The 139,530-nt window shown below is 48.5% G+C and overlaps 2 protein-coding genes across 2 annotated transcripts; both read left to right on the forward strand.

Annotated features, from left to right (window-relative positions):
• Positions 1-45,517: 45,517 nt before the first annotated feature.
• On the forward strand, positions 45,518-77,495 carry TGFBI (transforming growth factor beta induced). Its single transcript, XM_027607049.1, has 17 exons — positions 45,518-45,691; positions 50,542-50,640; positions 59,313-59,377; positions 61,027-61,187; positions 61,483-61,647; positions 61,907-62,053; positions 64,100-64,241; positions 66,982-67,194; positions 68,025-68,162; positions 68,693-68,838; positions 69,697-69,833; positions 70,585-70,715; positions 73,128-73,252; positions 74,496-74,598; positions 75,176-75,255; positions 76,339-76,363; positions 76,865-77,495. Exons 1-17 carry the CDS (start codon positions 45,558-45,560, stop codon positions 76,903-76,905), a joined length of 2,052 nt encoding a protein of 683 aa, XP_027462850.1. The 5' UTR covers positions 45,518-45,557; the 3' UTR covers positions 76,906-77,495.
• A 29,816-nt stretch (positions 77,496-107,311) lies between these two features.
• Positions 107,312-108,038, forward strand: LOC113929398 (N-alpha-acetyltransferase 20-like). Its single transcript, XM_035727755.1, has one exon. It carries the CDS (start codon positions 107,332-107,334, stop codon positions 107,866-107,868), a length of 537 nt encoding a protein of 178 aa, XP_035583648.1. The 5' UTR covers positions 107,312-107,331; the 3' UTR covers positions 107,869-108,038.
• The last annotated feature ends 31,492 nt before the right edge of the window (positions 108,039-139,530 follow it).

Below are 139,530 nucleotides of genomic sequence, written 5' to 3' on the forward strand. Positions count from 1 at the left end.
GTCCAGTTTTCCCAACACCATTTGTTGAGGGGACTGTCTTTTCGCCATTGCGTATTCTTGCCTCCTTTGTTGAAGATTAATTGGCCATATAATCGTGGGTTTATTTCTGGGCTCTCTGTTTTGTTCTGTTGATCTTCGTGCCAGTTCCATACTGTTTTGATTACTGCAGCTTTGTGGTATATCTTCAAGACTGGGATTGTCATACCTCCAGTTTTTTTCTTCTATCTCAAGATTGCTTTGGTTGGTCAGGGTCTTTTATGGTACAAATTTTAGAATCGTTTGTTCTAGTTCTGTGAAAAATACTATTGGTATTTTGATAGAGATTGCACTGAACCTGTAGATTATTAGTCCTTCCTTTAATATTTATTCAAGAGATTATAGCATGTGTTATGACTTATCAAAATCCAATATTGATGTTTCTATTTCTTTCTGGACAATGCAGTGATTTTATTTAATGCTTTAACTTTCTGCTATTGGTTATATTTTAATTTTTATATCTTTTAAGCCCATAATGCATTATTATTATTTTACACAGTTGAACGTCATTTAGATTTACCCACATATTTTCCACTTCCATTGTTCTTTGTTTTGTTCTGCATCTCCAGACTTCTGTCTGGGATCATTTTTTCTTCTACCCAAAAGACACTTTTTATTTTTTTCTATTTTTTAAAGATTTTATTTATTGACTTAGAGCAAGCGAGAGAGAGAGCATGAGCAGGGGAGAGGGTCAAGGGAGAGGGAGAAGGAGACTCCCTGCTGAGCAGGGAGCCTGATGCGGGGCTTGATCCCAGGACTCCGGGACCCCATGACCTGAGCTGAAGGCAAACACTTAACTGACTGAACCACCCGGGTGCCCCAAAAGATACTTTTTAGTATTTACTTCTGTGCAGGCCTGCTGGAGAAAAATTCTCTCATTTTTCCTTTGTCTGCATTTTAACATCTCACCATCTCTGAAAAATTTTTGTGGATATAGAATTCTAGTTAACTTTTACATTTTTTTCAGTGCTCTGGAGATATTCCAATGCCTCTTGGCTCCCATTATTTCTGTTTAGAAGGCTGCACTATGTCCAGTAGTTACTCCTTTCCAGGTAACCTGTTTTTGTGTGTTTATTTGGGCTGCTTTTACAGTTGTTTTTGTTTGCTTATTTTGTCTGTGGTTTTCAACAGATTTTTGCGATGGTCCTAGTATGGATCTCCTTTTTGTCTTGTGTAGGGTTCCTAGAGTATCTAGAATCTGTGACTTGATGTCTTGTGTCAGTATTGGAAAGCTCTCAGCCACTGTCTCTTAAAATACTGCCTCGGGTCCAATCTCTGTAATCTTGTTTGGAGGTTGCAGTTAGACTTCTGTAAGACAGGGGTCTCATTGTCTTCACTCTGCCCCTTACACTCCCTTCTGTGTTTTTCATTGTTTTTTCCCCCCATGTTTCACTCTGAGAAATTTCCTTTTTCTGACTAACATTTCTCAAATGTTAATGTCTTTAAAATCACCTAGGGATCTCATTAAAATATAGATTCTGATTCATACTAGGCTTATACTGGGGCCCAAGATGCTGCATTTCTAAAACGCTCCCAGACATAAAGAGAACATTAAATAAAAACTCAGGAGGTATGAAGAAAGTCTGGGGTTTCATTAATAACAACATATGAGTATTGGTTCACTAATTGTGACAAATATGCCATATCGATGTAAGGTATTACTGACTGTAGGAATTGGGTGTGAGTTATATGAGAACTTCCAGTACTGTATTTGCAACTCTTCTGAAATCTGAAACTGTTTTAAAATTTAAAAATCTACTTTAAAAAAACACTCCCAGGTTGTGTCAGTGCTGGTCCACAAATCATACTTTAAGTATAATATTCTAGTCTGTCTTACCAATTTTCTCTTCTGTTGTATCTGATCTACTGTTAAACACATCTTTTGAGTTCTTAATTTCAGCTATTGTATTTTTAATTTCCAAAACTTACTTTGATTCTTTTTATAACTTTTTGTTCTCTGACAAAAATTCTCAAGCTTAACTCTTACCTCTTCAAATGTAAATAGCATAGTTGCTTTAAAGTCTGTGTTGTAACTCTAACATCTGAAGCCCATGTAGGTTTGTTTTCTTCTCACCATTGTTTTTCTTATTTTTCTCTCATGCTGTCATGTCTTGGAGTGGCTCTGGTTATTTTTTATCCTGTGTTAAACACTGTATTTACAAAAATTTTTTGTAGAAATAGAGGACTGAGATGATGTTGTAATTCTAGAAAAGAATTATGTTTGCTTTTGCCAGATCCCAAAGCATCCCAAGAAGCCAGGATCAGCTCAAAAGAACTCCAAGATTGAGATGAACTATATTGTCCCTGCCAAGGCCTCCTTCCTCTTTTCCCTCCTGCTCGCTCAGGCGCAGCTCATGAGTGTCTTGGCCCAAAGCAAGGGGGGTGACTTCTGTCATCCTCTAGTTGACAGGTCCTGGATTCCACTGCTTGATCCCCTAGGCTACATAAAATTTGTTTAGACTCTACGGCTAAGTAGAGTTGCATCACTTCAACCAGAGGCCATTGAGAAGAATGCCTTTCTCTCATTCAAAATAATTCCTGTGATGTTAGCAATATACTCCTTCTCTCTCAAGTCTTCATAATGTGGAAGTCCCTCACTTGGCCCAAGTACCAGCAACTTCAAATGGGAGATTCAAGAAAACCATGGGCTTTATTCTACAATCCATTTTTCTCCCTATCCTAAAAAAGCACCAAATTCAGGTTGAAGAATAAAATTGGAAAAGATGTGAACTTTCAAGGCAGAATATTAAGTCCAGTTATGTGGTTCTCAAATGTCAGTGCACACGAAAATCCTTGGTGAGGTTGTTGAACATGCTTATGTCTGGGGCCCATCCCCAGAGGTTTTTGAGTCACAGCGTTTCCCACAAACTGTGGATGGTTTTGATGCAGGTGTTATCACGAGGTGTTCTCAAAATACCTCCATGAACAGATTTGTGCCACCCTCCTCCTCCCAGCTCCAAGCACCTAGTGGCTTCACAATGCATGCAGACTGATCCATGCCATCTGGCCCCAGCCCACTCATTTCTTTAATCCCACGCCACCCACTCCCCACTTCCACACTGCACTCCTCAGCCATCTGGACTTCTTCCTGTTTCTTTCTTTCTTTTTTTTTTTTTTTAAGATTTTATTTATTTATTTCACAGAGAGACACAGCGAAAACAGGAACACAAGCAGCAGGAGTGGGAGAGGGAGAAGCAGGCTTCCCGCCGAGCAGAGAGCCTGATGTGGGGCTCAATCCCAGGACCCTGGGATCATGACCTGAGCCGAAGGCAGACGCTTAACGACTGAGCCACCCAGGCACCCCTTCTTCCTGTTTCTTTAACATGCCCAGTTTAGTTCTGCCTCAGGGCCTTTGCACTAGCTGTCTCATCCATCTGGAATGCTCTTTCCTCTGCCTTACTTCTCTTTGTCTTCAGATCTTACTTTATTTTATTTTTTTAAAGATTTTTATTTATTTATTTATTTGAGAGAGAGAATGAGAGAGAGAGAACATGAGAGGGGGGAGGGTCAGAGGGAGAAGCAGACTCCCCGCTGAGCAGGGAGCCCGATGTGGGACTCGATCCCAGGACTCCAGGATCATGACCTGAGCCGAAGGCAGTCGCTTAACCAACTGAGCCACCCAGGCACCCCAGATCTTACTTTAAAGGACACAGATCTTCCCTGACCCCTAGCACTCTCTGTCATCCTATTTTCATTCCTTTAACTACTGCTGCTATTTGATTTGTTTTGTTGATTGTTTATTATCTGTCTCCTCGTTATAGTTAAACCCCTTGTGGGCAGGAATCTTATTTGTCTTGTTCACTGCTATATCCTCAGGATCTACCTGGCACATAGTAGATGCTCAGTAAATATGAATCAGTTACAGAAACTGAATGCACACAGGCTGGTTGGGTGGACAGGCACACCTTGTCTTCCTAGGAATGTTGTCCTCTCAGCTCCTTAGCGAAGTCTGGAGCTGATTTATTTATTCAGCTTAGCCAGTCACTGCTGAGCACGCACTCTGCATAGGCTCCGTCTGAGGTGAGAAGTGCATACGGTTCTCAACCTGCAGGAGCACAGACTGATGGACAGACTGACCCACGGACAAACATGAGACAGTATGAAAAATGCTGTGATTCAGCTGCGGAAACAAAGAGAAGGCCACGATCTTTCCGTTGGGTGCAAGCCCTTCAGGCAGCCAAGTCAGGGAAAGCCACAGAGAAGGAGCCAGCCTTTGGGATGTATGCACTTCCCTCTCTTGCAACATCTTGTTTAATGTCTCATTCCAAACTTTAGTAAGTACCATAAAGGACAAGAACATGGCTCTTGTAGACTGAATAATAAGGGAGCCTGGCCTAGCCTGAGGCTCAGGGAAGGCTTCTCTGAGGAAGTAATGGCCTGAGCCAAGATCTGCATGAAGGGCAGGGGATGAGAGGGGGCTGGGGCTGGGGAAGTGCCAACAGGCAGGGAAGAGGAGGGCACCCCAGCACAGGGCATAGCTCATGCCAGTGCCCAGCATGAAGATGACCTGTGTCCTGAAGGGGGCCAGAGGGGAATGTGGTTCACATTGTGGTTCACAAGGAGGAGCCCGTAGGTGGGGGGTGGGGGCAGGAGTGGAGATGCCCACCCCATAGACTTCATAGACCACATGAGACACCTTGGATTCTGTCTCAAAATAAAACGGAAACCCCTGAAGGTGTTTAAGCAGAGTAAAAGTCATGATTAAATTTGTGTTTGAGAAGAGGACTCTGGCTGCAGTGAGGGAAATGGATCGGAGAAAAGAGAGAGCCGGAGAAAGGGTGTTGGGGAGGACATTGTGGTATTAGAGGCTGGGCCTTCACTGGCAGTGGAGGTGGAGAGAAGCAGACAGAGTTTGGAGACACGCAGGAGGGAACAGAGGCAACAAAATAACAGAAACCCTCACGTGCTGTGCTGTGCTCACCGCAGTGTCTGTCACTGCCCAGCAGAAAGCACCCGGGTGACTATCTGTGGTACCGTCAGCCTCCTGGATTCAGCCAACGCATCATTCAGAAGGGTCAGTTCCCCCACATGCCGTCCAGAGCGACTGCAGCGAGGACATTTCCATCGGACATGGCTCAGGTGTGTGAAGCTGAAAGGTGGGCACAGGTCCTCTGCATGGGGCACCCTGGGGAATTAGGGGCTGCTGGTTCTTAGCTCCCACTGCAGCCAGTAGAGAGAGAAAGCTTTCTCCCATCTTCTCTGTGGGCTACAGTGCCCCATCCCCCTCATCCCCTGTTGTCAGCTGGCTCCATCTGTTCCTTCACACAGGAGTGGGTTTTCATTGGCCTAAACATGGCGGCTGCATGAGCCCAGAAAGGGTTAAGTCAGCCCAATACATGTCCTGAGTCAAATTGCCCATCTCTGCCCCACTCATTCTCTTCCATTTTATGTTTCCTCTCTCTTCGTCATATTTCTAGGCAGCTTTTTCTCTGGATTTCCCATCCACAGGGAGAACAAATGACATGCTAATGTGTTCAGTTGGTATCATATGTGGTAGCTTTGAGGGAAGGTGCCAGAATGTGTAAGGGAAGTTGTAGGGCAGCGGAAAGTATCCATGGCAATGTTACCCTGTTTAGCAAACATATTAAGAGAATTTGTGCTGAGAGAATCAAAGCATAACTTAGAGGTACGCTTTGGCAGGTCCAGATTCAAAACTGGTATTTTCCACTGGTTGACTACAAAGCAAAAATAATTTTCATACAGTTTGTGCCTTGAAATTTATAGCAATAGTGAGGCAGGCTTTCTCTGACTATGGATAATTGTCAAAGTGTCATGTAACTTTGGGGTGTATCCAGGACTCACCACAGCATCAAATTTCATTTAGGACCAGTCCACATACCTTTTCCCTGCAGCATGCTCTTTGGTCATCTCTGTTCCACCAGAGATTTCATTTTTGTTCTTGTTTTCTTATAGATTCTGCAAGTATGTTGAGGTAGAAACATTTACATGAAATCCAAAAAGGCTTACTCAATGCAATCAGTATTTATAAGGAGTAAAATCCTTGGCCATTATTCACCAGTGCGTGTGTCCCCACGGCTACTCATTGAAGTCCTCCGTGTTCCGGCAGCAGGTGTCTCTGCGTACCTCAGTGCATTCCGAATTACCTAGAGTTTATGTCTTGTCTAAACTTGGCCCAAGAAGGGACGCCTGGGTGGCTCAGTCGGTTAAACTTGGCCCAAGAGAAAAGATGAAAGGCAGTAGCGTGATGTGGTTTTCTGGAGGAACACGGAAGGTCTGGTTTTTGTGTTGGCTTTGAAATTGACATAAATTCTGTTTTCTTGCACATAAAATATGCCAAAACAAATTAGGCATTGGTCTAGGGGTTCTCTGGGACTTGAATCAAACTCATCCACCAAGGAACTATGTACTGCAAAGGTATGCAAAGGCCTAAGAGGATCTAAATTTGGGGGCTTTCTAAGAAGTAGAAACTTAGATCAACCAGCTTCCATTGGCAAATGCAGTATGTGACTAGTCAGGAACAATTTGTGTACAACAAATATCATGCTACCCTTGCTAATTGTAGATGAGTCACTGTTGAGAGGACTTTTTCCTGGTAGCCTGAGTTAGACGTATCCTAGGTAGTTTATATATATATATTTAAATGTTGTATAAGCCAAAAAAATTAACATTATCCAATTACCCTAAGAGCCATAGCTAATATTTTGTCATATGTTCTTACAGCCTGTGTCTTTTTGTGATTCAAACTACTTTTTTTAAAACTATCAATATATTATGAATAATACCCTATGCTGATGAAAACCTGGAAATCTGTTTCGTTGGGATGCCACGTGATTGCTGAGCTTTGTACAAGGCTTAATACATAGTAAGCATTCAGTACATTTTTGAAACAATAAAATGACAAGGGCAGTGTGGTCTAGCTTTGGCACTGAGTTTTAATAGGCATGCACAGTTCTCTCTATAAAACAGGTTGATATCATCTACTCTGTTTTCAGTGATCCTTGTAATTACCTCAGCCGGAAAAGTGATTTTCAGATTTATGGCATTCTTGTCATTCTTTTTTGTCTGTCATTCAGTCTGCCAGACTGAACCCAGGCTACTCTGGCATGACACAAGCCAGGTGCTGGGGCTGCCTTTCCAACCCCAGAGTCTTCCCGTGGAAGAACACTGACTGTGGGGCCTCTATATCCAGGTGCTCAGTGCAGGGAGGGAAGCATGTCAGCATCCCCCCATCCACCAAGTCCAGCGTGCACTCAGGGAGCCCTTGGTATAGTCCTGCTTCTTTTGCCTACCCACCCCAACTCTCCCCTGAAGTCACAGATAACCACCCAACTGACGATGGTGCGCTAAGTTATTCAAACACCTAACCTAAGGTGAGATCAGCAGAGTTAAGCAACCTTATTCTGTCTCAGAAAATCTAACTGAGTCATTGTTTGGATTAAGTCATTGTCCAATCCATTTATCCACCAGACCTCCCACGTTGAATGTTGTAGCTTTACTTCTTCATCTTCCATGTTATGAGAGAGAAAAAAGAAGAAGAAGGAGAAGAAGAAGATGATGATGATATGGATTATGGCTCTGTGATGCTCCACTCAGTAACTTGAAAGGGAGGAATAAAAACACGGAAAGCCAGGGTCCACATGAAGCAGAACATCACCTACTTTGTCTTAGAAGCACAGCGGTCTCCAGAAGGACATTCTGCCTCCCTAGAAAATCATTTCTAGAGAACCATTCCAAACAAAGACCAGATGAAACAGGCTCAAAGGAGTCAACACCCACAAAACAGATGATTTCAAAAATCTTTGAAATGCACATAGCCAAAGAGCTCTTTTCTGTCGTTGGTGGGGTTTCGGCTTTAGCTTACATTTACCACTTCCCTCTCAAGCTGCAAGCTCATGGAGGCCTGCCGTGACCATGCCCTGGGAGAGCATTCCGTCAGCCAGCAAGAGGAGAAAGGGCATGAGACCACACCAACTGAGAGGATACTGGAAGATTTCTCCCCAGTGGCCCTCATCCCCTCTGCCTGGAAATGCCTACACACTCCGCTGTCTGACTCATCCAAGAGCAGACAATAAGCAATCACGTTCATTGATTACAATTAGGCCTATCTAGAATATAAATATTCCTTTCAAGTAGCTATATTACTCTATCTGTGAAGCATGTAGGATGTCTGCTCTGTGTCGTTTTTCCATTAAAATGCAGTCCTAACAGAATTCCAGCTACCCAATAACATCTGCTCCTCATCTTCACATGATTTATATGACCATGTGGCCAAACCCATGTATAAATATAGATAGAATCTGAGAGGGATCTTGTTCTAAACATGAGTAAAAGTGGAAAGATAGGTACTTAATTACATCATCAAATTTGTTTTATATCTTGTAACATATTGTCAACCACATTTATCATTTCATGTCAAGGGAACGTAAGAGGGCTGTAGATGTATATGTTCCTTGTAATTAATTCTGAATATTTTACATAAGTTATTTCCATGACAACGGCAGCCGAGAGAAGGAACAGATTCTATCAACTCTGCTCTATGGCTGGTGAAACTCGATGGTCACACAACACATCAAGTAACCAGCACCCCATTCTTTTGACTCTTAGCTTACTTTTTGGTTGATAGTCTCCTCTCATGGTTATAAAAGTATTTTAAATAAAAGTAAGATGAAATAGATGGCCACATTTGATGAAGGGGAATGACCGTACCCCTCAAATGTCAGCAAGTTCCTGTGTCAAAGTGCCCCCCCAACCTTTGGCTGGGAATTTTGTGTTACTTCCTCTTGCTGCTGGGTGGGGAGTGGACTGTGCTTGCAGGGTGCAAGGGGGAAATGGAGAGGCTGTACCACTACTCCAGGTGAGGGACCATAATGACCTGGCCTCGGGGGCTTGGGTCTTCGCCCTATGAACCAAGAGCAGGAGGCTAGTTCTAGAGCGACGTGGAAGGCCAATCAAGTGGACTTACTGATTACGTACGGAAGGTGAGGGAACAAGAAGGTAGTGAGAAGGGTGGTGCTCAGGTTCCTGAGTGGATGGTCTGATCATTTATTAAGATGGGAAGTTCGGGAAGAGGCCCGGGGTCCGATCAAGAGTTCAGTCTTTAACAGACTGACGTGAGGTTGTGGCTTCAGGCGTAGAGGCCACTGGGAAAGCAGGCCGGGCTCGGGCCCCACCCCGTCTCGCACCTGCTCCTGTCCGTGTGATAGGTTAGTGTTCTGTGTAAACAGTTTTTGGAGAAAACAGTCTCTAACCACAGAAAATACTGAAAAACTGCAGTAGGCAATGGGGAATCACTAAAGGATTTCAATCAGGAAAATGAACTTAATGGATTTGTATTTATGTCTACCTCAGAGTGGGCGAGAAGAGAGGGAAGAGGTTTGAATCGTGGCAGGGGGCCCTCACCAGCTTTTAGATTTGGGCAAATTAACCGAACCCTCTGAGCCCCAGGTTCTTTGTCAGCAAAGTGGAGCTAGGACTGCTTTCCTCACAGGGTTGTTAGGAGAATTGTAATTAAAATGTCTAGGATATTAAATTCTTCATATGTGTTGGTTCCCCTCTGTGACTGAGCACCTGTTGGTGCGGATCAGCAAGTGGGGTGGCCCCAGCAGTCTCCCCCGGGCGGGGTGGGCAGAGTCCAGACTGCTGGGTTATGGGGCGGGTGGGTGAGGGCCAGGCTGACAAGTGTGGGGCTGGGGACCCCGATGCAAGGTGGTGCTATTGATCGTGTTCAGGAGTTCAGGGGGAGAAGAGGAGCATGGAGCATTCTGGGTTTGGTCGGGTGGAGGGGCCATCTGGCAGCCATTTGTATACACAGGCCCCTGTGTCCCCACTAGACCACAGAGCTGCTCTCCACTTGCCTTTCCTCATCAGCACCCGCTCTTCCCCTTTTAGTCTCTGCTGCTCCTAACCACAGCTGCGCACCCGGCCTCCTCCTTCCTCTTCCTGCCCCAGGGCTCACAAGCTCCCAAGGCTCCCTGCTTCTTACAAGGCACCGGCCCATGTGCATACTCTTTCATTTCCAACCTCAGGACTTGGTTGCTGCCTCTTTACAGTCAGGGGTGCTAGTTGCTCAGGTATGAGCTCTTTTCTTGCAAAGACGGGAATGTTTTCTTTTTATCTGGCTTTTTCCATGCCTGGAACCCTGCTGCTTTCTCCTTGCTTTCCAGTCACTGCCCTTGCTGAGCCTGCTCTCATGGGGGGGCAGTGTCCTGAGTGACGGTGGGAAGTGGGGTAGTGGCTGGCTAGCCGCAGGCCACACAAGGCAGCATGACCTGGGCCATGGCCCTCTGGCGCTTGATCCAGATGAGGGTGCCTTTCATTGGTGGGAAGCCCCATGCCCCCTGTTCAGGTGATAACCAGGCTGGTGGCTGGGACATGTGGATTCAGAACAACATGCTGTGGCCCGAATGCTCTTCCTCTGGGCCATGCTGAGCCTCCGCAGGAGCCCCACCCCACCGCACAGCACGGGAAGAGCTTGTGGGTGGCCAGACCATTTTTGGACCTCTCTTCCAGAACACATGGCCCATCTTTGCATTCCTCTCGCTCCTTTTTCTGGGCTTCTGTTGAATCACTTTGTAAGCCACGTCTCTGGTCTCAGCCCGGGAGCTCATCTGTCTGGGAGAGATGCTGTCCTGGTGTTCTAGGGGCTGGCCACCTGAACATGAGTCTGCACGCATTTTCCCTGGGCTCTACCCTTTACAAATCCTGTGCACATCTCACTTTCAAAAAGGAAGGGCCTGTGACATTTCCGACAAAGTCTTAGTTGACTCAATATACAAAGATATTTTTCATTTTAAGTCAACCTTGAGGCATGATTTACATATCGTAAAATGCATCCATTTTAACTAGACAATTTGATGAGTTTTGACAAATGTATACTTCCATGTAGCCAGCACCACAATCAAATACAGAACATTTCCATCACCCCAAATCATTCCTTGTGCCCCTTGCCAGTGATGCCCCTGGCCCCCAGCCCCCGCAACCACTTATCGACTTCCTGTCATAGATTAGTTTTTGCTTTTTGTAGATTTTTATATATAAAAATCTTACAGTATCTACAGTTTCCTGTCTTAGGCTCGGGATAATGTCTTTGAGGTCCACCCGTGTGGTCACGTATTATTAGTAACTTATCCTTGTTTTAGCTGAGTAGTATTCTGTTGTATGGAAGTCCCCCAGTGTGTTCTCTTCACCTGATGGAAAACATCTGTGTTTCCAGTTTGGGGCTATTATGACTTCAAATGCCTCTTCTGATTCTGGAATGACCAGGGTTATTGCCCTGAGAGAGCTTGGAATCTGTGGGGAAGAGGTTTAAATGATGTGATACTCGTGGTGGTTTATTATTGGTTGTAATCAACTGCAGGAATGCTTAACAGTTGTGCCCAGGGTGATGGAACAGTTAGAGGGTGCCAGAGTACAGTGGGCAGGAGGCGCTATGAGGGGGTTCTTTGATTGGGGGGTGGCATGTTAAAGCCCCGTCTGATGAGAGGGGACCCGGGGCAAGGGGCAGGGGGACATGCCTCTGGAAGCAGTCTGGAGCAGAATACAGATGGGAGTGATCCTGGCAGATGGGAAGGACCATGCTGTTACCGTCGGACCTGGAATAGAGAACTTGTGTCCAGTGAGAAGGGGAGAAACGGCGGGAAGGCCTTAGATACTGGGATTAGAAGCTCAGAATTGATGTCCCAAACAAACAAACAAACAAACAATGGAGTTGTTGTAAGTATTTGAGCAGGAAAGAGCATGGGCAAATGCTGTGTTGTGCAAGATTCCCATCATTGGTGTGCAAGTTGGCTTGAATAGAGCAAAGAAAGCAAGGAAAGAGATAACAAACAGTAGGTGTTTATTTGAGCTTGTTTTCTTGCCAGCTTCAAAGGTGGCTTCCCCAGCTGCAGAAGAATGCCTGGTGATAGGGTGGAGCAGAGATGTATGGGGGCTGGAAGTCGCAGAACATACCATGGTCATGGTGGATTCGTTTTCTGTTGCTGCATGACAATGACTTCAGATTCAGATTCAGACAACACATTTTTAAAAAAATCTCACAGTTTCTTTTGAGTCCGGAGTTGGGACATATGTTAGTTGGGTTCTCAGCTCACTGGCTCACCCATGAAATCAAAGTGTTGGCTGAGGCTGTGTCCTCATTTGCAGCTCAAGATCCTCTTCTAAGCTCCTTCAGGGTGTTGGCACCATTCAAGTCCTGCACTTGTAGGGCTGAGGTCCCCATTTCTTTGCTGACCTAGAGACTGCGCTCTGGTTCTAGCCATGGGGCTCCCTCCATAGGTCATGACAACGTGGCTGTTTGCTTTCTTCCAGATCAGCAGGAGAGAGCCTGCTGCTGCTTCGTCTCTTTTAAGGGCACTCCAGATTAAGTCACGCCCACCCAGGATAACCTCTCTTTCAGTTGACTCCAGGGACCTTAATTATATCTGCAGAATCCCTTTTGCCATATAAAGTAACATAATCATCGGAGTGATATCTCCTCATATTTATAGGTCCCACTCATGCTCAAAGGGAGGAGATCAGACAGTATGTACACCAGGGAGTGTGCAGCTTGGAGCCATCTTAGAATTCAACCTACCACACATGGTTTGGTTTCTCTTTGACTGCCTGTTTCCCCACCTCTAAAGAGAGGAATTCTGGGCCAGGTCCTCTCAGAGGTTCTGCTCTGTGTTTTTCCTTATTGCATGATAATAGGGTCAAGGTGGAAGCATTGTTACCAATCACGGCCTCCAAAATGTGACTTAAAGACTGTGGTGACCTGCTGGGCAAAGATGGCTGATAGTCATCGAGAGGGGTGTGTGCTGAAGGAAGGGACAGCCAGTTGACTGTGGGTATGCCGTGGAATGGGTGGTTGGTGGAGTTGTTAGGGCTGTCCACACATACTCCCTTTCCTCTCCTTCTGAGCAGCAAATGGAAGGACTGTACCTCCCAACCCCTTTGGGAGTCCCCGTGGCCATGTGACTGACTTTGGCCAATGGAATGTGAGCAGTTGTGACGTATATCATTCTGAGCAGAAGCTCTAAGAGCCAGTGTGTGTGTTTTGTCTCATTCTTTTTTTCCTCTGCCACGGGGACTAACACGATTTGAGATAGTGGCTGCCCCATCAGCCTTGGTCCCTAAGTGAGGGTATGCAGAGCAAAGTCCCAGCCACCCCACACTGGACTGTGGCATAAATGAAAAATAAACCTTTGTTGTTTAAAGACCCTGAGGGGCACCTAGGTGGCTCAGTCGGTTAAGTGTCTGCTTTCGGCTCAGGTCATGATCTCAGGGTCCTGGGATCAAGCCCCACATTGGGCTCCCAGGGAGCCTGCTTCTCCCTCTCCCTCTGCTGCTCCCCCTGCTTGTGCTGTCTCTCTCTGTCAAATCAATCAATCAATCAATCAATCAATCTTAAAAAAAAATAACACACCCTGAGAGTTGGGGTTGTTTGTTACTGCAGCATAACCTAGCCTATCCCTGGCTGATAGAAAGGACAGTTTGACTTTTAATCTTGCTGCCACCTTCTCTCTTTTTTAATTGAAGCATAATTAACATACAATATTATATTAGTTTCATTACAACATAATGATTCAATATTTGCATATATTGTAGAATTATGATCACAGTAAGTCTACTTAACATTTGTCGCCATACATGGTTACCAATTTTTTTCTTGTGATGAGAGCTTTTTTCCTTGTGATAAGAACTTTTAAGATCGACTCTCTTAGCCACTTTCAAATATGCAATGCGATATTATTAACTCTAGTTGCCATGCTGTATATTACATCCCCGTGATTTATTTATTTTATAACTGGGAGTTTGTACCTTTTGATGCACTTTTACCCATTTTGCCCACTGCCCCCCACCCCTCGCCTCTGGCAACCACCAGTCTGTTTTGTGTATCTATGAACTTGTTTTTGTTTTTTTGTTTCTCTTAAGATTCCACAGGTAAGAGCAATCATATGGTATTTGTCTTTCTCTGCGTGACTCATTTCATTTTGTGTAGTACCCTCAGGGTTCATCCATGTTGTTCCAAATATCATTCCTTTTTATGGCTGAGTAATAGTCCATTGTATCTGGATATACCACATTTTTCTTATTCGTTCATCTGTCGATGGACATTTAAGTTATTTTCTCTGGGACTTCTCATCTTAGCCAGGCCCCTGATCCATTTATTTCTGTGAGATATAGCTGTAGGACCCAACGCAAAAATCTGCATGGAAAGTGACTATAATACTATATAATTGTGGGTTTTTTTCCATCATTCAAACAGAACTACACACCTGCTCACTGAAAGAAGATGCTCTCTCACACTCTGGGACCTCAGCCCTCATGACAAATAAGTTATTTTTGTTTGAGAACAAATAAGTGTAATTAGCACACCCAGGGAAAGCTGCCAGTCAGACGCACCCTCACCTGATTCGGACATGCTCAGTGCAGTTTACTTGCCATCTCTTTCTGGAAGTCTCAGTTGCCATGCAATCTACATAGACCCTCGCTCTTTTCTTTGCCTGTGCCTGTGATTTGTTTGTCCATCATGTTGGCATCTTTACGATTCTTTTTTTTTTTACAGACTTTCATATTGATGATGTCTCTCTCTTAGGTCTCTCTTTTCTGCCACCACCTCCAAAAGGCCACTGAACTGTCTCTCCTTTCTAAACGTTTTGGAACTCTGTGCCTTCTCTGATGGCTTCTCAGATTGCATTTGTCTTCCCAAATGCTTCCTGTGTGCTCCCCTTCCTCTGGGGACCATTTCTCCCTTTTCTTCCTAGACCTGCCTCTGCAACCCTCTGATCCTGGCTTTCTTCTCCTGCTCTCCCATATTTTAGGGCTTCAGGGGACACCCTTCTACTGGGACTACCTACAAGCCACTCTCTGGCTCTCAAGACTATTGTCCCTGCTACACAACTGCCTGATGGGGGAAAACCCGGGGCTGTGTTGGGTGGTTACACAGGGATCACATATGATGATCTGGACTCATCCCAAAGACAACGCAAATCATGGGTGACTGCAGGTGGAGACCCACGTGGGGTACAGAGGCAGGGACCACCCCCTCCAGCAAAGACTGAATACAGTTGTTGCTGTGAGAAGATAGAAGGCCCCAAAGCCTGCCAGGGTGTAAATTACGCCATGGTGTAAAGAGGAGGGAAATAAGACACAGAGAGAATCTGACCATTATAACAATGATAATAGCAGACCCTCACGGGCACTTATAGGCCGAGTACTCCATGGGCCCCTCCTGTGCATTGTCTCCTGCAGTCATCTTATCTTCTCTGAAATAACAGAAGTCCCATGCCCATCTGTCTGGTGAGGAAATAGAGGCTCAGAGAGTTTATGTAGCCTGTCTAAGGTAACACAGCAGGTAAGGGGAGAGCTGAGATGACATCCTGGACAGGACCGCTGGTTCCAGAGCCCAGGCCCCTATCCAGGAAAGCAGAGTGCCTGGAGGCCCGGGGAAGGAGGAGCCCCACGGGCAGGATGGCTACCTGCTGGTTGCCAGTGTTGATAATGATTCCCTCGGCTGCAGGGGGTGAGGCCTGCTGCTCCCCGGCCCCTCAACTTTCCTTCCTGGCTCCTCTACACAATGCAAACTGAAGAAGCCCCAGTTTGGATTCTTACCCCTGCTGGTCCTAAGAGCTCGGAGCCTCAGGGTCCAGGCCACAGGTTGAGGGGTTGACTTGCTTCCGCCTGAGGTAGGGCGAGATGGCCTCGAGTTTGCAGCTGGGCCGGTGCAGGCGCCCAGCGAGGTTGGACAACCTTGCCTTTCAGAATAGGAGACAATTGAATTATTGTTACATCAACTCCCCCGACACTTTGAAAACTATGGCCTCCCGCCCTCCTTCCTCGGCAGCTTTTCTCTGCCTATAAAATGAAAAGCAGATTGCCTTGCCGGGGGCTCCACGCAGGCCCTGCATTGGAGGTGTGTGGGAGGGAAAGCACAGCGTGCGCGCGGCGTCTGGACCATCTGCTTCCCATTGCCCGTGGTGCAGCCCTGGAAAGACAAAGGGCCAGTGTGCAACGTGCACCCGGCTCCGTCGCCGCGGTGACCCCGGGCCTGCTGCCTGGCAGGCTGGGGAGCGGCCCTCCTCCGCCCCATGGCCCCAGAGGCTCGGCGCTCGTTTCCTAGAATGTGAGGGTGGTTCCCCCTCATCTGGCCATTTCTTCTTTCTTTTCTTCCTAGAAAGATGGGTTTCAGCTGTTTCCTTAAGACTCCTGGTAACCGCCTTCAAAAGCGGTGTTTATTGTATGTGTGTTTTAACATGTAACTGCAGTCTGTCTTCGGTGCAGAAAACCCAGAAAAGGAGAAAGAAGCAAAAACTAGTGACAATCCCACGACCGAGGGTTAGTATGTGTTCTGCCAGGCTATTTTCTGTGAATATTTTCAGCCTTGTTTTTAAAAACAGCGATGACCTAATATACACTTCTGAGTTAGGAGGTGTACTAAGTACTTTGCCTGGATGATTTCAGGCTGCACATAGTTAGGTAAGCACTTTCATTACCACCATCGTTACAAAGGAAGACTCTGCAGTTTAGAAGGGGCAGAGAATCTGCCCAGGACTCCCAGGGAGGTTGGTGGTGCCAGGATTCAGTAACAGGCTGGGCACTCCAGATTCTGCAGCCCAAAACCACCACACAACACACATCTGTGTGTGATACAGACTAGTGTGTGTCCTGATTTTTCACTAAACAACAGATATGGGGTGGGGGGCATCTGGGTGGCTCAGTCAGTTAAGCTTCCGACTCTTGGTTTTGGCCCAGGTCATGATCTCACAGTCGTGGGACCAAGCCCTGCATCAGGCCCCACGCTCTTCGCAGAGTCTGCTTCAGATTCTCTCTCCCTCTCCCTCCCGATCACTCTCTCTCTTTCAAATAAATAAATAAAATCTTTAAAAAATAAGAAAATAAACAATAGATTGGGACTAATTTCTCATTCAATTAATAGTCGTCTGCAGGTGATTCTTACAGCTGCCTCCATCTCATCGCATAGGCTTATCTTAACCTTTGTAGCCATTTCCCTGATTTGGGGTTGTTCCAGATTTTGCCATTATGACCCTGAGGTGATCACTCAGTCCATATATCTTTAAGCCTGTCTCCCATGATTTGGTAGTAGTGGAATTCTGTGTGCATGGACATGCATGCCTGAAAGAGTTTTGAAGATGTGGTAAATCGCCTTTAAGAAAAAAATTACACGTGCAACACGGGGTATCATAATCTTCCATCTATCAAATTGGCAAGGGTTTTTAAAAATTTATACCTCACTTTCTAAACTTTTAACTCATTTTTTTAGTGATCAGGCAGTGAACTTTCTTATTCCTTCATTGTCACTTTTAATTTATTCTTTTCTGCGTTTACCGCTTTTGCTCTTTACCTAGTTTTCTCCTGTATGATTCATTTTCAGATTGACTTGCAGAAGCTTATTACATTAAGGATATTAATCCTCTGCTGCCCAGATTGCAAATACGTGTCTCAGTTTGTCTTGCTTTTATTCAGTTGCATCGTAAGATAAAATTCAATTCAATTTTTCTTAGGATGTTTTTGCCTTTCTGTCAGAGGCTTCAAAATGTGATTCAGCTGATCTATCCATCTTTTTCTTTGCACCTCCTTCCTTTACTGTTTTATTTTTTTTAAACTTCCTTCTGTCTTCTCAGCAATATGACATAAACATTCATGTTGAATATAGATTTTATCCTGCTGTTTGAAATTGAACTTGCCACAACATGAACTCAGGAACTGAGATGTCAGAGTGGGTGGCTCAGTGATGGAAGAAAGTGAAAGGAAACCCTATCAGGTGATTGCTCAGGAAAATGAAATCAAGTAACCCATCGATCCTGAAACCGACATGTAGTCTGACCCAGTTATGTTGTTTTATTTTATAACACAAATATGAGAGGAAGAAATGTTTATATATTTATTTTTTTGGTCTGGTATTTCAAACTCATTAGGGAGATCTCACCATTTCTTACCTAAGTGATGGAATTCATGTTTTCTTTAAATATCAGAAAGTGTTGCTTAATTGTCTTCATAATTGTTATAAAGCTGACATTTCATGAATTTAAACAGTTTTTAGCATAGAACTGCACCCAGTCTCTACATGTTCAGAGTTAAGATGTTATCTTTATTCTGCCCCAGAGCTCAGAAGCAGGAGGTGCCATCCTGACATGCCTTCTCAATTTCTTCTCTGTGGAAAGGAATAGAAATCTTATAGGTCAACAAGTTTGGGGTAGATTCCAATTTGTGAAACTTTTATAGATGACCTCATTTATTTATATACATGGAGAAGAGTTTCCAAAAGGCAGGAAGGAGCAGTAAAATATATACATGAACGATCCACCATACTGTTGAGAAATACAACTGAATGCCTGTGTTACTCCAATGTTACATTTCCCTGGCCTCTCTTTGTTTCCTTCCTTTGATCTATTCCGGGCGTCCCCATTGACCAAACCCAACCAGAAGCTAGAGGGCAAGAGAGTCTGGGCAATGTGGCTTATAGAGGTTATAGATCTGGGATCACAGCCCAAAGTAGAGAAAAGTAGAGAATGGATCCCATGGCGAACAGGGGCTCAGAGAATAGCTAGGTTAAATAATAGAAGAAAATTAAAAATCCTTCAAAAGTCCACCAACCCGGGGGGCACTTCGGCGGCTCAGTCAGTTAACTGTGCCTCTGGCTCAGGTCGTGATCTCAGGGTCCTGGGATTGAGCCCTATGTTGGGCTCCCCACTCAGCCGGGAGCCTGCTTCTCCCTCTCCCTCTGCCTCTCCCCCTGCCCATTCTCTCTCTCTCTCTTTCTTCTTTCAAATAAATAAATAAATAAAATCTTTTTAAAAAATCCACCATCCAGAGGTAACCTTGATTAACACTTTGGTAAGTTTGCAATGACTTTGTAATATGCATGACTTTTATACAGTTGAGATCTACTACATAGTTGTTTTTTAAAGCATAGTTAACCAGGGAACAGTTAGAGGTCCAAATCAAAAACTATTTAGGGAAAGGTTTGATGACAGATAATCATTGCATTTGAGTGGTTTTTTAACTCTACTAGTATATACACACACAGACATACATACATATACAAAATGACCCAAGTCATTAAATGGGAGAATTTTTTTTCCCAGTTTGTTTTTCAAATGCAGAAAACTATTGCTCAGGCTTATTGAAATTCAAATGCTCTTTTTTCTTATACTGTGCAACTATTCTTTTGTGGGCAAAATTAAGATTTTTTTCATTAATTTTTAAATCACAGTATCCTGAGTATGTGATCAGGGATGGCAAAGAGTGACACATTTATCCCTGTGTTCCATTTTGTTTCCCCAAGACCAGCATTCCTCATTGATCCCTCCTTCTTTCCCATGGAGTGCCCATGTGGCTCAGGATGCTACCCAACACAGCAATCCTTAGTATAGTAAGTCTCATAAACTGGGGCCTATTGATGTCCTTTAAGTTTAGCAATCATTAAGACTAGCAGTATACTGCCTGATAGTTTCTGTGGCCATCAACCAGAGCAGAAGATTCCTCCTAAAAATTAAAGTGAGGGAGATGACACCAAAAAATTCATTTCTTGGTCTCAGCAGAACTGCAGAGGCAGGAAAACACTAGGGGAAAATATGAAGAGGTGAGGCAAAAGTTGCAGAATTCTCTGGTAGAGCAACCCAACTGGATTATGAGGTTGGGATCTCCATAAAAGAAAAAGTGCATATCCAGAATTCCCTCTTCTCACATTCCTGGAGTTTATGATCTCAGTCAATAGTGGAAGTCTATTTTGCATGCTTGCATACCTAAGAATGTCTGTCTATTGCCCTTACTCTGAAGGCTGCAAAATTATTGGGTCCCAACTCTTTCCCTTCAAAATCCTCTGAAGGCTGCTCCACAGAGAATGGTGAAGGGAGTCTGAAGCCAGCCAATTTTTATATTCTTTGTAAGAAGTTGTGGTTTTCTTCCTTGATGCTTATGATGTAAAAGTAAATTATTCTTAAAATTCAAATATTTTATTAGAATGCATTTTAAGTGAAGCCCCTCTGTGAGGGGTCCTGAAGGCCATCTGTCACTAGGTTTGGAAATTCACCAAAATGACTCACAAAACTCTACATGAAGTGTCCTCATGGGTAAGATTCATTACAGCAAAGTCATGGAAATATGCCACTAGCTTTAAGGGAAAAAGCACAAGCGAGTCTGGCAGAATACAGGTGCAGGCTTCTTTTTACTCTCTCCCTCCTGTGAGGGGTCACACAGAGCTCACGCTTCCCGTGGCAAGGAAAACAGAACAACATATGTGTGATGTGTCTGCCCAGGGAAGCCTATTAGAGACTCCATTCTCAAGTTTTTATTGGTGTCTGATCATATAGGCATTCTACTTAGCGTGGACCAAAATTCCAGACTCCCAGAAGGAGAGCAGGTGTTCAGCATAAACCACAGTATTTATAAAAAAAACAATTTAGGCACCGTGAGCCACTCCTACCAGTTAGGCAAAGTTTTCTGTCAGGTGTAGGGAAGTATTGACCAGCCAAATTCCCAGACACCAGCCGGCAAGGCTCCCTAAGGGTTGCACTTTCAGGCCTGCTTTATGAACTCTCTTCTGCACAGCCCTCTTTAAGTTTATTTTTCCTTCAAATGTGATGAGCCCCTTCAAGTTGCATACTAAGTAAAGTTTTCTTCAATTATATCTTTCATTGCTTGCATTCCGGTTGTGTAAGTTTCTTCCTTAGGATGTTCTAGAATTTTTTTTTTAAGATTTATTTATTTATTTTAGAGAGGGGGGAGAGAGTGTGTGTGCAAGCTGGAGGAGGGGTAGAGGGAGAGGGAGAGTCCTCAAGCAGACTGTGCTGAGCTTGGATCCCGACATGGGGCTCAATCCCAAGACTCTGAGATCACGACCGCAGCCAAAATCAGGAGTCAGACACTTAACCAATTGAGCCACCCAGGTGCCCCATTGGTTGTTTCATACTTCTTGGATTTGGTAAAATAGTGAAGGCGACACAAGCTCTCCTCTTCTTCCTTGTCATTTCCATCAATTTGCCCTTCTCCTCTGTCTTCTCTCTGAGTTTCATGCTTGTCCTCCATGTTATTCATTCACTTTAGTATGGCATCAGCCCTGCTTCTTGTGCACTGAATGAGGGTTGACTGGTTGTTTTTGTTTTTTTTTTTTTTTTCTGCTCTTACATTAGAAACATTTAAGCTGCAAACCTGGGTGCCTTTTTTCAAATGTTCTTTTCTTATCATTGTTTCTCCCCCTCTGCTCATCCTCCACAGTGATAGGTCTGTCTAGATCAATTATTTCCATGAGAGAAGTTCATGGCGGCTTATGCTTATTGCTGCCTCTGTCATCGTGGGGTGTCTGTCAAAAGCCCTGTCCGGTAGTCGAGTCATAGATTGTGGTTCCTAGTGACCAGCAGGTTTGCCTTGATTGAACATCCATTAACTGAAATCCTTCTTCTCCTACCCCACTGGAGAGCTATCTGACACTGGGAAGAAATGGGGATCGTGGAAAGAACGGTGCCCTGGCATGCCTGCCTCCAGGTTGTGTCATCTGTAGGCTGTGACTTTTGTGTCATGTCTGTGACGACTCCCCTCCTGGCTACTGTGGAGCCTCGTTCCTCTCCATCCACATTTCCCAGGACACGAGGAGAGGGGTGCCCGTGGATGCAGAGAACACTCTGGACAGTGTCCTGATGTTTTGGATAGGTCAGCCCTGTGGTTCTGGTTTTTAGGGACTGACTCCCTGGCTCACAGAATGGGAGGTCCTGAAATGGCATTTTTTTAAAAGAAGATTTTATTTATTTATTTGACAGAGAGAGAGCACAAGCAAGGGGAGCAGCAGAGGGAGTGGGGCTCGATCCAGGACTCTGGGATCATGACTCGAGCCAAAGGCAGATGCTTAACCGACTGAGCCACTCAGGCACCCCTGAAATGGCATTTTTAATCCAGTTTCTTGCCTGGCATTTGGTTGAATATTGACCCTAATTCACACAATGATGTTTTTACTGTTTCCAGTGTCACCTTAGGTATTTTCATGAGAAGCGGGGAAGGGATCAGGAGGGAGCTATTAACCGAGAATCATTTAAAAACTCAAGTTCTAAGGAACCTTCTAATTAAGGGGCTATCGGGGCTCACAAAGAATAAAGCACTGTAAGTAGTAGCCAGTGGAGATTAGAGTCTCATGAAGGAGCTAGAACAGATACACATGGAAAATCAGCCACAACCCAGACGGTGTGTTTTGACGGGTGCACTGGGAGTGCAGTGAGCCAGGGCTCAGGCACTCTGGCTTCTGGGTCCCACCTCCAGCCCGGACATGCTGTGTGACCTCAGACAAGGCAGGGTACCCTTCTGGAACTCTCTTGTCTTGTTTACAGATGAGGGGATTGGTCTAGAGAGTTTCCAATATGCCTCCAGCTCCAATGTTCATCCTCTTTTTCAGCGGCTGTGATTCAGTGGGCATTCTGTAGAAAGGAGGGATGGGCTGTCCTTGGGCTGATGGACCACCTCTAAGGGCCAAAGAAGCAGAAGCTACAGACATCTTCTGGAGTCCAGCCCCCATGCTGGGAGTGCCCCGCAGCCCACCAGGAGTGTTCAGCTCTAGCCTCTCATGCTTGTCTCCCTGTCTGCTAGATTTCCTTACACAAAAATGGCCCGTAAATGATATGAGTGTGCAGTTTACAAAGATCTTGTCTATTTGAATCATCCTGCCTGTGTGCATGTGTGTGTTCAGTGTAGCAGAAAATGGATGTCAGGCCACTTTTGAAAAGTGAGCAGTCCATTCTCCCTTTTATGACTAATCCATAATTAGCCATCAAGAGTTGGGCATTGCTTCATTCTGACAGGGAGCCATGACCCTTTTGTCAGGCCGTGTTTAGACAAGGGATCTCAGGCTCAAGTGAGTAACCTCTGATACATTAGGGTGTGCAAAGACCTCAGGACCTGTCCTGGAGCCTCCTCTGCTCCAGGTAGATTTCCTTCCTGTAGTCAGAATTCTGTATTCTCTATGAGTGTCTGACAGGCTGAGGTGAGTCAGCACCCATGGTAAAGAGCGGGGGGGTGGGGAGCCTATTGTCTGAGGAGGCTGGTCTTAGGGGTGACCCCCCACCACCACGTTGGGACAGTGGGATGAAGACCTGGGGCCTCAGGGACTGTCCTCCCCATGGGGACATTGCTGGCTGGCTGTCCCCTGAGCAGGAGGCCCATGTTCTCTCCACCATGTCTCCTGTGAGATCTCCCTAGCCCCAGCCAGGAATGGAGGGGCCATTAACTAATTTAGCAGATTAGAAAACACCACCAAAACCAGATATTCAGGTTAACGTGAAATTTACTTGTGGGGCATAAATAATAAAATCGGTTGTTGACATGCAAACAGAACAGATAATAAGAAGCTGTCCTAGTATTTGGTGTATTTCTTCGAGGACTAACAGCTCACACTGGTACCTCTCACCTATACCCATATTTGAGGGAGAGACAAGAGTGGGGAGAATTGTTTTTATAATTCATAGCCTCAAGATGTTGCAAGAGAGGGAAATGCACACATCCCAAAGGCTGGCTCCTTCTCTGTGGCTTTCCCTGACTTGGCTGCCTGAAGGGCTTGCACCCAACGGAAAGATCGTGGCCTTCTCTTTGTTTCCACAGCTGAATCACAGCATTTTTCATACTGTCTCGTGTTTGTCCGTGGGTCTGTCTATCTGTCCATCAGTCTGTGCTCCTGCAGGTTGAGAACCGTATGCACTTCTCATCTCAGACGGAGCCTATGCAGAGTGCGTGCTCAGCAGTGACTGGCGAAGCCGAATAAATAAATCAGCTCCAGACTTCGCTAAGGAGCTGAGAGGACAACATTCCTAGGAAGACAAGCTGTGTCTGTCCACCCAACCAGCCTGTGTGCATTCAGTTTCTGTAACCGATTCATATTTACTGAGCATCTACTATGTGCCAGGTAGATCCTGAGGATATAGCAGTGAACAAGACAAATAAGATTCCTGCCCACAAGGGGTTTAACTATAACGAGGAGACAGATAATAAACAATCAACAAAACAAATCAAATAGCAGCAGTAGTTAAAGGAATGAAAATAGGATGACAGAGAGTGCTAGGGGTCAGGGAAGATTTGTGTCCTTTAAAGTGAGATCTGAAGACAAAGAGAAGTAAGGCAGAGGAAGAAGCATTCCAGATGGAGGAGACAGCTAGTGCAAAGGCCCTGAGGCAAAACTAAACTGGGCATGTTAAAGAAACAGGAAGAAGTCCAGATGGCTGAGGAGTGCAGTGTGAAAGTGGGGAGTGGGTGGCGTGGGATTAAAGAAACGAGTGGGCTGGGGCCAGATGGCACGGATCAGTCTGCGTGCATTGTGAAGCCACTAGGTGCTTGGAGCTGGGAGGAGGAGGGTGGCACAAATCTGTTCATGGAGGCATTTTGAGAACACCTCGTGATAAAACCAGGGTCTCATCCTTCCATGGGGATGATCCTTCACGCTCTCATGCTTCTTTTAAAGGGAGGGAGATGACTTCCACTGCACTTTTGCTCTAACCTTGCTTGCTTTACCCCTCCGGTGCATGTTGGGACCTGTAGAGGAAATGGACTGGCTCCCCTGAGGATGGAAACCACAACTTCGGGCTTGAAAGCGCTGAAGGCCTCTTTTAGTTGTAAATGACAGAGACACCATGCGAAGTAGCTAAAGTCAGAAAGGGAATTTGTTGACTGCCAAGACTGAGAATCACAGTGGTTGAACTCACCTGAAGGGCTCAGCGTCAGCAGGACTGTCTTTGTCGCTTGGCTTTCCTCACTCTGTTTCTTTGTATTGACTTTATTTTCTCTTACTCTAGCAGAGCTTCCTCCCAAATGCCCTTAGTCCTGCAAAGTGGAGTCTCTGTCCTGGGCCCATGCCTCAGGGGGCCCCATGCTTTGGAGTAACATCCTTGAAATTACTGGAGCTGGAGGGATCAGTCCCATCTGTATGAGCTCTGGTCCTCTTTTCTTCCCTTTAGGGCCTCTGAGCCTCTTTCACCTACATGGAGTCCATCAGATGCTCTGAGGAACTCGAGGACTCACATCCATGGGGTTATCCTGGGGCCCTATGGACAGGGTCCAATTCCAGGATGATGATCTGATGAGTAGGAGTCCACTCTCCCAGAGCAGCCTGGTGTTTCTTTCACAGGATCTCACAAAATGGCCACCAGAATGGCACGGACCTGCTGATTTGGGATGACTTTGACTCTCCTGTGACATGGGATGGGTTCAGATCTCCAGGCTCCCCAGACTCTGGGGCTGTGCCCACCTGTGAAGGCCTGAGCATCAGTCTGTCCTGTTCATCTCCTAGCTGCAGTGAGCCTATAGTGTGTGACACCCAAGGGCAGCAGGCTGGTGGCAGGCATCCTTTACCCTGTTCCCTGCTACTGCACCACCCACACCACACCTGCATGTCAGGCTCTCTGCCACATGGCCATGCCCATCTCCCGCAAGGGATTTGAGACCACCGCTCCACAACCCCAGTGCGCTATCAAACCGAAGCTCTCTCTTGCGGCTGACCGACGTGCTGACTTTGTGGCCTCCTGTGTGGGTTGGGACCCAGGCCAGACAAGGGACAGGACTTTTTTGTGCAGATCAAGATAAAAATACAGCTCTGGCTTCTGCCCTCAACCTCCCGCATCTTTCTACCCTACATTTTCCTTTACCTCTCTTCCATTTATGATTGGATATGAAACCTTGATAAAGCCAGGACCAATAGTCCGGTTTCAAGAAAGAGACTATCTATCCAAATGAATCTCAAAGCTGCTCAAGTTTTTTCATTTTTACTTTTTGAAAATTCTGAAAGGGATCTAAGTACATGCTTCATGGCAGTTCTGTTCATTTACACCTGACAGTTCACAGCTGCTCCAGCACAGATTTCTTCAAAATCCTTACCCTTGCCAAAGCGCCTAACCCCCCACAGCCCATGTGGCCTTTCTTCTTTACTTTTACTCCGCCTCTTCGTATTTCATTACCAGATCTGCGCTGTCCAGCATGGTGGCCGCTGTCCACGTGTGGCCATTACGCACCTAGAGTATGGCTGGGCTGAATGGAGATGGGCACTAGGTGTAAAATACACACTGGATTTCAAAAACATAGTATGAAATTAAAAAAGGAAATTTAGGGGCACCTGGGTGGCTCATTTGGTTAAGCATCTGGTTCTTGATCTCAGCTCAGGTCTTGATCTCGAGGTTGTGAGTTCAAGCCCCGCACTGGGCTCCACATTGGGCATGGAGCCTACTTAAAAAAGGAAAAAATAAGGAAATTTAAAATATCTGACTGATTTTTTATATTCATTATATGTTGAAATAATGTTTTAAATATATTGGGTTAAATAAAACATGTACTTAAAATTAATGTTACTTGTTTACTTTTGCTCTTTTAATATGGCTACTAGAAAATTTAAAAGGACATATGTAACTCATGTTATATTTCTGGTGCACAGTGCTGAGTCAGAGCAACAAAGACTTCGCAATTTTCTCCTTCTCCTCCTGCTTCTTCCTCATTCCTTCCTGGTTCTTTCTTCCTTGCCCTGATATCCTGATTTGAAAACACAAAATTTCCAGTAAGTGGTCCGGCAGAAACGAAGCTCTCCTCAGATGGGGATATCAGAGGGCAAAGGCTCTAGATATAAATACGTCAATCATTTCTGTCTCCTTCCATATATGTTAAATCATGTTTGCATTCAAATAGACATTTTAGGAAATCACTGACTTCACTGTCTATTGAAATTGCCATCATAAAGTTTACCACACAGAAAACAACATTGAATGGAGGAAAGACATGAAACACAAGTCCACATTTTACCCTAGAGCTTAAATTATTTCATTCGCAACGGAACTCCTCGCTAGTGTCTGTTCTTCCCAGGCCCTGCCACGATTCCCTACTTCTTAGTGACACATTCATATAAGACAATTAGCTCTTTTTATTTAAAATTGGCAGGCAACACTTTCCTATTTTGTTTTCCTTCACTTGGATAAATGTCTCATTTCCAGTCCATCATCACCAATAACTTCAGAACCAATTTAGTCTTCACTGCAGGAGTCTGTCCCGAACCATGGAAAGTCATGCCACTGTGACTCATACCTCACATAAAATAGGTCTGAGTGTTTGGGGAAAGAGCCAAAAGTATTGCTTGATCTAATCTTATAATAAGAGATAGAAAGGAGTTATGAACACAATAAGAAGATTAGTTCTAAGCTTTGAAATATTTTTTATTCGATAATCTTTTAAATCTTTTTTTTTTAAGTGAAAAGCAGTGCACGATGACAGCTAACAGGAAATGTCTCCTAATGTCTAAGTGTTCACATATGTGAGAACATTGAATGTGGGCTGAATACATGCATTTGAAACAAATCATGGCTGAAGAACAAGAGAAGATCTTTCACCTGATGATTATTCTCCCTAGGTGAATAAGGGCATCATTTACTCTCTCTGGTTACAGCCAACAATTTAAAAGCTAACTATTTATTGTTATCGGCCTGTGGTTTTGTAACTCAAGAGACGAACTTGGAAAATGATTTCCTGGAGTCTCCCAAGGACCTGGGGGCAGGAATCCCGCCAAAGATATGCTTATCTTTGCCCGTGAAGAGCACACACATATAATTTTAGGATTTACTAGTTAGTATTCACTCTGGTTTTGTCTATTTAATATTTCAGACAATTGCTTGTTCATGTTCACTGAGGAAGAGGAAGAACATGTTGCGTAATTAAACGGAATCTGGAGAATTAATGCTGATATTTGGTAAGCCGTTTCCTCTTCTTACTACAAGTGTCTAATTCATGCTTTTCCCAGTAACTAGCAAAATTGCAGTTCTCATCAGAAATTCTGAGGTCGAAATAGAAATCTCTGAGGGCGAAATAGAAATCTCTGAGGGCTTGGTTGACTTTGAGGTGGCATTTTTCTCAAAGAGTTTTTGGAAGCGAGGGGCCGTTTAGAATTTAGAGCTTCGACGGTGGTGCTGTTATCTGTGACGAGACGAATGTACAGGCAGGTGCAAAAGAAAGCCTGTCGGTGTTTGGCGCAGAGAGCTCAAGTGTTTCCTACCCTGGGCTGCAGTTTCTGTGTGAGAGTGAGGCCTTGCAGTGGGGCGTGCTGGAAACATCCATGGAGATACGGACACTTAACCTTGTCAGTACAAATGCTGATCTCAGAGGAGAAATGAACTTTGAATGTGATCCACACTGATGCTTATCAGAACCCTGTCTAAAAAATAGGCTGGCAGAGCCTTACAGAAAGTAGGTACCAAATCACAAACTTGAAAATATACCGACACCCCCGTGTTCATTACAGCATTATTTATAATAGCCAAGATATGGAAGCAGCCTAATGTGCCATTGATGGATGAGTGGATAAAGGAAAAGGGGAGGTGTACACACACACACACACACACACACACACACACACACACACACACACACACAAAATGGAATATTAGAAAAAAATTATCAGAAAAAAAGAAGGAAATCCTGCCATTTGTCAGAACATGGATGGACCTTGACGGTGTTATGCAAAATGAAACAAGTTGACAGAGGAAGACAAATACTGTATGATTTCATCTATATGTGGAATCCTAAAAAAAACAGATTGGTGGTTGCCAGACTGGGGGCGGGGGAGTAGAAGATAGGTGTAGTGGGCAAAATGGGTAAAGGGGGTAGAAAGTTACAAACCTCCCCTTAGAAAGTCCTGAGGGTGTAAGTACAACATTGTGACTACAGTTAATACTGAATTGCAAATTGGAAGGTTGCTAAGAGAGTAGATCTTAAAAGTTCTCATCAGAAGAGAAAAATAACTGTTAACTATGTATGGTGATGCATGTTGACTAGACTTACTAGGGTAATCATTTTCGGAGATGTATCAAATCATTATGTTGTACAAATAAAACTAATGCAAGGTTATATGTCAATTATACCTCAATTAAAAAAAAAAAAAGCTGGGTGGGTGCCTGACAAGGGCAAAAGGTGAAAGTGAAGAAGGCTTCCCAACACTAAAGGAGCTTGGGCCTCAGGTCCCTGGGGAGGAAGACACAGGTCAGCCCTGCTTAAAGGCACCTGATGGTGGGGGGAGCCCTCCTCCCTGCATTTTGTTTCTAGACATTAAGTATCTGGTTCATTGCCTGAGCAAATCACTGAATGATTTTCATAGCATGAAGGGAAAACAGAGAAGGAGTCCAAGCCTAAATGCTAGTGCACGTCTCTGCATTAAAAAACAACATTTATTATGGATTTGAACTGAGGCCAGGCTCAGGCTGCTAGAGGGAGCTGGAAGGAGAGATTGGAGAATGCGTCCTTTGAAGTTGGTGGTCAGGTTTCTGCTGGCGGTGGTAGTGAACCTATCTTATCCCACCAAAGAGTAAGGCTATTATTTAGAAGGGAGGGGGCCCACATTTGAAGTTCTGTATTAACATTACTACAAATGATAGAAAACTTTGTATTTCCAGACAGCTTTTATGTTGCAGAGACCAAAGCAACTTGCCTGATGTGGGTTTTGCCCACACCCCTTAGAGGAATAATTTTAAAAGAGCTTTAATTTAATGAAACAAATTGCCATGCCAAATAGTCCCCAGTGGGGGTGGAGACGGTCTGCAGGACTGAAGGGTTCTCAGGCCCTGCCTGACTTTTCCAGCCCTTGATTGGGCTCAGGTCATGATCTCGGGGTCGTGAGATCGAGCCCCGTGTCCAGCTCGGCACTGAGTGTGGAGCCTGCTTGGGATTCTCTCCTTCTCCCTTGCCCCTCCCTGCTCATGCTCTAAATAAATAAATAAATAAATAAATAAATAAATAAATAAATAAATAAATAAATAAATAAAATAAAATAAAATAAATATAAATAAATAAATAATACATAAATAAATAATACATAAATAAATAATGAAGCACACATACCCCCAGGGCTAGAGGAAGACCTCCCAGGGGTTGTGTGGGCATGCACAGGTTTTACCAGATTCTGTTTGCTCAGCTTCCCAAGTGTGCTCTCCCACAACAGATCTGCCTGAGTTTACCCTCCTCCATGCAGACCTGCCTAGCCCTCCTCCCTCTCCCTCCCAGTCTCTTCCCTCACACTTTGCAAAGGCAAGATTTCCCTCTCATCGGGCTTGCCATGGGGCATTGAGGCCGGATACAAAGTCCCCCGGACACCTACCGAAGGGCAACTAGAAAATGCAGGTTCTCAAGATTAAAGCAAGAAGTAGTGAAGATACTGTGCATGGCTTCATGGACACAGAGCCTTCTCTGTCTCTGCTAGACTCAGAACCTGTAAGGGAGATGGTTCTCAGAAGGGCCCGTAGCAATGTGTTTATTTGAATTAAAAAAGTGAAATCAGGGGAGCCTGGGTGGCTTAGTCCATTAAGTGTCTGACTTCAGCTCAGGTCATGGTCTCAGGGTCCTGGGATGGAGCCCAGCATCGGGCTCCCTGCTCAGCAGGGAGTCCGCTTCTCCCTCTCCCTCTGCTCCTCCCCCACCTCAGGTGCATGCTCTCTCTTTAAAAAAAAAAATGAAATGACACTTTTCTGTCCAAAAGTAAGCCAGCTTTGATTAATATTGACAATGAGGGCTGACTTTGCAATTAGATCATATAAAAATTTTAAATAATAGTAATAACAATAGCAAACACTTATTTAACAGTATGGACCAGTGCTTATTCCAAACACCTTATTACGTGAGTTAGCTTATTTTCATTCTCCCAACAGCCCTATAATTAGGTACTACTTTTATTCCCAATTTATAGAGAGTCCTGACTTAGAAGAGGTTAAGTAACTAGCCCGAGGTCACATGGCTGGTAAGGGGTAGAGTTGATAGGAAGCAGACATTTTTTATAAATTGCATGAACTAAATCTATAGTTCCAATCTTTTGACAAAAATATAATGGGATGTCCATATTCAAAATACGGTACTCTGGCATCTTTGGCAGTTGTTTAAATATACAATTAAAATCTTTAAATATCACCTTTAAAATTTGGCTCAGTGGCCATGCAGCATTGGCCCCATCCCACCTTTGTGAGGTTCAGTCCCTCATCTGCAAAAACGGAACAGCCGTCTCTGCTCAGCAGGGTTGTTGAAAGAGCAAATGAGAGAGCCCAAGAAGTGGCCCGGCCTGCAGCCAGTTCTGGATGAATGGCAGATATTATTAACATGGCTGGCATCTGGAAAACCATCTTGGCATGTGGTGGGAGCTCCCTGAATATAAGCGCCCTTCCGCCTTATTAATGATTCCCAGATTTTATTCCCATGGAACAGAACACCCCGTGGGGGTGGTAGCCTGATTCAGTGAGGTTCCGTGCCTCCTGTTGTCTTCCCTGTCCCAGCTTCCTCAAAGAAGACATCACAGTGCACCTCCTCCACCATGCCTCCTCTGAGTAAAGAAGCCACACAATGACGTCTCTTTTCTTTGATCATTTGACTGGCTCACACCAGGTCTCCATGAAGAGATCTGTGAATCGGTGAACGAATTCTGGGAATAGGGTAGTGAGTGAGGCAGGCACTTCTTTGCCTTCACCAAACTTGCAGTCTAGATATCACCAGACAATTGCAACACTGAAATATGCCATTGTAGGAGAAGAAATAGGAGCCAGTGCAAGCCCAGAGAAGGGGCATTAAGGAAGGGAAGGCTTCCAGGAGGAAGTATCATCTAAGCTAAAATCAAATGGACAAGTAGAAGCCAGATGGCAGGAGCAGTGTGTCCATTGTCCTGGAGGTAAGGAAGAGTGTGCTGAGCTTTGAGAATAGGAAAGACTTAGTAAACTTGACCACAGAGATGAGGATTTCCCAGTCCTAAGCTTGATTTGCCTTTTGTTGGCCCTCCCAGATCATGGTATGCTTCTAGAAAACACAAAGAATTTTCTACATCTTTTGTATTTACCCCCATATTTGCTCATTTCTTGCCTCTTGGAGCTCATCTCATGCATCCCTGGGTCTGGGCAGCACTGCATGGAACCCAGTTGAGCCAGGGCCAGGAAAGGGGCTAACAGAACCCCATCTGCTGGCCCCTAAGACATGAGTCCCCAGGAAGCCATGCTCTAAAATATTTTATGCATTGTTCCCAAATCTGGATTATGTAAGGAGCTTTTCACCTGCAAGTGGCATACACACCCAGTAGCCCTGGGGCTGGGGCTTTGGGCCTGTAGGATGGAGGAAATGTGTGGCTTGTCTCAGCCTGCCTTTCCATTCCAAGACCAGAGAAGGGCACAGAGTCAGCCGCAGGGGCGGGAGAGCAGGATTGTCCATTTACGCTCTCGCTCTGTGACCAAAGGTCAGATCCTGTCACCAGCAGACAGACGCAGCCTTGTTGCTTCCCCAAACTGGCCCTGGCCACCCCCTCGCCCTCACACTTTCTGCGGCTTTCTGTTCCAGTTTGCAAAATGAACTCCTGCAAATGAAACAAGAAGCAAGCTCTGCTCCCTGCAAGGCAAAACCAACTGAGATCAGATGTCCTTTGAGGCATGAAAGCAAAGATTTTCTGTGATTTTTCAGAGCATTCCCAGTTGCGAGATTTTCTTGGAAATCCACAAGTAAAGTGCTACTTGTATTCTAGAAACAATGAAATTCATTCTTACGGTTGGCTCTGGGGTGGTCAATGATATGACCACACAGGCAAACAGACTCCCTAGCTGTCTGCTAGAGAAGGCCACATTGATGTCCAACTAATTTATATGTTTCCAGTTTGAAAAATTCAGAGTTTATTTTCCCGGTGATTGTGATGAGCAGGTTGGCTGGCAAATAAAAATCAGTAGAAGGAGACTTCCCCAAAAGTCAGAAGAAGACTGAAGCAGAATGAGAGAGCCCTCGGCTCTGCTGGCCTGGCCTCTGGGCCTTGGGCCCCTGGCAGCCTGACTGCTCCATTGACCAAGGTCTGAAGTTGAGGGCGAAGTTCCCCCACGCACGGAGACTGGCCACTTGAACCACGCTAGAGCCTGCCATCTTCTAGGAGCTCCCTTCTTCTTGCTCCCAAAAGTAGCCCTGGCTGTCCTTTATGAGATCTTGAACGTGCATGTATTCCAGGACATCTCTCCTGACAAATCTCCTCTGGCCAGGGTCACTCCTTTGGTTTGGCTTCATGGGTGGGTGTGTGTGCCCCATCTCAGGCAGTAAGCCCTCAGAAGTCGGGAGTGCAGCATCTCCTGACTATCCTCTTGGCGGCTCCAGGGGAAGCATTTCATCAATGGTAAAGACGGGGTCCCGTGCTACCAAGCACGCGTGTGCCATTTCTTTACTGCTGGGATGCAGGACCCCAAATCCAGGCCCTGTCTCTCTCCATGGTCCAGGACTACTCTTCTAAGTATGGGGTTTTCCCCAGCCACCTTTTTCAGGAGACACCTTGCACCACGGTGCTTGTGTTTGGCCGCAGGCAAGCCCATGGCCCATGCCAGGGACACACTCAACAGGGGCCATGCTTCCAGCCAAGGGAGTCCCTCTGAAATGCAAACACAAACAGGCCATCCTGCCGGGACTGGTAGCCGCCTGCTGTTAGTTGGGGGTGGGGGGGGGGGACTTTCATTCCTTCTTGTCACTGAGCTGACACGGCGCCAATCCCCACATCTGGAAACAGTTATGAAGAAAGAAGAGGCATGAAAGCCCGGGACTCATGACCCTGCCGTCTTCCTTTCTGCTGCTTTATTTATTAATTTACTGGCATGGAGTGATCCACTCAGGCCCCCAGCGTAAATTATAGGCACCAAAGTTAAAAAGAGGCCACGACAGTCACAATATGCTCTGAAAACAGGCCAAGATCTTATTTATGGGGTCTTGGAGGAACTTTACGTCTAAATAAACATGTTTTGAAGTTGCATAGTGTGTTGGACTTTACTCAGCAAGCCAAGACTTTCTAAGCTCTGCCTCGAGCTTCGCGCTCCTCCCCAGCTTGGCCGCACCCGGCCACATCTGTCTCCGGGGCTCGCTAGGATTTGTGCTCATCGGATTTAGACACACAGATAGAATCTGCTGTTTGCACATCACACAGACACACACAGTCCCACACAGGGACACGCTTGTTGCCTCCCCCGCGTGCCTCCTTTAAACTGTAAGCAAAATGTTGAAAAGGCAACTGACCTGTGTTTGCATGAACCCAGCGCATTGTGCCATTAGTTGTGGATGGGGCCCTGAAGACCAAATAGTCCCCAAGGCCCAGGGGCCCATTCCAGAGTGCTGATTGGTTGTGAAGTTTGGAAAGCGCCCATACAGAAGATGGGTTTTTTGAAAAGGACCAGAAAAATCAAGCCTTAGGATATTTAGTAGATTTCTATATAGTGGAGGAGGGGGGGGAGGATGATTTTAAATAGAATAATCAAGAAAGCCTTTTCCTTGGCCATTAAGAATGGATGCATGGAAAAGCAACTCTTCCAGGCTCCTGTATGTCCTGGGAACTGTAGAGCCCTAATGAGAACCAGAAACCCAGACTAGCAATATGTAGTTCTCTGGTACTAACCCTGTCTCTGGTTTTTGGTTTGATGAGTTGCAGTCTACCTTGCTGACTTGGCTTTCCTCCCAACAAAATGATGAATCACCTCTTCTGGGAAAAGTCCCAACCCCCCACCCCATACTCCCCTCACCCTCGACTAGCCACCCCCCCCCCCACTCCGCACCCCGTGTGGTTGGGTACTTTCCTTTGGAGCTCCTTTCCATGGAGCCATGTATTAAGCACTTATTTCATTGTATATGCGCCTGGCTCCCCCACCAGACTGAGTGCCTCATGGACAGAGAATGACTGAGTCATTTCTGGAACTGCCACACGCAGCCTGTTGCTGAACTTGTAGCCTGAGTTCTGTAAGTGTTTGGAGAATCAATCCCAAACCATTTTCTGGAGCAAGATGGTTGTCCGTACACTGATGGTAGCATTTTTTGTAAATGAGGTAGAATGACGGGACTTTCTCAAACTGTGATTCAACTGTGACTTCAGAAAAGTGCTCATTAATCTAGACAAATCTTTTCTACAGACTCCAGGGTCATTTTAATTCTTTTGTTGTCCTGGGATTTTGTTGTATTAAATGTTAATTCAAGGGACTGTGCCATTAGTCTGAAGAATTCTCAGGCACGGATAATTGGTGTTTGAGCAGTAATTTAAAAAGGTATCAAAGGAAAGGTTGGGTTTTTTTTTTTTTTCCAGTGAGCCTGGCTGAAGTGCTCTCACATGGGGGGTTGTGCCGAGAACCCCCCAAAATTACCTTTCACTTCTTATTTTACACACTTCAACAGTGCTTTAAGAGAAACAATGACTGCTCAGTATACACAGTCCATCCCCAGTGTAAAATTTATTAGGAAAGAAAATGATCCGTCTTGCCAACCAAAGAGTCAGGCAGAGGTCATTGCCGAAGTACGGAAGGCTGCAAAGAGGGGTCTGGATAATTAAAGCGGAATGGTGAGGCCTTGCCAGTGCTTGCTGCAGTATGTTTAAGAATCCACATGAGCTGAGGCCCTAAGTTGTCACTGGGAGCCTAGAGGATACCCAACTGGGGTACGGTTGGAGAATGTTCCATCAGGGAGGTTCCAGGCCACGGGCAGCCCAATGTCAGTGCTGCAGACAGGTCTAGACCCTGGGGAAAAGATGGGGATGTGCTCATTTAGATTCACCCAGCAGTAAATACAGATGGTTCTTTCTGTAGGCTGGGAGTGCCCTAACGGGAAGGTTGTTGAGGATGGCTATTCTAGCCAATCCACTCAAAGGGACACTGATGTCATGGTGAAAGTAAATGGTAGCACCAGCATCTCAGGCCCCCGCGTCTCTGTGGCGGGAGGGGAAATGGCCGGGGGTCACCACTCTCCTCACCAAAACAGCCTCATTCACCAGAAAGTCTGCAGGGGACTTGCAGGGGTTTGCTCAATGAACATCTGTGCAAGGGAGAGAAAGTTCTAGGGCTCTCAGAAAGTGTGCACCCACCCTGCCTGCCGAGGGGCAGCATACAGTGGTGTAGGCAGGGCAGGGCTGGTGCTCGGAACTGGGCGCCTCTGCTCAAATGCTGACTGGGTCCGTCACTTCTCCTGCAAGTTCCTTCACATCTCCCAGCCTTGCCTTTCTCCTCGGTAAACAGGAAAAATACCCAACCTGTAGGGTTATTTTAAGGATGAAATGACTTCATGCGTGGAAAGTAATTACAGCAGTACTTGCCCTCGGTAAGCTGTAAGTGTTCCTCAGTGGGCTAGTGTTCCGTGTGTGCACATGCGTGCACAGATCGGCTTTCCTCCTCGGACTGCCTCCCTGTCACTCGGAAGTTCACGGCCTTTCCCAGACGCAGCCTCATCTGGAGGAACCCCGGACTCATCCCTGCTTTTGCTGTCTTTAGAAGCAGCAATCCAAGCCCCTTTCCGTGGCTCCTCTTATCACAGCATTTAGGCCAGCCCATCCCAGGGAAAGGTCAGGGGGCCCCAGGGTGGAAGGCTGAGGAGGAAATGCTGGGGGAAGGCTGGGGGGGTAGGGGGGCAGTCAGCCGCAGAGAGGGATGGCTCGGGCTGACAGGTGCGACTGCTGCATGAAGGGGAGTGGAGGGTCCAGGGAAGTCAGGGTGTGTATCGTGGGGGGAAATTTTGCCCTTTCATGCCAGGGTAAAGGTGCTGATCTAGAGAATGGGCATGATCCAAATTGTGCAAACCAGCAGGCCGAATGTTGTGTCTCTCATCTCTCAAGCTGTCTGGCCTGCACACATCACCCTGTATACCACAGATTCAAAGGTCCAGAGTCATTTTCAGTGAGGCAGGGTGGTATCAGGATCAGAGCATTTCTTGGGCACTTTTAACATGTTCTCAGAATGGCTGCTGTGGAGACACGTCCCTCCTCCTCCATGGCTCTAGCCTCTTCCCCTTTCTGTTCTCTGACACTTGCACAGCATGGGGCTGAGGAAGTGGAGGCTTTCTTTGCACTTAGCGGGGAGGTGGGAGTGGGGGGCCGGGGGCGGGGGAGCAGTCAGAGAATCAGGATGTGATGTTGGGAGCACCCAGCCCCAGAGAAGCGGGCTTCTTCCTGTAGGGGCTGAACACCTCCACAAGGGAAGATGGGGAGGGGAGCCAGGACCACAGTTCTGTAAGCCCCTTGGGTCTCTGCCTGACCCAGAGGGCCACAGAAGGCAGGGAGTCCTAGGTGTGGGGTGGAGCAGCCACCTGAAGCCCTGTCAGTCTCCGCCTCCCCCAGACCAGCCCCTGCAGTGGGTGGGAAGTGCACCGGAGGGGATTCAGGCTGGACTTTCCCAAACACAGACAGCAGTCAATTAATGAATCTGTAAATGTTAACCGTGCTGAGTTCTTATGAAGTTCTAAAAGAAGCACGTGTGTCAACACTTGGGCTAACAACTGTCACGGCAGACCCAAGGGCTAATGGCCAGTGGACGTGGGAAAGGAGAGCCTCCCTCAAGTGGGAAGGCCAAGGAAGGAAGACCGGATGATCACACAGCAGCTCAGAAAGGTTAAGGAATTTGCCTGAGGGCACACAGCTTCTTAGTCACAATGCTGTTCTTTCCTTTTTCTTTAATTTAATTTAATTTTATTATGTTATGTTAGTCACCATACATCATTAGTTTTTGATGTAGTGATCCATGATTCATTGTTTTCCTATAACACCCAGTGCTCCATGCAGAATGTGCCCTCTTTAATACCCATCACCGGGCTAACCCATCCCCCCACCCCCTCCCCTCTAGAACCCTCAGTTTGTTTCTCAGAGTCCATCGTCTCTCATGGTTCGTCTCCCCCTCCGATTGCCCCTTCCTTTTTCCCTTCCTTCTCCTAATGTCCTCCATGCTATTCCTCATGTTCTACAAATAAGTGAAACCATATGATAATTGGCTTTCTCTGCTTGACTTATTTCACTTACCATAATCTCCAGTCGCATCCATGTTGATGCAAAAGTTGGGTATTCATCCTTTCTGATGGCTGAGTCATATTCCATTGTATATATGGACCACATCTTCCTTTTTTTTCTTTTTTTATTATTATCTTATGTTAATCACCATACATCATTAGTTTTTGATGTAGTGTTCCATGATTCATTGTTTGCGCACAACACCCAGTGCTCCACGCGGAACGTGCCCTCCTTAATACCCATCACCAGGCTAACCCATCCCCCCACCCCCCCTTCTCTCTAGGACCCTCAGTTTGTTTCTCAGAGTCCATCATCTCTCATGGACATTTTCCCCTCATGGTTCATTTTCCCCTCCAATTTCTCCCCCTTCATTCTTCCCCTCCTGCTATCTTCTTCTTTTTCTTTTTTCTTAAAATATGTTGCGTTATTTGTTTCAGAAGGGCAGATCTGTGATTCAACAGTCTTGCACACTTCACAGCGCTCACCATAGCACATACCCTCCCCAATGTCTATCACCCAGCCACCCCATCTCTCCCACCCCCCACCACTCCAGCAACCCTCAGTTTGTTTCCTGAGATTAAGAATTCCTCATGGACCACATCTTCTTTATCCATTCGTCTGTTGAATGGCATCTCAGCTCTTTCCACAGTTTGGCAATTGCAATGCTGTTCTTAGAGGGAGAGGAGTATAGGTACTGCTGCAGGTACTGGAAAGTGGGGGCCAGGAAGAGCCCAGTGCTCTGCCTAGGGAAAGCAGACGTGGGGCTGTGTGGGCTGCGTGCCCCGCAGGAGCCAGGGCTCACACCGAGACGGCTGGAAAAGCAGGTGAGGCCCAGCAAAAGGAATTCTATAGAGGTCTGTAGAGGCCAGGCACAGTAGAAGAAGGGCAATGCATGGAAAGTCTCTTCCGGTGTGGAGATTATGGATGGATCCGTTTTATTCTATGACCTAGCCTTTTCAGTATTTTCCAAGCTTTGTATCATCTGCATGCATTCTTTTTTTAACCAGAAAAAAAAAGGGCCATTAAAATGAAAGAAAAAAATGCCCATTAAAATGAAAGAGAACAGGCAGAGAAGTCTGGAGTTTCTCTCATAAACACTAGAAGCCATTGGGAGTGTCCTAGGAGAGCAGTGTTTTGGGAGAAGGGGCGTTTGGGGAAGATAAGACAGGCAGTGTTGGGAAAGACGATGGCTGGGGTGGCTGGCTGGGGGCTGCTGCTGGTGGGAGGTGAGGCAGTGGGGTATTTGAGTGCTAAATGGAGCGGGGGGCAGAATAGAAACACCTGGGAGAGGTGTGGAAGGAGGGCTCAGAGGGTCTTGGGGACTGTTTGCACGTGGAGTGGCAGGATGGGGAGAGAGGCAGAGCCGGCTGCGGGGCTTCCAGCCCGGAGCAGTGCCCTTGGCAAGGGTATAGTAGTGAAGAGAAGCCGGAGTCCTTGGGGCTCGCTGGAGTTTGGAATGCATCGCCACTGGGTGGTGTCTGTTTCTTTGAGGTCTTTGCCCTCCAAGCAGAAAAACTTGAGGGAAGCAGAGGAAAGGCGTGAGTCCGCTTTGTGTCTTAAGTTCGCTACTGTGGGCATCACTCCTTAAAAGTATTTTGGGTCAGGTGATGGGAGCAACCTCACAAGTGCCTGTGGATTATTCTTCTAGGACATTTTATCTGAGCCAAATCAGTGCAACTCTCTTGTGAAGAATCCATTTCCCTGGAAAATGAAGTTGGGTTCTAAGCAACCAGTAGCGTTTGGCAAGCCCTGATGAAGAAAGCCAGTGTTTGGAGAAGTTGTGAAAACAGCAAGTCGTTTAGGAAAGTAAACACCGGGGAGGGGGGGGGTGCGGCTCATGCCAGTTTAGGGCTATGACAGCTCTTCTGTCCCCATCAAATGTAGAGCCTGACACTGCAGGTTTGTTTTCAGTGTTGGCTGTTGCAAACCCGTGGACCACCCAGTCCCCCTGTGCAGGCTCTGAAAGGCGAGAAGGATTGAAAGTGACCCCAACTGAACCCAGTTTCCTTTCCCTGTTCAGTGTGTGGAAGATACTGAATGTCCAACCACTGGATGGAGGTGGGGGGGCACACCTGCTAGTCACCAAGGCATCTTGACTCTCATTCACAAAGCCAGCTGGGCCTCCGTGCAGCCGCTGACCACATTTCCCATGGGCTCGTGTCACTGGTAAGCATTTTCAGGTGTCTTTCTATGTACTTCTTGAAAAGCTTTCCATACATTGAAGTGTAGTTGAAACTCATCTGAGCTTTCCCTATTTCAACTAAAACCCTGTAGGCCTGTGCTTCTCAGACTTGGCTGTGCACACAAATGACCTGGTGATCTTGTTAAAATGCAGAGTCTGATGGGGGGTGGGGGGGTGGGGAGAGGTTGTCTAAGATCCTGCTATACCAACAAGCTGCACACATTTTCAGAGGCAAGGTTATGGAAGACCCTTGGCAACCCAAATCCGAATTCCCTAAATGGCACTATAGTCACCCCTTCACATTCATCAACAGGGCTGTTTTGTGCATTTGTTTGTTAGGGGGATGGATAATTGCCGTGTGTGAAGTACTGTTCTAAAGGCTGAGTATTGTACAAAGAATGGAAACTTTCCTCAAACTGATCCATGTACTCTTTTAAGTGAGATACCTCGTGCTAAAACCCATCCTTTTTTCTCCCCAGAAAGTCTGGGGGTACTGAATTTTTTTTTTAAGATTTTTTTTTTTTATTTTTTATTAGAGAGGGAGAGTACAAGCAGGGGGAGCAGCAGGTAGAGGGAGAGTGAGAAGCAGGCTCCCCGCTCAGCAGGGAGCCCGACGTGGGGCTTGATCCCAGGACCCTGGAGTCATGACCTGGGCCGAAGGCAGCCACTTAACCGACTGAGCCACCCAGGCACTCCTTCTGAGGGTACTGAATTTTAAGAGCTAATTTGCTGCATGGTGGCAGGGGAGAAAGGCCGAGTGCCCTCTGCAAATTATGTTGACCATTTCGTCTATCCTCACTGATGCACAGACATCTCCAGGGACTCTGGGAAGGATGGCAAGAGGGAGGCATGGAGTTGGCTGGGCCGCAAATGCCAGCTTTCCTACCGGTAGACCCCAGACCAGTTTCTGTCGGTTTCCTTTGTGGAGAACTTGTTGGAACCACGAATTCATCCTGATGTTTAAGGCCTGTTGTCAAGCACAACATGGTGATTTTCAAAAACTGAACTGTTTTGGGGGATTTTACATGAGCCAAAGAATGTGAAAGTAGTCATTTTTATAAAGTGCCTGAAAAAGTCTAGTAATTATTGTTCCAAACAAGTCGCTCTTTCTCTTCAGTTTGTCTGACATGGAAAGAAAAAGAAAATCCTTTCCAAGTGAGCGGTCTCTTAGTGAGCTGTGCCAGCCCTGGCTGGCTCCAGGTCAGTGGGGATGGAGGACCCCTGCTTTTTCCACCAGCTGCATCTTGTCCCGAAGAACAAAAACGCCCCTCAGAGCAGCTATCTCTGGTGGGAGAACATGTTTACATTCGCCGGGCTCTGTGTTTTATGGTTTTCGAGAGGGGACTGTGGTGGGCATGAAGGTGAATTTTTTTTTTTCTTACATCTAAACAGTAAATGAAATATCGCTGTAATCTCTTACTGAGCTCATGGAAAAACTCAAGTCATTGAATGTTAGCTTTACAGATGAGGGAAGTTTTACAGAGAGATTACCTGACTTGCTCCAAAGCCCATAAATCTTGCTACAGGGAGAGCTGGGCCGGGAAGGCGGGGCTCCCGGGGCTCTGACACACAAGAGGCATCTTCCCTACAGTTGAGATGCAGCCAGTGCTCTGGCCCCAGGGGAAAATTTCAAGCCTGAGCTTGGATCTCTCTGAGGGCTTTCTCATGTCCTCGGCCAAGCAGTCATGTTGAAACAGGGAAATGTTCTGCTTGAAATTAATTAAATGATCATTTTCACATGATTGCTTCTGTTCTTGCTAATCAGTGACTTCTATTATATAGAACCATTACCGGGGAGAAGCAAGCAATTCATACTTATTGCCCGCTTTACTTGAGTTACATAATGTAATCTACCCTAAAGTCCTGTGAGGTAGGTTTCATTAGCATGTCTATGAGATAAGTAGCAACGGAAGTTCAGAGGAGTTGAACAACTTGCCCAAGGCCACACAGCTTGTAAGTAGGAGGACTGGGATTTAAACTCAGGCCACCTGCCTCCAGCACCTGGACTCCACAGCTCTGCTCTACCAATGCCGTTACTTAGGCAAGGCTGGCTATCTACCGGGTGGTCCCTGGTGTGGGCACTCCCTCGATAAAGGTGAACCATCAAGCAAAATCGCCAAGGGCCACTTCCCGCCTTTCCTTCCCAGAAACTTCCTATTGTTTCTTACCCTACCGTTGTTGTCAAAACCACCCCACATTTATAAAGGAGTTATTTTAAAGCAGCTCAGGCTCAGATGCCTGTCCCTGGAGGCTGCTGTGCGCTCAGACCTCAGTCCAGCCAATGCAGCCTTCCCAGCTGGTGATCTGAGCAGCCATCCAGACTGACTCACTGAGTGGGGTCATTGCCAAAGACACCTCACTCTTTGTGTGACCCTGGCTGAGCAGAACGTCAACGGATAGGATTTTTTGGTGTGGAAATCATCAAAATCATTCTTCCTATCCTGTTCTCTGGATTTTCTCCCGGAGGCTCCAGAAAAAAAGGAAATGATAATAAACCCCACAATGAGGAAAAGAATTCACAGATCAAGTGGAGCTAAATCCCAGACACTCGAACCCAGAACCCGAGGCAGCAGGAGAGACATTCTCCTCTCTCGGAAAGTTGTTTTTGAGAAAGTTCATTTATTCCAGGCTGAGGTATGTGCTTGATAGTGCTCACCAGCGGGCGGAATGAACCCTATCTGGATAGAGACAGGCAAAGGGAATAGTTTCCCCAAAGTGGCAGAGGCCCCCACAGCTCTCCAGGAGAGTGAATGTCCCACCCCTTCCTTCTGGGGAGTTGGGGGGTGGGGAGATAGGGAGGCCATCAGGGAAGGACCTGGCTCTCCCCAAGGTCAAGGCCATCCCACATTATCACCTAGTCTTCAACGCAGAAGATACAAGCCGGGGTTCCAGAAAACTCTCTACAGCCTTCTGGTCTTTGGTTTCCCAAGTGCCAACCAGAGGCTAGCACCCACTCAGTGATAGGATCCAGCTGGAACTCTCGGCCCCACCTGGCAATGGTGGTGGCTCACTGAAATCCTCCTCTCCATTGGCTTCTCTGCAGGGTTCCTTCTCTGCCTGCCCCTCAGCCTCTCAGATGGATCCTCCCCAGGGCTTGGACCTGCTTCCTCTTCCCCCTTCTCCTTGCTTTTCCTCCTTCTCTTTTCCAACAGAGGTGCCCCAGAGACCTTGTCTAGTCCACCACACATGCTAGTGTGGTGACTCAACTCTGTATCTCCAGTCCTCATGCCTCCCCTGGACTCCAGCTCTGTAAAGGCAGCTCCTTCCAGGACCTCTCCACCTGGAAATGCAGGTGGCTCAGCAGGCAATGATGTGAACACACCCAGAGTCCCACCTCAGCCCCCACTGGCACCCCAATGTGCGCCTTCCCAGTGTGCTCATCACGCATCCAGTCATCCCAGCTGCAAGCCTTGGTTGTCTCTTACCACCTGCCTCACTCCCTTACTCTCCAATGCCCACGGGATTCCCAAGTCTAGTCAAGGCTACCCTGCAACCTCCCTAAAACCTGTCCTCTCCTCCCTACTCCTCTGTTCCCCCAACTCAGGCCCCCAATAGCTTCTACTGCCCTATAAATAGGAGGTGCCCCTGCCCCATCCCCTCAACTGCTCTGCTCCATGACTCTCCCTGTACCCCCCACTCTGATTATCCCTCTTTTTCTTCTTTTCCAGCAGCGTTCTAACATGTCCAAGCCTCTCTTGATTTTGTCTTCCCCTGACTTTCCCCTTCCCCTTCCCTTCCTAGACAAGATTCTTGAAAGAATCGTCTATACTCTGTACTTGCGTCTCCACCCTACCCACTCTCTGTCAAACCACCACAGTCTGGCTTCAGCCATCCTGCTGCCCACAGCCAAGTCCCCAGGGGCTCTCTGTTTGCAACACAGCAGGCTCTTTGGGTCTGTCACGTGGGCAACATAACTGCGAACAGCCCCTCCTTATGGGCCCCCCTCCCCAGTGACAGCTGCACACTCCCCACCTCCTTCTCTCCCCTGTCAGCTCCGTCACCTGCTTTGTGGCTGCTCTGTGCCCTGCGTCCTCACCATCACAGCCGTCACCCATCTCCTGCTCTGTCTGCCCTCCCCAAGAGTTCATGCACTCCCACAGCTTTGGCTTCACGTGTGCCCAGGGTGACTCCCACATGTGAATCTCCACCGCCTCCCTCCTGGAGAGCCACGTCCTATGTCCAGCTGTCTGTGGGACACTCCACCTGGATGAATCACAAGCACGTCAAACTCTGTGTCCAAAACTACTTAACCCTCTCCTGGCAAACCCGCAACCCCATTCGTGTCCCTTATTGTAAAAATGGTATGGCCACCCACCAAGATGCCCATGCCAAGAGCACCTTAGTCACTGTGCCTTCTCCCCTCCTTCTTACAGCCTCCAAGTCCTGCTGAGTCTGTTACCTCCTACACACTCCTCGAGTTTGCCCACCTCTCTGCCTGCCCACCTCCACCACTGATGGTCCCGCTCTCATGTGGCCGCTCTCCTAGTCACCTGACCTTCCTGCCTCCAGTCTGGCCCTGCTTTATCTGAGCGTCTCTTAGCCTGTTCCTGACACTGATCATGTCATTTTCCTGCTTTTCCATCACCAACACAACTCTTAGCTTGGGTCTGGGCCCTGCGATACACCTTCTAGTCTCCCCATGCTTCAGCCAACAGGACAACTCGGGTTCCCTGAACACATGCCTCATTTTGCTAATCAACTCTTTCTCACCCTCAGGCCTAAGAGCAGGTGTCACTTCCATAGGGCCAGGTGCCTCCTTAGGGCTCCCAAGGCCCCAGCTGTCCCTCTCCATGGCATATTGTTGGCTGGTGGCTGTCCGAACTGTGAGCTTTTTCAGAAAGAGCCTAGATGTCATTCACCAAGCCATCATTGTCTCCCCAGGGCTAACAGCCCCGGGAACCTGGTAGGTGATTAATAGGTGCTTGGGCGAATACTGACGGCCCTTCCCATGTGAGGATTTGCAGAGGTGCTCAGAGCTCCTCCAGGGCAGAAATCTTGCCCCTTCCTTCTCTTTGCAGCATCTGTCAGGCACAGAGTATTGCAGAGAGGTTTACCGAAAGACAATGAGTGTGCACCAAGGTGAGCGACCCCACCCGCCTCCGGGGGTTCCGAGGGTAGCTTAGCGTCCAACAAAACCTGCCGCACATATTTTTGGCTTCGGTCAATCCTTAGGTTTACCCCTTACCTAACTTTCAGTTAGCAAGCCAGGGGCGAGGGCTGTTCCCGAAACGCAGAGGCAAGTGTGAAAGGAGTGCGGTGGGCATCGCCAGTGCCCCTCTCCCCCAGAGTTTTGTAGCCAGAGGCCAGGGAGGGATCTCTGGGCTGGGGCGCTGCAGGCCTGGAGGAGAGAGAGGTGTGAGGAGCCCAGCCCCGCCGCCCCCCACCCGCTGCCAGCAACCCCCCCTTCCCCACCGGAGGGCCCGTGGCCCCTGGGGAGGGCGCCGCGGGGGGGAGCGCGGGCCGGGAGCTGTGGGAGCCGCGCGTGGGTGCCGCGCAGCGGGGGCGCGGGGTGGGGGGGCCGGCGGGGCCGGAGGCGGGGGCGGCGGGCGCCCGGCTTCCCCGCCCCGCGTGGCCGCTCCCTCCCGCTCGCCGCCTACTTAACCTGGCCCGCGGCGGTGGCGCTCTCACTTCCCGAGGTCCGCGGCGTCTCGGTCCATGGCGCTCCTCGTGCAGCTGCTGCCCCTCGCCCTGGCGCTGGCCCTGGGCCCCGCCGCCACCCTGGCGGGCCCCGCCAAGTCGCCCTACCAGCTGGTGCTGCAGCACAGCCGGCTCCGGGGCCGCCAGCACGGGTAAGCCGGCCGCCGCGCTGGGGGGTGGCCGCGGGCCGGGCTGGCGGAGCGCGCGGGACAAAGCGCAAACGCAAAGCAGGCAGCACGGGCGCCCGGAGGGACCGGCCCCGCACGGGGTGGACCGGGGGGTGGTGGGGGGACCGGGAGGGCATGTCCGCAGGGGAGGCTTTGTAAAGGAAGGGATGGGACAGCTGACCAGCAACACTCCCCATCCGGCCAAGAGCGCTGGATGGCCAGGGCTTTCAGCTTCCTCTCCCAGGAGGAGGAAGGGGGAGTTGGCGGCTCTGCCCAGAATAACTGTGGAAAGGTGGCCAGGGCAGAGGGGAAGCCCACCCAGCAGGGCACATATTCCAGTGGGGCCAGGGCCTTGTCCGGAGAGTGTCTCCACAGGTGGCACTGGGCCACACAAGCTGGCAGCATTCAAAGCCCATAGGATCCTATTCACCTGGCCAGGCTCTGCACCCACCACCACGCACCTCATCTCCTCTCCTGCCAGATGAAGAGCAGAATTCTGTGCCCCCCCCCCCCCCACCACCGCGGTACAGACTGGGAAACTGAGTCCGGAGAGGACATATCACTTTCCTACAGTCCTGCAGCCAAGATTGGAATCTGCCTTAAAACAATAGCTGGGATTATAAATGTGGGACATTATCAGTGTGGATATTCCTCTGAGACACTGACAATGTGTTGGCTTTAGGTGGTAAACCCAGGCAGAGGGTCTGGCCCGGTAAAGAGCCTGGCCCAGATCCAGACAGGGATGGCTAGTACTTCTACATCCCAAACTAAGCCATTGTGCCTCACACTTAACCAGGCTTGGCCATAGCTTCCAGCAGACCTGGTTGCACCAACTCTTTTTTCACAACGAGGTAAAACTGTATGTGGATAACGTCACGTGGTAGCCCACATGCCCCTGGGCCTTAGCAGGAGCTCAGATGCCATTGGGTCTGGCATTGGAACCCAACAGTGCCCAGACTGCCACACGACTGGACCGATGTGTACTCAAGTCAAACTCACTGTTGGGGTGACTAGAGTTGACTTCAGAGGCCTTACAAAGCCTTGGCTCCCCACCCTGAGGAGGACCCTGGGGGTGGGTGCAGACTGCCCCTCATCGGGAGTAGTTGTCCTTGTGCCCTCTGCCTGTGACCTTACATACGGGCTTCCTTGGCCCGTCAGGTGTACGGGGCTGCAGGGAGGGGGATTTCTCCTGAGTGGAATGAAGGCAGGGTGAGCCGCAGCCTCAGTGCCCTCCTGGAAAGAGTAGAACTACGGCATGCCCAGGGGTCTTTAGGGCAGGGGGAGAATCCCCTTGGACTTAGGCTGTGTGTGCAGAAGGGTGAGGGGCCAGCTCAGAAAGGTGAGGGGCCTATGAGGCATAAAAGTCCAAATGTGTGCCACTGGTTTTCTCATTGTCTGTGCCCAGCTCACCTTTGTCCTCCTGCCTTTCTTGCCAAAGAAGCATGTTTTGCTCAGGTGCCACGGTCTGCCTGGGAGGTTTCTTTTTTTTTTTTTTTTAAGATTTTATTTATCTATTTGAGACAGCGAGAATGAGAGAGAGAGAGCACATGAGAGGGGGGGAGGGTCAGGGGGAGAAGCAGACTCCCTGCCGAGCAGGGAGCCCGATGCGGGACTCGATGCGGGACTCGATCCCGGGACTCCAGGATCATGACCTGAGCCGAAGGCAGTCGCTTAACCAACTGAGCCACCCAGGCGCCCCTGCCTGGGAGGTTTCTATTCCCTCTGTATCTTAGCCACTAAGTCAGGAGAAGATCCGGATAGTGTGCCCTGCTGTCCTGTCACCCAGAATGGTGTCTCTGTGCACACCACAGTGAAGCTTCCCCAAAGCGGTTGCTGGGCTTCCACCAAGAATCATCTCTACAGAAAACCTCCTTCCCTTGGGAGCCCAGAAGAGACACTGACCACCTGGAAAATACTGCTTTTTTAAATTTAATTTAATTTTTTTTTTTGCAAAGCAAGTGCTCTTTATTATGAGTTTCAGATATTAGATCAACTTCCTCTGTACCCCTCCTCCCCATGCCTCTGCAGGCTGATCCTGTTGTGGCGCTTCTTGGGGTGCCGTAGGAAAGGCCTGTAGAGATCTGTGATGGGCAGAATGGTCTGAGAAATCACGCCTGCACCCCCTCCCCAGTAAAGTGTGGGTGCGCGGGCAGATGAACTGTGACAAAATGGTTGTAGGCATGGTTGCATTTTACTGTGACCTCAGTGTCCCCAAAAGTACCACGGGACTGCCCGGCCTTGCACATGGGTGTAGTGCCCTGTGCAAAAGGCATGACCTTGTTCAAGCTCCAACCCTCCATTCACAGTGAGAAGTGGTGAAAAGGGAAGAAAAATCTCTGCTGTTTTAAGGCCATGCAGTGTGCTCCAAGACCTGAGGCAGAGCCAGTAAGTGTGCCTTGCCCATGCACATGCGCACGGCGCTCCATGACCCCACACCCCGTTTGCTTGTGTCTTCACCACCACCTGGGAGATCTGCTGTTCGTGTCCCCATTTTACAGATGGAGAAACCTCAGCTTAGGGGGATGGAGTGACTTAGTTCCAGTGCAGAGAGCTGTTGGGAGAGTAGAGACTGTGATGTGCTCTCCCGACTCCCGGCTGCACCCGTGTTGCTCTAGAGAGGGGAAAAAAGTACTGACAGAGAAATAAAAATGCATTTGCACTTCTGACTATCTATCTGCCTCCCAAACTGGACTGGATTTCCTGAAGCGCTTGATTCTCAAATCCAAGTTGAACAGCAGAGCTGTTGTGCTGGAGGCAGAAGGCCCAGAAATGGCTAGGTCATCTCCATTAAACTTCAGCCCAGATTTCCTGTGCCTACAGCCCGCCCCTCCCACCCCTGCTGTGAGAACGAGCCCCCCACCCCCACCCCTGCCCCCAGCCTTTGCTCCTGTCTCAAAGGGCCAAAGCAGTGGAAACACTCCACAGAGGAATGTTGGAGCCACATCCACAAGAGACTCACTGAAGATTCGCCAACCGCCTACGGAAAGTTGCAGGGAATTCATCGACAGTAATTGTTTCCTGCTCGGTCTCATAGAAGAGCTTCTGAGATTGTACAGCAACAAACAGTACCTAGGGCTGGAGTGTGGCCAGTGGGGACTCACCGGGGTTATTTGGGGACGGCTGTAATCTGTGAATCCCAGGCAGCCAACAGAGGAGCAAAGGAGCTTCCGTTAGCATCCTCTGGAGGCTGTGGGCATCTGGTCAGACCCAGCTAGGGCTAAGGGGACATGGGGCTTACCCCTAACTTCCCTTGCCCTCCGCTTCCTACACCGACTCACTGATACGTAGTGTGCCTCCTTGGGCCACTCATCTGTGCCTCCTGAGCCACCAACTGGGCAAGAGGTGACATCCATGTGGGAGAAGAGAGAGGGCAGAGAAGCGAAGTGTCAGTGCACCCTCCTACCCAATAACCCGACTCTGAGTATTTGAGAATTGTGCACGTTCCCACAGCCAGCAGGCTGGGGATGGTGGGCACAGCTCTTTCTGAAGTAGCCCTGTCTTCCTGGCAGCCAGTGATGGCTACAGAGTGCATTTTTAAAGTAGCAGAGGAGCGGAGATGTAAAATTCAGTGACACCTGAATTTCTCAGGACACAGAGGTTTTGTGTGTGCTCTTTGCTTTGCTTTCCTCTGACTTGTGTTTCGGCCAATGAACTTCCTGCCTCAGGTCAGGAAGACCCCCTTCCAGTGTCGCCACACAGCCACAGCTAGCTCCTTTCCCCACGGGCTCCTAAGGGCGATCCTGCCGCCGCACGGCCTTAGTGTGGTCTGGATCATGACTTGGTACATTGATTAAAAAACAAAGAAACAAACCCCCATGGCTGTGGGAAGGAAGGCTTCTCAGCAGAACCGTGGGATTGCAGTCGGCTTTTCCAGAGTTCCCGAGAACTCCTCTGAGTGGGTGGTCCTGGGAGCAGTATTTTCAGCAAGGTCATTCCAAACTCTTTCTTCACCCCGACCCAGTGCTAGGCCCCATCTGGGACATAAAAGAAAGAACAAGCGGGGAACCTTGTTCTTTGGAGGGTCATCGGAGAGAAGAGAGATACGTCCTCTGATCAGTGTTAGATCCTGTTTGGTACCAAGCATCAAACGAGAGCCATATTCCAGGTCAGAGGTGCACGGAAGAGTGTCACCTGGGGCCCTGAAGGAAGGCTTTCTGGGGACAGTGGACTCAGGCTGAGGTCTAAATAGTGAATAACGGAGAGTCCAGGGGGAGAGCATCTCCTAACGAGGTCCTGACCACAGTCAGCATGGCTGTGTTCAGAGCCAAGCTCCTGGCCTGGGGATGCAGAGTATGTCTGTGTGAACCTGCCTGGGAGGTGCCAGGTCCAGACGTTGGCCTCCCCTCATGACAGTGGGGCTGGCTCTGTGCCCCGGGAGGCTGGGTTAGAGCCTGTGGACCTGTGGACATTTTGGCTCAGTGGGGGCTGGGGGTACAGAGAAAGACTGGGAGCTTCTCTCAAATCTGCCTTGCTTAGCAAACATACTCCTTGGCTCATTGTCTCAATCTGTAGCATGTGATCTAAACATTTTGAGACACTTTTATCTATGCATACCAAATACCTGTGTTAAAGAAGGATCCTTACGTGAAATGATGTCAGCATGTGAGATACACTTTGACAATATTTAATGTGGTAGGAAACTTGCAGGGGGATAGAAATTGCTAGAGACAGTTTCCACCCCTGAACTACCCCCCTGAAACCATCACTGAAGTGACTGTATAACTTCTCCACGTCTAGAACATTCTCATGACCTGGGAGGGCCCACGTCGGGGGAAGGGCATGGTGGTGGGGTAGCCATGCTGCCCATCTTTCTAACATGGCTGCTTTCATCTCAGGCCCAACGTGTGTGCTGTGCAGAAGCTCATCGGCACCAACAAGAAGTACTTCACCAACTGCAAGCAGTGGTACCAGAGGAAAATCTGTGGCAAATCCACGTGAGTGTCTGTGGCTGCTCGAGACTGCGAGGCCATCCCATGCCTAGGGCAGCCGTGGGGCCCCTGGGCCTGGGCCGGCCTTCTGAAAGGTTAGGCCTTGGCAGGAGTCATGAAGGTGCCTGTGCAGACGTGTCGGGGAGCTGTGTGCTTGGGAGTGGCGTTTTCAGTAAGCCGGCCAGTGTGGGTTTGTATTTTCAAGGCTCCTGACAAGACTTGGATGCATTTTTCAGGGCTGATGTGGGATTATAAGAAGCATGAAATATGGGTGTGTGTGTGTGTGTGTGTTTGTGTGTGTGTGCACACGCGCTTCTTCATCCTCACTAAGTGGTACCAAGTAAGTGGAGGTGCCCCTGGCCTGTATCTCTAAGAAAAGCCCGTTGGTGACCTTACACACCACTCTGCTCTGCCATCAGAGGGCAAACACCCCCAAAAGACAGAGTGCCTAGAAATAAGCACGTTAGGAGGCGGCAAAGCATCGGCTCAGCCTTCTGATTCCAAGGCTGGCTCTGCCCTTAGCTGGGCAGGTTGCTTCACAGCCGCAACCCTCCCTGCCTCATCTGCCAGATGGGGATGATAAAGGACTTCCTTCCGGGATCCAGGATCATCACGAGGACCGAATGCAGTGACCCAGACATGAGGCCGGATGAGGTGCCCTGCACGTAGTAAGTGCTTAGTAGGTGCTACGTGCTGTTCTTGCAGATCTGGGCCGTGCAGACAGAAGTGAGAGCGCCAATGGTGTGGGGCCCCGGGTGCCTCCTGCAGGCCTCGCTGGTGCCTCTGGCTGCATCCGGGGAGGTGGCATTTGCCCCAGAGGCCCTGCTGCCCAGTGGAAACAGGGTGGCATGTGTGTTCTCACAGAATTCCTGGGCGACCTAGTTCTGTTTTGGCACCAAGAGTCAACCAATGGCTCTCTGCTGTAGAAAGGAAGAAGTGCTATGAGAAACCTCCTGAGCCACTTGGGAGGGCCTGACCCTTCCCCTTGGGTGCAGAATAGGGGGGTTAAGAGTCTCTAAGCCACTGTCTCCAACTCGTTCCCACGTTAGGGATTTTTTAAATGTATTGCCTGGGACATGACTTTTGAGTAGACCTCTCTTCCCACTCCATGACCTGCCGAAGGAAGGGAAAATGCTCTTTCCTGAAAATGGATATAGAAAATAAACAGCCCAACTTGTGACCCTGATTGTCTTGGGCGGTTAGGGATCCTGGCACGAATCAAGAGAAATTGGGGATCATGGGATCCAGCGGCCCCCCGGGAGCTTGTGTCGGGCAGATGCGTGACTGCTGGCTCCCGCTTGACCATGCCCAACCTCAAAGGTGAGGGCTGAGTGAGCTAACACGACACACCTTTTGGGTTCAGTAATAATTTTTGCTGAACCAGCAGTAATTTTTCCACCAGCAGTAATTTTTGCTGCTGTGGACAAAAAGAGATTATGCAAATTCTATACCATGCATTCTTCCTTGGTGCCCGCAGTTAAACAAACAAAAAAACAGTTTCTAGTACTGTTTGATTTTTTCCCCTGTGTGTATATTATCTACTCAAACAGTTAACTAATTACTTAATGAAACATAGGCCGCACCTAATTGCTTCTCGGAAGGTAACCAAAGACCTGTGCCAAGCAAACAGCTCTTCTCCATCTCAGAGTCCTGGGTTTCAAGAGTTGCACGTTTTTGTTACTCCTGGTTTCCCTAAAAATGAGACCTGCTTGTGACGTCGAGGTGGCATTGGCTATGGCATTTTGGGTGGCCTTGTGTGGAAGCATTTGCCTGACCGGTTAACAGTAGCTTGCTAACATTCCTCGGCAGTTCCCCCGGCTGAGACCGCTGTCAGTGATGAGTCATCTTGGCTTCCTGGCTCTCAGTACCTAAACCGTTCTCCATCTGTGTGTCAGGACGGGGCACAGGCCACATAGCTGTGTGTTGGCAAATGTTCTTGATGACCCATTCTTCCCTCTAGGCAGGCTTGGCTTTGAGAGAGTGCTGATGTGGTGGGGGGGGCAGCCTCACACGAGTGAGAGCAGGGGGAGCCCGGGAGAGAAGTGAGCAGGTGGGTGGGCTGTGGGTGGGGAGTAGAGGGGTAGTGTGGGGTCAGGTAGCTCCCAGAGCCTAGTCGCAGCCTCTGAGCTGGTCTGAGAAAGCCTCAGGGGCATGGTGTGCACATTCAACTCTTCGTGTGGCCATTGCTTTGGGCAACTTCAAAAAAAGAGGAAATGAGGCTAGGAAAGCATGAGTGGATAGAAAACTTCATGATCCAGGACAAGAGGGTCCCTTCCTGGAACATCACATGCAATATTGGGAAGGTGGAGCTGACTTGGAAGGGGTCCAGAGGACTCAGGGAGGGAAAGGGGAACCCATCCTCATTGTTGAACTGAGATGGAGCAGCCTTGCACTTCACTCGTGGACAGGGCCCAAGGCCCATTGAGAGAGCTGAGATCTGTCCCCCAGAAATTCAGTGCCATAGATGGTCAGGAAGGGAGTGTGTGTGGGGGGGGCTGTGTTGGCTGGAGTTGACATCACCCTCATGAAAATGGGTCCCGAGGTGCATTTATTTGGGTGAAGACCAGACTGGGAAATGGGGAGCATAGTTCTGGTTGAAGCAAACAGGACCATCTCTTCATGGGGCCAACTGAGCAGTGAGAACTTTCTCAACAACTCTAGGGAAGAGGCTGGAGCAGAGGTGTGTGTTGGGGTGCAAGGAAGCAAAGTGTCATAGGGCAGGAGACAGCACAGGTCCCCTAAGGGCCCAGGTCTGGAGGAAGAATTTAAATTTGAAAGCAGACAAGTGGCACCAAGCCCAGGGCCACGGGGGGAAGACTTTGCAGTGTCCAGTCCCACAGAGACCCAGGGTCCTGGACCCATTTGTCTGCTTCTGTGAGGCCCTGGATTCCCAACTCCATGGAGGAAGGGAGGGGACTGGCCACACCCTGCACTTTGGTCCGAGGACACTACATTGTCCTTAGACAGTGGCTTTTCTGCAGTTCCAAAGAGAGAAGAACCAGAGTCTTTGGTGCTACTTGTCAAGGCTGCCATATAGATTTTATTACAGGAAGTGGTTACCAGTGGGCCCCTCTTTAGCGACTTGAGTGAATTTTATTACTTGGAAATACACACTGGCTTTTATTCCAGATCCTAAAGAGCACCAGAGTGATACAAGAGCTAATCAAGCAAAGATGGCCTGGCGGGAGATTGCATCCCACTCTGTGATTCCAGGCCCCAGTCTGATCCGTCACCATAAAAACTTTATGTGCAGCAGCTTGAGCGACAGGGCAGGAAATTGTGGTCAGGAAGCCTTGCTGCCTCCTGACAGGCCTCCTTTGTGTGAGCCCCACGAGAGGGAAGCCTGCTTCACAGCCAAGTCAGGTCGGAGTTGACATCACGGGAAGGTAATAGTCATAGCTGGAGCTCAGACATCATAATGTGGCAGACGAGCGAGCAGGTAGGGGTGGTAGCTGTCCATTCCGGAAGTTTTGGGGTTATTTCATGAGCAGCAACAGAAACATGAGCCCTGTAGCCATTCTGCGAAGCCAAGATGAGCTGGTAGCACACACCCCTTTCTCTAGGAGCCAGCCTTGCTCTGCCCAAGGGCTGAGATATTAATACTTCTTCAGCCCCGCGTTAGAGCTTGGAGATTCAACTTTTAGCGAAGGCAGCTGGGGTATGGCTGAACCTGTCCCTCAGCCGGCACAGCTCTTTCCAGTGTCTCATGCAGGCAGGGCACCCAGGGACATCTGCTGTGAAGCTGTCCCCTCTCCCACAACCTTGGTCCCACAAGGAGGGTGAGAAGCCAGCCAGGGATGCCACCTGGAGCAGCACTTCCTTCCCTGTTTCATATTCCTTGTGCAGCCGCCTGGGACCCCATGAATAATGTGTTTCAAAATAACTGAGATTTGGCATAGCCTGATCGCCAGGTTTTGTGGTACAGGATTTCCTGAAGGTTCTGTCCCACTCTGTAACTTCCAAGGAGGCAGCTTAGCTGACAGGGGATTTTGTTCTGGTGAGTATTTCCATGGATCCCTGTAGCATCTAGGGTCCTGCCCTGTGGTGAGCAAAATAACAGCTCCCTAAAGATGTCCACATCCTAATCCCTGAACCTGTAACTAAAGGAAAACGAGCCTTTGCTGATATGATGAGGTTAAGGATCTTGGGACGGGAAGATTATCCCGGGTTATCTGGTGAGCTCTGTGTCATCCTGAGGGTCCTTATAAGAGGGAGGCGGGCAGGTCAGAGTCAGAGAAGGAGATGAAGTTGGAGTGATGTGACCACAGGCCAAGAAGTGCACACAAGCCTCCAGAAGCTGGAAGAGACAATGGATACATTCTCCCCTAGAGCCTCTAAAAGGAACGCAGCCTTTCATTTTAGCCTTATAAGGCTGCTTTCTGGCTCTGACATCCAGAGTTTTAAGGTGATAACTTTGTGTTGTTTTAAGCCACTAACTCTGGGATTATTTGTTATTGCAGCAGTGGGAAACCGATGCAGGCCCTGTCTGTTGCATTCTGTAGGTTGCATTTTATGGGGGATTCGTTTATCACACTGTGACTTGATCAGTTGTCTCATGCAGGACGTTGCTTTCAATGAAGTTATTAACCTAACTACAATTTTCAACTTTATACCTGAAGTTTAGAAAAAAAAAAAAAAAAGCCCAACAACTGAGCACTTAGTAAGTATCAAGCATTTGTGAAGTTCTTTTCATATGTGAGCCCATAGACTTCCCATAGTCACCCTATGAGAACAGTATGATTATTAGCCCATTTACAGATGGGGAGACTGAGGTTCAGAAAGCCTAATCAGTGTGTTCAAAGTCGGCTGATGGGAAAGGGGGACAGGTCTAGCTACTCTGCTGTGCTTCCTCTAGGGAGAGTTAAACCCAGCAGCTAATGTCAGTCATGTGGGAAGACCCACAAGTGGGCAGCCCTGTAGGGCCTGAGTAACCTGCCCCACATTGCTCTCTACAGCCCTCAAATCTCTGCCTGAAGGTCCCAGAGACCAAGGCTGAGGGGCAGCAGAGGCTCTTTGGCCCAGAGTCACCAGCCTTCTTCTGGTTGCTCACCCCCGGGCTGGTGATCATTTTGCTCCCCTGCTGTAAGGGGACTCCCTGGTCAGATAAAGGGCATGGGAACTGAAGAGACACAGTCGGTGTCCGGGAGCCCCCACACTGCCCTCACCCACTGCACACACACAGATTGTCACCAAACACATACGTACATTTTTTTAAAGGCTCTGTCCTCCTCACGAACCAAGCCGGACCCTGGTTAGTGATGGGGCCTTTCTCAGTGGCCATTAGGTCCAAGTGAGCCCTTTTTCATCAGGGAGCTCAAGATTTTGATTTTCTGCTGGAGGCTCAGGAAAGCTCAGCTGGGTTTCCCAGGCCAGGAGAGCAGAAATGGAGCCACTCCAGGCGAGCAGTCCGTGGGGGATGGCTTCATGTCTAGACGATATCGGGCTGTATTTGCTCTGTGATTCTGCTTGGAAATCATGACATGCCGAGTGGTTTACCTTCTGTCGCGGGAAACTGGCGCTCGCACTGCATTCCTCACCCCACCTACTTCCAGAGGCTGGTTAGTCCCTGGCCATTTATAGCCATGACAACCAGCTAGAACTTTGAAGTGCACTTGGAGAGAGTGATTGTTTTAACTTATTATATTAACTTCTTGGAAAATCATTTTGGGGAAAGAACTAGCAATGCTTCTGTCTGTATCTGATCATGAGTAACACTCTGGAGGGGAATGGTGGAGAGCCTCCCAACCACCTCTATCCTTAGACCTTGGATAGACGCTGTCTCTGCCCGCCTCCTTTAAATGCCCTTCTTGTTTGGGCACCTTCCCTCACCTTCCTCAAATGGTTCTTCTGACCAGGGAAACTGGAACAAGAATATTCATGTCTCATCATTCTAGAGATATTCTTTTTCTGACTGAGGTTTTTACTTATTGGACTATGTTAGGTCAAGGAGAAGCTGGGAGCCTCTCATTAGAGCAGCTTTCCCTGATGAGATGTGATTCAGAGACCAGTAGATTGATCCTCTCTGCACAGGGAGGCCAAGGAACTGGGGAGACACAGATGGAAGCTCCTGTGGTTTCCATCCTTCCTGCCTTCATCCTAGAGAGAAGGTATCAGACCCACAACCCTCTGATGGCCCCCAGCCCCATCTCCTCAGGGCCAAAGCCCAAGGGCAATGGCGTACTGGGCTGAGAACAGGCACTGCTAGTCCAGAAAGGTTTGATCAAGATTGTCTCATTGGGCTGTCTTCTCAGTCTGCCATTTCCAGCTGCCTCTGCTTCTCTGGGGCCACGCAGACCAGTTCTGAGCAGAGCTGGTATTGTGGGGAGAATTGGGAATAGGGAAACTGCCAGCTGAGGAAGCATCTCAGCCAGGCTGGGGGTGAGAGGCATGGCTCACAGCTGCGCACCTAGGGAGTGCCGAGGATGCCAGACTATGGCAGCAGGAAGGCAGAAGAGGGAGAGGCCAGCAGGGCAGGAGGACAAGGAGAAAGCCTCCTGGCAGAGCCACTTGGTTAACCAGGAAAAAGCCCTCGGCTGGCAGACTGACCTCTGCTGGCGGCACTGTGCCCCCCATGTCCAGCCACTGTTGGGACGCGGGTGCAGAGCCCACACGGAAAGGGGGCTGACGAGGTGGATGCTGACGAAGTGGGGGCTCTGTCCACATTGAAGAGTGCACCTGCGTCCTCTCAGCATCAGATCAGTCTGCTTGCCACCAGTCTGTATGTTGCCAAGAGCAATGGAAAAGGGATGAGACTTGATGAAATCCCAGGGGGGTCCTAGATCTGCCCCTACCCAGCTGTGATCTTAAGAAACCCTTCTGCCCCTGAGAGCCCTTGCAGCTTTCTAATTCCATCCCAGATATTCTTCTCTACAGTGAGACTTGTCTGCTTAGGTCTGTTCTCTCCTCCCAACCCCTCAGCCCCTTTTCTCCCCACACCACCACCCCCCCCGCCCCACTACACACACACACGCATATACATGCAGCCACAGAACTGCGAAGTTCACACTTGGCGAGTTGGCTTTCTCTGTCCTCAGTGAAATTCTGGTGAGGCCGCATGAGCTGTGGAGCGCTCTCGTGTCCAGCCAACAACCTGGAAGAAGAATTGTTGGCCAGAACAGCTGGAGGTCCCAAGGCGTGGAGTGTGCAGCACCCATATGCATGGGGGGGGGGCCCTGGGATGAGGAGAGCTTTGAGGAGAAGACCCTTCCTCCAACTGTGCTTCTCCAGTTCCATGGAGTGTCACCCAAGCACTTTTAGAAAGAAGCTAAGCTTTGGCGGGCTGGATCTTAATTTCACCTCTCTAACCCTAGCCACAGAGCCGTGGTGTTTATCAGAGAAGCCCCGGGATCCCGTGCATGGGTGTCCCCTGGATCTATGGGCCTAAGGCCTGGAGCTCTCCCTAGATTTAGCTGAGAGAAGCCAGCAGACACTCTCCTTTTGAAAGACAGCTTCTCTGCCCCCTAGGAATAATCCCAGTGACTAGAACCATGAGTGTGAAATTGGAACAAACCTTGGGGACCATCCAGTTTAACCTCACCTCGTTTCATAGATGAGGCAACGGAGACCCTGAGAGAAAAGCGGACCTTCAAGGTCACCCTGCTAGTTACCGATGGGTGATGAGCCAGGTCCCTTAATTCTTGTACTGTTTCTATAACACCACGCTGCCTTTGAAAGGTTGCATATCAGTCAAATCTTATTTCATTGCAGAAGATGACTTTAGTTTCTGAAAATAAAATTGTGGGTCAGTCAAGGCAAGTCTTGAGTCTGTTTAGCTCATATAAATAGAGCCCTTAAGGGTGTGGGGCTGAAAGGTTAGAAAGGAGCAGCATAGGGGGAAGGCTGGCCAGAAGGAGGTTGAGGCAGGTGGGAGCAGGGAGGGAGCAGGGCAAAGAGGGAGGTGCTCTTGCCTCCTGGAAGGACAAGGGGGTGGTTGAGGGACAAGGTTAGATGGGGCACACTCTGCTCTATGATCCTTTGTACATTTTCGATTTGAAACCATATCCATGTTGTTACTAAGATTTGGGTTTCAATTTAAACAAATGGGAAAAAAAAACAAAGGAGCTTTGTTTTAATTTTAAAAGTTTTACAGTTTGATTGTAAAGACAGAAAAACTTGATGAGCATCTCTACGCTGTGCTTCTTAGTTATTAAATCAGAGAGCTAGATGAGCATGAGAGATTTAGTCCGATGACCATTGCAGGATACACACACACAGGTTTTACAGAGCGGGGAACGGAGACCCAGGGAGGAGACAGGACTGGCAGCAGAGGTCCCAGGCGGTTAGCGGCAGAGTCAGCCAGAACAGGTCCAGGGCACCCCCCCTTCCTCCCCCTCTGCCTCTCGAGAATGCTAACCATGGGGTTCGCCATGAGTGACGCTAGAGACAAATTCCTGGTGGGTGTGTTTTCTAACCCCCCTATGGAACGTGCTGCCGCGGTCCCAGCAGGATTGCTGTAGGGATGGCAACCCTTGGGAACATTCTCCAAACCTGAGGAGGAGTGACAAGCTCCTTGCTCCAAAACGCACTGATACACTGTTACGGCTGAGTGAAAGGTCTCCTCCGAGAGCAGGATGTTTTACCGGCCCTTCCTTTCTTCTGTCTGTGGAGGCCCCTCTTGCGACGACAGCCAGGAGGGGGGAAGCCCCGCGTCGCTCACACGTGTGTCTGTCTCACTGCAGGGTCATCAGCTATGAGTGCTGTCCTGGATACGAAAAGGTGCCAGGCGAGAAGGGCTGTCCTGCAGGTGGGTAACCTGGCACGTTGGTGCTGGGATGGAGAGGGAGACCGGGAGGGAGGAGCCCCCACGTAACAAGCAGCAGAGTCCAAGCGCGGGGGCGGGGGAGGGGGAGCGATTCTGAGCGACAGGGCGGCATGGACATCCTCTCCGCATGCTCTCTGGCTCCAGGCGGGGCCAGAGTGTGGAAGCTGGGAGCAGGGAGCTTCCTGCCCTGCTCTTTCCTTTGCAAGCTGACCTCCTTACCAGGCTGGTGCAACAGACTCCAACTCCAACCCGCGCCTGCTTGCATCCCAGACCTGGGCTGCTGGCCTTGTTATCTCCGGCTGGGAGGGATTCTAACCACACCCAACATTTCTGATTGGCTCAGCTGGAGAGCCAGGCTGGAGCACTAAGCCACCTCCTCCTCCCTCTGCTGGAACTTGGTCCTTTGGGGTCCATTGGGAGGAAGGTGGCAGACCAGGAAGGCTCACCTTAGAACCAGCACAGGGAACCATGCCTGGCCACAGGGGCCGAAGACTGGCACCTGAGAGTTTTATCAGAGGCCCTCCTTCAAGCATACCCCCCAGGGACTGTGCAGAGGGGGGAGTTTTAACTTTCAAATATTTGCCATTTATTCCTTGAGAATGTGGGATGGACTTAAAAGGAAGGGGCAGTTTGGTGCCAAGGTCGCAAGGGGGTGTGGTTGGCATGGGGGCGGGGGGCTTAGGTGGAAGGGCAAGTGGGAATTGGGCAGTGGGGAGAGGAGAACGGCTTAGCAGGGCGGCTCAAGCCCTTTGGGAGGGGAAGGCCTCCTAAGCTTCAGGCCTCTTTTGGGCTTTTAGGAAATAACATTTTATTGCTTGTAAATAGACAAAGAACCTGGAAGATTTGTAATGTTCTTTCATTCCAGTAGAGGCCATTAGGAAACCAGTTTCAACAACTAGATAAATCTGAAAGCCCAGTTTGTAACGAGGATATCTATTTTGGGTGTATATTCCTACTGCTATTATGTAAATGTCTATGAGCCGGGGCGCCTGGGTGGCTCAGTCGGTTAAGCATCTGACTCTTGATTTCAGCTCGGGTCATGATCTCAGGGCCCTGAGAGCGAGCGTTGAGCGCTCAGGGGAGTCTGCTTGGGATCCTCTCTGCCCCTCCCCCTGCTTGCACTCTCTCTTTCTCTCTTTCTCAGATAAATAAACAAATGTTTAAATGTGAACAGAAGCTTCATTTTCCTGTGGCTAAAATGATGAAAAATGACCAGTTAATAGAATCTGAGCAAGGAGGTGTTGGACCTCCAGAGCTGCTTTAAGGAGTATGTGACAAGGGCGCCTGGGTGGCTCAGTCAGTTGGGCATCTGCCTTCGGCTCAGGTCATGGTCTCATGGTCCTGGGATCGAGTCCCGCATTGGGCTCCCTGCTCGGCAGGGAGCCTGCTTCTCCCTCTCTCTCTGCTGCTCCCCCTGCTTGTGCTTGGTCTCTCCCTGTCAAATAAATAAATAAAATATTTAAAAAAAAAAAAAAAGGAGTAGGCTTTAGGCTGGCCCGTGGTGGCCGTCCCTGTGCTTTCCCACATCCCTGTCCTGCAGAGGTACCGCAGTCTCTGCAGACCAGGGAAGATGTGGTCTGGTTGCGGTGGGCCCCACGGGTCCGTCCCTCCTCTGCCCTCTGCCCCTGCAGCCCTGCCTCTCTCAAACCTTTACGAGACCCTGGGTGTCGTTGGGTCCACCACTACTCAGCTGTACACGGACCGCACGGAGAAGCTGAGACCCGAGATGGAAGGGCCCGGCAGCTTCACCATCTTCGCTCCGAGCAACGAGGCTTGGGCTTCCTTGCCAGCCGTGAGATGACCTTACTTCCCTGAGGGGTGGCTGGTGGGCAGCCTCTGGTGACTTCCCACTGTCGCAGGAAACTTTCCTTGAGCCCTCAGATGAAGTCGGGGAGCTTGAGTTAAAATATACCCCACTAGACGGCTTCCAGTGCAGGCCCCACCCTGTCCAACTGAGCAGACAGACTTTGGTGGTCATGGAGGAGGCATCCTTGGTTTCCAGAGCACCTTCCCCAGGGTAGCAAGAAGCCACCTCTTGCCCTTTGTGGTCTGCAGCCCCCTAACTGCTGCTCTGGCCTTCTTTCTAGGAAGTGCTGGACTCCCTGGTGAGCAATGTCAACATCGAGCTGCTCAATGCCCTTCGCTACCACATGGTCAACAGACGGGTCCTGACAGATGAGCTGAAACACGGCATGGCCCTCACCTCCATGTACCAGAATTCGGGCATCCAAATCCACCACTATCCCAACGGGGTAGGGAGTCCCCAGTGACACAGCACTACCCTGTGTCCACCCTGAGCCCACGCCCGGGCTGCACATGGGGCTGGTCTCTGGGGTTTCGTTCTGCGGGTTAGGTATGCTGGAGGTCACCCCCGCCTCTGGCACTGCTTCTCCCTAGACCCTTTGGTTCCACAGCTGTGGAACCCAGGTGCTGCACTGTTTTCCTTTGCTGGGGCTTCAAGCCTGCGCCTCTGGTAGGTGAACCGCTCATCTGCCTTTCTTCTCTGGACAGATCGTGACCGTGAACTGCGCTCGGCTGCTGAAAGCCGACCACCACGCCACCAACGGTGTGGTGCACCTCATTGATAAGGTCATCTCCACCGTCACCAACAACATCCAGCAGATCATCGAGATCGAAGACACCTTCGAGACCCTTCGGGTGAGGGACTGCCGTGGGAGGGGGGCGGCTGGCCTGGGGACACACCCCCTCTCAAAAGGGCCTTCTTCTGCAGCAGAAGCTAAATGCTTCATGGGCATTTAGTGGGTGTAGAGCAAGTTCTTCTAAGAGCCCATGAACGTGGAGGGTCCACTCATCAGACACTGAGCTTGACCACATTGAAACATCCTAATTCTCTGCTGGGAAATTCCCTCTACCCGTCCTCTCCTTTGTAAAGCTGTCCTTTTGTGACTCCCCTGGAAAGTTCAGTAGTCTGCAGCTGCAGCACGGTGGGTCCCTTGGAGCCCTGGGCTGCCTGGGCCTGCACCGTGGACCCCAGAGGTGAGAGGGCCCTTCCCCCCGGGGGCCAGTTCCCATATACGGGACTAGAATAATGTCAGGCTTCACCATCTTCTGGACCGCATGTCTCTGCCAGGGGCCCCCTGCTTCAGCCATCCCCATGTTTCCTTGGAGCCCAGACCAGCAGAGAGGCCACGGAAGTCCGGGTTTGACTTCTGCCCAGGCTTCTGCCTGCTCCATGGCCGCGGAATACCATTCCTTCGGCCCTGCCCCGCAGGCGTTTGTCTTTGAACTGGAGCAGCAAGCAGGCATTGCTCTTGGCAGGGGCTGCTCAGAGGAAGTGAACACAGGCTGCGCCGTCAGGGTTTTCGCCCTGATTCAAGGAGAACTTCCTGACCACAAAGGGTACCAAAGGGGTGTGGGATGGTTCCTCCCCTGGAGATCCCCAACACAGAGCGACAGACACCCTTGGGCTGGACTGGCACGGAGGTGGCCTCAGGAAGTGGCTCTGCGGGGGACCCTCCTCTCTAAGCTCTTCCCCTGCTTTCCTTCTGGGTCACCTTGTGGTCCGGGGTCTGCGAAGGAATGATGTCCCCACAAAGTTGGTGGCACCTCTTGATTAACAGCAGTTGACCCACACTGAGCGACCCGCTCTTACTGTGTGGGCTTGACAAACGCTCCCTCGTCTCCTCCCCCCCTTTGGGTCTCCCTAAACACCCGTCTTTCCTTCCGCTAATACATACTTACTAACACCTGCTCCCTACCAGGTATTGTTCTACGTGCCGGGGGTATAGAGGTGAACGAGACAGACAAATTTCTGTCCTCCGTGGCACTTCTGTTCTTCCTGGGAAGACAGACCAGATGCACACGAGGTAGCCGTGGACAGGGCTGGGCATCGTGAAGTCAGGGAGTGGTGAGCCGAGGGGGCCAGTTGGCACCAGGTGGTCAGGGAAGGTCTCTCTGGAAGAGGTGACTTTGGATCTGAGGACTGAAGGATGAAAATGGCCAGCTACATGAAATGCAGGGGTCAGAGCACAGCAGGCTGAGGGGAGAGCAAGAGCGAAGGCTCAGGAGCAAGAACAGCAAGAGGGAGGTGGGCAGGACCAGAATGAAGACCTGCATAGCTAGAGTGTGAGGTGGGGGCGGCCCCTGCGGGGCCGCAGACTGGGCAGGGGGGTGTGTCCCTGTCCCTGGGGCAGCAGGAGCCCCTTTCTGCTTTTAGAAGACCCTCGGGGGCTGCTCTATAGAAACGGGTGATGCGATCCTTCCGCTCCTGGAGCTCACACAGGTAGCATTGGCAGGAGCTATTTAAGTATAACACGAGGAGGACGCAAGCTGTGAAAATACAGTACAACAGACTCATTTTCATCTGGCGGGCAGTGGCAGGTGGGAGGGGTGGTCACGGGGGCAACACCACGTTGTCTACTTAGAGAAGCGACACTGTAGTCAAGTCCCAGTGAAGGGACAGGAGTGAGAGAAGCAAAGGAAGGAGGAAGGGCAGAGGGAATGGTGCAGCCTGGGGGCGGGAAGGCCAAAGGCACGGGAAGTAATTGAGAGATGACCAGAGTGGTGGGCGCTCAGGCCTGGCAAGGTCCCCGGAGACCAAGGTGGGAGGTGAGCTTTGGTTTCTTGTCCTCTCATCCTGGGTTCTACAAGAGTCTGGAGCCTTTGGGGGGGGGCCTGGCGAGGCCGTCTGCAGAGCATCCCAGAGCCTTCAGGGAACCCTTCATTCTCTTCCCCCCGCTGCAGGCTGCCGTGGCCGCATCCGGGCTCAACACCGTGCTTGAAGGTGACGGCCAGTTCACGCTCTTGGCCCCTACCAATGAGGCCTTCGAGAAGATCCCCGCTGAAACCCTGAACAGGATCCTGGGTGACCCAGAAGCCCTGAGAGGTGAGTACCCCTCAGCTCCTGCTGTTGCCTCACCGGAGCAGCCAGACTGAGCCCGAGGCCTGCTCTTGTACGAGACAGACATGCCGCCTGCCGTCCTGTCTCATTGCCTCACCTGGCCGTGGCCCTGCAGAGGCCAGAGCAGAGCCCTGGTCAGAGGGGCAAGGAGAGCACGCAGCAGCCTTTGTCTAGCAGCAGCTGTGCTGAGGAGCAAGGCAGGGCCGGAGGTCCAGAGCAGGTGCCGGCCAGATGCAGGAGGAGCTAAAGATGCTCCCCAAGCCAGAGCAAGGCTGCCAAGCAGGCAGCAGCTTGGAGGAGTGGCGAGGAGATGGCAGGGCCTGGCGTCCCTGGAATGGGGCCAGCGTGCTGACCCTTGAACTCTTCCCGTCTGGCCAGGGACCTCATGGATAACCCAAAGTTACAGTTAATAACCGGTTACAGTCGACCCTTGACCCTTCATAGCTGGGTCCTTCCATGCCTCCTCAATGAGCTGCTTGGTTAGGGGTGCATTGATTATTGCTGGAGGAGAGGGAAGGACCCAGCATGTATGAGAGGGGAAGGGAGCAAAGGCCGGGCTTGGCCACTGACCCCTGAGTCTCCTGCAGAGAGGAGTAGCCCCCTGGTCCCCTGTGGACCCCAATCATACTTATTCCTCCCAAATACAATCCAGGGATGACTTCATTTCTTTGGAGGCTATTAAACCCACCTTCATAATGTACGATCTGGAATACCTACTGCATTTCAGATGCCTGATAAATGTAAAATGTTCTCCCTGCAGCCACGCAGGGCTGGCAAGGGCACATTTCTGAAAGCACAGATGGGGATCTCTTCTGTCCAGATGTTGCAGCGCCTCTGTGCCTGGCCTGTGGCAGGAACCGAGGCTCCAAAAGGGAACATGGTACAGACTTGTCTTCAAGGAAGCTTAAGCCTGGTTGGGATTAAAAATAGGTCATGGGATCTGAAGTGGTGAGCACTATGACACAGATGCCCCCACGGTGGTGGGCATGGGGGTGGGGCTGGGGCACATGCAGCCAAAGGGGTCCCGAGGCTTCCTGAAGGAGCTGAGGCTTGGGCGCATGTCAGCATACTGAACTTTCTTTTTAGAGCTGTATTCTCCCTAAAACCAGTTTGTTTGTTTGGTTTTTAAGATTTTATTTATTTATTTATTAGAGAGAGAGACAGTGAGAGAGAGAGAGAGCACATGAAGGGGGAAGGTCAGAGGGAGAAGCAGGCTTCCCACCGAGCAGGGAGCCCAATGTGGGACTTGATCCTGGGACTCCAGGATCATAACCTGAGCCAAAGGCAGATGCTTAACCAACTGAGCCACCCAGGCGCCCTAAAACCAGTTTTGCACAGAGCACATTCTCATCTTTGAAGATATCAGAAGTCTTGATGTAAGAAAAAGACAGCCCTAATTTATTCCTTGTGCACATCGGCCTTTTCCTGCCTGGTAGCCCGTGTGCTGGAAGCACAGGCCCTCAGTGCCGGGCTGTAGCTGGCTGGCTCAAAGGCAGAGAGACAGGAGGCCAGCCTGAGAGGCTCAGCCGTTTCTAGTGGCTTGGCAGACAGGCAAGCAGCAGCCTTAGGCTGGCTTGCCTTATTTGAAGACTGGCTTCCAGCCCTGGCCTTGCTCTCCCTCCCCATGGCCCTAGCAGGTTACCCTTTCCCCACCCAGCCTTCACTTTCCTTCCCTTAGAAGCTAAATCCCCGAGACCTCGTTCCCATGGCAGCCTGGCTGTCCTTTCCCTTCCTGCTAGCTGAATGCCTTTCAAGTCCCCTGAGACCCCTGCGGGAGCCCCGTGCCTCTGCAGGCCCTCCAAGCTTCCTCCTGTCCGTGACAGTGCAGTTTGGGTTCCCACACTCTGCACAGATTGAAACTTGCCCCCGCGGTGAGGCTGTAGGACAAAGGGCCCTGGTGACCTTGGGGAGCGGCCATCCGGGAACCTGCCCTGCCTGGCTGGGGTCACATCCCCCCCTGCTGCTCCTTGCAGCTTCTTCAGGACCCCCAACCTCTGCCCTGTCCCTGAAGGCCACTTGGACAAGGAAATAAATGATTCTATTTATGATTTACGGGTGGGGTGAAGGGAGTAGCAAAGACCATGTCTTATTGATTACCCTTCCCCAGCCCGAAGAAAGATCCTGGCAGCTAGTGGACCCTTGGGTAAAATGAACAAAAACAGGTAAAAGGTGCAAACAATCTAGAACTCTCATTTGCTGTAGTTTCTGTCTTTCCCTCTTACATTTTATACTTTTCTAGAAGGTCAGTAGATAAAAAATCCCAGGGTAAACTCATTTTGAGGTTCAGGTACTCGTAAGAGAATTCAATCTCAAGTTGAGGTGCTAGTAAGCTAGTCACTAATATTTGTTGGGCGTTTACCCTGTTGTCGGGCACTGTGCTGGGTGCTTAACATTCTGAGCTTCATGTTCTCCTTACACCATCCCCAGGAGATGAATGCTAGGCTTATCTCTGCCTGAGGAGGAAGCTGAGGCTCCCAGAGGCTCCATGCCTTGCCCAGGGTCCCACAGCGTGTAGGAGGCTGAGCTGGGATTCAGACTCAGGTAGTCTGCCTGCTGAGCGTGGCCCATGTCAGGGGGCAGCAGCAGGAGGAAAGGAGGCCCCGGGGTGCACGGTGCCCCAGCCTCATCTGAAGGTCAGCGTCAGAGAGAATAGAATCCTCACGGCCCTGGAGGCTGCGAGCTGGCCTCTGAGATCAGCCTTGACCTGTGTCCTCTTCGACCCCAGACCTGCTCAACAACCACATCTTGAAGTCGGCCATGTGTGCAGAAGCCATCGTGGCAGGGATGTCCATGGAGACCCTGGAGGGCACTACGCTGGAGGTGGGCTGCAGCGGGGACATGCTCACCATCAACGGGAAGGCCATCATCTCCAATAAAGACATCCTGGCCACCAATGGTGTGATCCACTTCATCGATGAGCTGCTCATCCCAGACTCAGGTGAGCCAGGCCTCTGGGGCCATGATCCTGCCAGGCCTGCTGGCCCCTCTGCCATCCATGGTGGGGGCCCTTGGGGAATTCAGGGACCTTAGGGGCCATTTCCTTGCCTGCACCCAGCTCACAGCCTCTCCGGAGAGGGGGCCTGGGCCCCTGGCAGGTTGCAGCCAGACTGTGAAGAATCTTGAGCTGCAGGCCTGGGAGTCTAGGCTTCACTTTGGAGGCAGTGGAGAGCTGTTGAGGGGGGCTGGGGAGGGAGCGACTCAGTCGCAGAAGCCATTCAGGAGATCTGCCTGCTCTGGTTGGGGACAGAGGGCCATTTGCTGACCTCTGAGCATCTGCCTTCTAGATGGTGCCCAAGCATCGCAGGGACCCTGGGAGAAGTGACTGAGTAGGCTTTGGCTTGGGCTTCATTCAGCAGGCTAGCCTCATTCTGGAATTCCAAGGAGGTCGCTTGCGCAGGAGTGAAGCAGTTTCACAGGAGAAAACCAGACCGGAAGACAAGTTTCTGTGGGTGTGGTTGCTGGCATTACCTGCTCCTCAAGCCACCACGCAGATGGCGCTGCCTTGCCACAGGCCTTAGAAGGCGCCCTGACCGGGGGCGGGGACAGAGGCCAACCTCTGCCTCCGGAGCCTCACCTCTCTCCCCTGCCCAGGGAGGCCTGGGGGCCCGGTGGCCCGATGGCACGAGCCCGGCGTGCCCCAGCGGGGCTGAGAGGGCCGTTGACTCATGAGATGACATTCCTGCTGGTGTGCGTCATGCTGGGGGGTGGACGGAGGATAAATGAAAACAGCACTTGTAACTTTTGAACCTGCATTCTCTTCCCTTGCAGCCAAGACGCTGTTTGAGTTGGCTGCAGAGTCTGATGTTTCCACAGCCGTTGACCTTTTCAGACAGGCTGGCCTCGGCACTCATCTCTCCGGAAAGGAGCGGTTGACCCTCTTGGCCCCCCTGAATTCCGTATTCAAAGGTAACGTGGTGAAGGCAGCCCCCTGGGAGCCGGTCACCTCCACGGCACCCTCCCTGATGGACAGCACCCCGTGGAACATTAAGACTTCCACCCGGCTCAACCAAAACCCCAGGGGCTCTGCTGTATCCTTTGGCAGAGCAGAGAATGCATTCGGGGGTCTGGTCCTCAGAACTCAAGAGTTTGCCCCTGGCCAGAGAGCAGAGCGCTCTCTTGCCTTTTTATTTGCAGAATCAACTGCTCATGTGGTAGACAGGAGGTCAGAGTGAGGGTACAGCTGAGCCTTGGCTGCAGGGAAGGTGGAGGAGGGGGCCGAGTGGCGTCCGTGACTCCCTCCCTCCACGGGCAAAACTCCAGACGCCCTCGGTTATCTAGACCTTCTTTTGTTTGGTTGATTTGCAGAAGATGCCAGATGTTAAGGAATATTGGCAGCCTCACTGGATTTCTCAATCCCCCATTTCCAAATGCATTTGTCTCTCATTGTCTTTCTTTCTGGAGCGGGCCTCTGGACCTGACCACACCTTCTCTTGCAGATGGAACCCCTAACATTGATGCATATACAAAGAATTTGCTTCTGAATCACATGGTTAAAGACCAGCTAGCCTCCAAGTATCTGTATCATGGGCAGACCCTGGACACTCTGGGTGGCAAAAAACTGAGAGTTTTTGTTTATCGCAATGTAAGTTCTGGCTCCTAAATCATGCTCTTTCTTTGTCTCAGCTCTAAGAATTGGAAACTGTATTAGTGAAATCTATAGATAGCTAGCTGGCTATTATGTATATCTTTATATCTTTATATCTTATATATAAATCTTCAATAAGCAGAAGCTTGCCTGAGAACTGGTTTCTAGTAAGAAAGGAAGGGATTTCTGGAAATCTGATTTGAAATGGGATCCTGCAGAGGGATTAGAATCTCCTTTGCTGGAGGCCTTTGGGAATATACCACACAGCTTTTTGAGCCGGTAGGTAGGCAGCGGTCCACGTCGAGCTCAGCGTGATTAACAGGGCAGAAGGGATGGAGATTTTGAATCCTTACCTTATGCAAAGACAAGTCCTCTGAACTGAAGCACAGCTCTCCCTGGTCCAAAAGGTTCTCTTCTCTCTTCTCCTGTCCTTTTCTGTCTTCAAACCTAATAGTTACTCTGGAATATCAACCAGAAAGCACAATACAACACAGCCATTCCTTGGGACCAGCCAGTACTATTAACTAAAGATGGCTGTCATCTGTTAAACAAATAAGCCAGTAGAGTTGATCTATTGATTTGATCATTATCGATGAACCTTGCATGTAATGGGATAGTCTCATCATGGGGCCTCTCTCGAACTCTAGTGGGGCCCAATGGCCCTTTCTCCTTAGGGAACACTATTTTTATTTTTCCTTTCCTGGAGAAAACACATTTTATCCTAGTTGTAATGACCCACTCCAGTGTATAGTCACTGATCTTTGTGGATGAAGACACCAGTGTGTGCCCTGAGCGGATCAGGAGGCCCGCCTACAGGTAGGTGACCTGTCCTGTGTCTGCCCCTCTTTGGCACAGAGCCTGTGCATCGAGAACAGCTGCATTGCCGCCCATGACAAGAGGGGGAGGTATGGGACACTCTTTACCATGGACCGAATGCTCACCCCCCCAATGGGGACTGTCATGGACATCCTGAAGGGGGACAATCGCTTCAGGTAACCAGCCTCATCCCAGGGAAGATTTCTGCCAAGTGGTCCCGCCGGGTCAGGATGCTGGGTCTCAGCTGTCTGTCAAGCTCCCCGCTTCCTCAGGGGTCCAATTAACACTGGCAGTGCCCTGGTGACCTTCCATGCTGGGGATCTGGGGTGGGGGTCATGCTGGAAGCTTATGTTGAGAAGAAGGGTTATTTCTGGGACTGTAATCCCCACATCCTTGGGAACAGGGAGGGGGCTGCATTTTCATATGAAGTGCAAGAAAGATACCACGCTGTCATCTTAAAGTCCAAGTAAGCCGAGAGCACCTGGTTTTGAGTGTGGGATGAGTCTCAGTCTGCACAATATCTCCTTAGGGCCCCTGAAGACTCCTTGCTGCTCCTTCTCGGGCTCCCTGTGTCACTTTGTTGTCTTGCCCCTCTCTCTCCATTTCTGACTTCTCGCTCATCCCTGGGAGACCCCCCACATTCTGCACTCCCCTGAATCACATCCCCGGGGTCTGATGGCTTGGCCTCTTCCTTCCTCCTTCCCCCTGTGGCCTCTGACCTCTGGCTATTTGACAGAGCTGAGCATTTATGGAGAGAAGATGCAGACTGGGATCTTCCCTCTTTGTGCATGATCAGGGGGTGAAAACCAGCAAGGGGTGTGAATTCTAGCTCTGGGCTCCACCTACCCGCAGTGGGGAGGTATTTGGGAAGGTGGGCACCCTCTCCCCGCCACAGGCAGGTGACATTTTCTCTGTGCATCTCCCCAGCATGCTGGTGGCCGCCATCCAGTCTGCCGGGCTGACGGAGGTGCTCAACAGGGAAGGGGTCTACACAGTCTTTGCTCCTACGAATGAGGCCTTCCAAGCCATGCCACAGGAAGAGCTGAACAAACTCTTGGGTAAAGACCAAGCGAAGTCTATTTTGCATGGTTTCTAACGTGACTGGAGCGGTCAGGGGACCAGCAGGAAAGGGGGGGCATGTTACCCAGGGTTTGACTGAAAGGAACTTAACGAGGAGACTGTTTCTAGAAGTGTGGGCAGGAGTAAGGGACCAGCAAAGGATGATGGCACCCGGGGAAAAGTATTTCCCACCACAGGCCAGGGGATGGGGAGGCCGGGCTGAGAAGTGGACAGGGAGAACCGGAGCTCGGAGGAGGGGCCAGAGCCTCAGGCGCCTGCTGGCAGAACCAAGGCCAGGGGGCCAGGCCTCCCTTAGCCTCACTGTCCTCGCACAGGCCCATTGCGTGGGCCCCCTGTCAGCTATGAGACGGGGGCAAAGGAGGCCGGGTGATGTGCTTCACAGCGGTCAGTCTCCCCGGGTACTACACAAGGCTGAGAAGAGTAGAGAGGCATGGAGTGCGGAACAACCAGCCCCGTCCCTGAGCCGTGTCTTCCCCATGAGGACCTATGAGGACAGCGACAATGAAGCCATTTTACCTGTGTGAAATGTCTCTCAGGGCAAAAGCTTTACCGAGGAGCTATTCCTGGCCCTGAGAAATTTAGCGGAGGATGTTTGAGAGAGAATCCCAGTGGTTAAGGGCTTGGACTCCTGGATGACCTAAAAGCAGTTTCAGTTCTTGGCTCTGGCGTTCACCGGCTGAGTGACCTCTAGCAAGTTGTTTAACCTCTCTGAGCCTCAGTGTTCCCCTTAGAAAAATGAGAGTGCCTTGCTGTGTGTTGTGTGGAGTAAGTGAGGTGTTGCTTGCAGTGCCGGGCACACATCCTCCCCCAGTTTTGGCTGCCGTGATGGGGATTGGGGGCGGGGGTGCAGCGTTGAGCTCTGGTGCTCGCCGGTGACCCACACTTCCATGCTCACAAAAAGGTGGGCCTGAGGAGGAGGAGGGGCAGGGAAGAGAAAATAGGGGAGGAGGAAGGACCTTGGCCACACCTTGGGGCCCGTATCATCTACACCTTCCTTCCCGCTCCAGAGCAGGAAGGAATTTTCTATTCAGAAAGTTCAGGCTGCAGGCAGCTGTGGGCTGAATTTGTGTCTTGTTGAATATTCTTTATGGCCAAGCGAATGCCTGTGTCTTTGATGCTGACGTATGTTCATTCTGAACATAAACTTTCCATCCCCCCCCCGCCCCCATCCAGCAGGAGTGGAATATTCCCCAGATGGCCTTGAGCCTTCTCAGTTTCCCTCTCGTTTTCAGTTGTTACAGGTCGGGGGAGGCAGGGGCCAAGTCTCCCAAACGCACCCTCGGCCAGGCCTGCAGGCAGGAGTAGCCCCCAGCGCTCCTGGGAGATGGGGGGCTGGCCAGGTGTAAGAGGTCAATCCGGGTATTAGACGTCTTGGCAGAGGGAGCCCTCTGGCACCCTGGGGGCTGGCGTGGCTCAGCACTTCCAGGCAGGATTTCTGTGGAATGGGAATTCCCATCCTCCAAGTTGTGGATGTTTGGAAACTACTTGGTACCTGGTGGCTCCATCCCGTGGCACTAATGTGGATTTGTCTGTACCCAAGTGAACTCTCCAGAAAGCTTTAAAACTTCCTCCATTCTCCGTGTCGAAAGGCTAGAAATAGTCATCCAGAAGCCCTGGGGCTATCTAGCCGCTTGACTGGGAATGTGAGCACGGGGCGGGGTGGAGGGCGCATGACGGATGAGAGCACGGCCGGTGGCTTTAAGAATCGCCTCCCACACTCCATTTGGAAAATGCCTGGGCACCTTTATGAGCAATTGGATGCTCTCCCCAGTCGGTGGAGAAGCTGGTGTGGGCTGGAAGGAATGCCCAGACGTGACGAGCGGGATGCTGCGGAGGGAGTGCCCCCCTCAGCCCTGACCTCATCGGCTGCCCAACCCCCCCCCCCCAGATGGCAGCTGTTGACTCTTTTAAGCTCTCCCTGCAGGAAACGGCCGCCCCAGAATATGCATTTGAGGGCAGAACGTGTAAATATTTCACTACTGTGTTATAACCATCAGGAGCCACGCTGCTGATGAAATGTCCCAGATGCTGGTGCTGGAAAGGTTCCTGGCTTTCCAAGCAAATATTTAGCTCATGGAAAAATGAGTCATGCTCACAGAGGAGTATGGATTAACTCCTTCTCGGCAGCACAGAGAGCTCTTGCTTAACCTAGCAGTCCCCCGACTGTAGAGGCAGACACGGGCCTCCATCCCCTGAGCCTCTCCTGCAGGCTCCAGGTCAGAGGGCTGAGCGCACCTGCTGTGTGCTGCTCACCTGGTCGGCGGGGGGCGGTGGGGGGGTTCTCCGTCTCAGGCATCACCACTTGCATCCCCGTCTCGGCCCTTCTCGACCGTGCCGGTTACCAGCCTTGTGATGAACTCTGCTCTCCTTTCTTTGCCACAAACCTGCAGGCAATGCCAAAGAGCTGGCCAACATCCTGAAATACCACATTGGCGATGAGATCCTGGTCAGCGGGGGCATCGGGGCCCTGGTGCGGCTGAAGTCTCTCCAGGGGGACAAGCTGGAAGTCAGCTCAGTGAGTGTGCCTAAGAACTAAAAGGCCAGCCATGTACTGCCACTGGGGTTCCAGGGCACCTCTCAGCCCCCGGGCCAGTGTTAGACACTCACACACAGTCTTGAAGATGCACCTTGCATCTCTGAGTGCATTCTGTCCAAAGACAGAAAAGAGGAAAGGGTCTTGGGGAAATGAGGCGAGATTGTGGTTAGACACGAATAAGAACTTCCAGATTTGCTGGGGAATCAAGCATCTGACTGGTGTGGGGGAGAGGCCGTTAGATCTTCCTTCCCTTAAGGAGATGATAGGCAATTACTCATGCAGCTTGAGGGATCGATCCCCAGTCCCCTTCGTACCCCTTCCCTTCAAATCTGGGGCTCACCGAGCTCCACCATGAGCCAGACCATCCCACGAGGCTTTTTCTGCAGAGGCGTGGTCTGCGAGCCTTCCCTTGCTCTGCACCTTGAGGACACACATTCCGCTTTGAAGCTGCCTCGGGGGATTCCCTCACTGAAGAGAGAGAACAGACAGGCAGCTGAGCTCAGTGAAGCTGCTGTGGCCTCCTGGCTGCACTGGCCAGGCTCCCGGGGCTCCCCTGTGGAGCCACCACTCTTCCAGAATGTGGCTGGCTCAGCCTCTGCTCGGGGCTCCTCTCTCCTGACCTTCAGCCATCCCTTTGCATATCACTTTCCCTCCGGAGCCTGAGGAAGCACGGAGGGAGCCAGAATGTGATGACTTGTTGACTTCTAGTTTTGGGTGTTGGGGTCCCATCACAGGCGTCCGTCCCCCCTTCCCCCTTGGGTCTGATCCATGAGCTGTTCGGGAAGGACTGAGGTAGACGCCTGGGTGCACTTCCTGTGAGAAAGGCGGGCCGCTGAGGACAAGTGGAAGGAGCCCTACACCCGGGGCTGGAAGCCTGGCTTCTGTTCCCCGCCATCCCACCCACTAAAGGAGGCACCGGGCCTGTCCTGGGTCTCGGTTTCCTCTTCTGCTAAGTGGGGCAATGACACCGCCTCTTTAGCACACACTGCTGTAAGGACGAAGTGAGAGGTGCGCGAGGCTCTTCTGTAGATGACACCGCACTGAGCCACCCGCCGGCATTAGAAGGCGTCCACCGGGCTAAAGGCGTGTGGCTGGCGGGGGCCGTTCCGTTCCCCAGCGTTTCCCTCACACCTAATCCAGTATCTGGCCTCTGGAAGTGCTCAGTAAACACTTACTGAGTGAGTAAGATACATATGGTCTATGTCGTCTCTTTTTCTCCCAGAAAAACAACGTAGTGAATGTCAATAAGGAGCTGGTTGCGGAAGCTGACATCATGGCCACCAATGGGGTGGTCTATGCCATCTCCAGTGTCCTGCAGCCTCCAGGTAAGGCCCTAAAGTATCCCAGCCCCGCTCAGCCTGCAGCTGACCCTTCTCCACGCACGGCAGTCGGTGCTCGATGGGAAAACTGTTCGATGCAAAGATAAGAATAGTGCGCAACATGCCATCTGAGCCTTTATGGACAGCGTCGCTGTGGCCGATTGAAAAGTGAATTAGGAACTGTTGGTTTTAAATGCACTACACCAGAAACTCAAGGACACATTTCTTTTTGCTGAATTGCCTGTCTAAGCCCCACTCAGACATGGCCCACTTACTTGTCACACGTGGATGTGGTGAACGTGGCTCCGAGCACACATCTGACAGCATCGCGCCTCATGGGAGTTCTCTTTACCTCCAGCAGGGTTGAACTTGAGTCCAGCCACTGCCTGCACTGTGCATTCACCTTTTTTTGCCTTCTTTCCCCATGGGCCAAATTCCACCGTGAGTTAGGAAAAGTTACGAAGGAAAAATTCATGGGAGAATGTGAGCCAGCAGGCACAACAGTGCCCCTCGGTCGTGCTTGCTGTGAATGCCATGCTAGGAATTTCGCTCTCACCAATGTTGCATTTTCTTTCGTCTCTAGCCAACAGACCTCAGGAGCGAGGGGATGAACTTGCAGACTCTGCCCTTGAAATCTTCAAACAGGCGTCAGCATATTCCAGGGTAAGATGCTGCTAGGTTTGCCCGTGGCCTGAGCAGCCTTGGGTCCTCTGCCTGGGCCCAGGCAGAGGACTCCCCGGGTCCCTGTCTTCCTTGGCAGCACTCCCAGGGCTCCCGTGAAACTTTCCCCACTGCCATGCAGCTATCCTCAGTGCCAGCCTGAGTGGAGTTCTGGGGAAAGAACCCAGGCAGTCCCCACTTCCTTTGTGAGCAAAAACCCAGGCCTTTAAACCAAGACCTCTGAGCCTCATTCCATGAGGAAGCCACTGCTGGTGAGGACAGATAAAGCTCTGGAATCCATCTGTCCAAGGAAGGCAGCGCATCCCAAATTTGCCTTACTGTGGCCTTGCCGGGCCTGAGCCTGGGCCTCTAAGTCACCCTCTGTTTTTCATGACATGGCCCGTCTTGGGGAATGCTGGGGCTCTTCAAGGCAGTGGTGTGGGTCCTGGATACAGGGCAGGTGTGGGGGCGGGGGGGCATCTCTCCCTTCCTCGCCTCTGCTCTGCTTTCCCCTTAGAACCTCTCTGATTCTTCCTGCACTTCTCTTCCTGCTCCCCGGCTTGCCCCGGGGCCTAGAAGCCCCACTCAGGCTCCTTTGCTGCTTCGCATGAGGTGGAGCCTCTTGGGAACCTGGGCACCTTATAGAAAGTTTGCGTTTGAAGAGAAGAGGCTGCTGGAGGTAGTTCTTACCCAGAGTCTTGGAGCTGGAGTATGTCCTTTACTTTTGGATAGAGGGGTTTCCTTTGTGCCCCTTGAGAAGGGTTCTTGGCCTTGAGCTCCTACACTTGAGGGCCACCTGCTGTGCCGTCCCAGCTCCCCAAGCTCTAGGCTGTGGACTCAGTGGAAGCCTGACTCTGGGGTCTCCCAGGAATATCTACCCCAGACTCCACTTGGTTGGGGCTTACACTTCGCTTGGGGCTGCCATGACCAACTGAGGGGCTCCCTAGGACCCAGCAGTTACATGTCCCCCTTCTTCTTCCTCACCCCCAGCATTTTTTTCTGGGGTGGCCGTGGGCAAAGCCACTGCCATGAGCAGGGGCAGGTACAACTTTCACTAGAAACCTGACACTTGGTGTTTTCTTTCAGGCCGCCCAGACCTCTGTGAAACTAGGTGAGTCTGGCCTGGGTTTAAAGCCCTTTGTATGTGTGCTTGGGCCCTTCCCCCAAGCAGGCCCAAACCTGCCCTCTGCTGTATATAGATCACAACATCATGGTGCAATAAAACAAGCATGGCCTTTGGGGTCAGACACAGAATACCCAATTCCCTTCGCTATAAGGTGGAGATAGTAAGAGTACCAACCTTTTAAGGTTGCTGTGAGTTTGGGGCTTTGGGAACCTGGGAATATTGCACGGTGACTTGGCAGAAGCATACAGTGGCTTGGTTCGAAGCTGGTGGATGGAGGAAATCCCAGTTCCTGTTACATCATGGAGTGAGACATCATGATCTTTGTTGTATCATTAAGACAGGAAGTCTCCCAAACCAAAAAGCACCTGTAGGGGGCAGGGGAGTGGTGGGAGGGGGCCGCGGGCCCTGCCCTCGTGACTCTGATGGTGTCCTAGACAGATACTGGGTGGCCCGATTCCTCTTCACCTTGAAACCTCTCTCTTCCAGCCCCCGTGTATCAGCGGTTATTAGAGAGGATGAAGCATTAGCGCGGAGGATGCCGGAAGAACGCACTTCGGCAGCTCACCACCACTTTCTCTGAGTTTACCAAAGAGACTGAATGTTTTTGAAACCAAATGTCACACTTCAGTGTGCTTGGGCTGCACCGGAATGAGATCTGAGCCCTGGGTGGGTGGAGGGAGGAGGGAAGGAGATGTCCTTTTATTTGGTTTCCCCCCCAAACATGGCTGTTAACCCACTGCATGCGGAGACCTGGATATCACTGCCTGATAGTCGCTCCTAAAAAGGACCTGTCCCGAACATGGAATTTCCCACCCATGCCAAGTGCTCTGGAAAGGGGGGCTGAAGTTTTGTGGCACTCACCAAACACGAATCGGGCAGTCTAGCATGATGGGGGCGGGGATTCTGACACAGTTCTTGTAAAGCTCTTTTACAACTGGAGAAATGGCATCATTATAAGCTATGGGTTGAACTGCTCTGTGCCTGCGTGTGGCTTGGACGCTTCTTGGTGGCCCTGTCCGGGTAGAAAAGGGAGGGTAGGTAGAGCATGCCGAGCCCAGGATTTCCCAGGTGTGGCAGAGCCATCGTGTGTTTGTAATAATAAAACCAAAGAAATGTATGCCTGTGTGGACGGGAACTGCGTGATGGCCTGGCCTGGGTATTCGCAGGGGGCGCTGGCGGTGGGGGGATGCTGTCTGTTTCTTGGGGCTGTGCTGGTCCTTCCTACCGAGACTGCAGCCAGGAGCAGCATGGCAAGGAGCCCCGAGGGGACCATCTGTGGGACATGCTCCGTCTTTGTTGAACTCACTTTCCTTTCAGCCTCCATGGGCCCTGGGGGCTGGAGTCCTCTGTGCTCCCTGGACTCCTCTTATTGGCCAGAAGTGCCCATCTCGCTTCCAGCCTCGTGACCCCCCTGCCTTTTTTTGGACTTTAGAATGCTCGGCACTACCCTGTGAAGAGGGTCCTGCACGGTCCCATTATACAGATGAGGAGACTGAGGGTTTCCTCAGGAGAGGGAGAGCCCCCTGGCAGCACAGCAGATAGCTGAGCCGGGACTGGCACGCAAGCCTCCTGCCTCCCAGGGACCCCCATTCAGCATGGGAGCCAGTCCGGGTTTTCCAGGCCCATAGCCCCTGTGCCAACCTGCACGCAAATCCTTTCCCCGGCTCCTTCTGTCTTCTCCATTTTGAAATGTCCTCGGCACTGACAGGGTAGTGCAGCCGGGGCATCACTGCTCCCAGGCGCAGGCAGTATGGCCTTGAACTCTGAGGCCCTGTTCCCTCAACTGTACCAGGGGGCTGCCCAGAGCATCTCTGTCCTAGGTCCGTCCGGCGGAAGAAACGAGATGATCCTCATAAGATGCCTAGCACGGCATTAGGTAGCCTGATTCCTATCCTGCTATCTGGGATTGCTCAGGATCAGTGCAGCTGAGAGCCCTCTTCGGTGCCTCGGCCAGAGGCCGCCCCCTTACCTGGAGACAGCGCCCCCTTACCTGCCGCCTCCAGCAGGTGGCGCTCATTCCACCTACAGGACCCAGAGACCCTTGGAACTCAGAGCCACTGCTGGGAGTAGAGCCAGTGGAGGCACAGAGGGGGCCCCTCCCGCCCAGTCTAGGGAAGACAGACACTACCTGTCATACCTACAGTCCCTCATCCACTGCTCCACGGCACTCATCGATCGCTCCACAGATAACTGGGTGAGGCCGCGATCTCGGGATGCTTCCGCGCCCATGGGGCAGGGAACTGGGAATCCGTTCGTGGCACTACCGCCCTCTCTTCGGCGCGACAGATGAGGAAGAATCTGAGGAAGGAGGGGCAGAGGAAGGGATGCAGGGACCTCTCAGAAGTGGGAGGAGGGAGATGAGAGCAGGTGCGGGAGCTCACCTGGAGGTGAAGGGCTCACAGGAGGGTGTCCTGAGAGGTGACACAGCCTTCGGCAGCCCGTGCCGGCTAGTTCTTGCTGGATATGCTGCAGCTCTGCTTCATTTAAGCACCCGAAATGCACAGCCCTGGCTTTCCAAGAAAACGTGGGAACCCTAAGAAGTGGTTAGTTTCACTTTTAGAGATCCCTTCATTTAAAATAAAAACCAACACAAATTCCTTAAAAATGCCAAAACCCTTCCCTCTGTGCCTGCGATCCCTGCCCTGCCTCCATCCCAGCCTCCCCAACAAGGGGGCTCTGCTCTTTCAGCTGGACCGTCCTCCTTGTAGACTGAGCACCACACACAGCCTGCCTGGCCCTGCCTTCCCTTCCCAGCCAAAAAGGATCGAGCTCTTGTCTTTGGGGTCCTGATTACCCCTCACCCCCGCCTGTGTTTTTCTTGGGAGACCCCGGGCTGAGCATTAGGGGCTCCTATCTGGGAATGGATGTCCAGGGCCTGGATATTTGGGGGGGGGGCTCCTGGAGGGAGGTGTGTGCCTGTCCTGTGTCCCCCTCCAACAGAAGGCCAGAGGGCAGCCCAAGCCAGGAGGTTGTGCAGGCCCGGGCCCACCCCCGCCCGCCGAGCGCCAGCGAGGCAAAGCAAGGAGAGGGAGAAGGGCCAGGCGTTCTGCTGGTTCCCTTCCGTCTCTGCTGCCACTCGGCTGCCAGGCCTTTGGGGTAGAGAGCACCGCGAAGACCCTGAGCACAGGGGCCCCGGCTCCTGTGGGGCTGGGCTGGGCCTCTCCCAGCAGAGGCCGAGGCTTTCTGGACCTGGCCTTACTGGCCCGCCCACAGGCCAGTCGGGTTCTGGGGCCAGAGGAGGGGCCACTGCCTTGGGCTATGCTCCGAAATGCACCGTCTTTTCTTTTCCTTACAGTCCTCTTTAATAGGTAGGTGTGAATAGATTTCATTTTACTGCTGTGGAAGCTTCAAGAGGTAGTTTGCCAGGCCACAGAAGAAACAGGCAGACGCTGGCACGGAAGCCGGGCCCATGGGACTCCAGACCCCACACTCTTAAGCGTTCCACTCCTTCTGCCCCACGCCCAGCAGCGTGCCTGGGCAATCGGACTCGGGCACCAGGGCGGCCAGAAAGGGCATGAGACCCCCGCCGCTTCTGAGAAGCCCCGGCAGGCCTGGTCTCTGTGTGCACTGCCTAGGCCATAACTTGTTTACGTGCCGCTGGTGGCCGGGAGGGGATCAGCGACAGCCTCGGATGTCCCGGCCGCATGGACGTCAGGATAGGAGAGAGGAAGGGGATTTCTCAAGCGGCGGAAAATGCCTCTGTGCTTGAAGCCATAATTCAGTGTCACGGTCTGAGAAGAGCTGCCCGGAATGCTGTGCTCAGAAATCTTTCCAAAGCCAGGAGAGAAGGCCATGGAATGAAGGATGGGCCCAGTGCCCTCTCCCAAGAAGTCAAATGAGGCCACTTCTGGCCAGGCCTGCTTGGCAAGGAAAGAAACACGTCCGTTCTGTGGGATCCCGTGGCCAAATCTTGGGCCGAGGTGGTTCAGGGAAGTACACACACACACAAGGGCTCACACACTCACATGCACACACTCTCACACAGTCACACATTCACACGCACACCCCCTGCTCCCACACACACCCCTGTGCAGGCCTAAAGGGCCCCAGACAGAGCCTCAGGCGTAGGTAACTTCTGGTGGGGAGAGGACTCTGAGTCCTGGAGGAGGAAGGTAGGGCCACGGTTGCTCCCTAGGAACCGTCTGGCTGTGGCCTCAGGCTTGTTGGAGGCAGGCCACACGGGCCATCCAGGGCAGGAGGCTGTGACTGTGCTGCCCCTGCCATCCCAGAGCTGGTCATCGGTGAGAGAGGTGGTGGAGGGAGCACCCCGAGACCTGAAGAATGCGGGGGGCTGGGGAGGGGGTTCTGGGCTGAAAGAAGGGTGTGCGTGAAGTCTCTGAGGCACGTGCTAGAGTCCTGTACCTGCGGTGGGAGAGCAGAGAAAATTCCTCCGGCGAGGGAGATTCTGGGAGCCAGCCCACCTGGCCTCGGAGGCCGTGGTGAGACGTTGAGGCGTTATCCCCAGGACAAGAAGCCACTGGAGGGTTTACCCGAGGGATAGGGGTGAGGAGGGGTGTACCCTGATCAGATTTTCATTGCGGCAAAACACACATAGCATGGAATTTACCTTTGTGATCATTTTTTAAAGATTATTTATTTGAGAGAGAGAGAGAGAGAGAGCAAGCGTACATGAGTGGGGGGAGGGGCAGAGGGGAGACTCTCAAGCAGACTCTGCGCTGATTGGGGAGCCCCATGCAGGGCTCGATCCCATGACCCATGAGATCACGACCTGAGCTGAAACCAAGAGCCGGGCCCTCAAGTGACTGAGCCACCCAGGCACCCCTTTTCAACCATTTTTAAAAGTGTAGAGTTCAGTGGCATTAAGTACATTCACATTGTTGTGCAATCGTCTCCGGGATTCTTTTCATCTCATTGGGCAACACCGAAATCCACCAAGCACAAGCTCCGTGTTCTCATTCCTCCTGCTCTACGGGGCCTTGGTCACCACTGTTCGACCTTCTGTCCCTATGAACTTGACCACTCCAGGTACCTCATATAAATGAAATCGTACAGTATTTGTTCTTTGGTGACTGGCTTTTTTCATTAGGATGCCTTCTGGGTTCATCCATGTGATAGCATGCGTCAGAATGTCCTTCTTTTTCAAGGCTGAGGAATATTCCTTTGCACCTATGCCACATTTTGTTCATGGATTTCTCCATCGATGGAGGATGGGTTGCTCCCACTTTCAGGCTATTGTGAATAATGCTGCTATGAACGTGGGTGTACAAATATTTGAGTCCATTTTGGGTATACACACAAAAATGGAATTGCTTGATCATAAGGTAATCCTATCTTTAACTTTTTGAGGAAATGGGGCGCCTGGGTGGCTCAGTCGGTTGAGCACCTGACTCTTGATTCGGGCTCAGGTCGTGATCTCAGGGTCCTGGGATGGAGCCCCCGCGCGTTGGACTCTGCGCTAAGCAGGGAGTCTGCTTGTCCCTCTCCCTCTGCCGCTCCTCCTCCTCCCGCGCACTCTCTCTCTCAAATAAATAACTAAAGTCCTTAAGGTTTTGAGGAACTGCTACCCCCCGCTTCCACAGCGGTTGTGCTATTTTATTTCCCACCAACTGTGCACAAGGGTCCGGTTTCTCCATGTCATCCTTGCCCTGCTGTTTTGTTTTTATAACAACCATTCTTTTTTTTAAAATTTTTTTATTGTTATGTTAATCACCATATATTACATAATTTGTTTTGGTGTACTGTTCCATGATTCATTGTTTGTGCATAACACCCAGTGCTCCACGCAGAACGTGCCCTCTTTAATACCCATCACCAGGCTAACCCATCCCTCCAGCCCCCTTCCCTCAAGAACCCTCAGTTTGTTTTTCAGAGTCCATCATCTCTCCCGGTTCGTCTCCCCCTCTGACTTACTCCCCTTCATTCTTCCTCTCCTGCTATCTTCTTTTTCTTTTTTCTTAAAATATGTTGCGTTATTTGTTTCAGAAGTACAGATCTGTGATTCAGCAGTCTTGCACAATTCACAGCGCTCACCATAGCACATATCTTCCCCAATGTCCATCACCCAGCCACCCCATCCCTCCCACCCCCGACCACTCCAGCAACCCTGTTTGTTCCTGAGATTAAGAATTCCTCATATCAGTGAGGTCATATGATACATGTCTTTCTCTGATTGACTTATTTCACTCAGCATAACACCCTCCAGTTCCATCCACGTCGTTGCAAATGGCAAGATCTCCTTCCTTTTGATGGCTGCATAATATTCCATTGTGTATATATACCACCTCTTCTTTATCCATTCATCTGTCGATGGACATATTGGCTCTTTCCACAGTTTGGCTATTGTGGACATTGCTGCTATAAACATTGGGGTGGACGTACCCCTTCGGGTCCCTACATTTGTATCTTTGGGGTAAATACCCAGTAGTGCAATTGCTGGATTGAATGGTAGCTCTAATTTCAGCTGTTTGAGGAACCTCCATACTGTTTTCCAGAGTGGTTGCACCAGCTTGCATTCCCACCAACAGTGTAGGAGGGTTCCCCTTTCTCCACATCCCCGCCAACATCTGTCGTGCCCTGACTTGTTAATTTTAGCCATTCTGACGGGTGTGAGGTGGTATCTCATTGAGGTTTTGATTTGGATTTCCCTGATGCCGAGCGATGTTGAGCACTTTTTCATGTGCCTGTTGGCCATTTGGATGTCTTCTTTGGAAAAATGTCTGTTCATGCCTTCTGCCCATTTCTTGATTGGATTATTTGTTCTTTGGGTGTTGAGTTTGATAAGTTCTTTATAGATTTTGGATACTAGGCCTTTATCTGATATGTCATTTGCAAATATTTTCTCCCATTCTGTCGGTTGTCTTTTGGTTTTGTGGACTGTTTCTTTTGCTGTGCAAAAGCTTTTTATCTTGATGAAATCCCAATAGTTCATTTTTGCCCTGACTTCCTGTGCCTTTGGTGATGTTTCTAGGAAGAAGTTGCTGCGGCTGAGGTCGAAGAGGTTGCTACCTGTGTTCTCCTTTAGGATTTGGATGGACTCCTGTCTCACGTTTAGGTCTTTCAACCATTTGGAGTCTATTTTTGTGTGTGGTGTAAGGAAATGGTCCAGTTTCATTCTTCTGCATGCGGCTGTCCAATTTTCCCAACACCATTTGTTGAAGAGACTGTCTTTTTTCCACTGGACATTCTTTCCTGCTTTGTCAAAGCTAAGTTGACCATAGAGTTGAGGGTCCATTTCTGGGCTCTCGATTCTGTTCCATTGATCTGTGTGTCTGTTTTTGTGACAGTACCATACTGTCTTGATGATGACAGCTTTGTAATAGAGCTGGAAGTCCGGAATTGTGATGCTGCCAGCTTTGCTTTTCTTTTTCAATATTCCTCTGGCTATTCGGGGTCTCTTCTGGTTCCATACAAATTTTAGGATTATTTGTTCCATTTCTTTGAAAAAAGGTGGATGGTATTTTGATGGAGATTGCATTGAATGTGTAGATTGCTCTAGGTAGCATTGACATCTTCACAATGTTGGTTCTTCCAATCCATGTTTTTCCATTTCTTTGTGTCTTCTTCAATTTCTTTCCTGACTATTTTATAGTTTTCTGAGTACAGATCCTTTGCCTCTTTGGTTAAATTTATTCCTAGGTATCTTATGGTTTTGGGTGCAATTGTGAATGGGATCGACTCCTTGATTTGTCTCTCTTCTGTCTTGTTGTTGGTGTATAGGAATGCCACTGATTTCTGTGCATTGATTTTATAGCCTGCTACTTGACTGAATTCCTGTCTGAGTTCTAGCGGTTTTGGGGTGGAGTCTTTTGGCTTTTCCACATAAAGTATCATATCATCTGCAAAGAGTGAGAGTTTGACTTCCTCTTTGCCGATTTGGATGCCTTTGATTTCTTTTTGTTGTCTGCTGTGGCTAGGACTTCTAATACTATGTTGAATAGCAGTGGTGAGAGTGGACATCCCTGCCGCGTTCCTGACCTTAGGGGAAAAGCTCTCAGCTTTTCCCCATTGAGAATGATATTCGCTGTAGGTTTTTCGTAGATGGCTTTTATGATATTGAGGTATGTACCCTCTATCCCTATACTCTGAAGAGTTTTGATCAAGAAAGGATGCTGTACTTTGTCAAATGCTTTTTGTGCATCTATTGAGAGGGTCATATGATTGTTGTTCTTTCTTTTGTTAATGTATTGTATCACGTTGATTGATTTGCGGATGCTGAACCAGCCTTGCAGCCCAGGGATAAATCCCACTTGGTCGTGGTGAATAATCCTTTTAATGTACTGTTGGATCCTATTGGCTAGTATTTTGGTGAGAATTTTTGCATTCATGTTCATCAAGGATATTGGTCTGTAATTCTCCTTTTTGATGGGATCTTTGTCTGGTTTTGGGATCAAGGTAATGCTGGCCTCATAGAATGAGTTTGGAAGTTTTCCTTCCATTTCTGTTTTTTGGAATAGTTTCAGGAGAATAGGTATTAATTCTTCTTTAAATGTCTGATAGAATTCCCCTGGGAAGCCATCTGGCCCTGGGCTTTTGTTTCTTGGGAGATTTTTGATGACTGCTTCAATTTCCTTAGTGGTTATAGGTCTGTTCAGGTTTTCTATTTCTTCCTGGTTCAGTTTTCGTAGTTGATACATCTCTAGGAATGCACCCATTTCTTCCAGGTTATCTAATTTGCTGGCATACAGTTGCTCATAATATGTTCTTAGAATTGTTTGTATTTCTTTGGTGTTGGTTGTGATCTCTCCTCTTTCATTCATGATTTTGTTGATTTGGGTCATTTCTCTTTTCTTTTTGATCAGTCTGGCCAGGGGTTTATCAATCTTGTTAATTCTTTCAAAGAACCAGCTCCTAGTTTCGTTGATCTGTTCTACTGTTCTTTTGGTTTCCAGTTCATTGATTTCTGCTCTGATCTTTATTATTTCTCTTCTCCTGCTGGGTTTAGGCTTTATTTGCTGTTCTTTCTCCAGCTCCTTTAGGTGTAGGGTTAGATTGTGTATTTGAGACCTTTCTTGTTTCTTGAGAAAGGCTTGTATTGCTATACACTTTCCTCTCAGGACTGCCTTTGCTGTATCCCAAAGATTTTGGACAGTTGTGTTTTCATTTTCATTGGTTTCCATGAATTTTTTTAATTCTTCTTTAATTTCCTGGTTGACCCATTCATTCTTTAGTAGGATGCTCTTTAGCCTCCATGTATTTGAGTTCTTTCCGACTTTCCTCTTGTGATTGAGTTCTAGTTTCAAAGCATTGTGGTCTGAAAATATGCAGGGAATGATCCCAATCTTTTGGTACCGGCTGAGACCTGATTTGTGACCTAGGATGTGATCAGTTCTGGAGAATGTTCCATGGGCACTAGAGAAGAATGTGTATTCTGTTGCTTTGGGATGGAATGTTCTGAATATGTCTGTGAAGTCCATTTGATCTAGTGTGTCATTTAAAGTCTTTATTTCCTTGTTGATCTTTTGCTTAGATGATCTGTCCATTTCAGTCAGGGGGGTGTTAAAGTCCCCCACTATTATTGTATTGCTGTCAATGTGTTTCTTCGCTTTTGTTATTAATTACCTTATATAATTGGCTGCTCCCACGTTAGGGGCATAGATATTTACAATTGTTAGATCTTCTTGTTGGATAGACCCTTTAAGTAGGATATAGTGTCCTTCCTCATCTCTTATTACAGTCTTTGTTTTAAAATCTAGTTTGTCTGATATAAGGATTGCCACCCCAGCTTTCTTTTGGTGTCCATTAGCATGGTAAATGGTTTTCCACCCCCTCACTTTCAATCTGGGGGTGTCTTTGGGTCTAAAATGAGTCTCTTGCAGACAGCATATGGATGGGTCTTGTTTTTTAATCCAATCTGATAGCCTGTGTCTTTTGATTCGGGCATTGAGCCCATTTACATTCAGGGTAACTATTGAAAGGTATGAATTTAGTGCCATTGTATTGCCTGTAAGGTGACTGTTACTGTATGTTGTCTGTGTTCCTTTCTGATCTTTGCTGCTTTTAGGCTCTCTCTTTGCTTAGAGGACCCCTTTCAATATTTCTTGGAGGGCTGGTTTCATGTTTGCAAATTCCTTTTGTTTTTGTTTGTTCTGGAAGCTTTTGATCTCTCCTTCTATTTTCAATGACAGCCTAGCTGGATATAGTATTCTTGGCTGCATATTTTTCTCGTTTAGTGCTCTGAAGATATCTTGCCAGTCCTTTCTGGCCTGCCAGGTCTCTGTGGATAGGTCTGTTGCCAATCTAATATTTTTACCATTGTAGGTTACATATCTCTTCTCCCGAGCTGCTTTCAGGATTTTCTCTTTGTCTCTGAGACTCGTAAGTTTTACTATTAGATGTCGGGGTTTTGACCTATTTTTATTGATTTTGAGAGGGGTTCTCTGTGCCTCCTGGATTTTGATGCCTGTTTCCTTCCTCACATTAGGGAAGTTCTCTGCTATTATTTGCTCCAATATACCTTCTGCCCCTCTCTCTCTTTCTTCTTCTTCTGGGATCCCAATTATTCTAATGTTGTTTCGTCTTATCGAATCACTTATCTCTCGAATTCTGCCCTCGTGATCCTGTAGTTGTTTCTCCCTCTTTTTCTCAGCCTCTTTACTTTCCATCATTTGGTCTTCTATATCACTCATTCTCTCTTCTGCCTCATTTATCCTAGCAGTTAGTGTCCCCATTTTTGATTGCACCTCATCAATAGCCTTTTTGATTTCGACTTGGTTAGATTTTAGTTCTTTTATTTCTCCAGAAAGGGTTTCTCTAATAACTTCCACGCTTTTTTCAAGCCCAGCTAGTATCTTTAAAGTCATGATTCTGAACTCTAGGTCCGACATCGTACTAATGTCCGTATTGAGTAGGTCCCTGGCTGACGGTACTACCTCTTGTTCTTTTTGCTGAGGTGATTTTTTTCGTCTTGTCATTTTGTCCACAGGAGAATAGATGAATGAGAGAACAAAATGCTAACAGGTTTACAACGTCCCCAGCAAATATACTGTATACAAATCAGAAAAGACCTGAAACCAGGGGAAAAGAAAGGGAAAGAAAGAAAAAAGAAAGAGAAAAAAAAAGAAAAAAAGATAAAAACAAAAACAGAACAATACAAAAAAAGCAGAATGTGATCAAATATGATCAGGCTAGTGCATAGATCAGTGCCACACACTAGATTTTGGGCGTATTTTGGTCTGTTAGAAAAAAGTGCCTCCTAAAATTTTAAAGGAAGAAAGACATATATGTACAAAATAAGGGTTGATACAATGAAGGGATAGAAGATGACTGTAAAGATGAAAATTATAAAAGATTTTATAAAAGGACTTGATAAGATAAGAAGTTGTTTGAAAAAAGAAAGAAAATTTAAAAAAAAAAAGAAAGAAAAAAGGGAGAGAATGTGATCAGGCAGGAGACTAGAACAGAACCATACACTAGTGATTTAGGGTATATTTTGATCTGTTAGAAGAAACTGTATCTCAAAATTTTAAAGAGAGAACAACTTATATATATATATATATGCCAAAAATAAGGGTAACTACTATGAAGGAATAAAATATGACTCTAAAAATGAAAAATAAAAAAAAAATTTTTTTTTTAAAAAGATTGATAAGATGTTGGTTGAAAAAGGGAAAAAGAAAAAGAAAAAAAACAGTTAACAAAAATTAACTTTGATGAACTAATGAATCATGGTAAAAAAAAGCCATGAATTCTATGTGCAGTATTCCCCTAGCGCTGGAGTTCTCCCGTTCTCCTTGATCGGTAAACTTGGTCTTGGCTTGCTGGCTGTTCGTGCTGATCTTCTGGGGGAGGGGCCTGTTGCTGTGGTTCCCAAATGTCTTTGCCGGAGGCTGAATTGCCCCGCCCTTGTCGGTCCGGGCTAAGCAAGCTGCTCGGGTTTGCTCTCGGGAGCTTTTGTTCCCTGCAAGCTCTCGGTACAGCTTTGGAGGACCAGGGTGAAAATGGTGGCCTCCCAATCTCCACCCAGAGGAGCTGAGAACTCGGGGCCCCACTCCTCAGTGCGCCCCCAGAGAAAAGCAGTCACTCCGGTCTCCCTGGTCTCCGGCCGCACTCCGTGCTCACCCGGCCTGTGACCAAGCGTTTCTATCTCTGGCACCCGACCCCGTGTGGAGTCTCCAAACCCAGCAGATCCCTGCGGTGCGTTCCCGCGCCACTCCTCCCGGGGGAGGAAGGAGAGTCTCCCCGGATCTGCCGCTTGTTGGGTCCCTGCTGGAGGAGCGGTGGCCTGACTGGGCCGCGGATCACAGTTTATGGCAACCCCGAGCTGAGAGCCCACACCTCGGCTCCGTCTCTGCAGCCGGCTTCCCCGCTCCGATCCCTGGGAGCTCTGCCGCACTCAGGCACCCCCGGTCTTTCTGTGACCCCAAGGGTCCTGAGACCCCACTGTCCCGCGAGGGTTCCACCCCCCGCTTAGCCACTGGAGCGACGTCCCTCAGCGGAGCCGACTTCTAAAAGGTCCGATTTTGTGCTCCGCGGCTCTTGCACTTGCCAGAAGCGGCTGACGGAGGCCCCCTCCCCCGCCGTCTATCCTCCCGAATATCTCCTCGGATTCACTTCTCCGCACGCCCTACCTTCCAGTAAGTGGTCGCTTCTCTGTTCAGAGAGTTGTTGCTGCTCTCCTCTTCGATCTCCTGTTGAGTTCGTAGGTGTTCAGAATGGTTTGAATAGGGATTCAGCTGAATTCCTGAGACCAGACGAAATCTAGGTCTCCTACTCCTCCGCCATCTTGCTCCACCCCCCTCAAGTCCTATAACAACCATTCTAATGGTTGTGGTTTTGATTTCATTTCATTCCCTCATGATGAGCAATGTTGTGCATCTTTTCATGTGCTTATCAGCCATTTGTACGTCTTTGGAGACATATCTATTCAAGTTTTTGCCCATTTTTGAATCAGGTTGTTGGCTTCTTATATGTTAGAGAAGTTCTTTATATATTCTGGATATTAATCTCTCATGAAATATATGACTTGCAAATATTTTCTGCCTTTCTGTGGGTTGCCTTTTTACTTTGTTGATAGTTCCCTTTGATGAATAAAAATGTTTAATTTTTATTAAGTCCAATTTATCTGTTTTTCTTTTGTTCCCTATACTTTTGGTGTCATATGCAAGAGATCACTGCCAAATCCAGTGTCGTAAAGATTTTCCCCTATGTTTTCTTCTAAAAGTTTTATAGTTTTAACTTTTACGTTTAGATCTTTGACCCATTTTGAGTTAGTTTTTGTGTGTGGTATAAGGGTCTGCATTCATTTCATGCAGGCATCCAGTTTTCTCAGTAACATTTGTTGGAAAGACTGTCCCCTTCCCGTTGAATGGTCTTGCCACTATTGTTGCAAATCATGGCCATATGTGCAAGGTTTTATGCCTGCACTCTGTTTCTATTGGTCTATAGGTCAATTTTTATGTCAAAACCACACTGTTTTGATTACTGTAGCTTTGTAGTGAGTTTTGAAAATCAAGAATTATGAGTTGTCTGACTTTGTTCTTTTTCAGGATTTTTTTTTTTTTTTTTTTTTTTTTTTGGCTATACAGAGTCCCTTGAGATTCCCTGTGAATTTTAGGATGGATTTTTCTATTTCTGCAAAAAGACATCATTGAGATTTTGGTAGAGATTTCAGGGACTCTGTAGATCACTTTGTGGTATAGTATAGACGTCTTTGTGATGTTAAGTCTTCCAACCCATGAACACAGGATGCCTTTGGTTTATATTTGTCTTCTTTCATTTCTGGCTCTTTTCCACATATAAGTCCTTCATAGAACCTTGGTTAAATTAATTCCTGAGTGTTTAATTTTTTGATGCTATTGTAAATGGCATTGCTTTCTTAATTTCCCAGTTTGTGTTTGGAAGATTGCTTTGGCTTCAGGGTGGAGGGAAGGAATGGAAGCTGGGAAACCAGTCAGGAGGCTGGCACAGCCATGTAGGCAAGAGATGATGGAGGACCAGGGTGGTCACTAGAGACAGAAGGACGTGGAGGGATGAGGTCTAACCTGGAGGTGGGACAGACGGGTTTTGGAATTGGGTTAGAGGAGTGGTGTGGAAGAAAAGGAGAATTCAAGGGTGCTAATGTTTCTACCTCAAACAGCGGGCTAAAAGATGTGCCCATTTTTCTAAAATGCAGAGGAGTGAGGGAGAAGATGTCAGGAGGAGAAAATTAATGGCTCTACTAAACATATTTGAAGTTGGGGAAGCCAGTTAAACGTCCGAGTGGGATGTCAGAGAGGCTTTTCGACATCCAAGTCTAGAGCTCAGGGAAGAGGTCAGGACTGAGTTGAGGTGTTGGGGAGTCATTGCATACAAGGCTTATTCACATGCAGCGCCTGGGTGAGATCACCTAGCGAGAGGGCACAGATAAAGAGGAGTGCCTTGGGCTCCTCCTCCAGCATCCAGAGGCTTGGGAGAGGAAGAGAAAGCTGCAGAAAGACCCGAGAACTTGTGTGTGGAGCCCTGGATGTCCAGGGAGTAGAGCCTTCCAAGGGGGATGGCGTGCCAGCCGTGTTAGGTTATTGGTATGCCCCCTGGATTTGGCCGCCTGAATGTCATCAGGAGTCTCGGCAAGCACGTGGTCAGTGGAGACAAGGGGACTGCGTCTGGAGTGGAGGAAACAAGGACGAGATGGATACACTCTGTGGTCTGAGTGTTTCAGAGAATGAGAACCCTGTAGGTAAAAGAAAACCTGGAAATTGTCCACTCGTTCAGTTTCATCCTTCACACCTGGTTCCAAAGCCCCTTCCACCATCCCTTGTGCATCTATTACCATCGTCTTGATAACTTATTTAGAGTCATTTTCCACTTGCTTTCTTGCTTCCCTTGCGAGGGTGTGAGCATCTAGCACAGGGCCTGGCCCACAGTAAGAGTTCAAAAGGAGTTTCCGCAGAGCCTCGTTTCCAGACAGGCAATAGCCCCTTTATTCAACAAGGTGGTCTCGGGCCCCTGTTGCTCTCTGAAAAGGAAGAGGCGAATTCCCAGACACTGAGGGCATCCTTCCGGAAGGCTGTTAGGCATGAGGATTGGAGGAAGCCTGGCTCCAGTGCTCTCCTCAGCTCTGACCCAGGAAAGCAGAAGGTAGCCCGCTCTGCTCTGCTTCGGTCACTTTGGCTGAGACGCACCCCCCCCAACTGAGAGGGGGCACCTGTGGGCCAGCAGGCCCCGGGAGAAGGAGAGCATCTGGTCCCGAGAACAGACAAAAGGCTGGTTAATCACACCACGGAGCAGGTGACTTCATCCGGAGCAGGTGGTCTGGCCCTCTTACTCCCCTGGGGAGGAAATTTCGCGCTTACGTAGTTTTCCCCACTCCTAGGATCACCATCTTCCAGTTGTATTGAAGGAAGAAGGTCTGAGGTTTGGGAGCAGCAGAGACAGAGGGGAAAGACTTTTGATTAAATATCCTCATTTGGGCGGAAATGAGTTTTTGAGTGAACAGATGGAAAAACCACTCTCTCCCCTGTCAGTGGGACCTGTAAGTCCCTATGGCTTCCTGGCAACAGCCCATAAGTAATTAGAGCTCAAGGAAGCCATCTGCATGCGGGGACCTTTCCCCGGTGACAGCTCTCAGTCTGGCTCCAAGAAGTGGAGGGTGAGGGAGACAGCCCTGGGGGTGGCCTGGTCACACCATGGTCAGGGAGGGGAACAACATGGGGCTAGGGTGTACGGAGACACACACATACCACACACACACAGACACACACACCACACACACAGACACACACCACACAGACACACATACACCACACACAGACACACACACCACACACCACATACCACAGACACACACACCACACACACACACACACACCACACAGACACAGACACACACACACACACACACACACACACACACACACACCGTATCCTCAGTTCTTCCAACATACAGGCACAGCTCCTCAGGACATGTCCGAGAGCAAAGCAAGAACGGTCTCTGAACTGCCAAGATGCAGCCTCCAATCCCAGCCCTCCTCTGATAGGAAACACCACCATTCAGATCCTATTAACTTCCGGCCTAGAGCAGGGGTTCCTGATCTTCCTTGAGCCAGGAGCTCTGGATTTGGGCTGGGCCCCTGTCCTCGGGAAAGGGTCCCTGCAGCACACAGTTTTGAGGACCACTCCCCCTTGAGCCCCACTCTACCTACATTTCATACAGACCTGAATTCTATAGCGCTGCGAGCTTCTGGGGCGCAGCAAGTTCTCTGCCGCCAAAGCATCCCACTCAGACACACAGTCAATAAATAGACGTTGATAAATATAAAATGAGTGGCCTGGCCCCAGGAACCCGCTTTCTGAGCCTGTAACAGTGCACAGAGGCGGCCCCTCAGTGGCACAGTGGCAGCCTGCACACGATAGCAAGAGAGGAGAGGGAAGACTGCCAGGGGCCTGAGGTGGAGAGGCCTTCCAGGGGCTCTCAGGGCGGCCCACGCGGGGGCAAACATGACCGGTGAGCAGCCCCGCGGCCGGCAGGAGCGTGCGAAGACCTTCGCTCCAAACTCAAAACGTTTTCAACATGACAGAATCCACACGGATGGGAACCCCCCGGGCCCTCGAGTGACATGGGAACACTTTTATCTGTGGTTTATAGACAGTTGTGACAGTTCCACCAGGAGGAACAGCCCCTAGGGAAAGTAAATCTTTGAAGGTATTTCTCAATAGCCTATGCCTTTTTTGGAAATCACAGAATTTACACCAGTAATTGATTAAAGATAAAAGCCCTTTTGTCATCTTTCTAACCCCATTCTTAGCTTTAGGAAACTCTTACTTGTGAATTTAGTTTTATTTCCGAATGCACCCATCATTTTCTTGTTAATGTTTAAATTCGATTTGCATTTGAGTTACTCTAAGACAACAATTCAGGGTCTTCATGACCAACGGCGCCTCCCAATGTTTGTTTATCCCAGCACCAGGAATTCAACTGTTACTTCCTCCCCCATTATATTGTTTTGCCTTCTCCGAGATACATTTGATTTTTATTTGTATCAGCTTGTGTCTCGGGGCCATATTTTCTCATTTTCTGTTCCTTTGATCTACATTATCTGTGCTCACGCCTGTACCACACTCCTCAAATTGGTGTTAATTTAACGCCTTTTAACATCTCAGATTTCTTTGCTTTTGAAGGTAACTTCTTTCTTTCTGCAAATTAACACTTTCTCCTTGTAAAAGTTTTAGAGAATAGAGGCAGAAAGAAAAAGTAAAGATCGCCTGTTAACTCTACCAACCAGGGACAACATTTGTCAAATGATTGGAGCACATTCTTTCAGATTTTGTTTTTGAGGCAAATGTGAGCATACATGACGTATCATAAACTTCCTTTATTCTGCCAAAATAAATTATTAGTAAGTTTCAAAACAAAAACAAAACAGGTGTTGTGGTAGATGGAATTTTGGAGGGGGCCTCCGTGACCTTGGCTCTCTAGTGTTACTCCCTCTTTGGCCCAAAGGAGATAATCCAGGTGGGACCGACCTAATCACACAGCTTTTTAAAAGCAGAATTTTCTCCAGCTGGTGGCAGAAGTGGAAGTCAGGCAGACGGTGGTGTTTGAGAAGGGCTGGACACGGGGTTGTTCTTTGAAGTTGGAGCCGGTCAAGTGGGAAGCAGTGCAGGCAGCCTTTAGGAGTGAGCGCATCGTCCGCTGAGAGCCAGCAAGGAAACGGGGACCTTGAAACTACAACCCCAAAGAACTAGACTCTACCACCCACCTAAAGGAGTTGGAAATGGATATATTCTCCGGAGTTTCCGCTGACAGCATAATGTCAGCCTGGGAGACCCTGAGCAGGGAACCCAGTCAAGCCCACCCAGGATAGTCATGAAACTGGGAAGCAATTGATGTTGTTTTAAGCCACTAAGTTTGTGGTAACTTCTTACACGGCCATAGACATTAATATAGGCCTTTAAACTAGTAAACGACTAAAAAGAAAAACACATTTATCATTTTTCTAATTATATTTCCAATATTACCAAAATCACTTTGGGGAATGATCCTGTGAATTTAGTTTTATTTTTTCCACTCAGCATCTGTAGTGGCCTCTCATTTGCCTTGGTTCCAAGGAAAGCCTGTGTCAAGATGGGGTCTCCGGGGCTGGGATTCAGGGCCAGGCTGTGAGGCCCCTCTGTGCACCCACTCCAGGAAGCAGGGTGATTCCCCTGCCCTTAAAACTCTCCCAGACTCACAAAAGACCTGCCTTGAGCTGGAGGTGTTCCTAGGCACACCCCTGGTGGGCTAGCTTGCCCCAAGGGCATCCACATCCACATCCACAGTGCCACTGTATTTGACAAATTATGATGCGTATCAACTTAGCCCCTGATCATTCACAGGGCCTTCTGGAAACAAATGCCTGCCTTTGCATTCTCACACACTTAAAAGCCTGCAAGTTTCTGTCCTATAGCAGCCAAGGGTGGCCATAGGGCTGGCGTGTGGGAGAGAAATTGAGGCACAAAGACCCTGGAGCTCCACCAATCCCACCCCTCTGGTGCCAATCATAATAATCAGAGACCTCTCTTACTGAAGGCCTAGTTGTACAAAGACTTAACTCTATGTATCTTATACTCACATTCCTTTTTATTATCTTAGTGTCTTAGTTTACAGAGGAAGAAACAGGGTCAGAGAGGTGGTCTAATTTACTCAAGGAGGCATCATTAATGATTAAGTCAGGGGGGCGCCTGGGTGACTCAAGACGGTTAAGCATCTGCCTTTGGCTCGGGTCATGATCCCAGGGTCCTGGGATCAAGTCCTGCATCAGGCTCCCTGCTCAGCGGGGAGTCTGCTTCTCCCTCTACCCCTCCCCCCCTGCTTGTACTCTCTCTTGCTCTCCCTCTCTCTCTGAAATCTTTAAAAAAAAAAAAAAAAGATTAAGTCACGGTTCTGACTCACTCTGACTCTAGACTCTTGTAGCTACTACTTTGGGTAGCCAAGGGGGAGGTATGCATTTAGCAGCAACCCACAGAGCAGTGTTGTTTTTTTTTTTAAGATTTTATTTATATATTTATTTAGAGAGTGTGTGTGAGTGGGGGGAGGGGCAGAGGGAGAGAATCTCCAACAGACTCTTGGCTGATCCTGACACAAGGCTTGATCCCAGGGCTCTGAGATCACGACCTGAGCTGAAACCAAGAGTCAGAGGCTCAACAGACTGAAACACCCCAGCACCCCAAGAGCAGTGGTTCTTAATCCTCCTGCAAATTAAGAACTTGAGCAACTTTCTAAAATCTGTAGGCCTGGACCTCAACAGCTATTTGGACATTAATTGGTTTTAAGGGAATATTTGCCTCAGTAGTTTAAAACCTCTCCTGGGGATTTTAATGTGCAGAACAGAGGTTCTCCACCACCGTCATGCAAAAGAATCCCCCCTTCGCCTTGTAATATATGCAGATTCCAGAATCTACTCTTTGAGAGAGTTTCAGTTGGGACAAGGTAAGGACCAGAAATTAGCGTATTTAACACACAGCCCAGGTCCATGCTATTTAAACTTGGTAAAATGAAGAGTCCAGTTCAATAAGCCTGAGAAGAAACCTCAGATTCTGCATTTCAAACAAGCTTCCAGCTGGCCCAAATGGCCCTGGTGCAGGGGCTACATTTGAAGTGGGAAATGTCCCAGCAGACTTAGAGGAACTGCCCTGGACCAATGTTTCCCGAAGTGTAATGTGGGGACCAGAAGCATCATGTGGGAACTTAGCAGAAATGAAAATTAGGGAGCCCCACCTCAACCTTACTGGGTGAGAAATTAGGGGGCTGGAGCCAGCATTCTGAATAAGCCTTCCAGGTGATTCTGATGCAGGGTGCAGTTGGAGCACCCCTGTTTGAGAAATTGGCGGCATCTGGGATATCAGCTACGGGCTGGCAGGGAAGGGGTGTCAGCTTTTGTATCTGTTTGGGGCTCCGAAGGCAAAGCTTTGTTTCCCCAGGAGGCTGGGTCAGGTGCAGCAGGAAGCCATCTAGGCTTCTGGAGACCACACTGGAACCCAGCAAGAATTCCCTAGTTCCTGACAAGATCTGGGGCAGCCAGGCAAAAATATATATTCTTTGGGCGCCTGGGTGGCTCAGTTGGTTGAGCGACTGCTTTCGGCTCAGGTCATGATCCTGGAGTCCCTGGATCGAGTCCCGTATCGGGCTCCCTGCTCGGCGGGGAGTCTGCTTCTCCCTCTGACCCTCCCCCCTCTCATGTGCTCTCTCTCTCTCATTCTCTCTCTTTCAAATAAATAAATAAATAAATCTTTAAAAAAATATACATTCTTGAAGGAAAGCCATTGGCTTGATGATTTTAGTGAGATGTGGCTCAGCCCTCTCTCCAGATGTTTATTGGTTCACCAACAGCTGCCAGGGGATGCCATGCAGGTGGCTGAGTTGAATTTTTTTCTCCATGCATCAGTTTCTGGAGTCTGAACACCCTTATCTGGAAGGCAAGGGGCTTTCCCTAGCTTGAGGATATGGGGAAAGTTAGCACTGCCCTGAAAGGAGGGGGTGCGATTATCATTCTGAACATTCATGCACTCTTGTTTTCAGTAGATGTTGAATGTCTGTTGTATACCAAGTCCTTGGCAAGGAAGCGGGAGGGAAATGGCGATTTACTGGGTGGAGTAGACCGGGTCCCACCAGCCCCATGCCTACCCCAGAGGCAGGTGCTGGGATGCCCCCTGTATCCACTTCCCTACAGGATACAAGGATACAGTCCTTCATCCCAGGAGCTTCTGGCTTCCAGACAGGGGTCTTTGGGGCATTCTCACTGGTCCCCTTTTTCCAAAAGGAGAGTCTAGTGTAGGTGTGCCTCTCCGAGCTGGAGCCCTGGGTCCTCAAGAGAGGAGGGCTCAGGTACAGCTGGAGGCAGAAGGAGCAGGAGAGAACAAGCGGGGCAGGCCCTGGGGGGCCAAGGGGCCCCTTCTGCCCCACAGAGCAAGCCCAGCCCTCCAGCTCCCTGCTCCCTGAGCTGGGGCAGTCGCGTGAGGCTCCCCTTGCAAAGCGCACCTATTCTGCCTGACCCTGCATGGAAGTTCTTAAAAACCAGCACACTGCCAAGATGGGCCAAACAATAGAGCAGAGTGCGGCCCCATCTGTGGGTCTCTGGAGAGCTGGCGGGTGAGAGCTCTTCATGGAGAAGACAAGCCGTGTTGCTGTGACGCTCTTGCAGGTCTGAGATAAAGCGAGCATCAAGAGCCGCCGAGCTATGGAGCGCAGAACAGAGGAGCACCTCGTCTGCACTTGACCCTCTTCCAAATACATGGATTTTCACACCCCCCTCCCGTGTGCCCCGCACCCTACCCCAGCTGTTGCATTAAGGATGGGAGAGTGTCTCCAGCCATCCTCCCAGATGGAGCTTTAGGGATCCCAATGGGCTCAAGTCACATCTCTCTGCCCTCTGGAGCAGCTCACTTCGATATCCTTCTAAATAGCACCCCAGTAGCTTTGAACACTACTTTCCTTTTTCCATAATAAATTAGTGGGTGACTCAGCCACGTGGAGGATGAAGCGGAGGATGCTAACACAAAGCAGGGAGCCTGGCTCTCTGCTGTCAAGGAGTCTGGGTGGAAAGTGATGGAGTCGGGACTCTTGCCGTAACAATGATGAGAAGTGATAGAATTAAGGATTTATTTTAGAAGTAAAATCACAAGAACTTGTTAATGGATTGAATTGGGGGGAATGAGGAAAAAATCAAAGATAGCATCGAAATTTCTGATTGAAGCAACCAATTGGATAGTGCTGCCATTTTCTGATAGGAAGGAGGAAGGAAACCGGGTGGGTAGCGGGGCCGGGCTCAAGAGAGTTTGGGTTAATCAAGTTCTAAATGTCGGAGATACCTCAGGGAAGCACCTGGATATTAAAATATGAAGGTCAAAAAAGACCTGGGCTTGATGAGAGCGCTGTGTTTGGAAGTCCTCCACAGACTGGCAGTTGAATGCCTGGGGACTGAATCCAGCGGTGACAGGGGGGAAGAGAAGTAGGGTAGTCCCAGAAAAGATGGTATAGCCAGGGGGCTTCTAACCCTTGGGGGTCCACAGAGCAGGAGACAGCAAAGGAGCCTGGGAAAGACAGGCCAGGGAGGCCGGGGGCACAGAGGAGCCTCGTGTCAGGCAGCTTGGAGGAGAGCCACTGAGGTTGCTGGGGTGGGAGACGGTGGGGAAAGAGAAATGGTGGTTGAATTTGGCCAGAGGACACCTCGATAAAAGTCAGTGACTTGGAGGAGAGAAAAGCCCTTAGGGAGTGTGCACTTTTAGAGAATGGAAGGCTAAGAAAATGGAGACAAAGTTGCTTTGCCAAGAAGGGGCAAAAACAAAATGGAATGTTGTCAGGAGAGGACCGGGGTTAAGAGAGCCTTTTTGTTGGTGTATATTTTACTTTTGTTTTTGGAGGGGGTGGGCCGTGCTAAGGCCGGTGTGGAGGCCCCCAGGAGGAACTCGGTAGCAGGGGAAGGGTTGGTGATGCCAGAGGGGGTGAGGGGCTGGGATCCCGGGTCCACCCTGCTCTTCCCTCTGCCCAGGGCTCTTTCCACCCCCACGGAGGTGCTTGCTCGTGGGCTGCTCGCCGCACCCAGGACCCTTTCAGGATCCCGCGCGGGTCCAGCGGGAAGCCGAGCGGTGGCCGTCCCGGGGGACCCCGGCCGGGGTGTGGGCGGAAGGGGCGGAGCGCCCGGGGAACGCGGGTGCCGAGGCCACAGGGCTGCGGCTGTGCGGCGGAGAGGTGCAAGAGCGCCCCTGCGAAGCAGCCTGCGTCACCGTGGTGTGATCTGGGGCGTGTGTGCGGGTCACAGCCGGGGGGAGGGGGGGGACAAGCAGGGACCGCTGGTCGGCCGTCCCCGAAGGGCTGCGGGGCTCTGAGCCGGGCGCCGAAGCACCGTCAGGATCCCCGCGCCTCCGCTCGCAGCCTCCCGGAGCTTGCAGGGATTTTGTCCCCCTGACGACCAAGGCCCGCCCCTCACCCCAAAGAGACCTTTTTCCGACGGAACTGGGGCTGCTCCTCTATAAAGCCCTCAAGTGTGCAGTAACTCGATCTAACCTAGAAAGGGCTAGATGCCCTGGGTACAGCGGGGGTCGAAGTCCACGCCCTCGTGCATTCCAGAGAGAGCCCCACATTAAACAAAACCCCATAAAATGTCTAGGAATTGTGCCAGCGCTATAAGGGAAAGCAGTAAGGGGTGGGGGGTGGGGGAGATAAAAGGAGAGATTGCCTTTTGGTTGGGAGGGAGGCTTGGGTAGGAGCAGTCCGCGTGAGTAAGATAGTACAGCCACACGGGCTGTGAGCGAGACCTTTGCGGGGGTGTTCCAGGAGCCGAAAGAAGAATCAGGCAAGCAAGGAGGGGAAGGTCTCGCTAGCTGTGGTTGATCCAGCAGGTCCTTGTGAAACTTGGTATATGCAGACAAAATAACCCGTGATGGTGAAATAACAATAAATGTCATGGATTGTTAAAGTTCGGGAGACTCTCTTGTACTTGAAATCCATAATCCATACCACAGGGTTCTGATATTGACCTTGACAGTAATTCTCCTGTTGGGGGTTTCCCCTGTTCCCCCGCCTTCCCCGTCCCCCCAGGTATCCGACAAAGCAGCAGGTGCTAAGGCTGGTCAGCCGGTCTGTCATACATGATAAGTCTGACTTTGGGCCCAGGAGTAACCCTCTTCATATTCTCCCACATGCTATTAAAGCTACCCCAGTATATATTATCAGATAAATAATGAGGCAAAATGAAGAGTGACGGAGGACAAAACTTAAAATTCGTAGAAGGACTTATATATGATGAAGGGACAAAAGGGTCAGAAAACTTAAAATTCGTAGAAGGACTTATATATGATGAAGGGACAAAAGGGTCAGAAAGCGCCCGCGGGTCTCGAACCCCCGTAGAGGGATTGAAGTGTGACAGACACTGTGCGAAGTAACCGCTTGAGCTAAAGCCGACCCGGAGGCCGTCGTGCAATTTCAACCTCTCAACTGTAGGGGAGTGACGTAGAGAGGCCGGGCTTCGCCTTCTCCACGCCCCCAGAGCTGCTTGCTCCATTCGGTCCTGCCCGTTCCCTGTGTTCAGAAGCTTGCTTGTGCACGGTCTCGCGGCCCGCCCCGCAGAGCCCAGCCGAGGAAAAGGAAGAGACTCCCTGGCAGGAGGGAAGGAGGGAGGAGGGAAGGAGGGAGTGGGGTGGGTGAGCCGATCGCGGGCCGGAAGGAGCAGCCAGGTTTCCAGGAGTCCTTGCCTAGAAATTTTTCAAGGTGTCCCTGAGCAGACCCGGGCAGCCCAAGTCTCCATAAAATCTCTCACTACAGCCCGTGATCTTACCTAGGGCTGAGACCAGTTCGGTTCATGTCTGTGCCCGCCCCAAGAGCTGGCCCCTGGCGACAGAGTTTGTGATGTGCGCATGCTTTTTGGATGGGGCATGGGTGAATTAATGATGGGTTCTCCTGCTACTGGGCCTCAAGATAAAGCCCAGGATTGAGCCTGGAAGCTGAAAACTTTAAAGCCTCATAGCTCCTAAGAAAATCCCTCTCAAGGATAAAGCAGGATGAATTATCCTTCCCTTTCCCCACCCCAACCCTTCTTTACAATTCTTCCCTCTTGGATGATTCAAGAGCTGGATAGAGACCCGACCTATACAATTGTTAACAAAGGGACTGGAACCTCAAGGATAATAATGTCCCCGCTGACTGAGCATACACCACTGTGCCAAGCCCTGGGTTAAGTTTCTGTCTCATGTATAAGCTTATTGGTAATGTTGCCCCATTTTGTAGATGAATATACAGAGAGTCAGAGTTTAAGTAACTGATATGGTAAGAATTTAAAAAGTGGCCCAATTATTCAGTGGCCCAACCAGACTTTGAACTCTTGGGAAAGGGGGAAGTGTTACCTGTAGGGTCTGTGTGCCTGTCTTGCTTTAAAATATTTCAAACAGGGGCACCTGGGTGGCTCAGTCCGTTAAGCATCTGCCTTTGGTTCAGGTCATGATCCCGGGATCCTGGGATCCAGCCCTGCTTTGGGCTCCTTGCTCGGAGGGGAACCTGCTTCGCCCTTTGCCTGCCACTCCCCCTGCTTGTGCCCGCTCTCTCTCTGACAAATAAATTAAAAAATACCTTTAAAGAATGTTTCAAACCAGTCGTAAGGTCCACTAGACAGAGGTCTTCAGTTTTGTTCTTTGCGGTCTCCCTGTGCCTAGCACAGTACCTGGCCCCCCGCAGATGCTCAGTGAACATGAGTGGGTTGGCGACTGGGAGGGGTAGGACCTCTCTGTACCGGAAACCGTGCTGCCCCTCCAACCTGGGTTGAATCCCAGCTCCCCCACTTTGTAGCTCTGTAACTTCAAGCTCAAATGTTTAATTGGATTTTTAAATTTTGTATGAAACAAAAAACACATGAGCAATTAAAGCCAGTACAAGTAATGAAAGCCACCCTTGACCTAATTTGAGCTACTCATCCCAACCCTTCCCCGGAGGAAACAGCTATTTTTAAAAAAGTTGCTGTGCCTCCTGCCTAGTCGTCTTTGTATAAATTTACATATGAAGGTAAATAAAAATAGCTTTATTTTGCTTATGTCTGTGTTTTGTTTGCTAAGATGAGACTGCAGTGCCCTAGCTTTGTGGGAAACTTCATTGTGTCTGGGAAATGATCCCACAACACTGTCTGGAGATCTCTCAGTATTTATAATAGCTCCCCAAGAGTACATGAGCCATAATTTATTTCGCCATTCCACCGGTAGGATTGGACATGGAAGTTGTTTCTGGGTTGTTCTGGGTTTGTTTTTTTTTTTTTTTTTTTTAACCAGTTTACAAATAGCGCTCCAATGAATATCTCTGCGCGAGACTCTTCGTGGAAAGAGACAAGTATTTCTTGAGGATGAATTCCCAGCAGTGGAATTGCTCAGCAGTAATATACACATTTAAAATTGTAATTGCCAAATTGCCATCCAAAAATGGGGCTATTAATAGTATTGTGTGTGCTAGAGGCCGGGGATGATGTAAGAGTGTGCCTTGTTCAGGCCAGGTGCGTAGGACTCCGTAAGCAATGAACCCGCTTTACTGCCAGCAGTCTTTTCTCTCCTATCTGTCCGTTCCCAGCTCCTGGTCTGAGGAAGCCGGTGCTCTGGGGCCTGGGGTGTGGGGTCTGTGTGTAGGAGTAAGAACTGGCCCGCAGAAAGGGGAGGACTCAGCCGGTTCGTACCAGGTGCTCCCCCTGGTGGGCAGATGGCCCTTGACAGTAAGGAAATCCCCGACCTGTAAACCCTAAAGCAAATCCTATCCATTTCTGCTCAGATCCCTGAGAGAAGGCCTCTTGTTCTCAGCATCCAGCCTGGATTCTGTGCTCTGGATGATCTGGTGCTTCCCTACCTTTCCGATGGTACCCGGGGCCCCTCTCTTCCTCCCTTGCTTGATGGCTACCACATTGCCTTCCCCGATTCCTCAAGCATGCCCCTTCTAGCAGCTCCACCATTTCTCAGACATCTCCCCACCCTCCCATCTCATTCTGTAACACTTATCTCTTTAGAGAGCCCCTCCTCGAATACTGTCTACTTTCCACCCTGCTGCGGCTGTGTCCCAGAAGCCAGGGTTTTTCCTCCATTAGCAAGTATACACCTAGATCCACTCAGACATTTCCCAAGTGTGGCAGAGTGCAGTGTCCTGAGGGCAGGGACTGCACCTGTCTCACCTAGCGTCCTGGCTTCCCGGTCCCTGCCACAGCCATGGCAGCAGCGAGCACTGAGCATTTGTTACCTGGATGGATGGAGGAATACATCGATGGCACTGTCACAGACAGAAGTAGAACAGACCTTGAGAGCTAGCAGGGGTCAGGCAGGACATACCTTCTGAGGTCTTGGCTTCTTTTCCTTCCCTGGGATAAATTGTTTTCCTGAGGTATCCTTTGCTCAGAGGTACTGTCCGAGCGCCCTCGAGAACAGGGAGGGGGACGGAAGGCAGGGGACATTTCCACACCTTTGCCTCAGCAGCCCTCCCCACGGTCCGTAAGGCAGACCGTATTATTTGCTAGATGAGCAAACTCAGGGTCGAAGAGGCAGAGTAGAAGGCACAGCTGTAGCATGGGGCTCCATCCCTTCCTCTGGTTCAGAAGAACACACAGTCCAAAAGAAGGACGAGCCCACCCTCAGGATGTGGTGGCCTTTCTCAGTGGAGAGATCTACCCTGGCTATGACTGGGGGTTGGACTTAGACACGCAGCACACCCTTCAAGATCATCTACTGTGTACCAGGCCTGTCAAAGATGATGAAGGGGTGAATTCAGCATTTAAAAGCTTTACAGCCTAGAGACGGTGGCTGTGGAGCATGTCAAATGGTGTGTTTGGAGTGTGTAGAAGCAGAGCAGTCACATATGGTCAGGTTGCGCATAACTCAAATCTGGGCTCGGCCCCGTGGAACAAGCACAGCGGGAACAGGGCTGTCTACAGTCAGTCTGTGCACAGTCTGAGCAAACGTGTGTGGCTGCTGGTGAGGGTGGGGTACATCCCCTGGTATTGGGGCATCAGTCTAAGGAGTAAGAATAGGAGAAAGAGATCAGGGGAGCACAAGTGTGTTTGGTGTGTGTGAGAGGTACAAAAGCCAGGGATAGGGGAGGAGGACCAGCTGTTAGAAAAGTCAACACAAGATAACCAAGGCAGAGACGCAACCAGCGGCGCCCGAGGGTGTGACTCGTGAAGCAGAGAAGGGCTCCCAAGTGACTGGCAACAAGGTGTTTGTTGGTGACCTTGGCAGGAGTGCTGAGGGCGAGAGGCAGATTGCTGTTTGTGGCGTGGGATGCGGGGACAGAGTGAGGGTGTTCAGCTCCTCCTGGAAGTTGGGCTGTGGAAGAAAGGGGGCAAGGGTGGTGAGGGTCCTGAAGACCCTGCCTCACCAGCTTTGGTTTTTATTGGTTTTAAGATGAGAGCCTTGAGCCTGTCCAAATGCCGTTGGGAAGGTGGTAGTAGCCAAGGGGAAGTCAACAACTCGCCAGAGAGTGTTTTCACCAGGACGGTTCATACAGCAAGAGAGGTTAGCTTCATACTGAGCAAAGGCTCCAGATGCTGGCTAGAATTCCAGAAGGCTTTATGGTGGTGGTGTGCCGTAGTCCTGGGCATCAGGGGCCCCACCCTCTGTCTGATGCTTTAAAGAGCTTTACCTGCAGTGCCCTGCACAGTGCAGTAAGGAAATGGCAGAGGAACCATATGCAGAGCTCTTCCAGATCATACTCCGGGTAACTGGAACACTCAGGTCACCTGCCAGAATGGCCCTGAGGGTCTTCCGGGGTCTATGTGAGCCTTTTCCTCAGGCACCCTCCCAAGAACAAACCATACCCAATGGGACACCAACTCATTTGATGGGGTTAGCATTTTTCTAATTCCACACCAGAAAAATTCATTGCAAGAAAACAACAAACCAATAGCCCTCATAAACATAGATGCAAAAATTCTAAACAAAATTTTAGCATAGAGAAATCCAACAACCTGTAAAAAGGCAATATATCATAACCAAGTAGGGTTTATCACAGAAATGGAAGGTCTAACATTTGAAAATCAACATAGTTCACTGTGTTACTAAGCAAAATAACCACATCATAGATGCAGAAAAGACATTTAAAAATCCCACATCCATTCCTGATGAAAAACAACTCTCAGCAACCCAGGAGCAGTGGAGAACTTCCTCAACCTGATAGTGGGTGTCTACAAGAGGTCTACATCTATCACCATGCTTTAATATAAAAGACTAACAGGCTTTTCCCTATGAGATCAAGTAGTAAACAGTGGTGTCTGCTCTTAGCACTTTGATTTAACATTATACCGAAGGTTGTAGTCGGTGCAATAAATCAAGAAAAAGAAATGGATTATCCAAATCAGAAGTAAAAGTGTTCTTACTAGCCAATGACCTAATCACTTATGCAGGAAATCTGATGGAATCTACAAAAAGCTACCTGAACTAATAAACAAGGTTGCAGGACACAAGATCAGCATACAAAAATCTATTGTATTTCCATGCACAGCAATAAACAACCAAAAATGAAACTTAAAAATACTGTTTACAGTAGTACCAGAAATTATAAAATACTTAGGGGTGAACATGACAAACGACGTTCAGGATCCATAGGCTGAAAACTATACTTTGCTGAGACAAATTTTAAAATTCTAAATAAATGAAGAAAACAGTGTGTGTTCATGGGTCAGGAGACTCAGTATTGTCAGTTCTCACCAAATTGTTCTATAGATTTATTATACTCCGAATCAAAATCCCATCTGGCTTTCTTTTACATGAAATACTGATGAGCTCATGCTAAAATTCATATAAAAAGTCATAGATCTGTATTAGCCCAAACAACTTTGAAAAAGAAGAATAAAATGGGAAGGCTAATACTGCCTGATTGGAAGACTACACTCATCAAGACGATGATATTGGCCTAGAGATAGACAAATAGATCAGTGGAACAGAATGGATATTCCAAGAATAGACACTGATTCTTGACAAATTTGCAAAGGCAATTTGGTGAAGAAGGTGTACTCTTTTCCACAAATAGGGCTGAAACAGTTGGTAATCCATATGCAAAGAGAAGCTAGACCATACTTCCCACCATATATAAAATGGAATCTTAAAAAAAATTTTTTTAAAGAACTAATAGATTACAGACCTAAATGTGAGACCCAAAACCCATAAAGCTTCTAGGAGAAAATCTTTATGACTTTGAGCTAGGCAAAAAGTTCTTAGATACGAGATCAAAAAGCATGATTCATAAAAGAAAAAAAAATGATTTGAATTTCATTGGAATTTAAAACTCTGCTCTTTGAAAGATGCTGTTAAGAGAATAAATACACAAGCCATGGACTGAGAGAAAAATCTCTGCAAATCACACAACTGATTAAGTGTACAGAATATACAGACTAGAAAAACTCTCAAAACTCCCTATTAAGAAAACAGCTCATTTTTTTTAAAGATTTTATTTATTTATTTGAGAGAGAGAGAATGAGAGAGAGAGAGCACGAGAGGGAAGAGGATCAGAGGGAGAAGCAGACTCCCCGCTGAGCAGGGAGCCTGATGCGGGACTCGATCCCGCGACTCCAGGATCATGACCTGAGCTGAAGGCAGTCGCTTAACCAACTGAGCCACCCAGGCGCCCGAAAACAGCTCATTTTTCAGTAAAGGGCCAAAGGTTTAAACAGACATTTCAGTAAAGCAGATACATGGATGACAAATAAGCACATGATAAAAAGCTCTCTGCGTCGTTCTTGAAGGAAATGCAAATTACAATCACAATAAGATTCCACTACACGTTTGTCAGAATGGCTAGCATGGAAAAGACCATTCCAAGTGTTAGTCACACCCAGGGGTGGGAAGGAACCGGAACACTCCCATGAACTGCTGGTGGGAGTAGAAAAGGATCCAGCCCTGTGTAAGGAAAAGGTGGACAGTTTCTTAAAAAGTAAATATGCACATAACATATCCAGCTACTCCAGTACTAGATTTTTCCTCCGGAGAAAAGAAAGCATATATAGAAACCAAATCTTGTACATGAATATTCCCAGCACCTTTATTCATAAGAGCCCCAAATAGGAAACAAATGGCCAAAAGCCAGTCAATGGATAAACAGTCTGTGTTACGTGTACGTGGCGGAATGCTACCCAACAATAAAGGAGAGTGAAATAATGGTATTTGCATCAGCATGGTTGAGTCTCAAAATAAGGATGCTAAGATGCAGAAGCCAAATGAAAGGAGCACATACTACATGGATCCATTTACATAAAACTCTAAAACATGCCGATTGATCCCTTTTGCCCGAAAGCAGAAGAGTGGGGTGGGAGGTATGGCAGGGTGGAATTATGCAGGGGGAGGGGTCTTTGGGGAGCATTATGTGTTTACTCTCCGCTTGTGTGTGTACGTGTGTTCAATCTATGGTGGACAGTTTGTGTGTCAGTTACACCTCGATAAAGCTGTTTCATATATAGGCTCATAGAATGTCAGCCTCCCTGTTCTTCTGCCTTTTGCTCCACAAATGTTAGCAACAAGCTTTGTGACGGGACATTAGGAAGAGTTCAACATTCAGAAAAAGCAAATAGGGAGCCGGCTTCTGCGGCGGCGGTGCGATGACCACGCTCCGGGCCTTCACGTGCGATGACCTGTTCCGCTTCAACAACATTAACTTGGATCCACTTACAGAAACTTATGGGATTCCTTTTTACCTACAGTACCTTGCCCACTGGCCAGAGTACTTCATTGTTGTGGAGGCACCTGGTGGAGAGTTAATGGGTTATATCATGGGTAAAGCGGAAGGCTCAGTAGCTAGGGAAGAACGGCACGGGCACATCACAGCTCTCTCTGTTGCTCCGGAATTTCGACGCCTTGGTTTGGCTGCTAAACTTATGGAGTTATTAGAGGAGATTTCAGAAAGAAAGGGTGGATTTTTTGTCGATCTCTTTGTAAGAGTATCTAACCAAGATGCAGTCAACATGTATAAGCAGTTGGGCTACAGTGTGTACAGGACGGTCATAGAGTACTACTCGGCCAGCAACGGGGAGCCCGATGAGGATGCCTATGATATGAGGAAAGCACTTTCCAGAGACACTGAGAAGAAATCCATCATACCATTACCTCATCCTGTGAGGCCTGAAGACATTGAATAACCATGGGCAGTGGTTCTTAGGCTGATGCTCCAGATATTTTATGGACAATATTATTTTCATTGGATGATCTTGGAGCTCTATTAGGAGAAAAGTAATCATTTAGGTCTCACAGACTTCAAGAAAATACAGGTTATAAACTTGAGTCTCATTGTTTCCAGTTAGCAATACCATACCTCCTAAAGCTATTCACTGTAATAAAATTCAATCAAAAAGGCAGCTGGATCAGACAGAAACATTCCACTGATTTGGTTCATAATATTTACTATATGCTAGGGAAAAAACTTGCTCCAGTCTCCTCCTAAATTCTGTGCCTGAGAACCACTGCTACATATATATTTTTTATTTTGTATCAAACTGTTAATTGAAGCTTTAAAAGCATATATGAAATGTATAAATCTAAGATGTATAATAAAATGCACTGTAGACCCTAAAAAAAAAAAAGAAAAAGCAAATAGATCTTTCCGAGTATACATGTGAGTGTGCTGTTGGTGAGCACAAAAAGAGAAGACCACCTTCTCAAGTGCCCAAACACCTGGAGGTTTCCAAAAGTCACCGCACAGTATGATTAACGGCAAATATTTATTTGCCGTTAATCAACCAACTTGATCCCCTCCTTGAGTCAGATTCTTGACATAGATATATACACTAATCCTTTTGACCCTTCCAAGAAATTTGTAGTATTTTGACAATTTCAAAAAAGGAGTCTCAGAGACGTCAAGTCAGCTATCCAGAAGTACACAGCGAAGAACAGACAGGGCCTGGACGTGTTGGGCCTGAGGTGGCTGCACTCGATCCCTTTCTGTGCGCCTCTCCCTGCACACTCTAGCTCCCGGTTGGGTGGGGGCCTTTGACTGCACGTGGGCGGGTGTTGAAACAATAGGTCAGCCCTGTCCAAGTGTCCAGCCCCCCAAGGTTAGCTGTTGTGTCTGGAGTTATATATAGCTGACTTGGGGGGAAGAAAGAGAAAATAAGATTTACTTTTTGGAGGCTCAGAGGATTGAAGCAACTTGAAAGGTCCTAAAGGCCTTTGCAGACCAGGACTGAAATGTCATTGGCTAAGCACAGTTGGAGTGCGGTTTCTTGGCAAGGGAGGAGGTGTCCTGGCCCAGGGAGGTGTGACACGTTCCTCTGCTCAAAATAGAGACTGGCTGTTTCCTGAGTGGGAGTCAGCTGGGGGTGGGAAGGCCTACCCAGCCCTTCAGCCTCAGCCCACTGGAGGGTCTGGCAGCCCTGCTGGAAAGTGGGACACGGGACAAAAGTTCAGGGCCCCTCAGGCTCTCGCACTGGCATGGGGGGTGACAGGGCAGTGAGATGGCTGCTATCTTGCTGGTGGGGGAGGGGCGGCTCCCACCTCTGCCTGGTGTGGGGGTGGGGAGGGAGGGGAACCTGGGCTGACGCGGCTCCTTGCAAAGTGCAGCCCCAGAAGGTGATGAGGCTGCAAGTCTCTGGGTGTGGATGTAGTTCATGGTTCCTGTGCAGGAAGTCGCTGAAGAAGAAGGGTCCAGAAAAGGTGACTGGGACCTGACAATGCCTTAGTGGTGTGTGTGTGAGCCCTGAGAGGTGATTTTCTAACTGGGTGAAAATCAGCCGTGCCCTTGGGGTCAGATCCTCCACGGGCTCCGACAGAGTACCTGCTCCAGGGCTGACGTGGGCTGGTTTGCCCTGGTGTGGCCACACTGAGGGTTCACTACAGAACCACTTCCACACTGGCTGGTAACGAGTCACTGCCTAGATCTCCCCAAATGACTCTTCACCATCACAGCCGTCCCTGCAATCCCTCACTCATCTCTGTGTCCCATAGTACCCACTCCTCGCCAGAAATCCAACCACCCAAAGGTCAATGCCTTGCTTCCCTCTGATTGGCTCATGCCAGGTTTGGCAAATGTTTGAATATCACCTATGCTGGACCCAAAAGAGTAACACTAGTCCATTGGTATTTGCTATGTGCCAGTCACTCCCATTCCAGATGCTTTACTTAGATCTACAACAATCACAGTATCAATCACACAACAACAGCTAACAACAATAGCTTGAGGTACCAGGCGTGGTGCTAAGCGCTTTGCAAGGATTATGCTATTTCAGTGCCCTGATATTATCCTCCATTTTCAGAAGGAAAACCTCCAAAGCCCAGAGAGGTTAAGCAACTTGCTTTGGGTCACACAGCTAGTGAGTAACACAGCCCAATTAAAACCCAGGTCTTGCTGACTCCAAAGCCTTTGCTCTGACGTTACTCTACACTGTGAGAAATAATACAAAATAATATAAAAATGCTCATAAAATTCAAAAACATTCTAATATTAAAAGCACTTTCCTCCCTTCTGGTCTGAGCGTCCAATACCTTCATCAGCCAAATTTCTTCAACTTTGCTGCTTAAGTGTTTGCATTTGATGGGTACCATTTTCATGCTGTGGAAATAGATTTGATTGTGCCAGGAGTTCCCTAGTTAATCTGACTGAACAGTGGCCCCAAAACACCCTATAAAGAGGGTTCAGGTGAGTCCTGACTGATGTCTGGAAGAGACAAATGGAAACATGGAGCTCCATGCCATCCATGGAGCTCCATTGCTCTCTGGACTCCAGAGTCTTCCTGAAAACTCTCCTTCCTGATTTTTTTTTTTTTTAAATTGTGCTAAAGTCAATTCATCTGTGCAGTGTCTCGTGGGCAAGGCTCTTAAGAGATGCCCTCTTCTAGGGTGCCTGGGTGGCCCAGTCATTAAGCGTCTGCCTTCGGCTCAGGTCATGCTCCTGGGGTCCTGGGATCAAGCCCCACACTGGGCTCCCTGCTCTGCGGAAAGCGTGCTTTTCCCTCCCCACTCCCCCTGCTTGTGTTCCCTCTCTCACTGTGTCAAATAAATAAATAAAATCTTTAAAAAAAAAAATAGATGCCCTGTTCCTAAAAGCAGGCCTCCTTCTGACTGTGTTCAAGGAACCATCCAGTGTATGCAAGGTTGGTCGTGAACCTGCTCTCACCCATTCAGCAACTGTCTAGGGAGGGTCAACCGTGGGTCAGGCACTCTTCTAGATACTAAGGAGGGAATCATGGACAAAATGGACCCAGACACTGCCTTCGTATTTGACACCTGGCTGCAGAAATTACAGCCAGGTGTCAAATACAGAAATTACCCAGCAAACTGTGTAATTATGTTTTGTGATAAATGCCATGAAAGAAAAGCAAAGACTAAAGTGAAGCTGATAACAGATCTTAGATTCGATTGTTGAAGAAGTAGGAAGAAGGAGTAAGTACTACCCCAGCTGACTCAGGAAGAGGCGGCCAGAGTGAAGGAAGGAGAGGGTCTCAGCAGAAAGTTGCAGGCGGGAGGGGACAGCATGGGTAAAGGCCTGGGGCTGGGTGACAGTTTGGTATTTTTGAGGTCATGAAAGAAAAAACATCTCATCTGGAGTTTAGCGAACAGGGAGAGGCTGAAAGGGGATGAGGCTGGATGGTGGGCGTGGGCCCAGTTTTGTAGGAATGAGGGTCTCTATTTAGCAAGTGCAGATGAGGATTTAGGGCATAGGGAGGGTGGGGGAAATACTCCAAAGCAATACCCTTTGGCAGAGCAGACAAACCACTTGATAATAGCAAGAGAAGGCCCCCAAAGCTCTCTTTATTCATGAGGCAATGACCTTCATAGAAAAATTTATTCTGGGCTAAAATCACATCATACTGGCAGGGGAAAGAGTTCTTGATTAAAGTAGGCCCAGATAGCCCATGTCCGTAAATGTGTCCTGAACTTTTAGCGGCTGAGATGTTGCCTTAGGATTCTTGTAGTTATCAGTGACAGAAACCAACTCAATGTATTGATTCAAACAATAAGGAGTCAACTGGCAGGGAGGAGAGGCTCAAATTTGTCATCTGTTGTCTCTCTCTCTCCATCTTTCCAGCTCTCTCCTTTCTTTCCTTCTCCTTACTGACTTACTCTGATGTGGCTTCATTCTGGGACAGGCAAAGCTGCCTCAGATAAAAGAGCTAGACTGTTATCTGAAGTCTGAGTCTCACCTTGGATCATACAGCCATCTCTGAGCTGATTGCTGGGAGGACAGACCGTCTGCTGACCTGGGGATCAGACAGGAGAGTGGGGAATTGGGGACGGGTCGTTCCCCAGAGGGCTACACGCAGACCAGAACAGACCCCCTAGTACCTAAGGGGTATGAAACTTGTCCTGCCTCCACATGCAGAATTTTATTGTTGCATTATTTTTATAAATTAAAAAAGTGACTCATAAAGCTATCAATGCAGTGTTAATGTTTTACTGTGTAACCTGTTAAAGTTACACACACACACACAAACGTAGACATATACGTATTTTATAGGCTTTTTTTCCTGGTAGTCATTTGGTAGAAGAATTTAACTCCAATAAGTATGCACTTTTAATTTTTTCCAAAGAAATGTAAACTTCTATTCCTCTAATCAGCAATGCCCCAAATGAAACTTTTGTTCATACTTCTCTATTTAAACTTCACTTTGCTCCTTCACATCTTTCTTAACATTGAACACGGACGTCAATATCCCTGGCACGTTCTTGTCATTGGTTTTAGGTTCGGCCATAAAGGCTAGAACGCTCCAAGTGTATCTGGAATGAAGGGACGGGGTTGAGGAGTCCTGACCCATTTCCTGCTTTTTACCTAAGAGTCGCTGGACTCAAGCTCTATGCTAAAATTCCACCCTGTATCCCACTGCAATGTCCATTTGGTCCAATGAGAGTGCATCCCGACAACATAAAACTTAGCAGCACTTACCAATACTGCTACCCACTTCCACAGACCCACGTGAAAGATGCCCAAGATGTATCGAGGGAAAAAATCAAATTGCAAAAGAGTGTTACAGTTTTATTTCATGACCTGCTATTTCAATAAATATTTAGTGAGCGTCTACTACCTGTAGGGTTTCATTGTTCTGTTGTTAAAAATTTCATCTGTTGTATTTCCCAGTTGTGTTTTACTTGAAAAATGACTTCTCTTCCGAAAGCACTCAAAGAAGATGAAAAAAGTAGGATTCAGGGTGGCCTTTGAATACTGCTTAGAGTTAATAATTTGAAGAACGTACAGAAGCGCTTTCCCGCACTTACTTCCATAAAAGAACTTCCAGTGAAAGATGAACATTATATATGAACATGTGTATATATACATATACTTGGTTTTCTGACAGTTATAAAACCGGGATCACCTATTCTCTTAGGCACTGTTTGAATTTTTACCCTGAGGGTGAATTAGTTCTAGAACATAAAAGAGTACTAGCTCATTAAAAAATTCAGACACACATACATGTGCACAATGCACACACACAGTTGTTCTCCCTGGCAAGTCTCTCTCCTGAGTGACTTTCTACTCTTTGGAAGAGTTGGCCCTTGTCACGCCCGGTGCTTCTGTGACCCCCTCTGAACTACCTGCCCTTTTGGGGCAGGGCACCATATTCAACCATCCCGTTGTGCTGGTTCCTTTTTTTCCAGTGACCCAACGCTTGGATCTCTTCTAAAGGTAGTCAAAGAAGATGAGGAAGAATGCAAGGGAACGTTTTAGAACCATTCAGATTCATGGCTTGAATAACTTAATAAAAGCTTTAAGAAGTCTTTTTTCATAGAAGAAAAATACACTGTGTAATATTTTCCCTGAGCCCCACCCTGTGCATGAGTGGCTTAAAGCGTTGCTCATTGTAAAGCAATTGGCTATTCTGACCCCTTCCGCAAATTAATTTGCCTCAGGAAGCCACGTCCCTTCATTAAGGGGAGGGGAAACAATGGGGTCTTTTACATTCTCAGTAATATGGTGCTCATTAGCTAAATGCTGACTTTGTTGGGCTCTGGAACAGAACGAAATATCCTAAAGCAAGGTCATAGCTGTAGCAAACTGGAAGGAAAGGGGACCCTCACACCTGCGTCTGAGCCGTGGGTGGGAAAAGAGCCTGGTGGGGGCATCTGGGGCAGAAGGCATGCTGCCCAGGTGGCCTCCTCCCCGTCTCCCGGGGTCTGGGCCCAGAGGGAAGGATGAAGGAGTGCCTGAGGGCGGCATTTCAACCTCTTGGGCCAGAGGTGCCAGAGCATTTCGTACCTGCCCCTCGTCCCACGTGTTCTACATCCGTCCAGAGACTGCAAACCACAGAACGGAGGAGGGCAGGCAGTTTGGTGGGCAAGAGAGAAAGAGATGGTACGGAGCCTTTCAAAGAGCTGAGGACCCAAGGTCAGTGCTTGGACCGTAAGGAAGAGAGAAGAAATCTTCATAATGGCACCTGATGAGGGGTTGCCTTTCTCCTTTATTCCGTCAGTTCAATGCGTCAGAAAGCTAGGATCTGGGAAGGAGGAGAAAATCCATCTGAGGACAAGGGAGGCATGGGACAGAGTGAGAGTCTGGGCCTTTATCCTTTGCTTCAATCAAGCTTTTTGTGATTTTAGAGGTGTTTCTCTTGGAGTTCCAAGTAAGATTTTTTTTTCTGAAAAAAGTTTCTGCTGAAAACCATGATAGTTACTCCTACTGGACATTGGGAATTGGGTCATGAGCTGTCACAGCCACCTGCTCTACTTCTGAATTAATGAGAAGTAGAGCTGGGCAACACACCCACGCCCTGTAGTTAGATCCCGCTCTGTGCAGAACCAAGTCAAGAGGGAGGAACCTGATGAGGGACAGGGAAAGCCCTCATGAAGAATACCAGAGTACCAATAACATCTCACAAATTCACAGGAAGAATGTAATGGTGGAAATGATGTATGGCAAGCCAGAAGAACAGTTTTGAAATCTGTTTGGCCTCATTGATTAATATAGCTTCCATAAATACAAGTAGAAAATCATCAGAAAAAAAACCACAAGATGAAAAGGGATATCAAGAAGGCAAGGAAACTCGTGTATTAATGGTAAGTTCAAAATCTTCGGGATGGGAGGCTATTCAGAACTAAATGCTCAGAAAATTAAGTCACTAACATGGAGGTTGAACTTCATCAGTCTTTACAAAACGCAGAGGAAATGGGAAAAGCAATGAAGATTATGAGAAAGGAAATGATCTACATGGAGGATAAATAATAGAGACTAATTCCAACAAGTAAGAATCAAAATAAGTGAGTGTACGGAATTTAAAAAATCTTATGAGTGTGTAAATCAAAAATAAACCCATCAAAAACGAAGAAAATATAGGTGAGTATCTGACGTTAGGAGGGGCAAGAACTCTTAACAGACAAAGCACATCAACAATAGCAAACGTAGGGGCGCCTGGGTGGCTCAGTTGGTTAAACCGCTGCCTTCAGCTCATGTCATGATTCCAGAGTCCTGGGATCCAGCCCCGCATCAGGCTCCCTGCTCATGCAGGAAGCCTGCTTCTCCCTCTGCCTGCTGCTCCCCCTGCTTGGGCTCTTTCTCTCTCTCTCTCTCTCTCTCTCTCTCGCTATCTCTCTCTGTGTCAAATAAATAAATAAAATCTTTAAAAAAAAACAATAGCAAATGTATTTCTCAAAATATTAATGCACTTATATATATACTTTGAAGAGCATCACAAAATTGAGATAAATTACAAATTTGGAAAACTGTCTATGATAAATATGACAAAGTTAATATACTTAGTATATAAACAGCCTTTAAAGACAAAAAGAAAAATACAGTCCCCCTTCAATAACAAAGTTAGGCAAAGATCATTAAAAAAAATGACCAATAAATATTTGAAAACATTCAATCTCATTAATAATCAAAGATAGGCAAATAAACAGTACTAACACATAAGTGCTTTTCACATTTGCAGTCTTTGAAAGTTACCATATACACTGTAGTTGGTTTTTGAAAAGCTCAGTTAGAATAGTACTGGCTTTCTTCCACTTGAAGGATTCTGCTCACCCTTTAGGTTTCAGTTTTACGTCTACTTCTTTGAAGTTCCCTCTGACCCCGCAAGCTAGGTGACAGCTTCTCATTATCATTTCCATTGCACCTTACATTTTGTGACATTTATCTGAACCATAGGGTGACAATTTGTGTGATCTGTTGATTTGGTATTTGGCACCTCACTGAGACTACAGTGATAACTGAAGTTTCTGTTGAGAATTTACTTTGCGCTGTGAAATATTTAAGTGCTTTTACATGTTTTATTTCATCCTCCCAATAACCTTATGAGATAGATTCCTTAATTGTGCTTGTTTTTTTGTTTTGTGTGTGTGTGGTTTTTTTTTTTAAGATTTTATGTATTTATTTGAGAGGGAGAGAGAAAGAGGGAGGTAGAAGCATGAGTGGGGGCAGAGAGAGAGGGAGACGTAGGCTCCCCACTGAGCAGGGAGCCCCATGCCGGGCTGGATCCCAGGACCCAAAGGTCCTTAACCCGCTGAGCCACCAGGCACCCCTAATTGTGCTTGTTTTATAGAGAAGGAGGCTGGTGAAGTTGAGAGAGTTTTAACACCTGGTTCTGCATGACGGGGCTGGTACCTGCCTCCACTGGCTAGCTATTGTCCCTCCTTTGAGAGTTGCAGTCTTCTCTTCTATGCAGATGGATCATCCAGAAGCCAAGCTCCCTCTCTCTCTCCTTCCCTCCAGGGAGCCTCAGGCAGCAGCAGACCAGACACCAGCAGATCAAGGTTCCATTTCAAAGCTAAAAAGCAAGTGGTTTTATTAGAAAATACTAAAAATTCACCTTCGGGGTTTTGTTTTGTTTTGTTTTGTTTTTTGGTTTGTTTGTTTTAGTAAGTACAACTTTTACCCATGACAAACATCTCCATATTTCAAAATGTCACATTCCATCATAAAGATACAAAGCAAAACTGGGGCCCTTGAGGAATTCATGGCTCAAGCGACTAAATCCTTTTTTGGATCCAAAGGAAAACATCTTTTCACTTTCATATGTTCCTCCGTAAATGTCAAATAGATAGCAAGCTAAACAATCTTTTTCAAGGATACAGGACAGCTAGGAATTATTAAGTTAAGTCAATGAACATGGGGTGATGGCCCTTTGTTCGCAAGGAGACAGCCCTGAGGTCTTGGGCAGGGTGAGCTGGTGCTAGGGGCTGCACGTTTGGGGGAAGAGGCGGTGGGGCGGGGGGGTTGGTGAGCAGCTGGAAGAGAGGGTTTGCTAATTCACATCTGTAACCAGCAGGGAGTAGGGAAAGAATTGGTGAAGCCATGCTGCTTTGTAGAATGGAGACACTTCTACGAACCTCTAATCTGCCACAACCCCCTAAATACAGGGTTCGCACAAAAATCAAAGCAGCTCAGGCACTGGTTTCAGAACCTGAGCTTTGGTGTTAGTAGGGTCTGCACCTGAGTCTGGGCTCTGTAGCTTGCCTCTGTATAAGGTTCTTAATCTTATGAGCCCAACTCTCCCATAAATTTGGGGTAATAAAAGGGTTGTAATGAGAGCTACATGGGATGAGTAAGCAAAGTGCTTAGCATAGAGCCTGTCATGTCACAGGCTTTCAATATTTTTTAAATGTTTTATTTATTTATTCATGAGAGTCAGAGAGAGAGAGAGAGGCAGAGGCAGAGGGAGAGGCAGGCTCCCCGCCTAGCAGGGCGTCCGATGTGGGACTCGATCCCAGGACCCTGGGATCATGACCTGAGCTGAAGGCAGACGCTTAACCATCTGAGCCACCCAGGTGCCCCAATATTTGTTAAGCATTAGTATTTCACAGTGGTAACTCAACCTGCCAGTGAAAATGATCCCGTCTTTTGTATCTTTATTTTTCTTTAGACTTTATTTTTTATGGAAACGTTCTACATTGAAGTGCATCTTTTCCAGGCTTATTAAATAGAATATACTAAAGACAGTGAATTCCTTTGCTTTTGTTGGGCTTTTGTTATGCTTGATATACCTCGCTATACAAACATAAACAGTGCAGGGGTCTATAAAGTCAAAACTGGAAATCTGCTGAGCGTGCTCTAATTCTCCAGGTAACCACTCTTAGAGTTCATGGTGTGCCCTTCCCAACTTGGAATTTCCCCGAAAGTTTCATTAAATGCTGTGATGCCAGGATGCTCTCATCTAGAGCTATGACAACGTGTGGTGCATTTTGTCCTTACACTAAATGGCCCCAGCTGGCTAACGTCTTGGAACTCCAGGCCTGCTCTTCAGTATTTCCGCCTCTCCCTTGATGTCAGCCGGTGGCCTTCCCTCCTGCTCCTTCCCACGTTAGTTGGAGTTTCTAATCTCCTTTGCTGAGGAAACAAAGCACCAAGTTGATTTTAAGAGTGAGCTCTTTAGGACTGTGATCTCAGGTATTTCAGATACCTGGTAATCTATTTCATATATTTCTGAGCTTATGGTTATGCCATAGAAAGAGGTAGTATCTCAGAAAGAGTCCTAGATGGGAAATGCAAAGATTTGATTTCTTGTCCTGGCCCTACCATTTAACACCTGCGTGAGCCTGGTAAAGTCACTGAACCTTGCTAACCAAGCCTCGGTTGCTCCATCTGTAAAATGAGACCTATTAATTAATTCACCAAACTCCTCGTTACCAAGCGCTTCCTGTGGGACAGGCATATTCCTAGATGCTCTGCACATAGCAGTGAACAAGACTGGTATTCTCAAGCTTACATTCTAGAAGTGGGAAAAGAGATAAACAAAATGCATTCACCAGTTAATATCCTCCGTCAGATAATAGTGCTACCAGAAAGTGCTATGAAGACAATTAAGCAGGGTGGTATGGTTGAACATGATAGGTCACCTGTCTCCCAGTGTTGCCAGGCCTTCGAATAAGTTTCATCAGAGCGTTTTGTAAACTCTAAAACATGATATAAAATACAATTCTTAGAAAACAAGAAAGCACCCATATATTTATAATACCAACCCCCCAAGATTCTGTGATTCTCAAAGATGTGGTGGGTGCCTCAAAGGAAAAGGGACATCTGGATGGCCAAAAGGTAAGAAACACTGCTTTACAGTAAATAGAACAGTTGTCTGTGTTTATTTCCATCTGTCCCCTAAGTTTGCAAAGTCTCCCAAATACGTGGCAGGGATAAAAGAATGGGAAGAATTTTTTTTTCTATGTGCGAAGGCCATCCTTGTATATTACTTAGGCTAGAAGTAATATTAGGCTATTAGCACTGGAATGACCAATGGGAGGGTGAGAGGGTGCTGGACCGAAGCTCTGCAGCATCCTTTTGTGGTCCCAAACTCTCAAGTGTGTGTTTACAGATCATTTAATACTCTAATGGTAGGAGAGAGCTGAAGCAAAGTGCTCCAACCGCCACCAAGGAAGACCCGTGAGACCTTATGATGAAGCAGATCTGGTAATGTGATAAAGACACATTTATATGTCTCGGTTTAGGATTTCCATCTTTAGGATTTTCATCATCGTCTCCAACACCCAGTGAGGTGGTCTCACTCTCCATACTTTACAGATGAGAAAACCGAGGTTCCCAGCGAAAATATCCTCCCCAGTGTGTTGCTGAATGAACTTCTTGGATGAGCGGCTGCCTTCAGAGCGCCCCAGGAGCTCAGGCCATCCTGGGTTTCCTCTCAAGCTCCTGCGCCCTTCACGCTCCATCCTGTCTGGGGCCCCTTGCTGTTGCCCTCCCTTTGCCCATCCTGCTCTCCCTTCTGGTCTTCTGCCTCCTTCCCAACCTTAAATACAGGTCCTCCTGGTCGTTTTTCTCTACCATAGCACCTCCTTTTCTTCTAGGCACATATGAAGAGATAACGTATTTTCAAACATGTGAGTTTGTGTATTGTCAGTCCTCTCCTCCATGAAGTCAAAGTCTATACCTGCTCAGTTCACTGCTGCATTCTCAGCACTGGCATGGCGCTCATTAAATATTTGCGGAATGATGAAGGAGGGAAGGCAGGCCGGCCAACTCATCACTTTTATTTGAAGGGTCAAACATAAAATTAAAAATATTTGCCATGATATTCTATCACAAAAATGTTAAAACAGAGAGAAAGGTGAAAGAATTGTGTGTATTGATTCAGCAATTGTTAACATAAATTAAAATGTACCGATTGAAGTTCATGTGAAGGAAAACGGAACTTATTTTTTTTTTTTAAAGGTTTTATTCTACTCGAGAGGGCAGGGGGAGGAGCACAAGCTGGGGGAGAAACAGAGGCAGAGGGAGAAGCAGGCTTCCCACTGAGCAGGGAGTCCGACGTGGGACTCAATCCCAGGACCCCAGGGATCATGACCTGAGCTGAAGGCAGACGCTTCACTGACTGAGCCACCCAGGTGCTCCTGGAGAACTGAATTTAAAGTTGGGTTGCTTGATTGTGACACACTAGGCGTCAGACTCACTGGCACTCACTGCCAAATGCTCTGGGAGTTTTCAGTTATAAGGAAGCTGCGGTACAGAAGGAGCACCTTGGACAGAAAGCTGAGGGTCCCCACACACAGGGCTGAGGGCTTCCTCACAGTTCCTGGTGACACAGGGTGTTGGGGGACAAGGACATGTCTGGGCCTGGGGGGGTCCAATCAAGGCCTCCTGAGGCTCTGTGGTGTTGGTCAAATTAGTTTTCCTTTCTCACCCGATTTCTTCTTCTGTGAAATGGGGATTGGTATCCCAGGCCTGACCCCCTCATTGCTCACCAAGGTGGGATGATGGGAATCAGATGTAGGACGCTGTCCTTTGTAAAAATACAAAGTACAAAGGGCTGTCTAAACGTCAGGGCTTATTGCAGTCAGGGGCACACACAAAGCATCCGGGTATCTGTTTATTTTCCTTCCCGCTCATTTGCACCGTTAATGAAGAATTCCGGGTTACCTCCCAGCTTCTGTTATCTGGCCGGACTTTGGATCATAGCCCTGCGGCTCCTCCTGAAAACCTGTCGTTGAGCCAAGGGCAAACCTGTCAGGGCCTCTTAGAGACTGCTCACTTCCCAGAAGCTGGATCGCTTTGAATTTTTTGCCAAAGCCCCTTCCCACTCTTAGAAGACGGTTGGAGCCTGAAAGAATACAGGATCGGCCCCTTCCCCCTTCCCCCTCCCCCGGCTGCAGGATTCCGGTCTTCCATCTCCCCTCCCACTCCTTTTCTTCTCCCCCCACCCAGATCCAAACTTGCAGGGGACCTTTTGCCCTGATTTTCAGCAGGAAACACAACCAGCAACCAGATGTCTGACTTTTTCACCCCCTTGGCAAGGATTAGCCATCTTCCCTGTAAACTTCCGGCCTTTCCTCTCCCTTAGATCTTGCAGCTTCTTCACGCTCCATCTCCTTTAGTTCATACACATGAACAGCCTCCAGAGGAGAAACAAAAGGTAGCCTGCAAAGGGCTGCAAACGTGCCGAGGATTTATATACCCCGCTCAGGGCCGAGGGGCGGTGGATGCTGCCGACGCCGGGGGTGGGTCGGGGAGCTGTTCGGCTCTCGGATTCATTGGCTCTACCGCTGAATTCAGGTCCCATAAATTCGGAATAGGTGTCCTTGATCAAAGAGATAAATAAGCTCACACCTTAAAATAGCACATAAAGGGGAATAAATGCAAAATCTGTCACCGTCCAAGTCACTGGGTGTGAAAAAATAATAAGGAAGGCAGCTTTGTCCGCGTCTGGAGTAATGAGACCCGGATGCTCTCCGACACACAGCAGAGGACTTTGGAACTGGGAAGAGTCTCAGAAGTCAGCTCATCCCATTCTTTCCCTTTCCTGGCGGAGAAACCGAGGCTCTGCCAAGGCGGGAAGGACTTACCCCAGGTCTCTTGGTGGATGGCACTGTGGGGCTTCCCAGCTCAAGGGTGTACTTAGACCTCCCCTGAGACATTTCTAGAAAAGCAGGGCGGCAGTCACAGGTGTGGGCTTGGCCTTCCTACTGTCTCTGCGTCCTTCCGCTCTCGGAATGGTCTTCTGGGTCTCCTTCTTAGGGGTCACTCTGATCCACAAGCCCCGGCCATGCTGCAATAGCAGCAGGGACCAATAATCATCTTGAAGGGGAGGAAAAGCAGAAGTTTTTTTTTTTTTTTAACATAAGAGGAAACACCCAAAAAGATTCTGGTTTTCAAGCGAACACTCTTAGTCTATCTATAAGGCGATAAGGAACAAGTGATTCCCAAAGAAATGCATGAAAAGCAGGTGGGTCATCACAGGAAACTTTTTTGAAGGGGGTTTAAGGAATTATAACTGATTTGTGCAGAGTCCTGTGCCCCTCCCATCCCCCCACACTCACTTTCCCCACATTTGTCCCTGTTTGCTGGTATAAAATCTTCACTCCGCCATTCCTAGATGCGTGGCTTTGGTCAAGTCGCCGTCCCTCTCTGTGCCCTAATGTCTTTACCTATAAAAGACGGATACTGGTTCTTATTCGGGGATTACGTGAAATGAAGGCGATCACACTTTGCATGTAGTAGGTGTTTAATAAACTTCTCTTCTCTTCCAGTTTTCTTCCTTCTGCAGTGGAAGACTGTGAATGCTTCTCTTAGGGAATGGGTCCCGACCGGGTAGGAGGGTGCCTTCCTCAAGCTCCATAGCACTTTGCCTCCTCACCCACTTGCATCTTCGCCCTGCAGCCTCAGCTGCCTCCAAGAAGAAGGATTGATCTGGGCCTTGAAGGATGTGTTCAATGTGTCTAAGTGGCCGGGGCACCTCGGCCTGGCAGCGCCACTGTGGGAAATATGTGCTCCCTCTGTCCTGGACCCACAACCAGGGCCTCTACCCCTGATGTTTCTAATTGTTCACTTCACAAAACCTGAATTTTTCTTCTAAAAAAAAAAAGGAAAGAAAGAAACCAGGGCCCCAACATTAATGTAAATGAATCCCAAGGGGGGCCGTTAGCTTGGACTCAGAACAATGAGTTAATTGAAAGTGGTAATGAGAAAAAGCAGCTGACACTCATAAACCCACGGGCCAATGAGCAGTTCAATTCCTGGGCAGCGGGTGAGAGCCAGGCTTGCTAGCCAACCACGATGTCAATAGCTTCTGAAAATAATTGCCCGAGGAATACCGGGCTATGGGCAGGACCCGAGCTTGTCTGCAGATCCTGTCACCTGGCTGGGAGCCACCTGTGCTGGCTCAGCGCCCAGTGCTTCAAACCCTGAGAACACCCTGGGCTTTGAAGAAATACCTGGGACCCAAGGACAGACACCTGGGGTGTCATGTGACAACTGGCCACATCAAGGGACTTGGCTCACATTCCAGCATGGGGACAGGGTCTGACGCAAAACACATCTCCAGGCCTCAGTGTTCCTACCTGTCAAATGAGTACATTAATACCTTACCCCTCCCAGCCTCTCAGCACTGCTTTGTTTGGACATCAAATGAGATAGGTCTGGAATGTTCTCTAAAATAAGACACGTGTAAATAGAAAAGCTCTGCATTGAGTGGAGGGGTCAGGTTGCCTAGTTAACTCAGGTTAGACTCAGGAAATAATTCCTGCATCATACGATCGAGAATTAAAAATATACCTTGTATATAATGCTAGACAGTATTTGGAATGGTGGCAGGTATATGGTAAGCACTGAATACATGTCAGCTGTTCCTTCTGGTGAGTTATTATTTTCAGGGCTGCCTTGTTTTGTAAGTGACTAATCCAAGCTTGTGGCCAGAGGTCCCGTTTGGGCTTGTACTCTGCTTCTTTCTCCAACCATTTCAGGTCGCATGGACCAAACGTCCATTCTTCCCTCAGCAGTCCTGCATCATACAAAGAGGAGCAGGCTGAGTCGACAGAGCAATGAGAAATTTGAAAGGCAAAATGATTCACAACACAGCTGAGACCTAACCAAATGAAATGCCATCTCTTCCCGGAACCTGACAATCACACTGCATTGTGAGCTCATTGCAAGCCTGTCCACCTGCAGGGCCAAGCAGGGATGTAATGGAATCTCCAGTGAGCCTTGGACCATTTATCCAGACAAGTGATGGAGTCCAGGGTACAGGAAACTGGGAAACGTGATTGTGTCTGTCTGTGGGTCGGGGGAGCTGCAGAACATCCTGTAAGAAAAAATGATGGACTTCTTGGATTAGAATGAGGACATAGGCATCTCCCTGGCTATCTACCTCCATTCCCCCTGTGTCTCTCAGACCTTCCCAGAAGTTTCCTTGGACTGTCTTATTACTCACGTGCAACCTCGAGTGGGACTTGATGGCAGGGGCTGAGTGGTGCCGCCCATACTATGCTTGAGCATGAGTCTCATGGCAAGTGCCGGAACATAATCCACGTGCCTGTGCCTTAGTACATGCTTCATCAGAGCCAAGGACAGCCTTAAAGCAAGTGATTCACACATTGCCAATAGGAGTGAAAATTGGCACAACCTTTTTAGAGCACAATTGGCAATGTTTCTCAAAACTAAAGATGCGCCTACCCTTTCACCCAGCTTTTATTTCAAGAAATCTGTCCCACAGAAATGTGCAGAGGCACAAACCTGTTTCCTGCAGCATGCCAGTAATAGAAAGGATTGGCATTAACTCAGCTACCCGTCCAAATGCACAAAGATGCAAAGATGCTCACTGCACCAGGCTTGTAAACCCAGGGAAAAAAGAGAGACCATGGAAAATCCATTTATATGAGGTGTTTAAAATACTGAGGTGACTTAGTGCATGGACTACAGTGACATGGACAGTTTCCAAATATGTGAATAGAAAAGGTAGATTGCAACGTAGTAAATGTAGTGAAATCCTTTCTGATAGTATGTGTACAGAAACAGGATCCAGATGAATAGACAGAATTATTGACCTAATAGTTACCCTGATGGGGCTGGGGGTAGTGGGGACAATATAGGAGACTTATACTTTCTATGTTATTTATTTCTATAGTGCTGGACTTCTTCATGATGGAGATGTTTCAAGTTTGAATATAAAAAAAAAAAAAAAGCAGTAAAGGAGCACCTGGGTGGCTCAGTTGGTTAAGCGTCTGCCTTTGGGCTCAGGTCATGATGCCAGGGTCTTGGGGTAGAGTCCTGCATTGGGCTCCCTGCTCAGTGGGGGAGCCTGCTTCTCCCTCTCCCTCTGGCCCTCCCCCTGCTTGTGTGCTCTCTCTCTCTCTCTGTCTCAAATAAGTAAAATCTTTTTTAAAAAGCAGCAAAGATGATTAGGAAAATGCACATAAACAAACTTAAGGGTAAATAAGCCTAAGAGGCTGAACTACACGCTTGGCCTTCAGGGCATTCAGTTAGGTTGGAGTGCATTTTCAGGGATCCAGAGAGGTGGTTCAGTTTGGGCTCCTTTGTGGGATCTTTGGTAGGCAGGGGTCAAGTTGGACTGGGAGCACAGGCAGCTCAAGGAGTTCTGTTCCCTACTGAGGGCAGCAAACGTTGACCAGCTTCAGAGCCGAGGAGCTGTTGGTCTGGCTGCCCGGATGCTCCTGTGGAGCTGAGCTACAGAGAGGCTATGGTCAGAGCTGGCTCCCCCTTGGGAGCAGATCCGGGTCTGAGTCAGACTGGGAAGAAGGGTTTCCTTCAGGCCCCTGTCCATCTCGCATGCTGGGAACTCCACACAGCAGGTCTTCCTTTCTCCCCTTCCTCCCAGAGGCCCGGAAGAACTCTCATGTTTCCCCTTAGGACCCTAAAATTCTTAAATTTTTGATTCCGAGTGAGCTGGACAAGAAAAATCTGACCACGCCCAGGGCACTGTCTGTTCTGGGCGCCAGATGGCTGGGTAACCTCTCTGTGTAGCTTCTCAGGACCTGCTCAGCTAATCACTGAGGGGCCCTTCTCTCTAGCAAGGGACCATTGACAGCTTCCCGGGCTGGAGGAATGAAACTTGTGCCTCTACTCATTCAGTAAAATCAGCCGGACCTATTGAAGAGCAGACATGGGATGGGAAGTCTTTGGTCCCCTTAATTCTTCCTCATCTGAGGCATTTTAATGTTATTCCCGCAGAAAGGCCAGAACCCTCGTTGGAGCCTTTTTGACATTGAGAAGGTTTACAGGGGAGTCATGTGAACTACCTTTGAATATTTATAAAGTCACCCCCTGGAAAAAGGCATTTGACCCAATCTGTGGATTTCCAGAACATTTCCTTCCCTATCAATAATGGGTGAGCGTTCCAGGGGGAAGAGAAGTGGGGGCACCTGCTGTGGACCAGTGTGAGCTTCCAGGGATACAGCGGTGAATGTCAACAGGCATGTCTATCTTCATGGACATTACAGTCTGGTGAGGGAGGTGACCTTCAAGCGAATAATGACCCGCTTAGTATATAATAGCGAAGGGACACGGTACCTTGAAAAATCAAACAAGTTTCTACAGAAACCTAGAATGAAGGAAGCACTCTAGACTGGGGGCTCAGGGAAGGCTGTCTTAAGGGAGCGATGCTGAGATCTCAGAGGTGAGACATGGACAGGGGTGGAAGAGGTGGGGAGTGATCACCCTTGAGATAGACCCCTCCACACACAGGATGGCCGTGAGCTGGGGCGGGGGGTGGTGGGCAGCAGGGGAGATGGAGAGAGTGTACGGGGATGATGAGAGGGCAGTGAAGGAGACAAAGGAAATGATGGTTTTTATGGAGATAGATATGACTACAGCCCCTACTCCTCCTTCTAAACACATACACGCACCCTCAGAATATCTTGCTTGGAAACAGATGGAGGTTGAACTTGCCAAGACCAAAGGATTCCTCACAGGGCTGTGTCCCTGTGTTTACTAACCATTCATTCCTTTACTGAGAGAGACATGAAGAACGAAATTGATTCAAGTACCTGCTAATTAAGAAACGATGAGGATGGAGAGGATCTGGAAGGAGCTTGATAAAAGCGTATGCTTGACTAGTTTTCATCTTTGTCTTTCTTTCACTGGACAGGAATCTAGAATGCCAGACCATCTGGTTCAACATCGCACACTCCTTGTCCGGACTCCTGGGCCTTCTTCCTTCCTCAGGAAACCCAGGCCATTGCCCACAGGCGCCGACTCCTGGGCCGCTTCCCTCTCCAACCCAAAGAGCTTCCAACCCAAAGCCTGGACACTTCTTTCCATGCCAGGGAACTCCGCCTTGCTCTTGCTCTGGTAGAGCCAGCTCCTCTCCCTCGGGGGGCACTCTGACACCTCTTCGGACCTCCAGCCTCCTCTGTGCTGCACACACTCTTCCTCAAGCTCATCTCATGAATCACCACCTCCTCCCCCCCTCCCCCTCCCCCTCCTTCCTAGCCTGACGCTTCGCTCTGTTTTATTTTCTCCGGCCCAGATCAAACTTGAAGGCCCCTCTGACCAGACTCCTGAGGCTGGAGGCTGGGAGTAACCAAGGCAAAAGGGAAGGGCCCTCTCAAGACCCGGGGCTCTCTACTCCCCACCCACACCCTGCCCCCTTTCTCTTCACCTCTTCCTCAGGAGCCTAGCTCCCATCGGAACTGAGATTCGAAGGGCCACCTAGAGCAAGCTAGGGTGCCGGAGCATCTGAAGATGATCTCTTGGGACTGGAATCTTGGAGCTATTTGGCCTGAGGAGAAGCACAAGGCAGAAGGCCTGGTGTAGGGGGTAGAAAGCTCCTCCCAGTGAGCTCTGCTTCAAAGGAGCAAACATCTCCCAGGGAGATCCACCTTCCAGTCCCACAGGAAGTTTCCTACTCTGTCACCTTCCTTCACGGATTCAGTGGGCCACTGTGTGCCGCCTATCCTTGGAGGGGTTCTGAGATGATCAGACAGGAATGAGGCCATGATCATCTGGGTTTCTGGAAGGTGAGATAAAATGCAAAAAGTTCTCTTTATGAAGATGAGCGGTTCTTAGCTTCTTAGAGAGATCACAAACCCTTAGAACAGGTAAAAGGGCCTCTCACCAGAAAAAATATTCATGTGCAAAAGTGCAGAAAGTTCTGCAGACAGCACCAAGGCAAAGGGCTGGGGGAGAGCCTGGGCTAAGCTCACAAACCCTTAGAACAGGTAAAAGGGCCTCTCACCAGAAAAATATTCATGCGTAAAAGTGCAGAAAGCTTTGCAGAGAGCACCAAGGCAAAGGGCTGGGGGAAAGCCTGGGCTGCCAGGTAAGCCCAGCCAGTCAGCAGGCAGGGCACCCAAGTCCCCCCTCCCCGCACCAGAGAGCATGAGGGAAACCTAGCCTAATCCAGGGTCCAGTCCATAGGTCCTGGCTACAGGGAAAGAGCAAGTGAGTGAGCACCTTTTTTTTTCTCTCTCTGTCTTAGGGATAGCCCCATTACATTGGGCCCCTCCTCTCTACTGTCATTTAAAGTAGGACTCCTGAGCAAGAATTCTCCTGGTCCAGAGGTAAGCAAAATGCTATTCCTAGTGCTTTCACAAGGGAAGAGTCTGCCGAATTCACCCCATGGCCTTGAAATAATCTGCTGACTCCTGGCTGGCTGGCCAGATGCAGGGCCTTCCTTCGTATGTCACTGCAGAGGAGAGGACCCCTACGTGGGCGCGCGCACGTGCGCGCGCACACACACACACACACACACACACACACACACACGCACGCACGCACAGAAAGGCCAAGAGACCTGTCTCTAGACTGAAAACTTGTCGGGCTCCAACCTTTGCTGGAACACTGACGTGGGTAAAAACAAATGAAGTCTCCACAATTAAACAAACAAACAAAATCAACATCTTATAAGATAATGAGAGTAAAGTCTGCAGGAGCTCTGGTTTAGTCTAAGACTTCTTTACCCATTTAAAACATTTGTAACGAGCTCACCCAACTCAGAGGACAAGAAATGGGATTGTTTTCCCTATTAATTTGGGGTGTCCCAGATTTTTAATAAGGGAAAAGTAAAATTACCTTTTGTATGTTTTGCACCGGAATTCAGTTAACAAACATTTACTGTGGGCCTTCCGTGGACCGCGTGTACCAGGCACACAGCAAAGAACTGGATAGACCTGTCTCTACCCCTCCCCTACATCACAGAGATAAGTCCAGGTGTGATGAGTCTTCCCACAGGCACTCCATCCAGGATGTTGTGTCATCTAGGAGCGTGGAAGCATCCCCGCTGCTCTCCCACAGGAGGAAGTGTCTTTTCCTACCCCCTGGAAGGGTGAAAGGAGCATGTGGGCTCAGTCTTCCATGGAGCCTGTTTGCCCCAGACATGCCTTCCCAGCTCCTCCGACCTCCCAGCTCACACCCGCCCTCCCTCCCCAGCAGCGGCTAGGCAGCTGGGTGACCGGGTCCCTATAGTCACTGGGCCACAGCATGACAGGAAAGCAGCACAAAGCCTGGGGAGTGGGATATGTCTGGAGCGGCCAAGGTCCTGGGCTGGCATCGGGTAGAAGTCACAGGTGAGACTAGTGGTAGAGCTCCTGAAATGCCGGCAGAGAGCTTATCATTTGAGTAACCCCATCTTCCTCTGCACCCCTTTCTCTTCCCTGCTACCACCAGCCTTCCTCCTCACCGGGAAGGCAGCTGTCCAGTCCCGAGGCCCAGCTCGGACATGTGATGCACAGTTAGGATACGGCCAAACACTAGCCGTGGCCTACAAAGCCCTGGGCTCTATTTTTAATATCTTGAGGAGCCTCCGTACTGTTTTCCAGAGTGGCTGTACCAGCTTGCCTTCCCACCCTACGACCCAGCAATTGCACTACTGGGTATTTACCCCCAAAGACACAGATGTAGTGAAAAGAAGGAGCACATGCACCCCAATGTTCATAGCGGCAATGTCCACAATAGCCAAACTGTGGAAGGAGCTGAGATGCCCTTCAACAGACGAATGGATAAAGAAGGTGTGGTCCATATATACAGTGGAATATTACTCAGCCATAGGAAAGGAGGAATACCCACTATTTGCACTGACATGGATGGGACCGGAGGGGATGATGCTAAGTGAAATAAGTCAAGCAGAGAAAGTCAATTATATGGTTTCACTTGTTTGTGGAACATCAGGAATAGCAGGGAGGACATTAGGAGAAGGAAGGGAGAAAGGAAGGGGGGGACATCGGAGGGGGAGATGAACCATGAAAAACTCTGTACTCCAGGAAACAATCTGAGGGTTTCAGAGGGGAAGGGGGTAGGAGGCTGGGGTAGCCGGGTGATGGGCATTAAGGAGGGCACGTGTTGTGATGAGCAATGGGTGTTATATGCAACTAATGAATCACTGAAAACTACATCAAAAACTAATGATGTACTATACAGTGGCTAACTGAACATAATAAAAAAATGAAAATATTATTAGACGTATTTAAACAAACAATCAAACAAACAAAAAACACAAAGCCCCGGGCTGTCCTCTGCCTGTCTCCAGGTCCATCTGTGCTTGCTTTCTCTGTCCGGCCTTGGTTTTCCCACCTTGGCATCTTCACACTTGCCTTGAAGGCTTCCTCACCCTCAACACCACCCAAATGTCACCCTCACTTAACACACAGCATGGGCACGTGATTCCTACTTGTCCTTCCTACTAGGTTATGTACTTTGCATGGGCAAGGACTGGGTCTGTTTCTGCTCTATGTTGTGTCTCGCGTCTGTCACAGCCTGCGCAGAGCAGCTTATTAGTGAAAGTATACAAATACTTGCATGGAGAAAACAAATCAATATGTGCCTTGCGTGGGGGAAGCTACCCAGACTGAGCAGATGCCCCGGCCCTCACCCTGTATGCTGGGCTGGCATACAGAAAGCACAGTGTGTCTGCCATGCCCACAGCAAGCTTGTTGGGAAAGCAACCTGAGCTGCTTCGCTCCTGGAGAAGTGGCTGTGACATGGGCCATGTGGTTGGAGTGGCAGCAGCCCTACAGCTCTTGCCACGACTGCCCAGATGAGGGGACTGGAGTCCTTGCCAACCTGCAGCTGCCATGAGAAATGCCAATCGTTCTGGAAGAGGCTCAGGATGAAATCGACCAGTAGAATTCATTTTGGATGGTGGCAAACTTGGAAGTGTCTCTTGAGAAGTCTAACGGTCAGGAATTCTGGAAAAGTGCATAAAGAGGAGGAGGGTCACCCTAGGGGTGGCTGGATCCCTCACTGCACCCTGAGTATTGTTCTAGAAGTCTGCCGGACAGCCCACTTTTGGTAGCCCAGGGACCAATGTGACTTCCTTGCCAATGAAACCACATTTTTTTTTTTTGCCACATATGCTTGCCTCCCCTACCCTCAGGTAGCTCCTGTTCAGCGCTTTCTTCCAATTTCAAGGAGTAAGAATAACCCAAGTGTGAGAATGAGGAATGGGTTTGTTGCTGTGTGTTTGTTCTCATTACGTGCTGTGCAGGAAAAAAATGTGACCCTTTTGGTTCCTCCTTAAGGCTGCTAAGAATCTCCAAAGGTAGCTGCTAGAAACCATTCTGCCCCAAAACCCATGTCTAGTGTCTGTTTGGCCATGTAGCTATGGGGCATTAGCCTACTGATGAAATTGTTTCGGGTACCCTAGCAGCTCCAGAACTGTTGGGTCCTTAAGGTGCACTCCGGCAGCCCGGTGAAGACCTGGCCTGTCCATGAATCAGCACTAGTCCCCGCATCCCAGCTGCTAACTCCCTCGGGAGCCAATGCAGGGGTGGCTGCTTGGGGGTCTGGGGGCCTTTGGTGACTCCAGTTTGTTTTTGGCTCTGTCCATGTTGCAAAAACAATGAAAGCAAGCGAGGCGTGAGTCTTTCTCTTTCCATGAGGTTGCTGATGGGCCTTAAAATGAATTTCCTGCCATGTGCTGATGAGATGAGTAGAGGAAGGGAAAAAAGCCATGTAGTTTAAAAAGTTGAGCTCAGCCAATGCCGATCAAAAGAAGAAAGGGGGTGTTTGGGGATCATCGTAAGCATGCAGATTCTAGATGGAGGATTTATGTCTGCCTTCCTGGCTTCACTGTATTCCCTGTGGGCAGAGGTCCTGCCTGGTTTTGCACTCTTAGGCATTCCCAGTGTGGAGCCCAAGGCCTGACACAGAGCCAGCACTCGATAAATATTGGCTGAGTGAATAAATGAATCAGATTTGAGTCATGAAGCCAGAGATTGGAATAGAGACCTAACTGCAGGAAGAGACCGGGAAAGAGTTTCAAGGAGAGAGGTGGGTGTTCTTTTCCACCGACATCTGTCTCTTTGAGTAAATAGAGTAAATGGAGGAATGTAAAATAGGAATGAATAAATAAATTTTCCTTATCATTGTGGTCCCTGGCAGATAAGAGAAACTCATCCAGCAATCATAAGCAAGTAAAATAAATACCTTAACCTATATGAGGTTCTTTCCTGTGGTTCTGAAAACCAGTAGCAGCCCCCAGATGGTTTTTGCTAAGACCTCCGAGACATCACAGCCAGAACCACACTGGAGCTCAGACCTCATAAAAATTCTAATTTCTGACAGCATGATCTGGCAGGGGCCTCCTACTATTCCATCTGTGACACATTTGGGGCAGGCGACTCTGTGTTGACTTCTTATTTCATTTTTGAAATGTTGGAACGCTAGGTTTTGGTGCATTGTGTGATAGTGCTCTTATAAAAAGAAGTTTTTGGAAGTAACACTGATGAGAACAGCCTGCCTGGCTGCTCTCTGCACTGGGAACTTTACACCATAGGACTTGGGTAGCTAGAGTTGACTTAGAGAAACTTAACTGATTTGATTCATCAGTTCAAATCACCTTTAATGTGGCACATTAGCAATGCCATCATATTGTAAATGATACATCCACAGAGGCATTAGTCATTACACAAATAGAATGAATAGGTTTCACTACACTTCAAGATAAACATGTTGGAACAGTACCTCCATTCATCCCAGGCCTTTTGAGCTTGCTCAGGGTCCTTACCTGACTGTTAGAATAAATACAAAGTTTTATGGCCTACTTGCTCTGTGTGACTTCACCATCACCAAATGACACACATTCACTTTAGAAATGGCAGTTGTGTGCATTGACACGTTCATTCACTCGTTCCTTCTCTTACTCAGTAACCTATTGTTTTTCTGGCTCAGTTCGCCAAGTACCGTGGTTCCCTGACTGTTATCGGAGGGCTCATAAGAACTGTTTTGTCGGGGTGCAGAAGTTTAGACTATCTCAGTGAGTGGGACTCCGGAGAGCAGGCGGTATGCATAGTGGTTAGAGCAGGAGTTTGGGCGTCAGACTCATTGGATTTGAATTCTAGTTCCATCACCGACTATCTGTATACACTCAGGAATTGATTTCACTTCTCTTGAGCCTCTTCTTCCTTATCTGGAAAGTGCCCGGGAGGCCCCTCATCCCTTACCATCTCTACATTGTGCATCTCTTTTCCTTCTTATGCTCCTCCCACGATGCCATGCGTCCAGGAAAGATCCTTGAGGTCGGGGCAGGCTGCAGGAGGGGACATTCCTACAGAGGTTCCTTGAAAGCAAAGGTGTATTGATGGAGTGTATGGCAGATTGGGAGTAGGAGGGACAGCAAAGAGGCCAGTTCGCTGATGGGAAAGAAGAGCCATACAGGGGGTGGTGGGAGAAGATGGAAGAGGCTGGGGTGTGGAAGCAGAGAATGCAAGATCTTACGGAGTGCACGAAGTGAGGAATGAGCTTAGTGTATGAAATATTTTAACCACATTCTGGGATAGCCTTCCATGATCAGCAAAGCAGTTGCAAACGCCAATTCTTAAAAAAAGGCACCCTCCAAGGTTAGAAACATTTCTGGGCCTTGTAAGCCCAAGGAGATTGTAGAAATATGTGCATCCCCATCCTTAGTTTCTCCATTTATAAAAAAAAGAGGATCATAAAGTTAGCAATGGTAACTCCATTGTGAGGTTAGTGTGGCATTTAATAAAACATGTAAAGCACATTGCTCTGTACTTAGCATAAAGTACATCAATGATCAATAATAGCTATTATTATACACATGGAATGATATCTGGCAAGATGTTACATGTGTGATTTCAAGTGATTTTTACTTTCTTTTGCCTTTTCTCTATGATTTGAACTTTGCCAATAAACATGCATTATTTTTATAAAACTGTAAGCCATTTTTTTTTAAAGATTCATACCTAGGAATGAAACATCTCAGGAAATACAGTCTAAAGGGACGTAGCTCTTCCTGTAACAACCCTTCCAATGAGTGTCCCGGATCGTTTAAACTTTAGTGCTAAATACTCCTGTTCAGAACGTAATCTTTGTTTGACATTGGCATAATTGGTCTATTCCTTGTGGGAGCTTTTTATAAAACGAGGGGCTCCTCAAAGTTCTGAAGAATGTCTTCCCCTGAGAATACTTGGGCTTTACTCCTTTGAAATGACAGATATTGATTTTCTAGTTTCTGACTCTTCTGTCAAGTGTTCAAGGATCTTGGACACAGAAAAGAAGCAAACCTCCCTCAGGACACTGTGAGATTCAATAGGGCAGTCATCTTTGTAGCCCACTAGTGGGCACACTGCCAGGCACATAGTAGGTACTACATAAATATTTAAGTTGAATGCATAAGCGAATGCAAAAATGTTAAATCTAAGGGCTGAGTTTCTGTTTGGGAGATAAGGGGAATGACACCTTATTACACAGTAAAATTTGATTAAGAACTTTAAAAAAGATTAAATGGAAACAAAGTGCTTTTATTCGAAGCAAGCATAAATCCAAAATTGAAGCAGAAAATTCAGTGACTCCTTATTGAGGGCCTATAGCAGTCCAGGCACTGATCTAGGTGTTGAGGATTCTGTTGTGAAGGAGATTTAACTCCAGGGGGGACGATAGACTTTGATCAAATCATGATATGTGAAAAGAGGGCAAGAGCTAGATACTTGGGAGGTCTATAATGGGGGGAGCCAATCTAGATGGGGCAGTGAGGTTCAGCGGAGCAGAGGTGGCCAGGGAAGACTTGTGAGAAACTGACCTTCAAGCTGAGACCCAAGGCTGATGAGAGCGAGTGAGACAGGTGGGGAGTGGTAGACAAAGCATTTCAGAGCTGTCCAAGGTGAAGAGCAAGAATAAGCAGAGGGAACTGCGTGTACAAAACCTGAAGTTAAGGAAGAGCTTGTGACGCGTGAGGAACAGAAAGAAGGCCAGTGTGTACAGGGCATGTGCGGGAATGTTGGTGATGGCAGGGACGGTATTGGTCAGGGCAGGGCCGTGGTAGAGAGTTTGAATTTCACGCTAAATGCCATGGGAAGACTTTCGAAGAACTTGAAGAGTTTAATTCCAGAGTGATTATAACCTGATTTACATTTTCACCGTGTAATAACTGTTGGGTGGTCAAGGGGCTGGAGCAAGGCAGGTGGAAGCAGAAGAGAGTCTGGGGAGAGATGGTAGTGACTGGACCTGGCTGTCTGGAGATAGTAGACGTGGAGAGAAGTGGAGAGATTTTAGAGATGGTTTGAAGGTAGAAATGGATTGGAAGTGGAAGGGCAACCCTATTTAACCCTGACTATGCCATCAACACGGCAGTGATCACCCCTCCTCATCCTGGCACACACTCCATCCCCCATTTATGACTTTATTTTTTTTACTAAGTAGTTATTACCAGGTGACACACTAAATTTTACTTTTCATATTTAAAAAATACCTTTCATATTCTGTTAAAGCTGGGATTTTTGTCTGTTTTGTTTAATGTATTTTCCCTGGTGCCCAAAAATATGCTTAATACATAGTGGGTGCTCCATAAATATTTGTCATGTTATTGAATAAGGGAGTGAATATATGAATAAATAAATGAGGATGAGAGGTAGGGGTAAGTGAAGAATGTTTTAGCTGGCTATTGCTGCATAACAAACAACCCCAGGATCTCAGTGGTATAAAATAGCAAACATTAATTTTTCACTCATGGGTCTATGAATCAGCTTGGGTGGCTGTGCATCAGGCTGCAGGTCTGGTGAGCTAGGCTCTAGGCCATGGGTTGGGATCAGCTCTGCTATATCCGTATTTTCATCCCCCGTGGACTAATGGCTACCTGGGGTCTATTTTTTCAATGATAGATGGCAAAAGCACAGAATAGCAAGTCACTATCAAGCACATCCCAAGATGATGTTCATGTCATATCTACTGCCCAAAGCCAACATCAAAGGGACAAAGAAGTAAGTATATTCCACCTTCCCTAGAGAATGTTAGTGCAAAGTCACGTGGCAAAGAGCACAGATGTATAATTCCACAACAGGGAAGGAGTGACGATTTGGGACAATAATCCAGTCTACCACAGATGACTGCCCGGTATGAGCAACTATGTAGATGGAGCTGCCACGTATTGATGCGGGGGAGATTAGAGCAGCACCAGGCTGGGAAGGAAGAATGACAAGGATCAGGAGTTCACATTTGCACCTGATAAATCCAGCAGGACTACCAAGGGCAGAGGTTACAAGCGGTGGAAGTGTAACCAGCTTAAAACAAAAGCAGACTGTATAGGCTCATGTCACTGGGAAGTCTAAGGAATATTTTTAGATATTGAGGCACAGCCAGATCAGTGGTCTTTGTCATGGCTTCTCCTCTGTATCTCAGCCATACTTCACTCTCTTGGCTTCATTGCCAAGCAGACGCCCTCTACATGGTGGCTAGATGGCCCCTGGCAGCCTCAGACTCACCCTTAGCTTAGCAGCAACAGTAAGGAGGAGGATTTCCCTCTCTCAACATCCATACATCAGTCTAAGAGATAATACATGTGACTTTCCTTGGGTCATATGCCTGTCTATGAACCAATCATGGTGGCCTGGCTAGGGGGAAACTACGATAACCCTCCTGGGTCCTGTGCCCATCTCTGGGGAGGGGTGTCTGGGACCATGCTTAATACTGAAGAGGAATGGTTGCACAAAGGAAGCAGGAGAAAGGGGTTTGGAGAGTATGGCAGGCAGACAAAATCCACAATTCTACAGACCAGTAGAGACATTGAGGGGAGTTCAAGGACCCGGAGCTCGTCAGCCAAGCCCAAGATGGAAACGGAAATTCGGGAACTGTCTGCAACAGATAGTACCATAGGCTTGAGGAGGAATGAAATCGTCTATTAAAGTAAGAAGAGAAGAGGGTCTACTGTTGGGTAAAATGCATGCACGTTTTATGTAACAAATGAATTTGCTAAGGCTGTTGTAGAGGTTGCTGGTGTATCGGTGAAAACACATGCCTTCTATTGCACTTAACTATGTGCCAGGTACTGTTCTAAGTGTCTGTCAAGTTTCTATTCATTTAATCCCCATAATAATTCTGTTAATTGGATCCTACTGTAATCCCCATTTTACAGATGAGGAGACTAAGGCATAGATTGGCTAAGGAACTTGGGCAAGGTCACACAGGGAGTAAGGGAGACGGTGTTCAAATCAGGAAGTCTGGCTTCAAGAGTTCTGGTGCCCAAGATTTTATACACTTCAAAGGCATTCTAGAGAATGTGAACTTCTGTCTCCTTCCCCTCTCCCCAGTTCCATAGCATTCCCAGATTTTCACTTGCTGCTCTGGATTTGTGGCAGAGTGCACATGTGGTCTGGCTCATCTGAGACCATGTCTCTGAGGATGAAAACTGAGCATGTAGGACTGGGAGCTCAGTTGAGTTAACTTGGAGGGTGTTTGCCGTCAGGAGGCACAGATGCTGTTTAAGTCAGGAAGAAATGAGCGTTCGCTTCAAGTCCTGCTTTAGAAAGCCTCTTTGTTTTATGACTCTGGGTGCAAGCAACCCTTTTAATTTTGTGTTTTGGATTCCAGCCATAGGAGGCCTTCTTTAATGTAGCAGATGGCCGCAGACAGGCAAGCCAGGTTCCTCCATTCTGCATCAAACAGCCCTCCCTCCAGAGGGATCTCCCAATTATGTTGCTCTGAAAAAGAGAAGAGAAGAGAACTTAAAATGGACACATTAAATTTACACCACACGGAAAGTCACCACTGCTTTAAGCATTTGCAAACATTAGGGGGGTCAGGCAAACCTTTGAGCAGCTGTTGAAAGCTTTGGATTTTTTTTCTGCAGAAAATGTGTACATAGGTACATACACAAAAATGTACATATTCGCTGGGGGGTGGGGGTGGTCACAGGGTCTCTCATATCCGTCCCTGAAGCTTCAAGGGGTCCATGGCCTAGAGAGTCCTGAGCCTCCAGGAGAGGCAGCTGTCATTCTTTTATTTTATGTTTCCTTTTTTTTTTTTTTAATACATAAAGCTCTCGACATCTGAGTTATGAAAATAAAGGGTCTGTGGAATATTAAGGGATCATTTCACGCCAGAACACTCAGATTTTACTGGGGGAAAAAAAAACCCTTTCAAATATCGAATAAAGTCACTTTAGTGTATTCTCTGGTTTGCACAGAACCTTGTGGCTCATTCTGTTAAACAGTAACATGAAGTTTCTTTGGAAAATTTTAACATAATGATTTTTCTTTCTGTCAGTTTTTTTTTTTTTAAGATTTTATTTATTTATTTGAGAGAGAAAGAGCATGAGCAGGGGAGGAGCAGAGGGAGAGGGATAAGGAGACTGCGCTGAATGAGGAGCCCGATGTGGGGCTCAACCCCACAACCCATGAGATCATGACCTGAGCTGAAATTAAGCGTCCGCTTAATGGGCTGAGCCACCCAGGAACGCTTTCTCAGATTTTTGTATACCATTTCTTTGGGATCTCACTCTTCTCACACTTTTCTCCATTTAGCTCTGCCTCCTGCACTGTTTCTAATATTAAGATTGGAGGTGGGGCTCGTCTGTCAACTTAAGAACATATACAGAAGGTTTAGAACTTGGGAAGTCAGCTTTATTGTTTCTAAGACACTGTCCAGAGGAGTCATTCAAACTCAGACATTTCTTCTTCTCATTCCACTTGCCATGACTGTCTCAGGAAGTGGGAGTCTTTGAGGTGACTACTAGGTAGGACCTTTTATGGATGGATCTCTGTGGTCATTCACCGATCCTTCCACACTGGGTGACTTGTCCAGATGTCATCACATTCTTCCAGTTCTACTGGGTGTGCACTGGCTGTTAAGGGAGAATCTTCAAAGCTATAGCAAAAAATGGAATTGACATATTTATTAAGGATACTGACACCAACACCAATTTGCCTCAATTAACCTAAATTTTAAATTAAAAATTAAGAATATGGGAAGACTGAGTTAATTATTCCAGTTCTTCGTGTTCCTTATATGGTCCCATCTTTCCTGAAAATTACCTTCTCTTTGGTTCTGGAAAATTCAAGGTGGGAGTAGGGCTAAACATTAAGGCTGATTTGTTCTACCTAATGAATAACTAAAACAATTATTTTTATTTATTTTTGGAAAAATCCAAAGAAAAGGCTCACTTTTCCCCTAAACATCAACTCAATTAAGGAAAGCCTATTTGGGACTTCAAACAGGGTTTCTCGACCTCAGCACAATTGACATTTTGGGCTAGATAATTCTTGGTAGAAGGAGGCTGTCCTGTATATTGCAGAGTATTTAGCAGCTTCTCCGGCCTCTACCCAGTAGATGCTATTAGCACCACCCTCCTAGATGTGACAGTCACAGTTATTTTCAAACATTGCCAAATGTTCCCCAGGAGGAGGGCACAGTCACCCCTCATTGAGAGGCACTGGCCTATATTATCCAGAAATAGGTTTCTTTACAAATAAGTAAGATTGAGAATTGAAGCTGCTTTTATTTGATTCTCATGGGGGAATGCTAAACTGAAAAATCAGTTTATCTCTTTTGATGTCCCACGGAGAACTATATCTACTTGTTCAGATCATCCCATTCTATCTTTGTTTTTAGAATCCATTTGATTGTCAAAAACAGGAACTTCCTTACTCCTTTCCTAGGGCTCCGACATGCCAGTTCATTGACTGTTTGATGATCTTTTCGACTATCTAGACATTTAGTGATCTGATTTTTCTCTATCCTTTGAGTCTGGGTAATTTCTCCCTTCTTTGGGAGGCATCTTTTGTGCTCTTAAAGTTTTTCTTCCTCCTTCTATGTTATCATCTCTTCCAACTTCAGACCTAAGCTGAGCCCACAGAGCAACTTGGAGAGGTTGGAGTCTTTGGTTGCTTTGATCAGTACATGAACACATAGTTCAGGAAACAAAACTGTTGGCTTTGCGATTACCAATGTGAGCATTCATAGGAATCCTGCGATCACAAAT

The sequence above is a fragment of the Zalophus californianus genome, chromosome 5 (genome assembly GCF_009762305.2).
Source record: "Zalophus californianus isolate mZalCal1 chromosome 5, mZalCal1.pri.v2, whole genome shotgun sequence".
Taxonomy (NCBI): domain Eukaryota; kingdom Metazoa; phylum Chordata; class Mammalia; order Carnivora; family Otariidae; genus Zalophus; species Zalophus californianus.

Bases quoted from the DNA above. Each gene is read 5' to 3' on its own strand.
- TGFBI (XM_027607049.1), top strand. From the start codon at position 45,558: ATGGCGCTCCTCGTGCAGCTGCTGCCCCTCGCCCTGGCGCTGGCCCTG. The intron at 68,163-68,692 runs GTAACGTGGTGA...CTTCTCTTGCAG, and splicing joins CCTGAATTCCGTATTCAAAG to ATGGAACCCCTAACATTGAT. The intron at 69,834-70,584 runs GTAACCAGCCTC...GCATCTCCCCAG, and splicing joins AAGGGGGACAATCGCTTCAG to CATGCTGGTGGCCGCCATCC.
- LOC113929398 (XM_035727755.1), top strand. From the start codon at position 107,332: ATGACCACGCTCCGGGCCTTCACGTGCGATGACCTGTTCCGCTTCAAC.